The sequence below is a fragment of the Haliotis rubra genome, unplaced genomic scaffold (genome assembly GCF_003918875.1).
Source record: "Haliotis rubra isolate DU_JTF1 unplaced genomic scaffold, ASM391887v1 Scf29, whole genome shotgun sequence".
NCBI classification, from domain to species: Eukaryota; Metazoa; Mollusca; class Gastropoda; order Lepetellida; family Haliotidae; genus Haliotis; species Haliotis rubra.
This window is the reverse complement of record NW_025766957.1, coordinates 994,206-1,100,392: the sequence shown is the minus strand read 5'-3', so window position 1 is coordinate 1,100,392 and position 106,187 is coordinate 994,206. Positions and strand designations below refer to the sequence as shown.

The following is a 106,187-nucleotide window of genomic DNA, read 5'->3' as shown; positions in this document are numbered from 1 at the left end:
GGGGACAGTAGAAATGGAAATGGGCTTCACTCATTACACCCATCTGGGGAATCGAACCCTTCGCGTGACGAGCGAAGGCTTTAACCATTAGGCTACACAACTAAACAGATAAGACTTTATGATGCACTGATGGCTGTAACCAACCACAGGCAAACTGTAGCGCAAATAGGGTTGCGCAACAAAGAAAAATGATCAGTCGTCCTTCCTATTTGCGCTACAGTTTGCCTGTGAACCAACATGCAGTCGGTTAACTTCATGACCAATCTAAAGATGAAAATGATGTGTGTTAAATACGGGTGGGATATCACACATATAGAGATCAAACAAGAAACCCATGATCAGCAAAACCCATGATCAGGAAACACAATTCTGAACTGCGTCTTTTGGTGCATTAGACCTCTAGGACAACAATGTGAGTGAGTGAGTTTGGTTTTATGCCGCACTCAGAAACATGCCAGCTGTATGGCGGCGGTTTATAAATAATCGAGTCTGGACCAGACAATACAGTGATCAACAGCATGAGTATCCATCTACGCAATTGGGATACGATGACATGTGTCAACCAGCGAGCCTGACCACCCGATCCCGTTAGTCGCCTCTTACGACCAGCATGGGTTATTGAAGATCAATTCTAACCCGGATCACCACGGGTCAGGACTACTATATACCACATTTGCAAGTGAAACGTATCTATGAATATATTTCCATTTTACCAGAGTCCATTTGTTAACCGACTTTGTCACTTAGACTGAGAGACTGTAAAAACATTCGAGCCTGGACCAGACAATCATGCAATTGAAATCCTGAACATCGATCTACGCAATTGGGATACTACGTCATGCATCAACCAAGTCAGCTTGCCTGACCACACGATCCCGTTAGTCGCCTCTTACGAAATGCATGGGTTTCCGAAGGCCTGTTATAACCGGATCCTTACGGTACAAGACGGCTCGTAGATTATCGAGTCTGGGGCACGCAGTCGCGTACTGCTATATTATTAATTCTCCAGGACGTTTACCTGACACTCCCGAGTGATATTTACCTAGGACCGTCGCAATCTGAAGGACGGCGACTCACGCCATCGGTGACATTCAATCTGTCAAGTCTGTATTCAAATCTCCACTTTGGTCCTTTCTTGCTTCACAAATGAAGTGCCTTGGATCTAAGAGACCCGGGAACACCAACACCTCAGGATATAACTCGAGTCAATCATGAAATCCGTCTAATATTTGTAACCCGTTAAGATCCGGGCTAGAATTGATCTTCAGTGTAACCCATGCTTGTCGTAAAAGGCGACTAACGGGATCAGAAGACCACACCCGTGAAGATCCGGCTTAGAACTGATCTTTATCTACTCGTTCTTGTCGTTAGAGGCGACTAACGGGATCGGGTTGTCAGGCTCGCTGACTTGGTTGACACATGTCATCGTGTCCCAAATGCGTAGATCGATACTCATGCTGTTGATCACTGGAGTGTCTGGTCCAAATCGATTATTTACAGACTGCCGTCATATAGCTGGAATATTATATATATTGCTGAGTGTGGCGTAAAACTAAACTCATTTACTCTTATATTTGTATGTCCTGACATCAACTGGAATGTGGACTAGCGATGATTATTTTCCAAGACATTCGTCGCCGTAACTGTTATACGTTATTGTTTCGATCACTTGACCATGTATTCAAAATCTTAAATTCTCAATAATATTGTTATCTTTGGTTTTGCCTTAAACTCGCCAGGACGTCGGCCTTTCTGAAACATTGTTTGCAAAGAACAGCCAATATCCGTAGCCTATTCCGTGCGAGAAGTTTCTGCTCCAAAGAGACAGTGAAGTTAGGTTTACCCTCACACATTGTACCGATGTGCTCGGGGTGACGAGCGAATGCTTTAACCACTAGCCTACCCCATCTCCCCTCTGCTTCAATGAACGCACCGTGGTAGGAGGCTTATTAGCCGACCAGGAAAGGCTTCTTTCCAATGAAAACCCACTGTGTTTATTGTTGGCTTCATACGTCATAGACATTTACATTTTATTTTAGCTTTTGACAAACATCGGCTTCTAATCCAATCAATGAGGCAAGTGTCATTTTTAATAAACAAAAAAAAAACCAAGTGCCTTTTCTCTCTCAATTGCCACTCATAACATTATGTCAGTGTTTTGCTTTGAGAAATGAATCGTGCCTAAACAGAAGGTGTGACGTCACACTTTGAACTGAAAAAGCACAAAATTGTTTTGGGTTTCATATCTGTCACAGGCGTCGAGTTCCACTTACGACAATGAACCGTGATGTTGCTGATAAAAACAGGCTGCGTAAAACACAATACGTCCCAGATAACTGACATAAGTACATAGCGACCAATGACAAAAATGTCGCTTTATCGCATTGCCGCACTTTGGTTAATTTTGCCACTTTATCATTGTTTTTTTAACAACATATTATCTTGTATTATGTTATCACAACAAAATCTGTATCATTTAGCATATTATCACAGGTGACAAAGTGATATTGTTTATGTGTATTGTTATTCACTGTTCCCAAACACCAAGTAAGTGGGATACTTAGTCTGTGTACTCCAGGACAGCGATGGTGCCAGTGTTTAGCCTGGTCTTGGCTCGCAGCAAGCCCTGGTCATCTGCTACATAGCGACGTCTCCTTGCTGGTTCACGTGGGTGACCTCTCTACTGTGCCAGTCTCACTTCGGTCCTGGACTGCTCACGCTTGATCAGCTTCACAAAGTCAAATACATGTATGTCTAATCTATAGCAAGTTTCGTCCTTCTCATGTTAGTTGGAGAAGGAAACTGATTAATATCCACTTCATGTAAATACTCCTCCAGTAATAATAGATCTAATCTTATTAAGATTAACAGTAAGTGCTTTCATCTATCCAACCTTAATGTTTTCACAGTAGACAAGTCTCATTACTAAACTAACCCTAACAGAGTGACCCCCGTCCACTGATCAGTGACCTCTCCCACTCTTGTTTCACGCCCCAAATACCTCATTAATTATGTCATGTGGGCAAACTGCTGTAATTAGGCCTTGTGGGATTTATTAGGTGTGAATTTTAGGCCTCGCGGACTGTAACCGGCAACGCGACAATGTCCTTTCTGGGACACCATAGAATGTTGCTAAAACTTGCTAACATTACTGTTTTTGAAAGTTTCCTAAAATTCCACTTACTGATATTTTCGCGTGGGAACACTATTGTGTCAGCACTAAACCCTCTTGTGAGGGGGCGGTGGGGTAGCCTTGTGGTTAAAGCGTTGGCTCGTCACGCCGAAGACCCGGGTTCGAATCCCCACATGGGCACAATGTGTGAAGCCCATTTGTGGTGTCCCCCGCAGTGATGTTGCTGGAATATTGCTAAAAGCGGCGGAAAACCACACTCAGTCAGTCAGTCTTATGACGGGGTGGCGGGGTAGCCTAGTGGTTAAGGCGTTCGCTCGTCACGCCGAAGACCCGGGTTGGATTCCCCACATGGGTACAATGTGTGAAGCCCATTTCTGGTGTTCCCCGATGTGATATTGCTGGAATATTGCTAAAAGCGTCGTAAAACCCAACTCACTCACTCAGTCTTGTGGATAGGCCAACGAATACCTTAATCATGGCACTCGTTTTTGCCAAATCGTTCACTGCCGCCTCAGGCTCGGATGTAGCGACCTAAACGCCGATAAGTATAACAGACATTTAATAGACAGCCCTTGTTGTTCTTGTGGACATCAGAGTGAAAACGCCCTACACTATTTCCTCACTTGCCGTAACTATACTCGGATAAGACTTAATATGTATTTTTACACTACCGGTTATAACCTGGATACCATTCTTAAGGGAAACAAAGAACTTACTCCCCGTGTAAACCAGAAAATAGTTGAATCCGTCCACGATTATACATGTATAACCAAGACACAACGCTTTAAATTTTCTCAGGAAAATAAATACATTTTCTCAACAACCTTCTCATGATTGATTTATATTTCTACAATGGCTTGTGAGACACACACAACTGTAACTCTCTAACTTATGACTACTTAGAGAATAGTTGTATTTCATGTAATCTGTATATATTTATACATTTTAAAAATATTATGTTTATGCAAAAGTCAGTATCGATGACGTCAAATCCTCCATTTTCATATTGTATTATATGTTGCATGGGAGCGGTGTTAATATAAGCAGTAATGCTTGTTCACCAATTCCAATTCATCTTCATGAATAAAAATATGTTTAAATCAATACCCTCTCTTTCCTACATCAACAGTGTAAGTGAAACACGAGCATTACACGTGTTTGGTTGAAACCTGCTACCTCTCACCCATATAATATCACGCTCCTACCTGCCCTGAACACAGGGCGCACTTGACAACGTAGTCTATCGATCAGACATACCGCTTGACATGGTTGTCTTTAAAACACTGGGTCGTGTATACAGTAATCGTGATAGTCACGTGCTGGGGCGAGTGTCATCGACCGGAGAACAGCTGATGGTGGCTGCTTGACGATACAGGGACACACAGGTGCTGGTGACCTCTGAATAGTAGACTAACAACTAGTCTCTGAAATGAACATATTTTACGGAAAAACACAGTTCATAATATACAAATATAAAATATAATGAAAAGGAGCCCTGAGGATTTCTTCAAACTGTGGAAATCTATAGACTTGTCACATAATCTAGACCTGCATGGGCTTTCTTCGATATGTTTGTTTCAGGGTCTGTATGACAGACTAAAATTTCACCCTTTTTCATGAGCATGACTATTTTCATGTCTACATTATTTTTTAACTTGTGGTAACTATACTCAGATAAGACTTAATATGAACGGAAACAAAGCACTTACTGTGAAAACCATAAAGTAGTTGAATCCCATTCAATGGTATCAAACGCTTTCTCGAAGTCAACGGTGACTAATAGGCCAGATATCTTATTAACTTTACAATGATTCATTAAATCATAAAGTAATCTGGTATTTTCTGTAATACATCTCCCCGAACGCTGCTAAAATGTGCCATGTCTCTTCCAAAGCGATGTTTGTTATTTGCAGTTTGTGATGTCAGTCTTTGTCAGTTTGTTGTCACATACATGAATGCATCGGATTGTGCCATCCCTGTTATTATTTGTTGTTTATTTAACATGTTTTGAAATTGTACCATTTGTGCTTTTGTGTCGTTAAATAAACTGATGGAATCCTAGCATTGATTTGTCCAGTTTGCATGACCTAACATTCAAACGAAACAGGAGTCACGAGATTGAAATCCTTTCCAAAGTTCATATCAATTTAAAGGAAATGGCAGATTTTCAATTAAGTAAATGGATTGAGTAATTTACACTCATACATATCTAGCTTGCCATGTAGAATTTTGTTGTATTCAACAGTCGACGTGATATAAACATGCCTACCAAACTATTTTGGAGAGAATATATTTGTTGAAAACAAATGGTCCTGATGCTTTGAAGACAGATATCTACCTATATTGTTCATACCAAAGTTGAAACTAAACATTAACAAGCAATTAGAAGGTAAAACAAATAGGTGTGAAACCAAAAGGGCAACAACCATGAAATGTGATGTAATTAATATTCTATAATTAACTGTTTTTACAAATCAATACAAATCTCCAGAAACATATCAATGTGGCAATACAAATCAAAAGTAACATCATAATACAAAAGCAGTGATTATTGACTTATAGACAGTGACGGTAATATTCCCCTCTCAGCAACAGTTACAATAATCGGACTAGGCCTCGGCAGGGTATAATGATCATCACATACAATGCTGAACTTCTTGTGTTTGTGTGGTTTCGTTGTTGTGAAAATTCCAGATATTTGTAAATACAGATATTTTCAAGTAGGTGACAATTGGTACGGAACTGGGTGTGATCAGTTTTCTGTAACGAGAAAAGGATCAGGTTAAGTTTGCCAAAATATGTGTTGCTAATGCAGCCTTCAGGCCAGACTGTGCATACATTTTTAGTGTTACGTGGCATTGTTGTCATGAACGTTTAATTTGTGTGAGCACACTATAGTATAATGTTAGAGACGATGCTTGGTGAAACAGATAAAAATGATCTAGTTAAATGTGAAGTGCACTCCATCGCACTTTGACAATACTATTAAATGCGTGATATATTTGATGTAATAGTTAATATGGCATGTTGAATACTTTGTACATGAATGTGTGGAAGTAACACTGACTGATCCCGTTGTGATAATAATATTACATTATGTTGGTTGTGTAAACAGGGATGTTGAGTGTGTTCGGTGTTTCATGGTAATGTGGAATGTGTGATAGTTGTATTGAGTGTATGTTGGTGAGGAAGTCGCTTCTGTGCTAATGTTTAGGATGAGTTAATACAGAGTCTGTGCGTGCTAAAAAAACGACGGGCATTTGAATGATAGTTTATTACAATATTTTATTTCAGATCAAAGCAACAACTGACATCCACAAAACAATGGATAGCACGGGTCATAATTTACATTCATATATACAAAACAATGGATATCACAGATCCTAAGATGAATATAGCACTATGCATGAAGGACTTTAGTCTACGGACAGACATTCATAGTTGATATCACTTTCAAAACTACTTAAACGCGTTAGCATCACTCAGGTGACAGAACTGGTCCCATTTTACATCTGAAATATCCCAGACAGGAACTCTTCACACTGTTTGGCAGCAACTACAGCTTTGACAGATCTGGGATTCCTGGTCCTGTGTCTTTTGTTGGAAAACCACTTTCGTACTTGAGAAAGGGTAATTGCCCCCTTGTTGGCCATGTCTTCAGCTTCTGTTTGAGTGGGGTAGGGGTTGTTGAGATGTTCATGGTACCACTTCTCCATCAAGACGATTGATTCAGGACTGAGGTTTCTGCTGGCAGGACGGGCCAGTATCTTGCCTTGGTTCTCGAGGGTGGTCACACTTTTCTCGATGCTTGTGAACACCAGGTGCAGTTGATCATTGTATCTTGTGGTCAGCCAATTGTGATAGTCCGTTGGGAAGAATCCATCTTGTAGACACTGTTGATGTTCCTTCTGAATAGATGAGGAATGGAAGGCAAGGAAGCTGGATAGTTCCTTTACCTCTGTTGGGAACCTTGACTTGAGTGACTGGAGTCTCTTCTCAAGAGCTGACTGGCGGTCGTTGTTGGTACTCTTTGTTGCCAGATCTGCCCCAAGGGTTTTCGCTACGATGTCATCAACAGCTTTACCAATATCGGGCCTGGAACAAGACGGCAATTTGAAGTCAATCGGGCGTGTCTCTGTGACTGGGCTGATGTCCACAGACTTTGAATGCCCCTGCGTTGGTGTAGTTAGAGCACTGGTGGTTGGAATCGATTCTGGTTTGATGGACAGACTTGAGCTTGATGGACTTGAAATCGTCCCCGGTAGGAAGGATGGACTCCCTGGTACAGTCGAACACCCCAACGGGTGGGATGAAAGGTAGGATGGACTTGGTGGCAGGAATGATGGACTCGGTAGTAGCGGATAGCTGGGAGCTGTGCAGGTACCTGGTCCGAAGCTAGGAGTGTAGTACGTGGCAGAATAGGAAGGGAAGAAGCTGTAGGGACTGGAGATGCATGTTGGGTGGAGGTAGGACGGGGATGACATCGGGTGGAGGCTGGAGAGAGTTGGCACATGATGGTTTGTGTCAGGCACTGGTATTGTCAGGGATGGCACTGCACGTCTCTTGGGGAGAGGAGTTGATGTGTGCTGAGGAGCTCCTACAATAAAGAAAATAACGTATTCTGTAAATGAACGTTCAAGGTAATCAATGGTACGAATACGGTTATTGATTTACCAAAGGCACTGTGAATTTGAAGCATTTACACAGTTACAAATGGGTGCTAGATTACTATCTGGAAGGACTTACCGATACCGGAACTGACGTCAAAGGCATCATCAACAGGAGTTACAAAGTCAGCCATCCTGTATTTGAGCACAGTTCACTTGCTAATAGGTTTTAGTGTAACTATGTATCATCAGACTCAAAGCGTGAGATGTGCTCACCTTCTATCTGGAGATATATATACTCTTCTCACTCTCTGGCTTCACCAGCTTCAATCTTATTGGATGGAAGTAGTTTTTGATCAATACCTTCTATTTAAAAGTTCAACATTCTTCGATGTTGGCTTTCACAAGCTAATTAAGCACGTTTTCTGTACAACACAACCTCAATCTGCATGATGGCATTAGGTTTGGCCTTTTGATTGGTCCGTGCTTTGGCAACATTCAGTGATGACACAAGATGATCAAGTTTTGATAGTGTGGCCTTGTACGATCACAAGTGATTGATAGGTTGTTTCAGGTTTCTCGGTGATCTCTGGCTTCTTTAATACGGACCTCGCTTTGTGTTTGATTGGTTACGGTCTCTTTCATCTCTGGCCTCACTGGCTAGTGTTTGATAGCGTTAATCAACCATAATCGATTGACTGGCTTTTCCGATTGATTTATTTGTCTTTGATTTTCTCTGCTGGAAACTGATCTGTTGAATGGGTTTTCTCCATTGTCTTTTCCAAATTTTAGAATGATCGATTTGATTTGCTTCTGCCGCAATACAAGCTGATACATTTACCAGTTAGTTTCCCATTTCTTTCAGATTTGAAAGGTTCTTACATACATGTAGTTACTTTGTCATATAGAATTAAGCTACTTATGGACTTGAGTAGTAGCAAAACATATGATGTGATATACCTACCTAAATGGTATCAGCAGCTTCAGGTGAAGATTATGCATTTTAACCTATGGTTCATTAAAACAACACCGTTAATCCGCCTTCACTTGAGAGGCTCAATTATAAAAACATCCCGGTCATTCTTGAATGTTATCAAAGCGTCCACCTATCAAGAGGTGTGGAGAAGAACAGTCTATTGGTACTGTTTGTAGAACACTTGAAAGCACTAGCCAGTGAAACCACAGATCAAAGAATGAAAATAAAAGCCAGTGATTAAGGAGAATCTCCAGCCAATAAATCAAACGTGATCATACCAAACACCTGAGTAGCATATAAAGCTCTACTGATTGAACTGAGCACATCTCACTCGTTGAGTCTCCTGCTACCCAGAACCATTAACAAGGGGTCTGTTTTACATCCATCTGCGATTCTGCAAGTACAAATGGCCTGCTATACTCATCCATGCCGTGAGGCTGCTACTGCTACCTCCCAATCTTCACCAGGAAACATCTTGCTGGGCCCGGGAAATCTTCTGTCGTTAGGTAAGCTGGGTAGAAACGAAGTACATTTGCAGGTTAATTAAGTAACAAACGTTGTGGTAATTCTAAATTCTTTCATTAACAATATCCTACAACGCTCTGAATGTTCTAACACCGCCTTTCTTGTTTCAGGAACTCCCCGGCACACCTCCACTCCATTGGTCCAGAGATACCCAGCACTCTCAAGCCAACAAGACCCGCACCATGGCTCTGCCTATATTGACTCATCTCCCCGAACGTTGCTAAAATGTGCCAAGTCTCTTCCAAAGGGATGTTTGTTATTTGCAGTTTGTGATGTCAGTCTTTGACAGTTTGTTGTCCCATACATGAGTGCATCGGATTGTGCCATCCCTGTTATTATTTGTTGTTTATTTAACATGTTTTGAAATTGTACCATTTGTGCTTTTGCGTCGTTAAATAAACTGATGGAATCTAGCATTGATTTGTCCAGTTTGCATGACCTAACATTCAAACGAAACAGGAGTCACGAGATTGAAATCCTTTCCAAAGTTCATATCAAATTAAAGGAAATGGCAGATTTTCAATTAGGTAAATGGATTGAGTAATTTACACTCCTACATATCTAGCTTGCCATGTGGAATTTTGTTGTATTCAGCAGTCGACGTGATATAAACATGCCTACCAATCTATTTTCGTATTTTGGAGAGAATATATTTGTTGAAATTAAATGGTCCTGATGCTTTGAAGAGAGATATCTACCTATATTCTTCATTCCAAATTTGAAACAAAAAATTAACCAGCAATTACTTGGTAAAATAACTAAGTGTGAAACCAAAAGGACAACAACCAAGAAATGTGATGTAATTAATATTCTAAAATTAACTGTTTTTACAAATCAATACAAATCTCCAGAAACATATCAATGTGGCATCACAAAATCAAAAGTAACATCATAATACAAAAGCAGTGATTATGGATTTATAGACAGTGACGGTAATATTCCCCTCTCAGCAACTGTTACAATAATCCAACTAGGCCTCGGCAGGGTATAATGATCATCACATACAATGCTGATCTTCTTGTGTTTGTTTGGTTTCGTTGTTGTTAAATTTCCAGCTATATGTAAATAATGGAGTGTGAACCAGAAAACCCAGTGATCGACATCATGAGCATCGATCTACGCTATTGGGAGAGGATGACATGTGCCAACCAAGTCAGCGAGCCTGACCACCCGATCCCGTTAGTCGCCTCTAACGACAAGAACGATTGGATATACACCAGTTCTAAGCCCGATCTTCACGGGTGTGGTCTTCTTGTGGCTTGAGATGTTATTTTAGGGTGGATGTGGTTGTGAAATAGTTTAAGGGTAGGATGCGAATTACCGACGGCGTGCACAGATATTTACAAGTAGGTGACAACTGGTACGGAACTGGGACTGTTGTGTTCAGCGTTCTGTAACGAGAAAAGGGGCTGGTTAAGTTTGCCAAAATATGTGTTGCTAATGCAGCCTTCAGGCCAGACTGTGCATACATTTTTAGTGTTACGTGGCATTGTTGTCATGAACGTTTAATTTGTGTGAGCACACTATAGTATAATGTTAGAGACGATGCTTGGTGAAAAAGATAAAAATGATCTAGTTAAATGTGAAGTGCACTCCATCGCACTTTGACAATACTATTAAATGCGTGATATATTTGATGTAATAGTTAATATGGCATGTTGAATACTTTGTACATGAATGTGTGGAAGTAACACTGACTGATCCCGTTGTGATAATAATATTACATTATGTTGGTTGTGTAAACAGGGATGTTGAGTGTGTTCGGTGTTTCATGGTAATGTGGAATGTGTGATAGTTGTATTGAGTGTATGTTGGTGAGGAAGTCGCTTCTGTGCTAATGTTTAGGATGAGTTAATACAGAGTCTGTGCGTGCTAAAAAAGACGGGCATTTGAATGATAGTTTATTACAATATTTTATTTCAGATCAAAGCAACAATTCACATCCACAAAACCATGGATAGCACGGGTCATAATTTACATTCATATATACAAAACAATGGATATCACAGATCCTAAGATGAATATAGCACTATGCATGAAGGAATTTTGTCTTCGGACAGACATTCATAGTTGATATCACTTTCACAACTACTTAAACGCGTTAGCATCACTCAGGTGACAGAACTGTTCCCATTTTACATCTGAAATATCCCAGACAGGAACTCTTCACACTGTTTGGCAGCAACTACAGCTTTGACAGATCTGGGTTTCCTGGTCCTGTGTCTTTTGTTGGAAAACCACTTTCGTACTTGAGAAAGGGTAATTGCCCCCCTTGTTGGCCATGTCTTCAGCTTCTGTTTGAGTGGGGTAGGGGTTGTTGAGATGTTCATGGTACCACTTCTCCATCAAGACGACTGATTCAGGACTGAGGTTTCTGCTGGCAGGACGGGCCAGTATCTTGCCTTGGTTCTCGAGGGTGGTCACACTTTTCTCGATGCTTGTGAACACCAGGTGCAGTTGATCATTGTATCTTGTGGTCAACCAATTGTGATAGTCCGTTGGGAAGAATCCATCTTGTAGACACTGTTGATGTTCCTTCTGAATAGATGAGGAATGGAAGGCAAGGAAGCTGGATAGTTCCTTTACCTCTGTTGGGAACCTTGACTTGAGTGACTGGAGTCTCTTCTCAAGAGCTGACTGGCGGTCGTTGTTGGTACTCTTTGTTGCCAGATCTGCCCCAAGGGTTTTCGCTACGATGTCATCAACAGCTTTACCAATATCGGGCCTGGAACAAGACGGCAATTCGAAGTCAATCGGGCGTGTCTCTGTGACTGGGCTGATGTCCACAGACTTTGAATGCCCCTGCGTTGGTGTAGTCAGAGCACTGGTGGTTGGAATCGATACTGGTTTGATGGGCAGACTTGAGCTTGGAATCGTACCCGGTAGGAAGGATGGACTCCCTGGTACAGTCGAATACCCCAACGGGTGGGATGAAAGGTAGGATGGACTTGGTGGCAGGAATGATGGACTCGGTAGTAGCGGATAGCTGGGAGCTGTGCAGGTACCTGGTCCGAAGCTGGGAGAGTAGTACATGGCAGAATAGGAAGGGAAGAAGCTGTAGGGACTGGAGATGCATGTTGGGTGGAGGTAGGACGGGGATGACATCGGGTGGAGGCTGGAGAGAGTTGGCACATGATGGTTTGTGTCAGGCACTGGTATTGTCAGGGATGGCACTGCACGTCTCTTGGGGAGAGGAGTTGATGTGTGCTGAGGAGCTCCTACAATAAAGAAAATAACGTATTCTGTAAATGAATATTCAAGGTAATCAATGGTACGATATGGATTTGCCAAGGGCACTGGGAATTTGAAGCATTTGCGATGGAGAGATCACACTTACAAATGGATGCTAGATTACTATCTGGAAGGACTTACCGATACCGGAACTGACGTCAAAGGCACCATCAACAGGAGTTACAAAGTCAGCCATCCTGTATTTGAGCACAGTTCACTTGCTAATAGGTTCTCGTGTAACTATGTATCAACAGACTCAAAGCGTGAGATGTGCTCACCTTCTATCTGGAGATATATATACTCTCCTCACTCTCTGGCTTCACCAGCTTCAATCTTATTGGATGGAAGTAGTCTTTGATCAATGACTTCGATTTAAAAGCTAACATTCTTTGATCTTGGCTTTCACAAGCTAATTGAGCACGTTTTCTGTACAACACAACCTCAATCTGCATGATGGCATTAGGTTTGGCCTTTTGACTGGTCCGTGCTTTGGCAACATTCAGTGATGACACAAGATGATCAAGTTTTGATAGTGTGGCCTTGTACGATCACAAGTGATTGATAGGTTGTTTCAGGTTTCTCGGTGATCTCTGGCTTCTTTAATACGGACCTCGCTTTGTGTTTGATTGGTTACGGTCTCTTTCATCTCTGGCCTCACTGGCTAGTGTTTGATAGCGTTAATCAACCATAATCGATTGACTGGCTTTTCCGATTGATTTATTTGTCTTTGATTTTCTCTGCTGGAAACTGATCTGTTGAATGGGTTTTCTCCATTGTCTTTTCCAAATTTTAGAATGATCGATTTGATTTGCTTCTGCCGCAATACAAGCTGATAAGTTTACCAGTTAGTTTCCCATTTCTTTCAGATTTGAAAGGTTCTTACATAGTTTACTTTGTCATATAGAATTAGGTTACTAATGGACTTGAATAGCAGCAAAACATATAATATAATATACCTACCTAAATGGTATCAGCAGCTTCAGGTGAAGATTATGCATTTTAACCTATGGTTCATTAAAACAACACCGTTAATCCGCCTTCACTCGAAGGCTCAAATCTGAATTCAAATCTGCTGACTGGCTTCATAGTGTGGAGAAGAATAGTCAATTGGTACTGTTTGTAGAACACTTGAAAGCACTAGCCAGTGAAACCACAGATCAAAGAATGAAAATAGAAGCCAGTGATTAAGGAGAATCTCCAGCCAATAAATCAAAGGTGATGATGTCAAACACCTGAGTAGCATATAAAGCTCTACTGATTGAACTGAGCACATCTCACTCGTTGAGTCTCCTGCTACCCAGAACCATTAACAAGGGAGTCTGTTTTACATCCATCTGCGATTCAGCAAGTACAAATGGCCTGCTATACTCATCCATGCCGTGAGGCTGCTACTGCTACCTCCCAATCTTCACCAGGAAACATCTTGCTGGGCCCGGAAATCTTCTGTCGTTAGGTAAGCTGGGTAGAAACGAAGTACATTTGCAGGTTAATTAAGTAACAAACGTTGTGGTAATTCTAAATTCTTTCATTAACAATATCCTACAACGCTCTGAATGTTCTAACACCGCCTTTCTTGTTTCAGGAACTCCCCGGCACACCTCCACTCCATTGGTCCAGAGATACCCAGCACTCTCCAGCCAACAAGACCCGCACCATGGCTCTGCCTATATTGACTCATCTCCCCGAACGTTGCTAAAATGTGCCAAGTCTCTTCCAAAGGGATGTTTGTTATTTGCAGTTTGTGATGTCAGTCTTTGACAGTTTGTTGTCCCATACATACATGAGTGCATCGGATTGTGCCATCCCTGTTATTATTTGTTGTTTATTTAACATGTTTTGAAATTGTACCATTTGTGCTTTTGCGTCGTTAAATAAACTGATGGAATCCTAGCATTGATTTGTCCAGTTTGCATGACCTAGCATTCAAACGAAACAGGAGTCACGAGATTGAAATCCTTTCCAAAGTTCATATCAAATTAAAGGAAATGGAAGATTTTCAATTAGGTAAATGGATTGAGTAATTTACACTCCTACATATCTAGCTTGCCATGTGGAATTTTGTTGTATTCAGCAGTCGACGTGATATAAACATGCCTACCAATCTATTTTCGTAGTTTGGAGAATATATTTGTTGAAATTAAATGGTCCTGATGCTTTGAAGAGAGATATCTACCTATATTCTTCATTCCAAATTTGAAACAAAAATTAACCAGCAATTACTTGGTAAAATAACTAAGTGTGAAACCAAAGGACAACAACCAAGAAATGTGATGTAATTAATATTCTAAAATTAACTGTTTTACAAATCAATACAAATCTCCAGAAACATATCAATGTGGCATCACAAAATCAAAAGTAACATCATAATACAAAAGCAGTGATTATGGATTTATAGACAGTGACGGTAATATTCCCCTCTCAGCAACTGTTACAATAATCCAACTAGGCCTCGGCAGGGTATAATGATCATCACATACAATGCTGATCTTCTTGTGTTTGTTTGGTTTCGTTGTTGTTAAATTTCCAGCTATATGTAAATAATGGAGTGTGAACCAGAAAACCCAGTGATCGACATCATGAGCATCGATCTACGCTATTGGGAGAGGATGACATGTGCCAACCAAGTCAAGTCAGCGAGCCTGACCACCCGATCCCGTTAGTCGCCTCTAACGACAAGAACGATTGGATATACACCAGTTCTAAGCCCGATCTTCACGGGTGTGGTCTTCTTGTGGCTTGAAATGTTATTTTAGGGTGGATGTGGTTGTGAAATAGTTTAAGGGTAGGATGCGAGTTACCGACTGCGTGCACAGATATTTACAAGTAGGTGACAACTGGTACGGAACTGGGACTGTTGTGTTCAGCGTTCTGTAACGAGAAAAGGAGCTGGTTAAGTTTGCCAAAATATGTGTTGCTAATGCAGCCTTCAGGCCAGACTGTGCATACATTTTTAGTGTTACGTGGCATTGTTGTCATGAACGTTAAATTTGTGTGAGCACACTATAGTATAATGTTAGAGACGATGCTTGGTGCAAAAAAATTAAAATGATCTAGTTAAATGTGAAGTGCACTCCATCGCACTTTGACAATACTATTAAATGCGTGATATATTTGATGTAATAGTTAATATGGCATGTTGAATACTTTGTACATGAATGTGTGGAAGTAACACTGACTGATCCCGTTGTGATAATAATATTACATTATGTTGGTTGTGTAAACAGGGATGTTGAGTGTGTTCGGTGTTTCATGGTAATGTGGAATGTGTGATAGTTGTATTGAGTGTATGTTGGTGAGGAAGTCGCTTCTGTGCTAATGTTTAGGATGAGTTAATACAGAGTCTGTGCGTGCTAAAAAAGACGGGCATTTGAATGATAGTTTATTACAATATTTTATTTCAGATCAAATCAACAATTGACATCCACAAAACCATGGATAGCACGGGTCATAATTTACATTCATATATACAAAACAATGGATATCACAGATCCTAAGATGAATATAGCACTATGCATGAAGGAATTTTGTCTTCGGACAGACATTCATAGTTGATATCACTTTCACAACTACTTAAACGCGTTAGCATCACTCAGGTGACAGAACTGTTCCCATTTTACATCTGAAATATCCCAGACAGGAACTCTTCACACTGTTTGGCAGCAACTACAGCTTTGACAGATCTGGGTTTCCTGGTCCTGTGTCTTTTGTTGGAAAACCACTTTCGTACTTGAGAAAGGGTAATTCCCCCCTTGTTGGCCATGTCTTCAGCTTCTGTTTGAGTGGGGTAGGGGTTGTTGAGATGTTCATGGTACCACTTCTCCATCAAGACGATTGATTCAGGACTGAGGTTTCTGCTGGCAGGACGGGCCAGTATCTTGCCTTGGTTCTCGAGGGTGGTCACACTTTTCTCGATGCTTGTGAACACCAGGTGCAGTTGATCATTGTATCTTGTGGTCAACCAATTGTGATAGTCCGTTGGGAAGAATCCATCTTGTAGACACTGTTGATGTTCCTTCTGAATAGATGAGGAATGGAAGGCAAGGAAGCTGGATAGTTCCTTTACCTCTGTTGGGAACCTTGACTTGAGTGACTGGAGTCTCTTCTCAAGAGCTGACTGGCGGTCGTTGTTGGTACTCTTTGTTGCCAGATCTGCCCCAAGGGTTTTCGCTACGATGTCATCAACAGCTTTACCAATATCGGGCCTGGAACAAGACGGCAATTCGAAGTCAATCGGGCGTGTCTCTGTGACTGGGCTGATGTCCACAGACTTTGAATGCCCCTGCGTTGGTGTAGTCAGAGCACTGGTGGTTGGAATCGATACTGGTTTGATGGGCAGACTTGAGCTTGGAATCGTACCCGGTAGGAAGGATGGACTCCCTGGTACAGTCGAATACCCCAACGGGTGGGATGAAAGGTAGGATGGACTTGGTGGCAGGAATGATGGACTCGGTAGTAGCGGATAGCTGGGAGCTGTGCAGGTACCTGGTCCGAAGCTGGGAGAGTAGTACATGGCAGAATAGGAAGGGAAGAAGCTGTAGGGACTGGAGATGCATGTTGGGTGGAGGTAGGACGGGGATGACATCGGGTGGAGGCTGGAGAGAGTTGGCACATGATGGTTTGTGTCAGGCACTGGTATTGTCAGGGATGGCACTGCACGTCTCTTGGGGAGAGGAGTTGATGTGTGCTGAGGAGCTCCTACAATAAAGAAAATAACGTATTCTGTAAATGAATATTCAAGGTAATCAATGGTACGATATGGATTTGCCAAGGGCACTGGGAATTTGAAGCATTTGCGATGGAGAGATCACACTTACAAATGGATGCTAGATTACTATCTGGAAGGACTTACCGATACCGGAACTGACGTCAAAGGCACCATCAACAGGAGTTACAAAGTCAGCCATCCTGTATTTGAGCACAGTTCACTTGCTAATAGGTTCTCGTGTAACTATGTATCAACAGACTCAAAGCGTGAGATGTGCTCACCTTCATCTGGAGATATATATACTACTCTCTTCTCACTCTCTGGCTTCACCAGCTTCAATCTTATTGGATGGAAGTAGTCTTTGATCAATGACTTCGATTTAAAAGCTAACATTCTTTGATCTTGGCTTTCACAAGCTAATTGAGCACGTTTTCTGTACAACACAACCTCAATCTGCATGATGGCATTAGGTTTGGCCTTTTGATTGGTCCGTGCTTTGGCAACATTCAGTGATGACACAAGATGATCAAGTTTTGATAGTGTGGCCTTGTACGATCACAAGTGATTGATAGGTTGTTTCAGGTTTCTCGGTGATCTCTGGCTTCTTTAATACGGACCTCGCTTTGTGTTTGATTGGTTACGGTCTCTTTCATCTCTGGCCTCACTGGCTAGTGTTTGATAGCGTTAATCAACCATAATCGATTGACTGGCTTTTCCGATTGATTTATTTGTCTTTGATTTTCTCTGCTGGAAACTGATCTGTTGAATGGGTTTTCTCCATTGTCTTTTCCAAATTGTAGAATGATCGATTTGATTTGCTTCTGCCGCAATACAAGCTGATAAGTTTACCAGTTAGTTTCCCATTTCTTTCAGATTTGAAAGGTTCTTACATAGTTTACTTTGTCATATAGAATTAGGTTACTAATGGACTTGAATAGCAGCAAAACATATAATATAATATACCTACCTAAATGGTATCAGCAGCTTCAGGTGAAGATTATGCATTTTAACCTATGGTTCATTAAAACAACACCGTTAATCCGCCTTCACTCGAAGGCTCAAATCTGAATTCAAATCTGCTGACTGGCTTCATAGTGTGGAGAAGAATAGTCAATTGGTACTGTTTGTAGAACACTTGAAAGCACTAGCCAGTGAAACCACAGATCAAAGAATGAAAATAGAAGCCAGTGATTAAGGAGAATCTCCAGCCAATAAATCAAAGGTGATGATGTCAAACACCTGAGTAGCATATAAAGCTCTACTGATTGAACTGAGCACATCTCACTCGTTGAGTCTCCTGCTACCCAGAACCATTAACAAGGAGTCTGTTTTACATCCATCTGCGATTCAGCAAGTACAAATGGCCTGCTATACTCATCCATGCCGTGAGGCTGCTACTGCTACCTCCCAATCTTCACCAGGAAACATCTTGCTGGGCCCGGGAAATCTTCTGTCGTTAGGTAAGCTGGGTAGAAACGAAGTACATTTGCAGGTTAATTAAGTAACAAACGTTGTGGTAATTCTAAATTCTTTCATTAACAATATCCTACAACGCTCTGAATGTTCTAACACCGCCTTTCTTGTTTCAGGAACTCCCCGGCACACCTCCACTCCATTGGTCCAGAGATACCCAGCACTCTCCAGCCAACAAGACCCGCACCATGGCTCTGCCTATATTGACTCATCTCCCCGAACGTTGCTAAAATGTGCCAAGTCTCTTCCAAAGGGATGTTTGTTATTTGCAGTTTGTGATGTCAGTCTTTGACAGTTTGTTGTCCCATACATGAGTGCATCGGATTGTGCCATCCCTGTTATTATTTGTTGTTTATTTAACATGTTTTGAAATTGTACCATTTGTGCTTTTGCGTCGTTAAATAAACTGATGGAATCCTAGCATTGATTTGTCCAGTTTGCATGACCTAACATTCAAACGAAACAGGAGTCACGAGATTGAAATCCTTTCCAAAGTTCATATCAAATTAAAGGAAATGGAAGATTTTCAATTAGGTAAATGGATTGAGTAATTTACACTCCTACATATCTAGCTTGCCATGTGGAATTTTGTTGTATTCAGCAGTCGACGTGATATAAACATGCCTACCAATCTATTTTCGTAGTTTGGAGAGAATATATTTGTTGAAATTAAATGGTCCTGATGCTTTGAAGAAAGATATCTACCTATATTCTTCATTCCAAATTTGAAACAAAAATTAACCAGCAATTACTTGGTAAAATAACTAAGTGTGAAACCAAAAGGACAACAACCAAGAAATGTGATGTAATTAATATTCTAAAATTAACTGTTTTACAAATCAATACAAATCTCCAGAAACATATCAATGTGGCATCACAAAATCAAAAGTAACATCATAATACAAAAGCAGTGATTATGGATTTATAGACAGTGACGGTAATATTCCCCTCTCAGCAACTGTTACAATACTCCAACTAGGCCTCGGCAGGGTATAATGATCATCACATACAATGCTGATCTTCTTGTATTTGTTTGGTTTCGTTGTTGTTAAATTTCCAGCTATATGTAAATAATGGAGTGTGAACCAGAAAACCCAGTGATCGACATCATGAGCATCGATCTACGCTATTGGGAGAGGATGACATGTGCCAACCAAGTCAGCGAGCCTGACCACCCGATCCCGTTAGTCGCCTCTAACGACAAGAACGATTGGATATACACCAGTTCTAAGCCCGATCTTCACGGGTGTGGTCTTCTTGTGGCTTGAAATGTTATTTTAGGGTGGATGTGGTTGTGAAATAGTTTAAGGGTAGGATGCGAGTTACCGACTGCGTGCACAGATATTTACAAGTAGGTGACAACTGGTACGGAACTGGGACTGTTGTGTTCAGCGTTCTGTAACGAGAAAAGGAGCTGGTTAAGTTTGCCAAAATATGTGTTGCTAATGCAGCCTTCAGGCCAGACTGTGCATACATTTTTAGTGTTACGTGGCATTGTTGTCATGAACGTTAAATTTGTGTGAGCACACTATAGTATAATGTTAGAGACGATGCTTGGTGCCAAAAAATTAAAATGATCTAGTTAAATGTGAAGTGCACTCCATCGCACTTTGACAATACTATTAAATGCGTGATATATTTGATGTAATAGTTAATATGGCATGTTGAATACTTTGTACATGAATGTGTGGAAGTAACACTGACTGATCCCGTTGTGATAATAATATTACATTATGTTGGTTGTGTAAACAGGGATGTTGAGTGTGTTCGGTGTTTCATGGTAATGTGGAATGTGTGATAGTTGTATTGAGTGTATGTTGGTGAGGAAGTCGCTTCTGTGCTAATGTTTAGGATGAGTTAATACAGAGTCTGTGCGTGCTAAAAAAAGACGGGCATTTGAATGATAGTTTATTACAATATTTTATTTCAGATCAAATCAACAATTCACATCCACAAAACTATGGATAGCACGGGTCATAATTTACATTCATATATACAAAACAATGGATATCACAGATCCTAAGATGAATATAGCACTATGCATGAAGGAATTTTGTCTTCGGACAGACATTCATAGTTGATATCACTTTCACAACTACTTAAACGCGTTAGCATCACTCAGGTGACAGAACTGTTCCCATTTTACATCTGAAATATCCCAGACAGGAACTCTTCACACTGTTTGGCAGCAACTACAGCTTTGACAGATCTGGGTTTCCTGGTCCTGTGTCTTTTGTTGGAAAACCACTTTCGTACTTGAGAAAGGGTAATTCCCCCCTTGTTGGCCATGTCTTCAGCTTCTGTTTGAGTGGGGTAGGGGTTGTTGAGATGTTCGTGGTACCACTTCTCCATCACGACGATTGATTCAGGACTGAGGTTTCTGCTGGCAGGACGGGCCAGTATCTTGCCTTGGTTCTCGAGGGTGGTCACACTTTTCTCGATGCTTGTGAACACCAGGTGCAGTTGATCATTGTATCTTGTGGTCAACCAATTGTGATAGTCCGTTGGGAAGAATCCATCTTGTAGACACTGTTGATGTTCCTTCTGAATAGATGAGGAATGGAAGGCAAGGAAGCTGGATAGTTCCTTTACCTCTGTTGGGAACCTTGACTTGAGTGACTGGAGTCTCTTCTCAAGAGCTGACTGGCGGTCGTTGTTGGTACTCTTTGTTGCCAGATCTGCCCCAAGGGTTTTCGCTACGATGTCATCAACAGCTTTACCAATATCGGGCCTGGAACAAGACGGCAATTCGAAGTCAATCGGGCGTGTCTCTGTGACTGGGCTGATGTCCACAGACTTTGAATGCCCCTGCGTTGGTGTAGTCAGAGCACTGGTGGTTGGAATCGATACTGGTTTGATGGGCAGACTTGAGCTTGGAATCGTACCCGGTAGGAAGGATGGACTCCCTGGTACAGTCGAATACCCCAACGGGTGGGATGAAAGGTAGGATGGACTTGGTGGCAGGAATGATGGACTCGGTAGTAGCGGATAGCTGGGAGCTGTGCAGGTACCTGGTCCGAAGCTGGGAGAGTAGTACATGGCAGAATAGGAAGGGAAGAAGCTGTAGGGACTGGAGATGCATGTTGGGTGGAGGTAGGACGGGGATGACATCGGGTGGAGGCTGGAGAGAGTTGGCACATGATGGTTTGTGTCAGGCACTGGTATTGTCAGGGATGGCACTGCACGTCTCTTGGGGAGAGGAGTTGATGTGTGCTGAGGAGCTCCTACAATAAAGAAAATAACGTATTCTGTAAATGAATATTCAAGGTAATCAATGGTACGATATGGATTTGCCAAGGGCACTGGGAATTTGAAGCATTTGCGATGGAGAGATCACACTTACAAATGGATGCTAGATTACTATCTGGAAGGACTTACCGATACCGGAACTGACGTCAAAGGCACCATCAACAGGAGTTACAAAGTCAGCCATCCTGTATTTGAGCACAGTTCACTTGCTAATAGGTTCTCGTGTAACTATGTATCAACAGACTCAAAGCGTGAGATGTGCTCACCTTCTATCTGGAGATATATATACTCTCCTCACTCTCTGGCTTCACCAGCTTCAATCTTATTGGATGGAAGTAGTCTTTGATCAATGACTTCGATTTAAAAGCTAACATTCTTTGATCTTGGCTTTCACAAGCTAATTGAGCACGTTTTCTGTACAACACAACCTCAATCTGCATGATGGCATTAGGTTTGGCCTTTTGACTGGTCCGTGCTTTGGCAACATTCAGTGATGACACAAGATGATCAAGTTTTGATAGTGTGGCCTTGTACGATCACAAGTGATTGATAGGTTGTTTCAGGTTTCTCGGTGATCTCTGGCTTCTTTAATACGGACCTCGCTTTGTGTTTGATTGGTTACGGTCTCTTTCATCTCTGGCCTCACTGGCTAGTGTTTGATAGCGTTAATCAACCATAATCGATTGACTGGCTTTTCCGATTGATTTATTTGTCTTTGATTTTCTCTGCTGGAAACTGATCTGTTGAATGGGTTTTCTCCATTGTCTTTTCCAAATTTTAGAATGATCGATTTGATTTGCTTCTGCCGCAATACAAGCTGATAAGTTTACCAGTTAGTTTCCCATTTCTTTCAGATTTGAAAGGTTCTTACATAGTTTACTTTGTCATATAGAATTAGGTTACTAATGGACTTGAATAGCAGCAAAACATATAATATAATATACCTACCTAAATGGTATCAGCAGCTTCAGGTGAAGATTATGCATTTTAACCTATGGTTCATTAAAACAACACCGTTAATCCGCCTTCACTCGAAGGCTCAAATCTGAATTCAAATCTGCTGACTGGCTTCATAGTGTGGAGAAGAATAGTCAATTGGTACTGTTTGTAGAACACTTGAAAGCACTAGCCAGTGAAACCACAGATCAAAGAATGAAAATAGAAGCCAGTGATTAAGGAGAATCTCCAGCCAATAAATCAAAGGTGATGATGTCAAACACCTGAGTAGCATATAAAGCTCTACTGATTGAACTGAGCACATCTCACTCGTTGAGTCTCCTGCTACCCAGAACCATTAACAAGGAGTCTGTTTTACATCCATCTGCGATTCAGCAAGTACAAATGGCCTGCTATACTCATCCATGCCGTGAGGCTGCTACTGCTACCTCCCAATCTTCACCAGGAAACATCTTGCTGGGCCCGGGAAATCTTCTGTCGTTAGGTAAGCTGGGTAGAAACGAAGTACATTTGCAGGTTAATTAAGTAACAAACGTTGTGGTAATTCTAAATTCTTTCATTAACAATATCCTACAACGCTCTGAATGTTCTAACACCGCCTTTCTTGTTTCAGGAACTCCCCGGCACACCTCCACTCCATTGGTCCAGAGATACCCAGCACTCTCCAGCCAACAAGACCCGCACCATGGCTCTGCCTATATTGACTCATCTCCCCGAACGTTGCTAAAATGTGCCAAGTCTCTTCCAAAGGGATGTTTGTTATTTGCAGTTTGTGATGTCAGTCTTTGACAGTTTGTTGTCCCATACATGAGTGCATCGGATTGTGCCATCCCTGTTATTATTTGTTGTTTATTTAACATGTTTTGAAATTGTACCATTTGTGCTTTTGCGTCGTTAAATAAACTGATGGAATCCTAGCATTGATTTGTCCAGTTTGCATGACCTAACATTCAAACGAAACAGGAGTCACGAGATTGAAATCCTTTCCAAAGTTCATATCAAATTAAAGGAAATGGCAGATTTTCAATTAAGTAAATGGATTGAGTAATTTACACTCCTACATATCTAGCTTGCCATGTGGAATTTTGTTGTATTCAGCAGTCGACGTGATATAAACATGCCTACCAATCTATTTTCGTAGTTTGGAGAGAATATATTTGTAGAAATTAAATGGTCCTGATGCTTTGAAGAGAGATATCTACCTATATTCTTCATTCCAAATTTGAAACAAAAAATTAACCAGCAATTACTTGGTAAAATAACTAAGTGTGAAACCAAAAGGACAACAACCAAGAAATGTGATGTAATTAATATTCTAAAATTAACTGTTTTTACAAATCAATACAAATCTCCAGAAACATATCAATGTGGCATCACAAAATCAAAAGTAACATCATAATACAAAAGCAGTGATTATGGATTTATAGACAGTGACGGTAATATTCCCCTCTCAGCAACTGTTACAATAATCCAACTAGGCCTCGGCAGGGTATAATGATCATCACATACAATGCTGATCTTCTTGTGTTTGTTTGGTTTCGTTGTTGTTAAATTTCCAGCTATATGTAAATAATGGAGTGTGAACCAGAAAACCCAGTGATCGACATCATGAGCATCGATCTACGCTATTTGGGAGGATGACATGTGCCAACCAAGTCAGCGAGCCTGACCACCCGATCCCGTTAGTCGCCTCTAACGACAAGAACGATTGGATATACACCAGTTCTAAGCCCGATCTTCACGGGTGTGGTCTTCTTGTGGCTTGAAATGTTATTTTAGGGTGGATGTGGTTGTGAAATAGTTTAAGGGTAGGATGCGAGTTACCGACTGCGTGCACAGATATTTACAAGTAGGTGACAACTGGTACGGAACTGGGACTGTTGTGTTCAGCGTTCTGTAACGAGAAAAGGAGCTGGTTAAGTTTGCCAAAATATGTGTTGCTAATGCAGCCTTCAGGCCAGACTGTGCATACATTTTTAGTGTTACGTGGCATTGTTGTCATGAACGTTTAAATTTGTGTGAGCACACTATAGTATAATGTTAGAGACGATGCTTGGTGCAAAAAATTAAAATGATCTAGTTAAATGTGAAGTGCACTCCATCGCACTTTGACAATACTATTAAATGCGTGATATATTTGATGTAATAGTTAATATGGCATGTTGAATACTTTGTACATGAATGTGTGGAAGTAACACTGACTGATCCCGTTGTGATAATAATATTACATTATGTTGGTTGTGTAAACAGGGATGTTGAGTGTGTTCGGTGTTTCATGGTAATGTGGAATGTGTGATAGTTGTATTGAGTGTATGTTGGTGAGGAAGTCGCTTCTGTGCTAATGTTTAGGATGAGTTAATACAGAGTCTGTGCGTGCTAAAAAAGACGGGCATTTGAATGATAGTTTATTACAATATTTTATTTCAGATCAAAGCAACAATTGACATCCACAAAACCATGGATAGCACGGGTCATAATTTACATTCATATATACAAAACAATGGATATCACAGATCCTAAGATGAATATAGCACTATGCATGAAGGAATTTTGTCTTCGGACAGACATTCATAGTTGATATCACTTTCACAACTACTTAAACGCGTTAGCATCACTCAGGTGACAGAACTGTTCCCATTTTACATCTGAAATATCCCAGACAGGAACTCTTCACACTGTTTGGCAGCAACTACAGCTTTGACAGATCTGGGTTTCCTGGTCCTGTGTCTTTTGTTGGAAAACCACTTTCGTACTTGAGAAAGGGTAATTCCCCCCTTGTTGGCCATGTCTTCAGCTTCTGTTTGAGTGGGGTAGGGGTTGTTGAGATGTTCATGGTACCACTTCTCCATCAAGACGATTGATTCAGGACTGAGGTTTCTGCTGGCAGGACGGGCCAGTATCTTGCCTTGGTTCTCGAGGGTGGTCACACTTTTCTCGATGCTTGTGAACACCAGGTGCAGTTGATCATTGTATCTTGTGGTCAACCAATTGTGATAGTCCGTTGGGAAGAATCCATCTTGTAGACACTGTTGATGTTCCTTCTGAATAGATGAGGAATGGAAGGCAAGGAAGCTGGATAGTTCCTTTACCTCTGTTGGGAACCTTGACTTGAGTGACTGGAGTCTCTTCTCAAGAGCTGACTGGCGGTCGTTGTTGGTACTCTTTGTTGCCAGATCTGCCCCAAGGGTTTTCGCTACGATGTCATCAACAGCTTTACCAATATCGGGCCTGGAACAAGACGGCAATTCGAAGTCAATCGGGCGTGTCTCTGTGACTGGGCTGATGTCCACAGACTTTGAATGCCCCTGCGTTGGTGTAGTCAGAGCACTGGTGGTTGGAATCGATACTGGTTTGATGGGCAGACTTGAGCTTGGAATCGTACCCGGTAGGAAGGATGGACTCCCTGGTACAGTCGAATACCCCAACGGGTGGGATGAAAGGTAGGATGGACTTGGTGGCAGGAATGATGGACTCGGTAGTAGCGGATAGCTGGGAGCTGTGCAGGTACCTGGTCCGAAGCTGGGAGAGTAGTACATGGCAGAATAGGAAGGGAAGAAGCTGTAGGGACTGGAGATGCATGTTGGGTGGAGGTAGGACGGGGATGACATCGGGTGGAGGCTGGAGAGAGTTGGCACATGATGGTTTGTGTCAGGCACTGGTATTGTCAGGGATGGCACTGCACGTCTCTTGGGGAGAGGAGTTGATGTGTGCTGAGGAGCTCCTACAATAAAGAAAATAACGTATTCTGTAAATGAATATTCAAGGTAATCAATGGTACGATATGGATTTGCCAAGGGCACTGGGAATTTGAAGCATTTGCGATGGAGAGATCACACTTACAAATGGATGCTAGATTACTATCTGGAAGGACTTACCGATACCGGAACTGACGTCAAAGGCACCATCAACAGGAGTTACAAAGTCAGCCATCCTGTATTTGAGCACAGTTCACTTGCTAATAGGTTCTCGTGTAACTATGTATCAACAGACTCAAAGCGTGAGATGTGCTCACCTTCTATCTGGAGATATATATACTCTCCTCACTCTCTGGCTTCACCAGCTTCAATCTTATTGGATGGAAGTAGTCTTTGATCAATGACTTCTATTTAAAAGCTAACATTCTTTGATCTTGGCTTTCACAAGCTAATTGAGCACGTTTTCTGTACAACACAACCTCAATCTGCATGATGGCATTAGGTTTGGCCTTTTGACTGGTCCGTGCTTTGGCAACATTCAGTGATGACACAAGATGATCAAGTTTTGATAATGTGGCCTTGTACGATCACAAGTGATTGATAGGTTGTTTCAGGTTTCTCGGTGATCTCTGGCTTCTTTAATACGGACCTCGCTTTGTGTTTGATTGGTTACGGTCTCTTTCATCTCTGGCCTCACTGGCTAGAGTTTGATAGCGTTAATCAACCATAATCGATTGACTGGCTTTTCCGATTGATTTATTTGTCTTTGATTTTCTCTGCTGGAAACTGATCTGTTGAATGGGTTTTCTCGATTGTCTTTTCCAAATTTTAGAATGATCGATTTGATTTGCTTCTGCCGCAATACAAGCTGATAAGTTTACCAGTTAGTTTCCCATTTCTTTCAGATTTGAAAGGTTCTTACATAGTTTACTTTGTCATATAGAATTAGGTTACTAATGGACTTGAATAGCAGCAGAACATATAATATAATATACCTATCTAAATGGTATCAGCAGCTTCAGGTGAAGATTATGCATTTTAACCTATGGTTCATTAAAACAACATCGTTAATCCGCCTTCACTCGAAGGCTCAAATCTGAATTCAAATCTGCTGACTGGCTTCATAGTGTGGAGAAGAATAATCAATTGGTACTGTTTGTAGAACACTTGAAAGCACAAGCCAGTGAAACCACAGATCAAAGAATGAAAATAGAAGCCAGTGATTAAGGAGAATCTCCAGCCAATAAATCAAAGGTGATGATGTCAAACACCTGAGTAGCATATAAAGCTCTACTGATTGAACTGAGCACATCTCACTCGTTGAGTCTCCTGCTACCCAGAACCATTAACAAGGAGTCTGTTTTACATCCATCTGCGATTCAGCAAGTACAAATGGCCTGCTATACTCATCCATGCCGTGAGGCTGCTACTGCTACCTCCCAATCTTCACCAGGAAACATCTTGCTGGGCCCGGGAAATCTTCTGTCGTTAGGTAAGCTGGGTAGAAACGAAGTACATTTGCAGGTTAATTAAGTAACAAACGTTGTGGTAATTCTAAATTCTTTCATTAACAATATCCTACAACGCTCTGAATGTTCTAACACCGCCTTTCTTGTTTCAGGAACTCCCCGGCACACCTCCACTCCATTGGTCCAGAGATACCCAGCACTCTCCAACCAACAAGACCCGCACCATGGCTCTGCCTATATTGACTCATCTCCCCGAACGTTGCTAAAATGTGCCAAGTCTCTTCCAAAGGGATGTTTGTTATTTGCAGTTTGTGATGTCAGTCTTTGACAGTTTGTTGTCCCATACATGAGTGCATCGGATTGTGCCATCCCTGTTATTATTTGTTGTTTATTTAACATGTTTTGAAATTGTACCATTTGTGCTTTTGCGTCGTTAAATAAACTGATGGAATCCTAGCATTGATTTGTCCAGTTTGCATGACCTAACATTCAAACGAAACAGGAGTCACGAGATTGAAATCCTTTCCAAAGTTCATATCAAATTAAAGGAAATGGCAGATTTTCAATTAAGTAAATGGATTGAGTAATTTACACTCCTACATATCTAGCTTGCCATGTGGAATTTTGTTGTATTCAGCAGTCGACGTGATATAAACATGCCTACCAATCTATTTTCGTAGTTTGGAGAGAATATATTTGTAGAAATTAAATGGTCCTGATGCTTTGAAGAGAGATATCTACCTATATTCTTCATTCCAAATTTGAAACAAAAATTAACCAGCAATTACTTGGTAAAATAACTAAGTGTGAAACCAAAAGGACAACAACCAAGAAATGTGATGTAATTAATATTCTAAAATTAACTGTTTTTACAAATCAATACAAATCTCCAGAAACATATCAATGTGGCATCACAAAATCAAAAGTAACATCATAATACAAAAGCAGTGATTATGGATTTATAGACAGTGACTGTAATATTCCCCTCTCAGCAACTGTTACAATAATCCAACTAGGCCTCGGCAGGGGTATAATGATCATCACATACAATGCTGATCTTCTTGTGTTTGTTTGGTTTCGTTGTTGTTAAATTTCCAGCTATATGTAAATAATGGAGTGTGAACCAGAAAACCCAGTGATCGACATCATGAGCATCGATCTACGCTATTGGGAGAGGATGACATGTGCCAACCAAGTCAGCGAGCCTGACCACCCGATCCCGTTAGTCGCCTCTAACGACAAGAACGATTGGATATACACCAGTTCTAAGCCGGATCTTCACGGGTGTGGTCTTCTTGTGGCTTGAAATGTTATTTTAGGGTGGATGTGGTTGTGAAATAGTTTAAGGGTAGGATGCGAGTTACCGACTGCGTGCACAGATATTTACAAGTAGGTGACAACTGGTACGGAACTGGGACTGTTGTGTTCAGCGTTCTGTAACGAGAAAAGGAGCTGGTTAAGTTTGCCAAAATATGTGTTGCTAATGCAGCCTTCAGGCCAGACTGTGCATACATTTTTAGTGTTACGTGGCATTGTTGTCATGAACGTTTAATTTGTGTGAGCACACTATAGTATAATGTTAGAGACGATGCTTGGTGCAAAAATTAAAATGATCTAGTTAAATGTGAAGTGCACTCCATCGCACTTTGACAATACTATTAAATGCGTGATATATTTGATGTAATAGTTAATATGGCATGTTGAATACTTTGTACATGAATGTGTGGAAGTAACACTGACTGATCCCGTTGTGATAATAATATTACATTATGTTGGTTGTGTAAACAGGGATGTTGAGTGTGTTCGGTGTTTCATGGTAATGTGGAATGTGTGATAGTTGTATTGAGTGTATGTTGGTGAGGAAGTCGCTTCTGTGCTAATGTTTAGGATGAGTTAATACAGAGTCTGTGCGTGCTAAAAAGACGGGCATTTGAATGATAGTTTATTACAATATTTTATTTCAGATCAAAGCAACAATTGACATCCACAAAACCATGGATAGCACGGGTCATAATTTACATTCATATATACAAAACAATGGATATCACAGGTCCTAAGATGAATATAGCACTATGCATGAAGGAATTTTGTCTTCGGACAGACATTCATAGTTGATATCACTTTCAAAACTACTTAAACGAGTTAGCATCACTCAGGTGACAGAACTGTTCCCATTTTACATCTGAAATATCCCAGACAGGAACTCTTCACACTGTTTGGCAGCAACTACAGCTTTGACAGATCTGGGTTTCCTGGTCCTGTGTCTTTTGTTGGAAAACCACTTTCGTACTTGAGAAAGGGTAATTCCCCCCTTGTTGGCCATGTCTTCAGCTTCTGTTTGAGTGGGGTAGGGGTTGTTGAGATGTTCATGGTACCACTTCTCCATCAAGACGATTGATTCAGGACTGAGGTTTCTGCTGGCAGGACGGGCCAGTATCTTGCCTTGGTTCTCGAGGGTGGTCACACTTTTCTCGATGCTTGTGAACACCAGGTGCAGTTGATCATTGTATCTTGTGGTCAACCAATTGTGATAGTCCGTTGGGAAGAATCCATCTTGTAGACACTGTTGATGTTCCTTCTGAATAGATGAGGAATGGAAGGCAAGGAAGCTGGATAGTTCCTTTACCTCTGTTGGGAACCTTGACTTGAGTGACTGGAGTCTCTTCTCAAGAGCTGACTGGCGGTCGTTGTTGGTACTCTTTGTTGCCAGATCTGCCCCAAGGGTTTTCGCTACGATGTCATCAACAGCTTTACCAATATCGGGCCTGGAACAAGACGGCAATTCGAAGTCAATCGGGCGTGTCTCTGTGACTGGGCTGATGTCCACAGACTTTGAATGCCCCTGCGTTGGTGTAGTCAGAGCACTGGTGGTTGGAATCGATACTGGTTTGATGGGCAGACTTGAGCTTGGAATCGTACCCGGTAGGAAGGATGGACTCCCTGGTACAGTCGAATACCCCAACGGGTGGGATGAAAGGTAGGATGGACTTGGTGGCAGGAATGATGGACTCGGTAGTAGCGGATAGCTGGGAGCTGTGCAGGTACCTGGTCCGAAGCTGGGAGAGTAGTACATGGCAGAATAGGAAGGGAAGAAGCTGTAGGGACTGGAGATGCATGTTGGGTGGAGGTAGGACGGGGATGACATCGGGTGGAGGCTGGAGAGAGTTGGCACATGATGGTTTGTGTCAGGCACTGGTATTGTCAGGGATGGCACTGCACGTCTCTTGGGGAGAGGAGTTGATGTGTGCTGAGGAGCTCCTACAATAAAGAAAATAACGTATTCTGTAAATGAATATTCAAGGTAATCAATGGTACGATATGGATTTGCCAAGGGCACTGGGAATTTGAAGCATTTGCGATGGAGAGATCACACTTACAAATGGATGCTAGATTACTATCTGGAAGGACTTACCGATACCGGAACTGACGTCAAAGGCACCATCAACAGGAGTTACAAAGTCAGCCATCCTGTATTTGAGCACAGTTCACTTGCTAATAGGTTTTAGTGTAACTATGTATCAACAGACTCAAAGAGTGAGATGTGCTCACTTTCCATCTAGAGAGTTATATAGTCTTCTCACTTCTCTGGCTTCATCAGCTTCAATCTTATTGGATGGAAGTACTCTTTGATCTATTTGAAAGTCCAAAATTATTTTATCTTGGCTTTTACAAGCTAATTGAGCACGTTTTCTTTACATCACGCCAATCAGCGATGATGGGATTAGGTTCCTCCTTTTGACTGGTCCTCGCTTTAGCAACATTCAGTTTTGACAAGATGATCAAGTTTTTGATAGTGTGGCATTTTGTTGGTATATGGTCATAATAATAATAAGTCGTCTTCTATAGCGCACAGTAACCAAACACCAAGTGATTGCTCGCGGCGCTTAGTCAGAATCTGATTATTATTACCCCGCCTAACCCCTGTTAGGCGCAAGAAGGTTATAATCACATGCCTTTATCTAACCGGGTACCTATTTTCTGCTGTGTGAAGAGAGGCAATTTGAACAAATTCACTTGCCTAAGGTGAGACCTCACATGTGCTTCGTTGTGGGGCAGGACTGAAGCCCTAGAAACACTCAGGAGTCAAGCTGCCAAACTCGTGTCTGTCTGGAGCCCGACGTTGCCTAACGTCAACTGATTCGTGACCTGAGCTCTTTGCACAGGGCCACACGCGCCAGCACTCCTATAAGCACTACACAAAAACGTTGATAATCCTGGGCGATGGTTATGAAGGTGTGACTGCAATTCTTCTTTAAGCCTCCTCTGATGAAATCTCATCTTAAGCTGTTCTCCATCAGAAAAAGGGAAGAGCCTTGTCCATAGTTGTCCAGTACTGGCTGAAATTCAGGAATGTGGCCTGTTTGAGATAGTGCTGGAAAGTATGTGAAATGTTCGGGACATTAAATCACTTGCTTGATAACGGTGTTAGTACCTTCACCGAAACGTCGCAACCAATGCAATAAAGAAGTTGACTATCCATACAACTTGGTTTTCCTACATGAAAGCAGAATAATAACAGTTTTAACCTGTCATCTTTGTATGAATTCAATGTCCATTGCATTGTTGAATGAAATATGCTAGATTTTATTTGTATTTTGTAAATTTGGAGGATAATAAAATACATTAACTCCTTGTCACTTATTTTAACAAGTTGTAGGTTGTTTGTCGTACTACATGCTAAAATGTCTCTGTAATTAAACAAGAGGTTGGTATCCATAATATCGTATGCTTCAGTTTTGACTCACCAACTTTTAAAATGCCGACCAAGCAATAATTAGTACAACATGTTGTACATATATTGTACCTGAATACTTGCCTGCTCCGTTTCTTGGTAACATGACATCGGAAGCCGCGATACCTGTGTAAGTTTTCCCGCATAATGGATCGTGATGTTTGGGCTCAGTGGTCGACGGAGCTGTGTCATCTAGCGTACTGTGAGGGTACATGTCATCTACGTCGAAATCGCCACTAAGGGTCATACTCTGCATAGTTGCGAAGTCGTAAATATAAATCCAAATAGGAATTGTCCCAGTGAATAAAGTCTTCCATATGGCTGGGTATAAAGTAACAAGGATAATACACTCACAAAAAGTCTATCAAGATTTCTATCTGTAGTGTATTTTATGATGTGATTAAGCTGAAACCTTGCTACCAAAGAATAGAAGACGTTATCCATAAACAGTTTCATGTATTAAATAACACAATAAATTACGATACACCACTGTTCTTGCAGACAGACCCGTGAATATCCGAGGTAGTATAGGTCTTCAGCAACCCATGCCTGCCACAAAAGGCGACTATGCTTGTCGTAGGAGGCGACTAACGGGATCGGGTGGTCAGGCTCGCTGACTTGGTTGACACATGTCATCGGTTCCCAATTGCGCAGATCGATGCTCATGCTGTTGATCACTGGATTGTCTGGTCCAGACTCGATTATTTACAGACCGCCGCCATATAGCTGGAATATTGCTGAGTGCGGCGTAAAACTAAACTCACTCACTCCTGCAGACAAATGTGAAAGGAACTGAACCTGAGGCTGAACCGTTGCCATTACAATAGCTGGGTGCTGTCTATTAAAGGAACAATGACACACATTTTCGACAATATGTTGGCCTATATTATATATATTGGGGCATATGCCCCCACTTTAGCTTCTTATTGATTCATAAAAGACTTATTATCCCTTACGACTTGCCTGAAATCGATAATTGAAACTTCGAGGCGGACAGCTTCCAAACATAGAACACTGGCCATATATATAAGGTAAAAATTGCCCCATACATCGAAAACTGTCGCACGCGGTGTTGTGGGTACGATATCCGTAAAGAGCGCTCCACGAGACTCGCTTGAAATAATGTTCTGCAGGTCGAGGGCGATTTAATACAACGTTGCATACATTCATTCGAACGTTTTAATTTAATATTGTAATCTAAATACGTATTTTTTTAATGAAGTAAAGGGTAGCTTCCCTAAGTGCTGATAGTTAGTATTATTGAGAGAAATGCATTATTTATTTTTAGAGAAGTGTGGTGTGATATACTGCCGTTACTGTCCAAATGAATTACCGTTTGGTTACATACATACATGTCGCCCGCCACATGTAACCTATACGATACGCAACGCGAACATTCATATGACGATATTGTGCCTAGTAATGCTGGTATAATGATGATGACAAGGTAGACACAGTGTCATTGACAGTATTTGAAACACGCTAACCGACATATTCATAAAAAAATGTTTGTAATATTAAACGAGAGACGGGTAGCTGTGGGGAATTACCTCCCTTGAACATTGTAACCGTCGACAAAGCGAACATTTGCACACGGTCTCTGATTATGTTTACGACAAAGCCGGAAGTGTTTTAGTTGTCGACATTAGTATTAGCTCGAGGATGTAGGAATAACTCTTGACACGAAAGTGTTGCCTTAGCTGTCCCTTCATAACGAAAGTCCAACGATGTGTAACGTGAGTGTGTGTGGACCTCTATTGTAGATACCTGAAGTCGTTCGCAGTAATAGCTTCACGTCGGAAGTGACCACACCATTTCAGTCTCATGATACTGTGAAGTTCCGGGTTAGAATTGATCTTCAGCTACCCAAGCTTGTCGTACGGGGCGACAAACAGGATCAGGTGGCCGACTTGGTTGACGCGCGTGATCGTATCCCACCATGCTTATGATGTCAATCACTGGATAGTCTGGTCCAGATTGTTTGCAGGGCGCCGCCATCTTCCTAGAATATTGTGCTAAACAACGAAGAAACAAAATTGACAACGGAAGACGTCGAGGGAGTTGTTCAGTTCCCAGGAAGGTAGATGTAGACGTGTGTCAATGAATCTACACAGCCACGAAAGATAAGGAGCCCTTATCAGCTGATGCAAGCCGATGTGTAGGCTGTCTGAGACTTAATTGAAATTTTTTTTTTACGTTGTCCCCAGTCTAGTGTGGAGTTTTATCCCAGGACCAATGAAGGGATTACTTGAGTTTGTTACCCTCGGATATCTTCTCAGTGGCACGCAGTTCACGAGGGCGGGTAAGTCATGTCAGTCTGTATATTTCTGATGTATATTAAACAAAACAGCAACACCGATATGATTTTTATGTATACAGTAAATCTATCGTTGAGTGGCAGATTAAATGTAGTGGTATGAAAGTACGGGTGTACCAATCCATATGTGTGTTCGTAGATCATATTCATCACGTGACCAACCTCTGTGTAATGTCACGTGACGAACGTTCACGTTTGTTCGAATTAATCACATGTCAAACATGTCAAAGTGAGACGGAATTTATCGCATGGCAATTTCTAAATCTGACCGAAATGATGAAATCACAAATTTCGAATTTGATCATATGACCTACTTATGTATGTGACCGAATGATCAAATGACGTACTTCGGTGTGTGACCGAATTGATGAAATGGCATATTTCTGTGACATACTTTTAGTGACCGACCCGATCTTATCAAATCTTATACGCGTTACAGGATGGATCATATGTCATACTATTAGTGACCGAATGAATTATATGAGAAGCTACTATGTGTGACAGAAAGGGTCATATGTCATACTGCTATTAGTGACCGATGGATCATACGTCATACTACTATAAGTGACCGGATGGATCATATGTCATACTTCTGGTTCAAAAAAAGATTAGTGACCGGATGGATCATTTGTCATATTACTATAAGTGACCGGATGGATCATATGTCATACTACTATAAGTGACCGGATGGATCATATGTCATACTACTATTAGTGACCAGATGGATTATTTGTCATATTACTATAAGTGACCGGATGGATCATATGTCATACCACTATTAGTGACCGGATGGATCATATGTCATACTACTATTAGTGACCAGATGGATTATTTGCCTTTTTACTATAAGTGACCGGATGGATCATATGTCATACGACTATTAGTGACCGGATGGATCACACATCATACTACTTTAAGTGACCGGATGGATCATATGTCGTACTACTATTAGTGACTGGATGGATCATATGTCATTCTTCTTTATTGACCGGATGGATGATACGTCATACTACTATTAGTGACCAGATGGATCATTTGTCATATTACTATAAGTGACCGGATGGATCATATGTCATACTGCTATTAGTGACCGGATGGATCATATGCCATACTACTATTTGTGACCCAATGGTTCAAAAAAGTTTAGTGTAACATATATCATATTTCTATGTGACCAGATTGATCACGAAACAAACTTCTTCTCGTCAACAAATTGACCATTTGCCAAAATTAAATATGTTCCCGGTTCGATAACGACAACATTTTCCTTATCGATCTGAATCGATAAATGAATAAACATGACCACGGGTAGTCCTGTTGATATGACAACCCCATGAACGAAGTTACCCGATGTCACGCTGCTGACAAGAAGGTCATATTCCCACCTGTGTCATCTGTACGTGTATTAAGGTTGGCCTCACTTTTTAACTTAATATAGACGCCTTGGTGTATTTTGGTGCATAATGTTGAATGTTTGGTGCTTAATGCTGAAATAATGTCGAATTACCACTGAAGATCCGGGTTAATATTGCTCTACAGCAAGCCATGCTTGTTGAAAGATTCGAATGACGTGATCTGGTGGTCAGGCTCGCTGGCTTGATTGATGCATGTCATCGTATCCTTATTCCGTATGTATTGATGTCAGTCACTGAATTGTCTGGTCCAGACTCGATTAATTACAGGCCGCAGTCATACAGCTGGAATATTGCTGAGTACGGTGTTAAGCAACAAACATAACATCGAATACGCGGAACAGTGGGCTGCGTGAAGCATGGAACAAATTTGACGAAATCTCAGTGTATGTTTTGAGCGCCATTCTGGATGATTACATAATATTGATTGTATTATTACAGAGACCGTCAAATGTAGCGGCGATGTCTGGCCAGTGAGAGAGTTCCGAGCAGTGTGGGTGGCCACAGTGAAGGACATGGACTGGCCACTGTCCCGCTATCACTCCTCCTCCCAACAGAAGGCGGAGCTGGTCCTCCTCCTGGACAAGCTTCAGAAGCTGAACTTCAACGCCATCGTGTTCCAGGTAAAGCAAAACTCCATCAGAATCGTTGGAAGCTCATCTTTTTAGTAATTACATTACAATATATTTATCTTTGTTGTAATTGCACAAATTACATTGTTCAATTTAATCAGTCAGATTGATATAGACTTTGACAAAAAAATAAACTTCTTTTAAGTTTATTTCGCGGACAAGGATGGCCTAGCGATGTGAGGCGCTGTAACTGACACTGTCTATGCAGAGTTGCCTGCATGAGCCGTACCAGGATCAGCTGAGCATTTGTTCGAATCACAGATTGGGCCCATGCTTTATCAACACTCGCTGTTCTTGATATTGACAGAAGTGACCTAAAAACTTTCAGTTTGTTTTTCTCAAACAGTAAGAGATCATGAAGAGATTTAACCGAACATTTAAGATGTAAGAAATGTTACACCAAATGTACTCTCAAATACGTCTCGACCATAACCTCGTTTTTATCAAATTCATTACATAAAGTAGCCGAGGGGTTGCTGAATGGTTAAAGCGTTCGCTTGTCACACCGGGTTCGATTTCCCACATATCTACAATATGGGAAGCCCTGCTGAAATATTGCTAAAGCTGCATACAACCTCACTCACTCACCAACACTATATGAAGTTTCCAAGAAAACGTTATGTTGGTCTGAACCCATTTACTGAATCTTTGCAGGTCCGCTCAGCTGGTGATGCCATGTACAACTCCACCCTGGAGCCGTGGAGCGAGTATTTGACAGGCTCCCAAGGAAGGGCTCCTTCTCCTTATTACGACCCCCTGGCCTTTCTACTGGAGGAGGCACACAGACGCAACATGGAGGTCCACTCCTGGTATAACCCGTATCTAGCTCGGTCTGGGAGTACCTCTAAGGCTGGACTTGCCCCCAACCACATGGCTGTCAAATACCCACGGTACGCTTATGCTTATGGGAATAGTCTGTGGATGGACCCAGGGGCCAAGGTCGTTCAGGATCAGTGTTACAACGTCATCATGGATGTGGTAAAGCGTTACGACATTGACGGCGTCCACATGGATGACTACTTCTACCCATACCCCGTTTCAGGACAAAGTTTTCCCGATAACGCTACTTACAACGCTTATCGAAAAGGAGGCGGCCATCTTGGACGGGATGATTGGAGACGGGACAACGTCAACTCGCTTATCCAGCGTCTGTATAATGGAACCAAGGCAACTAAGAAGCATGTGAAATTTGGCCTTAGTCCATTCGGAATATGGAAATCAGGAATTCCTAAAGGCATAGTTGGGCTGTCGTCCTACTATGAGCAGTACGCTGACAGTAGGAAGTGGTTTGACGAGGGCTGGGTGGACTACTTTACTCCGCAACTGTACTGGCGGATTGATCCGGTGAAACAGAGTTTCACGCACCTGATGGACTGGTGGCTGCAGCAAAACTCCAAACATCGCCACTTCTATGCAGGGAGCTATGCAGGCAATGTGGTAGAGCAAAACTGGCCTCTTGACGAAATTAAACGTCAAGTTGAGGAAGCAAGGAAGCGACGTGACAAGCTGAGTCTTGGTGATGTGTTCTTCAGTGCTAAGTACTTCCGGGACAACAGCAAGGGATTGTCCACCATGTTTCAGAAAGACCTCTACACTGTTCCAGCTCTTGCACCGCCTATGCCCTGGCTTGGCGCCAATCCACCTCCACCTCCCTCTGGTGTCAGGGTTTCAGGCAGCACCTTGACGTGGAACAAGGACGGTTCCGGTGTGACGAGGAGCTGGGCTGTCTACAGGTATGAGGCGGACGCGTGGGAGTTGAAGAAACTCCTGAACAATGACACAACCAGTTGGTCAGTGCCCAGTGGCCGCTACGCCATAACAGCCGTGGACAGACTGTCCAATGAAAGCGGCGCGGTGGTCAAGGAAGTGCAAGGGGGAGCCAATATCATTGACTGAAAATGTTGAACACATCCGATAAACATTTTGTTACTGTGATCGATAACGGAAATTGACAGTGATCATGGTCATGGGTTACAATATGAAAATAGGAATTTGCATCGAACATCAATCTTGTTACTGGTGACTGTTCAGCTCCTGAATGTGACTATCATGGTAAGTAATGGTGTGTTCAATACCGTCGACACGGCCTGTGATCCTCTTCGTATCTTCTGCGACCTTGCTGCAAATATCATCAGTCTGTTTGTTAAGCATCAGTTGCAGAGTGGCAAGATCCACTTTGGCGGCCAATTTCGAGACGTCACTGACATAAACAGCCGAATCTCCCATCGCCTCATCCGCCCTTCGTCGATTAGAAAAGCCTCCATATTGGGTTCTTTACTTCCCTGATTGCCCCCTTTTCCCAATTTCCATTTGCTTTTTGGCATTCATTGTTATGGTTGAAGATTGTTTAGATTTTAGAAAGTCAAAACGTAACACGTTTTCACCACTGAACGCGCATTCCGGAAGTCATCTTTGCAATGATAACTTCATATTATCTGTTGTCAGCAAAGTTGTTGGGGTTTTTTATGTCAACAAACTACATCATGATATTGCCTATTCTACTTTTATATTTGTGAATATTGTGGTGTCCGTGTTTAATGTCTAAAATAAAATACACAAAAGAACTCAAAAAAGTTTTGTCGTCTTTCTGTTTTGTTTGTGCAATGGGGCTCCTGCTACCCTGGACAAGAGCTCCTATTTGTAACGGGGATTTCTGAAATAAAATAAAACGTCAATTAAAAAAAGAAGTATGTATACACATGAAAGAAAATCTTGTTATTGGTGCGTTAGTGTTTGAGATATCTTCAACATGTCTACCAATTTACATCTTTAAAGTTTACAGTTATCAGGCAGATAACGGTGTAATTAATTATATTAGTTAGTGGAAGAGTGAGTCAAGTTTAATGCCGCTTTCCAGTCATTTTACAATTGGAGACACAAAACATCAGTTTTATATATCCAGGGATGTTAATTAAACCTGCACGATGCGGTGTATCCATGGCATGGATGGGTGAGTGAGTTTAGCTTTACGCCCCTTTTAGCAATATTCCAGCAATATCACGCCGGGGACACCAGAAATGGGCTTCACACATTGTACCCATGTGGGGAATCGAACCCGGGTCTCTATCGTGACGAGTGAACGCCCTAATCACTGGGCTACCCCACCGGCCCTATCCATGGCAGGAATCGGACATGGGACCTCAGGACAATGAACCAACTTCCATTGGTTATACCAATGTTCTAAAGAATCATATAATCAGACTAGATGCCTCAGAAACATTGTTATAAAAGTTATCAGACATTTTGTACATATCGTTCAGGAAACGTTTATTTTCTTTCCATCCAAGGAAGATTCATAGCACGATTACTAACAGATAATGTCGGTATTTGATCTTTATTGTTCAGTGAATGTAAATATATCAGGCAATTATACCTGCTCCCATCACAATAACATTCACTGAAAACATAACCTTGAATTGATAACCTGAGCAGATTGTGTTGTTAGAGGTTCAAAACATAAATAACAGCAACACACGCACGTGTGACCATACGTCACCAGTACTTTTGTTCTCATCAGCATTTGATAACCCAAGTGTTTCGTAAGAGGCGATTAACCGGACCGGGTTTGGTTGACAAATGTCATCGTTTCCAAGTTGCGTTCATCGATGCTCATGATGTCAATCACTGGGCTGTCTGGTCCAGACTTGATTATTTAAAGACCGTCTTCATTTAGTTAGAAGATTGTTGTGTGGGTCGCTTAAACAACAAACCACCAAAGTTCAGAAGAAGAAGTGTAGTATCTTCCGGCACCTTTTCATAAATAAAGTGACAGACACCAACCCACTTTAGCGAATTCCTCCTGTCTTCTGACAATGAGTGGCATATTAATACGTCATTTCCTGTCATGTGTTTGTACTTGCTGCAGCAATCTCGTAAATTGTATGACTAAGCTCACATTTCAAACAAGGAAGTTGAACATAGTAACATAATATTTGACCTGAGATAAGTGGCAGAGCGAGCAGCATCAATACCGCTTCATGTCGGATATGCATATGTATAGCCCAGGAAAGGAATTTAAGCATCACCCATTCTCTATTTATTATTCTACCGATTAAGCTTATGTTATTGACTACATGTGGCAATGGTGTAAATTTGAAAAATATTAAAGATAATGCTAAACACGGCGGGAGAAACCGGAAATGGACTTCGCACACTGTACCAATGTGCGGAATTTAACCCTGGTCCTCAGTGTGACGAGTGAACGTCTAGCCACTGGGCTACCCCCACCTCCCCTAGTCTAACCTGAAATATATATATAGCATAGTGCGATGCTACAAGGTACATTGTATACCCTTGAATGATTAATCCGGGTAACTTCATGGTGAAATATGTGGTTCCGATGTCCGGCTTTAAATGTAATATTAAACTATATATTTATTATGTCGCCCTCCATGTTTAGTATTATCTTTGATATTTTTAAAAATTACACCATTGCCATATGTTGTCTAAAAACCCAACCTCCCTCACACTCAAACAAGCAACAGGATTTCACTGATTTCTCTGAAGCTACTGAAATCTGCCGTCACAAACCTTCGGTCAACAGAGATCAAGGGGAATACATATCGTGTGCCTGTGAAGATTGAATCTGGAAATGTACACACCCAAAAAAGATAAGAAGCCCTTATCAAGGATTTATGAGACCTAATTTGACACGTTGTTGTTTTTTTTACGTTGTCTCCAGTCTAGTCTGGAGTTTTAACCCAGCCCTAATGAAGGGATTACTTGAGTTTTTTACCCTCGGATACCTTCTCTGTGGCACGCAGTTCACGAGAGCGGGTAAGTCATTTTAATCTGTATATTTCTGATGTATAATTAAAAACAAGTAACAACCCACTGAATTTCATGAAAACAGTTACTCTATTATTACATGGTAGACTAAATGTAGTAATATGAAAATACGGGTGTTACCCGTCCATATGTGTGCTCTGGCACCATAGTCATCACGTGACCAACAGAACACCGATTGACCGACTTCTGTGTAATGTGACGTGACGAACTATCACGTTTGTTCGAATTAATCACATGTCAAACTTCCATGTGAGACCGGATTTATCACATGGCAATTTACATATTTGACCGAAATGATGAAGTCACAAATTTCTGATTTGATCAAATGACACACTTCTTCGTGTGACCGAATTGAGCAAATGACATATTTCTGTGACATATTATTAGTGGCCGACTCAATATTATCAAATTTTCTATGCGTTACCGGATGGATCATGTGTCATACTCTTGTTAGTGACCGAACGGATAATATGAAAAAGTTGTGTCTGACAGAATGGATCATTTGTCACTACTATTAGTAACCCAATGAATCATATGAAAAGCTATTATGTGTAACAGAAAGGATCATATGCCATATGTGTATGTGTACGTGTGACCGGATTGATCACGAAACAAATTTCTCGTTATCAAATTGATCATTTGCCAAAATTAAATATGTGCCCGATTCCCAAACGACAGCATTTTCATTTGATGTCAGTCACTGGATTGTCTGGTCCAGTTACAAGCAGCAGTCATACAGCTGGAATATTGCTGAGTGCTGCGTTAAACACCACCCATAACATTCAATACGCGGAACAATGGGCTGCATAGCAATGGCCTTTTTATAAAGCGCCTGTTTCCACACACTTTTGCATGCTCAAAGGGCTAACACATTATTAACCCGGATAACCCAAGCTGCATGTTAGGCGCTAAAAAGGTTATAGTCACATGACTTATCCCAACAGGTACCCATTATCTGCTGGGTGAATAGAGGCAATTTTGAACAAACTCACCTGCCTAAGGTGAGACCACATGTATCTCATGTGCTTTGTTGTGGGGCAGGACTGAAGTCCTAGAAACACTCAGGAGTCAAGCTGCCAAATACGGTCACCCATCCAAGGACTCTCCGCGCCCAACGTTGCTTATCTTTAACTGATTTGTGACCTGATCGCTATGCACAGGACCACACACCACCCCATGTATGAAGCATGGAACAATTTTAGCGAAATCTCAGTGTATGTCTTCGTATGTTTTGTGCGCCATACTGGATGATTACATAATATTGAATGTTTGATTGGACAGAGACCGTCAAATCTAGCGGCGATGTCTGGCCAGTGAGAGAGTTCCGAGCTGTGTGGGTAGCCACAGTGGCGGACATTGACTGGCCGCTGTCCCGCTATCACTCCACCTCCCAACAGAAGGCGGAGCTGGTCCTCCTCCTGGACAAGCTGCAGAAGCTGAACTTCAATGCCATCGTGTTCCAGGTAAGCAAAACTCCATCAGAATCTTTAGAAGCTCATCTTTTTAGCAATTACATTGCACAAATGACATTGTTCAATTTAATCAGTCAGAAAAATGTAAGACTTTGACAAAAAATAAAGTTCTTTCAAGTATAAGTATCCATTTCTATTTCACGGACAAGGATGGCCTAGCGATGTGAGGCACTGTAACTGACACTGTCTATGCATGAGTTGCCTCTATGAGCCGTACCAGGATCCGCTGAGCATTTGTTCAAATAACAAATTCGGTCCATGTTTTATCAGCACTCGGGGCCCTTGGTGTTGATATGCGTGGCCATGAACTTTCAGTATGTTTTTCTCAAACAGTAAGCGATCATTAAGTGATTTTACCGAACATTTAAGATGTAAGAAATGTTACACCAAGTGCACACTCAAATACGTCTCGACCATAGCCTTGTTTTCATCAACTTCATCGCCTATCAAATATAGTTTGCTTATACAGTTTATGAAGGAGCCGCTGGGTCGTTCGCTCGTCACACATATGTGGGAAGCCGATTGCTGGTACCGGTGTTTCTGCTTGAATATACATTTTCTGAAAGCGGCATACAACCATACTCACTCACCCTTAACCCATTTACTTAATCTTTGCAGGTCCGCTCAGTTGGTGATGCCATGTACAACTCTACCCTGGAGCCGTGGAGCGAGTATTTGACAGGTTCCCAAGGAAGGGCTCCTTCTCCTTATTACGACCCCCTGGCCTTTGTACTGGAGGAGGCTCACAGACGCAGCATGGAGGTGCACACCTGGTACAACCCGTATCGAGCTCGGTCTGGGAGTACCTCTAAGGCTGGACTTGCCCCTAACCACATTGCTGTCAAATATCCACAGTACGCTCATGCTTATGGGAACGATCTATGGATGGACCCAGGGGCCAAGGCAGTTCAGGATCAGTGTTACAACGTCATCATGGATGTGGTAAAGCGTTACAACATTGACGGCGTCCACATGGATGACTACTTCTACCCATACCCTGTTTCAGGACAAAGTTTTCCCGATAACGTTACTTACAACGCTTATCGAAAAGGAGGCGGCCATCTTGGACGGGATGATTGGAGACGGGATAACGTCAACTCGCTTATCCAGCGTCTGTATAATGGAACCAAGGCGACCAAGAAGCATGTGAAATTTGGTCTTAGTCCATTCGGAATATGGAAATCAGGAATTCCTAAAGGCATAGTTGGGCTGTCGTCCTACTATGAGCAGTACGCTGACAGTAGGAAGTGGTTTGACGAGGGCTGGGTGGACTACTTTACTCCGCAACTGTACTGGCGGATTGATCCGGTGAAACAGAGTTTCACGCACCTGATGGACTGGTGGCTGCAGCAAAACTCCAAACATCGCCACTTCTATGCAGGGAGCTATGCAGGCAATGTGGTAGAGCAAAACTGGCCACTTGACGAAATTACACGCCAGGTTGAGGAAGCAAGGAAGCGACGTGACAAGCTGAGTCTTGGTGATGTGTTCTTCAGTGCTAAGTACTTCCGGGACAACAGCAAGGGATTATCCACCATGTTTCAGAAAGACCTCTACACTGTTCCAGCTCTTGCACCGCCTATGCCATGGCTTGGTGCCACTCCACCTCCACCTCCCTCTGGTGTCAGGGTTTCAGGCAGCACCTTGACGTGGAACAAGGACGGTTCCGGTGTGACGAGGAGCTGGGCTGTTTACAAGTATGAGGCGGACGCGTGGGAGTTGAAGAAACTCCTGAACAATGACACAACCAGTTGGTCAGTGCCCAGTGGCCGCTACGCCATAACAGCCGTGGACAGACTGTCCAATGAAAGTGACGCGGTGGTCAAGGAAGTGCAAGGGGGAGCTAGTATCATTGGCTGAAAATGTTGGACACAACATGTTTTGATAATGTGATTGATAACGGAAATTGATAGTGATCATGATCTGGGTTATAATCATTACAATGATGACAATATGCAAAACCTGGCATAGCACTATCAGTTACTTTTGGGTAAATAGGGGCTATAAGATAATGTAGGTAATTTTTTGTAATCAAGAATAGATATAAATAAAATCGACAAAACCCTGCCCACGCCCTAAAAGCAGAGTCGATGGTATAATTCATGAACACGCGTTCAATTTACGTCTATCAAGAGCATGCGGATGATTGACTGAGGAAAGACCGAACGTACCATATGTGGATCCTGGAACGGTGAAGGAATGCAACTACATGTATCTACAGCGACGGCTTAGCCTGGTGGAATGTACCCGAGTCACAATGTACCCATTATATTTCTCCGCTTGTTTATTTGCTTTTTTGGTTGTTTTCATTCTTATATGTTTGGGGTGTTTTTTGTTTTATTTTGTTAATATGGTTGTTTGTTTGTTTGTTTACTATCTTCGGCGACACATTGACAGCTACTTTAGTACAATATATAGTATTCCCAGAAATTATTGAGAAAGTTGTGTCGGCAAATATCTAATACATGCATATAAGCTGTAGAAGTTTTACTTAAATGAATATGTTGAGATATGATTCTCTTACAGTCTAAGTGTCTTTTCAGTACTTTGTGAGACCTCCTTGCTCTGTAATTCACGCCTGAATACGCCCAGGTACACCACCGATCAAAGTTTGTAGGAAATCGTGTGACAGGGTATCCCGATATTCTACCACTTCTTTCTTCATATCCTCAATATTTCTAAGACAGTTTATTCTGTCCTTCATTAGTCCCCACACATTCTCAATAGGGTTAAGATCTGGGCTGTAGCTGGGCCAGTCTACATTTTTTGTCCGACAACAGCTGTTTTGTGTAGCCCGCAGTGTGTTTTGGGTCCTTATCATGCTGGAAAATCCATTTATCTTCATACAGTGTTGGGGCCGTGGAAGGAGGTGATCATCTTAAATGATCGATCATTTAAGATGTCAACATATCGTCCCTTCATCAAATTTCCAGTGAAAATACACAACTTCGCCACTCCATGTGATGATATCCCACCACAATGTCGGGCTATATTTTGGGCATTGGTAGATAGCTTTCAAGGTATCTTTTGTCCAAATGTTCACACAGTTCGGAAAAAGCCACACAGAACTTTCATCAGTTGCCTACACCAGTTTAAACGTCTTTCTTTTTATGCATCTTTCATCAACATTTAGGGAATTCCGCACGTTTTCACCCAGTTAAGTCTCTGTAATTCTTGTCTAAGGGTTTCATTACATACCTGAGGACTTCCTCTATTAATCATCTCATTTCTGACACTCTCAACGCTTTTTGATTTTCCCCTACTCACAATCTGACCAAGTCAACGGCGATCCGTAGTACTGAACTTCCTTGGCCTCCCTGCCCCTGTCTTGTGCTCAGTCCCAACTCCTGAAGCCGTCTGTTACACAAGGGGAGATAACTCCTACTGGAGTAAGGTTCGTTCTTAAGCCTACAAGAGTTGCCTCCCATACTGAGTACTACATAATGTAACACTTATTTTAAAGTTCTATTATCAGCATTAGGAAACAAAGATTTTCTCAATAACGTCTTGGAAAACTGTAGCTTACTGTGCGTTGTATTGTTTTTCTCGCTTTGGAGTGAAATATCAACTCAGCTCGTATCCCAATTGCGTAAATCGGCATTCATGACTCCATTGTTTAAAGACCGTCGCCATTTAGTTGGAATATTGCTGAGTGGGTCGCTTAACAACAAACGACATAAACTGAGAGATGAGAAGTTGTTACCCTGTCTACTTTTCCATCGATAAAGTCAGAGACACCAACAAATTCCTCCTGTCTTCTGACATAGAGTGTCATATTAATACGTCATTTCCTGTCATGTGTTTGTACTTGCGCTTATTTTATAACTAAGCTCACGTTTCAAACAAGGAAGTTGAACGTAGTAACATAATATTAGACCTGCGATAAATGGCTGGGCGAGCAGCATCAATAACGCAACATGGCGGATATGCATATGTATGGGACGAACTCTTCTGACGAACAGAATGAGGATAGAAAAGTTTACATACAAGAATAAAAATAGCGTAAAGTCAACTCACTCGCGCAGTCATTTAACAAATTGACGCTCACCGTGTACTGTTTACAAACATGGCAAAAGAGTGAGTGAGTATAGTTTTACGGGGTTTTTAGATTTTAGTTTTAATACATCACCAGTGATATTTTTTCTTGTTTGAATTGTTTTCAGCCACGAACAAAACCAGATGCATATTTTCTTTTGCCCCGCTAAGATCCCGGTCAGAATGCTTGTTGTAAGAGGCGACTAACGGGATCGGGTGACCAAGCTCGCTGATTTCGTTGACACATGTCATCGTATCCCAACTGCGTAGATCAATGCTCATGATGTTGATCACTGGATTGTCTGGTTCCAACACGATTATTTACAGACATATAGCTGGACAATTGCGTTTAACAAGAAACAATCAGGCATTTTTCACATTGGTGAAAAACCACCACTAATGGTGTCGGAAACCTACAAACATAATAGATACGAACCGGGATTCGAACCCAGAATCGTAGGTTTCTCGGGTGTAAAAGGGACACAACTATGTTAACCGAACTGCGGCGACTCAACAGCCATGAAGTTCCTGTTGACCAAATCCTTCAACCAAACAGGGAAGCCTGGAGACTAAAGCGTTCGCTCGTCACGCCGTAGTCCCGGGTTCGATTCTTACATTGGTATTGGGGCGGGATATCCTAAACGTTAAAGCGTCCGCTCGTCACGCTGAAGACCTGGGTTCGATTCCCCACATTGGTACAATATCTGAAGCCCATTTCTGGTGTCCACCGCCGTGATATTGCTGGAATATTGCTAAAAGCGGCGTAAACCTAACCTCCCTCACTCACTCCATAAACTGGTACGTTTTCCTATTTTCTTCTGGAATAAATATCAAACAAGCAGTTACCACGCTGTTTACGCTCAGTATTTCGATTACACGATTTTGATTGGATTATTGGAGTCATTAGGCCAGCCAAAAATTTAACTCATAAATTCGGCAAGGGTGGAAACTGAACATATATGATCAGAGTTAACTCCCTTGGGTCGGGAAAACAGAATGAACCAAGCTAAGAAAAGCTTTTATTCACGAGTGCCATAAATACATTTTCAACTAAAACTTGTTTGTCATCCGTGCGTAGGGGTTAAAGCCATTGTTAACCATATCCAGTTTTCAAAAGCATACATGTAAAGCCCATTTCAGATGCCCCTGCCGTGATATTGTTGGAATAGTGCCAACACAACTCACTCTCTCAAAAGCATACTTTCTTTGACAGCGGCATTTATAAAGTTGAAGGATTGATTAAATAAATCTGTGTTTCAAAATTACATTGAAACCCGGTAATCGGAACCACATAGTTCAGTGAAATTGCCATATTACCATATTTCCAAAGTAATTATTCATAGGTATACCTTGTCCCATCGGTTTATGTTATTTGCTCCAGTGGAACTCAGGTTAGAATAGGAGGAGGTAGCTAAGTGAGGTTTTACACCACTTTTAGCAATAATCCAGCAATATCACGGCGGAGCACACCAGAAATGGGCTTCACATATTTTACACATGTGCAGAAGTTAACCCGGGTCTTCAGTGTCAAGAGTGAACGTTTAGCCCCACCGCCCACTGGTAAGATACTGTCACAGTTCAGGCGAACACCTTGTCTCATCAATATTTGTTGGTGATTCATAACATGTTTAGGATATAGTCGAAATCACACCATGACATCTTCTTATAATTATTCAAAGGGTCGTGTTTTGTTCAGTGCGAGGAAACGATTTTATAATCTAAGTGCAAAAGTCAAATCAGAACAGAACCCGTGTTGAGTGAAGCTACTATCTACGCAACTAGTAAATTCCATAACAGTTTGAACACAAAGTGACCGACAAATGGACATAAACCCGAGGTTTCAGCTTTGCAAGTTCTGTGTTTCCGGGAAAATGCCTTTTCGGAGAATGTGAGGATTCAGATTACACGTTTACAACGGAAGACTCCTGGTGTTTTTGGACCTTTCCAATATGGCCACTGGCAACCATATTTGATTTCCGATGAATATGTTTAAAGCCAACTACACGTGTTGGCAGTCTTATCCTCTATGTCTCAAACCTTGACTTAGTTGATAGCCAATAATCTGTGGGGCAATGGGGTAGGGTTTAAAGCAGTCGCCGAACTCACTCACTCACTCAAACGACGCAATATGCAACAAACAGGAAGTTGTCATCCATGAATACTGGTACGTTTTCCTATTTTCTTCTAGAATACCAATCAAACAAGCAGTTACCACGCTGTTTACGCGCCGTATTTTTATTACACGATTTTAAACAAAAAAGTAACTCATAATTTCGACAAGGGTGAAAATTGAACATGTATATATAGACAGTTATCTCCCTTGGATCGGAAACCCGGAAGGTGCCAAGCTAAGAACAGCTTTTATTCACGAGTACCACAAGCAGACTGTGTTTCATTCACAACCAAAACTTGTTTGCCATTAGCACGTATGGATTAAAGCGTTCGCTGTGCACATGCGGGTTCGAATCTCATTTTCCGGTGTCACCCGCCGTGAAAGTGCTGGAATGTTGTTAAAACTGGTGTTAACTGTTAGTCATTATTGAGGTAAAACTAGCTTTATACTGCTTAAAGAATTGTTGCTCACTGGGAACAGAAGATCAAACATAAAAGATATATCCACATTATGGAAGAATGTGTGAGTTCTCCGACCAGCACGCCCAGTCTGGACAGGGATGATGCAAGCCAATTCATACCAACGTCGGTCCGTACAAACATCTATATATTATATATACCCATGACTGACACGACCCTTATAACCTATATCGCACATGAACATTCACCACTCTGTCTTAACCAGTGGAGATACAGTGACATGCAATCAGCCTAGTCGACGAGACTGACAACTAGGGCTGCGCAATATAACCAGTTTACCGGTATATACCGGTTCAGACATGAAAACGATACGTATTGCGATACGCTGATTGAAAACCGGTATTTTGACATGCATTCGAAAAGACCTCGTAACACTCGGAAATCTTCGGATATTTCCGTTTTATAAATTGTTGCTTTCCTTTTTTTATTTGTGCCAAATATTATTTACATTTTTATTTTGTCATGATTAAAAGTTTTTATTAAAGCTTAATCAAGCATGGTGATTTTGTTGTGTTTTTGCTTTATAAATCAAGCATTAACTCGACTATAAGTAGTTTTTTGTTAAAAAAGAACTTCTTGCAATATATTGCAATATATTGCAATACATATCGCAATGTATGCTTTCGCATCGCAATATATTGCAATATGAAAATTCTCTGCAATATCCAGCCCTACTGACAACACTCTTACAAAAAGTACCCGTGAAGATCCGAATTAAAATTGATTTTCGTCAAGCCATTCGTGTCGTAAGAGGTCACTGACTTGGTTGACTTACATACAGAATATACCTAATGCAATATATTACAATACATATCGCAATGTATGCTTTCGCATCGCAATATATTGCAATATGAAAATTCTCTGCAATATCCAGCCCTACTGACAACACTCTTACAAAAAGTACCCGTGAAGATCCGAATTAAAATTGATCTTCGTCAAGCCATTCGTGTCGTAAGAGGTCACTGACTTGGTTGACTTACATACAGAATATACCTAATGCGTCGATCGATGCCCATGCTGTTAATCATTGGATTGTCTGATCCAGACCCGCTTATTTACAGACTGCCGCGATATAGCTGGAATATTGCCGAGTGCGACGTTAAGCAAAACAAAAACCAAACAAGTTTACAACAAGCAGATGTTCCTTTGGACCTAATTCTCAAAGGCTTCGAGAAAACGATGACATGAGTGGTGGTAGCTTGTCTCACGGTGCCTGAACCACATTATTTTCCCCTTCCGCCAAACCTTTTTCTGCAATGCTAATTGCTAAAGCCCAAAACGAAGCAAGTCTAAATCTCTGAATCTCCGAGCTCACTGGGGTTCTTTTCAATTCCAATGGATTTATTACTTTTTATCCAAATAATACAATTTCAAAGACTAAGCGTTAGTCTAGGGTGGTGGTGATAATCCACGTGCGTGTCAAAAATGAACTTACAAGTAACCCACGGGTGAAAAGAATCAGGAGGCATGGGAAGATAGTGAAAGTTTCACTCGGCACCAGTGAACGAGGGTTGAACATCAGTGAGTGAGGCAGATGTACAAACACAACCCAAATATACCGACAAATGAACTAGATTAGAGTTTGTGTCAGCTTAACATATATCGAGGTCACATGGACAGAGTGAATGAGTTTAGTTTTACGCCGCGTTTAGACGTGCCAGTTTACACTTATCAGAGATGTACACAAAGTCCGCAGTCTAGACTACCAGTTGTCTGATTTCCTTTTTGTGGAAGTCGCGGTGGTTGAGCCAGGCGGCTGACTCTGAGGGTGTGGGTTCGAATCCCGGATGGGACTCAACCCAACAAAAGTACTAGAATCTTTACTTTAATAAGATGAGATGAGGCATTCTGGACTTGCTCAGTCTGAATTCGGTTCCTTATTTTATTCTCTGGCATCTGAGAGACAAACTTCGCAACACGGTGAAGGAAATAGAGCTTAGGTTCTTAAGGAAGATCGGGTGGTGGGGTAGCCTTGTGGTTAAAGCGTTCGCTCGTCAGGCCGAAGATCCGGGTTCGATTCCCCACATGGGCACAATGTGTAAAGCCCATTGCTGGTGTCCCCCGCCGTGATATTGCTGGAATATTGCTAAAAGCGGCGTAAAACTAATCCCACTCACTCACTCAAGGAAGATCGCTTCGCTGTAACACGAATTGCGTAATGGCAAGAATAAGTACGTGAGTGGGCGATATTGGCTCCTCGTTGTCCTGAACACAATATTTTGGCGTCCAAATGGAGAAAGGGTCATTGAAACTGATGTAATGTTATAATATATATTAGTTCGAGGATAAACGCAAGAACAGTACCAGTCTCTTAGGATCTCAGGAGCGGTGGGGTAGCCTTGTGGTTAAAGCGTTCGCTCGTCACGCTGAAGACCCAGGTTTGATTCCCCACATGTGTACAACGTGTGAAGCCCATTTCTGGTGTTCCTCGCCGTGATATTGCTGAAATATTGCTAAAAACAGCGTAAAACTAAACTCGCTCACTCACTCTTAGGATCCCAAAGTGGCAGTGAAGTGAGTGAGTTTAGTTTTACGTCGCTTTTAGCAATAGTTGTTGGCGTGTGAGATGTTAGAACTTAATGTTTTGGGGGGGGGTGAATGACTCATTCATGTTGGTTGTTTCGTAAGATGTCTGATGACCTTGTTTAGGTAGGGCACCGATATGGGGTGATGGGGCTCGTGGACGTGGAAAACGAATAATGTCTTCTGGGTTATCTGTATATCAGTGCATCTGAAAGAAAACAACACAATAAAACAGAAAACCAAGCACAAGAAAAATAATCACACGTTCTTCAAAGTCTTTTCAAAGTGAATGAGCGAGTGAGTTTGGCTTTACGCCACTCTTAGCAATATTCCAGCAACATCACGGCCGGGGAACACTAGAAATGGGCTTTACACATTGTACCCATGTGGGGAATCGAACCCGGCCCTTTGGCAATATTCCAGCAATATCACGGCGGGGAACTCCAGAAGAGGCTTTCATACATTGTACCCATGTGGGGAATCGAACCCGGTCTTCGGCCTGACAAGCCACTAGGTAACTACTGGGCTACCCCGCCGCCCCAAAAATTAACTAAAATATTGCTAACTTGACGTCACGAGAGCAGATGCATATTTCCTTTGCATGAACATTTTGTAAATGATTTTGCAGCTTATGTCACCCACAGAATGAGTAAGTGCGTTTTTACGCCGTCTGTAGCAATATTTCAGCAATATCACACAGCAGGGTGTACCAGAAATGGGTTTCACGCATTTATCTATGTGACGTGGCGAGTAAACCACTTGGATCCTCCATGGAAAACGGCAACCTAAAAAACCCAACAACTGAGAATTATATAATCAGTTACCGTAACCACCATTCTTTCTCATTTCTGGGTCGGTGGGTTAGCTTAATAGTTAAAACGTTCGCTCGTCACGCCGATGGCCCAGGTTCGTCTCCCCACATGGGTACAATGTGTGAAGCCCATTCCAGGTGTACCGCGCCGTGATATTACTGGAACATTGCTATAGCGGTGCAAACTAAACTCACTCACTCACTTTCTCCTTTCTTTTTCTTGCTTGGTTTGAAAAGAGCATAGGCTATATATATATATATATACCCTGAAGTCTAATGGAGGCGGACAAGCACTGTCGTATAACATAGCCCAGCGGTGCAGCGCAGGTAACAAGCCCTGAAATCATATTACCGGATTTTTATATTATCTCCGGGAGATTTTGCCCGGGAGTTTATGTAGGGTAAACGAAGCGTAGCGTGTGCACGAAAACGAGTGTAATCAGTGTTGTATTCAGTCAGTCTGCACAACTTTAGCCTGAACAAAGCGTTAATGACGTCATGTAGTGTAAATGAATAGCAGCCAAGGCTATATTTGGCTCGTGTGCACAACTGTAGCATGACCGAATAGAAAATAACCAGGTTATTTTTTCACGCACGCGATAACGGGAAGTTAAAGGGTAAGTACTTTGGTAGGAACCGTGAAATGAATTTATTAATCTATATATTTTAGATTACATTGCTGAAAATGTGAGTCTGGAACAGACAATCCAGTGATCAACATCCTGAGCATCGTTCTACGCATTTGGAATACGAATGTGTCAACCAAGTTAGCGAGCCTGGACACCCGATCCCGTTAGTCGCCTCTTACGACAAGCATGGGTTACTGAAGACCAATTCTAACCCGGATCTTCACGGGTATACATGTATATGACGGCCAACCAAATGTATATGTATATGCATATGTATATTGTAGGATAAACGTGCAAGGTTAACACCATAAACCAGGAGCCACATGAAATGTTCATTAATGGTCGATGATATTATACAACACACAACACAGAGGACTATATACGCCGGGTTGGCAGATCCGTTGGTCTCTGTTAATGGCTGGATACTTTGAATTTCAACAGTTCTGGTCCTCTCTTTCCTCTTGGTGGGGGGCGGTGGGGTAGCCTAGTGGTTAAAGCGTTGGCTCGTCACGCCGAAGACCAGGGTTCGAATCCCCACATGGGTACAATGTGTGAAGCCCATTTCTGGTGTCCCCCGCCGTGATGTTGCTGGAATATTGCTAAAAGCGGCGTAAAACCAAACTCAGTCAGTCAGTCCTCTTGGTGGTGATATTTGTGTGTCAGGAAATCTGGTTTATAAGATATTCAGAAACGGCGCTTTTCATGTCAGATTTCGCAACGGTGTCCCATGTCTTTAATTCCGGTGGCGTCTCTCCAATATATTTATCCTCACAGCTGCATGTGCGACTGAGTATCGTCCTACGCCACTTCCAGCTTCATCACGGCGATGGACACCAGAAATGGGCTTCACATGGGTAGCCATGTGGGGAATCCAAAACGGGTCTTTGGCGTGACGAGCGAACGCTTTAATAACCACTTGGCTACCACACCGGTCCCACGGTTGCTTGAGATCTCATACCTGCATCCCCAAGGATTTGGGATTTGCAAAAAGGGTGGGACCTTTACCGTTGGCATGGGAGTGAGTTGGGTTTTTAGCAAAATTTTAGCCGCTTTTAGCAATATTCCAGCAACATATCACGGCAGGGTTGACACTAGAAATGGGCTTCACACATTTTACCCATGACGGGAATTGTACCGTGTCTTCAGCGTGACGACCCAACATTTTAACCACTAGGCTACTCCTACCACCCCGTTGTTGGCGTGTGAAATGAGTTTTTGTTAGGGGTGAATGACTCATCCATGTTGGCTGTTTCGTAAGAAGTCTGATGACCTTGTTTAGGTAGGGCACCGATATGGGGTGATTGGGGCTCGTGGACGTGGAAAACGAATAATGTCTTCTGGGTTATCTGTATATCAGTGCATGTGAAAGAAAACAACACATTCGAATAACATAGAAAACCCAGCAAAAGAAAAATAATCACAAGTTCTTCAAAGACTTTTCAAAGTGAATGAGTGAGTGAGTTTGGCTTTACGCCACTTTAAGCAATATTCTAGCAACATCACGGCGGGGGGACACCAGAAATAGGCTTCATACTTTGTACCCAATGGGGAATCGAACCCTGGTCTTCGGCATGACGAGCGAACGCTTCAACCACTAGGCTACCCCTTCGCCCCCTTCTCAAAGCTTGTTCTGGCTTAGACTGACTGACTGGGTTTGGTTTTACGCCGCTTTTAGCAATATTCCAGCAATATCACGGCGGGGGACACCAGAAATGGGCTTAACACATTGTGCCCATGTGGGGAATCGAACCCGGGTCTTCGGCGTGACGAGCCAACGCTTTAACCACTAGGCTACCCCACCACCCCTGTTCTGGCTTAGACAACATGTTAGGAGGGTGCATTAAAGGATACATCACACAATCTGGTTCGAAAAATCAGGGAGTTTATACAAGATATAGTAAAGACACAACCGATAGACTTTGTCATCGAGATCTTGTATAGCCAAATCATGAATACACATTAAAGCCAGACTGTCAGAAGGAACTGAATAATTGACAACTTTATTTGAAAACTTAACAAATATATGCAATACTGTGCTTGGTTGGGGATTTTGCATTCGGAATGATCACATCTTTGAGAAGACGTGAATTTGGACTTGAAGGCGGATGATATGACTTTTACAAAAGTCATTAAAAATCAGCGGTTTTACATTCTTCCCTTGTGTATTCCGATTGCATAAAACATATAAAACAGACTGTAGTTTATCACAAGTTTGGAACGTTTCGAAAGTTAAATCCATGTTGCATTTTGTTTGTTTTGATTGGCTGAGGTTATTTAAGACGTTACTATCTATAGTTTGGCATGAAATGCATGTGGACCCGGGTTCTTGTAAATATCTCTTCATCCAATGACCCAATCGACCTCAAACTGTGCAAGTGGATGTTTTGTCAGACAACCTAATCACATTGTAAATCACCGATTTTATGCATTTGTATTAAAGAATCTGTCTATGTAACTGTCAACAAAATAAACAGCAGAACGCAGACGGCTTGCAGAGGGAGGGAGCCAACGACCTGTAACAGCGGCAGAGTTGGGTCATAAAGGTAAATGCACGTGCAGTTCATGATAGTTACCTGTGCACTGCACAGTGATAGACCGTTTGGATCATTCACATTGACTACTTCTAGCTGTCATCATGAAAGCTTATTCGGATGATGCTAAACGTTTAATTAGAAATGTGTTGAATTTTTTTTAAACAGAGAGCAAACCGATTTATAAGGTGTCGGATTACATGAAACGTACAACTTTTGCTCTTGGCATAAAAAAAGAACATCGTTCTAAAAGTTGTGAAAAATAAACCAACAACCAATAAACGAAACCTTGTACAAAAAGGTAGGCATCCAAAGTTAGATTCTTTTGACATCAGGGTCATCAGAGATCAGTCATTCGCCGGCTGTTTGCTAGAAATGAACACCTCTTCAGACCTGTCACGTGCATAGCTGACCTACATTGACGAACGTTGACCTTTATGACCCAACACTGCTGCTGTTACAGGTCATTGATCCCTCCCTCTGCAAGCCGTCTGCGTTCTGCTGTTTATTTTGTTGACAGTTACATAGACAGATTCTTTAATACAAATGCATAAAATCGGTTATTTACAATGTGATTAGGTTGTCTGACAAAACATCCACTTGCACAGTTTGAGGTCGATTGGGTCATTGGATGAAGAGATATTTACCAAAAAAACCGGGTCCACATGCATTTCATGCCAATCTATACGTGCGGTAACGTCGGTTGCTTCAACCAGTCCATCATAAGTGTAACCTGAGGTTTTATATTAAAGCCTGGTCTTATCCCCTCATCCGCTCATCCTTTATCTACTGTACTGTAGTGTTTCACTACTGGGGGCAACTCATCTACCCGGCAGATAGGAGCGCCATACTGCGTTGCAGTAAACTGATAAGGATTCCTGATCAATATAAAAATCGGTTTTGTAAAACAGGACAGCAGGCGCCACGAACATGGGCCATGATATGTCTTTTATCTAAAGTTTTATGCATTTCTATTTATTTATGTTTTATTTTTATTTCATTTCATCATCATTATTATATTTTACTTTCTATATCATATTATTATTTTTTACATTTTTTTATTTACAGTGGACTCTGTATAATCCGACATCTGAATTATTCGACAATCTGTGAATTCCGACATATTTTGGGGGTCCCGGCAGCGTTCTTCTATATTATCATCATTTAAACATTGAATTATTCGACATCTGTACATTTCGAATTCCGACACCATTTTCTGGCTCCAATGACACTATTAATCTGTACAATCCTACATCCTCTCCCCATATTGGACTAAAATACCAAATAGCCAATCAACCTGTCAATGGCGAGCTGACAACTAGCATCCTGTTACTGGTAATCTCTTTGATCCAGGCACTTGCTAATGGGGAGGTAATTAGCAGTGTGAGAACGCCTATACCTTTGTTTTTACAAGCTGAGTGGCCAATGTGAGGATCTAGGTATGTTTTGCCAAGCATAGGATGAATGGTCTTTTTCATGAAAGTGTGAAGATGACTGTGATAGTAGTACATGTACATATATTGTACTGAAGATAATAAATCCAATGACATACATGTACATGTAAATACAGAATTTGGTTTTCCCCCCTTTATTTACCAAGAAAATAACTATTAAGCATTAATTTCATGATATAAGCCAGTTACAATGTATGGTACTGTATGATAAGTATTCAAGCAAGGAGACATTGAATTATCCGACACTCTGTATAATCCGACATTTTCCCCCGGGCCCAGTGAGTGTCGGATTATACAGACTCCGCTGTATATATTTATAATTTTATTATTTATATACTCATGCCAATAATGGTTGTAACCCCCTTCAATTTTTATAAATTGGAGGGGGTGTGGAGTGAGGGGTGTGAGGTGCGTGTGGGGTTGGGGTGGGGAGGGGTGACAACCATTATTGGCATGGGTATATATTTTTTATTATTTATTCATTTTTATTTTATCATATAATTTTTATTTATTATTTCTATTAATCTTCTTATTTATTGATTTTTTAAATTAAAAAATCGACTTCTTTCGTACGCTTTGAACAATGCCAGAGCAGCGCATCATAGCCAGATAGATCAGCACGTAGTGTCAATAAAATATAGATTTATTTTCACTGCGTAGATGCATACACAAAACCTGACCTCCAAATGAAAATATCCATACTTCCAGGCTGGGTCTCGTTTCCGCAGTCAGTAGAGTTTCTAAGGTTTATTTTCCCCAAAATGAGAGGAAATGATTATTAGGGCCCGTAAGTCTCGCGAGGCGCTACCTCCGCTACAAGCGAATATGCAAGAACCAGTTGTGGTGCCAAATTGCGCGACCGCTTAATATGACCTTACTAGACCGGACCAAGTGTACTACCATGCTTGCCTGTCACACCACAGTCGTAATAATTGGATCATTTGGGGACGATAAGATCGAAAAATTATTATTCCTTCAAGGATTATCGATTCCTTACTGACAACCGACAACCATGAGTCAATTCGAAAACATATGAGTACCTTTCTTTAGCTATAATATATTTTTGACAACCAGTGCAGTTCTATCGCTAAACGTGTTTCTTTTCAGTATCACGGACAGTGTTTGTCACAAAACATATTTCGGGAATCAATGATATGGTTAACGTAAAATGCATTTGAGTAATCTGTATTTATATTGAATTAATAAAACTATTAATTCATATACTGCTATTCATAAAACAGCCATGTGTTACCAACTTTATCAAGTTGATGTTCTATTCATACTTGGCAACATTGACTCTGTCATTTCCCGTTTCAATTAAAGTATGTAATTCCAAATTAGAATATTTTTGTTTGTTTAATTTGTTATTTATTTTCAAAATACATTTGTTATGCTGCAGCAATATTTTGTAACTATTCCAAATTAAAAACTATTTTTTACATATTCAATATACTTATATTTGTTAGGAACTATTTGAGATCAAATAGTTTCTAACAAATATCAATATTGATATGTAAAAAATAGTTTTTTAATTTGGAATAGTTACAAAATATGCAATAGAGACAATTGGCTTCATGCAATGTAAAATGCATGTGTATAAATACTTGAGGTACTAATATAAATACTTTGTAAACTAGTTGGTAGGCTTAATAATTTTACTCTCTTCCAAGTCCAAGGGATGACTGTATGCAAGTTCAGGTGACAGAATGACTCAAAGATACAAGAAATAAATTGTTTGTTGTTTTGCAAATGTGAAAGAAAATGCATTATACATTTTACTTTGGATAGATGACAGGGATCTGCATGTGTCAAATTGTTTCTTTGCCATGCTGTAAATATACTGATAATGATATATTGAATACAGGGATTGGGATGGAGACCTTAGGATTATTAGCCATTTTCTGAATTTAGAATGGGCCACTGCCCTTGTATCAATTGTAAACTTCAAAATATTAATGGGGCATTTTTATTCTAATGTGCAAAAAGGCCCCTGTCTTTCCCAATGCCTGGAATAAATAGCAGTTCTTGTAACATTATAATTTTTTTTATAAATATATGAACTTTCCCATTTATGGTGACGTTTCTATTCACACAAGAAGTCATAGTGTCACAAATCAATCAACAGCTCGACAAAATAACCTTGATGGCATGGTTACAATTATTTCGGTTACTACTATCAGATATTCAAAACAAAAATGTGAAACCCTCAGCCATATGAATATTCATCATGAAACAATTATTTATCACATTATGTAAACATTATTTTAGAGGTGATATATAAAAACTGGTTGTTGGACAATATTTATTACACTTTGTACTAGATGTCTTGGAGTGAGTGAACTATGTACTATGATCTACTGTACATGAGTGTTACTTAGTTCTTGGTTATGCAGGGGTGAGGTTCTGCTATGCTCTAAGCAAAATATGAAGCAGCACACAGCACCTTCAAGTCACAATTGGCAAAAATGCAAGACCAAATACACTCAAAATATGAGGTAATCACTCAAAGACATTTCCTGTATTGTAAAATATACTGATGAATACATGGGGAAACTAAATGTGCATATATACTATGTCATGACTGTATATTCTGCAGACATTGGCTGATAGCAGCATGAGTATGATTACTTGTCATGTAATATAGTGTTTTTCACCCATTTTTAGTAACTTATATATTCCAAATATTCTGCCAATGAGGCCAAGGTTGGTAACTGGCATTCCATATTTTCCACTATACAGTTAGACCAATATGATTTAAAATAATGGAAAAGAATAATGTGTACTGATTATTGTGCTATGAACCAGTGTTGTAATCTAACAGCAAATAAAAACAAAGAATTTCATATTTCAACAAAATTCCATGTCATGTAGAATCACATGCCTATGCCTTTGATTAAGTTTAACTTTTCATTGGTAAGCATGTTTTTTCATGGAAACTGGAGTAGTAGGGTAACCTAGTGGTTAAACTGTTGACACTTGTCACACTGAAGGCCAGGGTTTGATTCCCCACATGTGTGCAAAGTGTGAAGCCCATTGCTGCTCTCCCCAGCATGATGTTGCTGGAATATTGCTAAAAGCGGTGTAAAACCCAACTCTCTCACTTGGAAACCTTTGCTATCTACAATGAAAATCTAATCTCCTACATCCATCGTTGTATCTTTACTGTCAAATCAATATCATGGCTAAAAGCAGAAATCTTCCAAACCATTCAATTTGTGCTTGGTTTATCCACACTTAAAAAACAATAAACAAGTTTTATAACTATTCTGCAATTTTATTCCAAAGACATAATTCCTCATAACATATCAAACATTCTTTGCATTTCCCAGATGCGAAATCTGAAATAATACTGTAACAGTATCATCTTGAATACAAATGTTCTTTCATGGTCACTCATCTAAATTCTCACTGAATTATCTGAGAGTCCCAAGATGTCACAAAACTTTCCACAACACCTTGCTGGTTACAAGCATTTCCTGTTCCAGCAAGTGTCCAAAGGATGATGTGTAGGGCTTTAATATGTTTTATAACTGTATATACAACACTTCAATGACTTGCTGTTTCTTCATTTGCAATGTATATTGCTTGACCACCAGATGTTAAAAGAAATTTGAAGATCTGTTTCAGTTTGTGTTGCTCTTGATGTCAATAGTAATTGTGGTGATAAAGAAATCTATTCCTCCTTCTTTCTCCTCTTAAAGATGTGCATCTGTTCCAACTGAAAAAAAATACATAACACACATGAGACCAAGTATGATATACTTAATAAAATGTAAACAGTTCCTTACAATGTTGACATCAAGATATTGATAAATTAAGCATGTGAGTTCTTAAATTATCTCGCTGTTGGGGGTAGAGGATGTAAAAGTTTCAACTCAGTCCAGTGATTTCAAAATGTCCTTTAATCTCAAGTTCCAAGCTTTCTTACTACACTTCTTCTAAATACAATCCACACAATGACAGAATAACAGCACCTAAACATTAATTTGACAGTGACTAGACAATGTCTAGACAATGAATGCACAGTGGCTGGACAGGTTGAAAAACCGTATGTCCTCTAAGCCCACAACACACAATCCTATAACGCTCTCTTAGAAACTTAAAAACATGTCTTACTTCTTCAGTATCTTAAAGCTCTCTCTCCCTTTCTCACACTCTTTCATTCCACATGTGTCGCTTAAATTCTTGGTCGGCCACTTATCGTGGTTGATCAGGCCAGAACCCATAGGACCCCACAAAGACAATTAGTCTATGAGTCTTAGTTGCAGTGGTAAATCACAGCTGCCAACAGTCCTGTGAATGTAGCCTCGGACATCTGCTGGCAGCAGGGGCTGGCAGATTCTTATGTCTCGACTAATATCTATATACTAAGCACATGCAGCCTCTCACACACAAACCCTAACAAAGTTACAAATATAATATTTTGCATGTACAGCAAATGCCTAAAATTCGGCTCTAACAAAGCATGTGATGTTTAACTGTGTACTGTTTTTGATGACCGATGGGTTATCAGGGCACTTGATTTCAATAAATCAAACCGTGCATTGGAATTCACGTGTGTTTTGTACATTCCCCAGGGAGGTAACTCCCTTGCTCTTAATTGTTTTTGCATACCGTTAAACAATAATATCGCTAATAGCGTTATAACACTACATCCCTCTTCTCCTTGGATGAAAAATTAGCTTTAAAATAAAATAAACATAAGAATGTTATCTTGACATAAATTATAAAATCATTTCTCAAATTAACTTTAGCATCCATGTGTTAAACAATACTAAATTTACTACAGACCCCCAAAAAACATTCATTTAAAGTCTCTCAAAGAAAACCCCACTATATAAGAATTAGTCTGAACACATTACTATGCAAAAATCCTCTTTGCATTTTTTGTTGTTTTGTTTTTCTTTACACAACAAAGTCATTAAATCTGGACGGAAGTCTCCTTTCTCGGGTTGAATATCTTCGTTCTTGGATTTGTTCATTCAAATCCATTTCTGGAACCGGTTCTTCAGGAACAGTGTCATTTGATGTCTCATCACTTGGCATGTCAATGTCAAGTGTGTCCTTAGTCTCCTGAATTTGAGATTCTGTGGGTTGGCAAGGAGCAGGTTTGAAGAAACTGCTGTTTCTTGTGACTTGTCTGTCCCCACATTTAGCACTTATCATGGAACCCTTGGTTGAGGTTACAGTGTAAGGAATGGGTTCATAAGGCGTTTTAGACTTATGAATTGACATGTCTTTCAGCAGCACTGCAACTCCTTTCTGATAATCTGATGGTTTTACATACACTTTTCTGTCTGCATATGTTTTCATCTTTTGCTTTGCTTGGGCATCTTTCACTCTCATGTAGCATCAGTCTCACTAACCTGACTGTCTATACTCCGTAATCGGTTTCTGAGGTTACGTTGAAACAACGCAGTTGCAGGAGGAACACCAGTGGATGAGTGTGGTGTAGTTCTGTAAGATAACAAGAACTTGTACATCTCCTGTTTCCAATTGGAATGCCCTTGTACCAAACAACCTTTAATGGTTTTCTTTATGGTACGCATGAAACGTTCCGTTTCTGCATTTGCACGAGGCCACAAGGGTGTTATTTTCCGATGTTTGAATCCAGTGTTTTCTGCATAGACTTTGAAGTCATGGCTATTAAATGGAGGGCCATTGTCAGTCTTGAGCACATATGGTATTCCAAATTCAGAGAAAACCTTATCCAATCTTGGAATCACACTCCTAGCAGAGATACTTGACATGATTTCCACAACCACGTATCTCGAATATTCGTCTTGGATAACCAACAAATAGTCTCCAGTTTCGATTTGTCCAAAATCCGCACTAAGTTCACGCCATGGTCCATCAGGTAGTTTTGACATTTGTAACGGTTCTCTTGATGGCGTTTCAGTTGCGATTTGACACGTTAGACAGTTTTTAACAGTGCTTTCAACCATGTGATGCATGTTTGGGAACCACACCTTTTCTCGCAGTAGCGATAGTGTCTTAACTATTCCTTGGTGCCCAGTGTGGGCTAGGTCCACAGCTTGCTTGTATAGGCTTTCAGGTAAGACAATCTTTGTCTCTTTTAGCAGAACACTATCATTCACCACAAGTGTTAGTTCATTTTGACACTTCTTCAAAGTGTCGTACACTTTGAGATTAACGTCATTTGATGACGATTTCCAGTTTCCACTGACTGGATGACTGCTTGTAGTGTAGGATCATTGTCAGTGGCATTCACAACATGATCTATAGTCATTGACTTGGGTACTGTTTTAGATACCACATACTGAATGTATTCTTCAGCAACGGCTTCCTGTTCACTCTTTGGAACATCTGAGAGGGGTGTCTACTCAGATAATCTGCTGGATTGTCTGCACCTGGTCGATAGACAACATTGAAGTCATATTGCTGGATTCTCATCATCCAACGCTCAATTCTTGGTGGCAGATTTGCTTTTGGGTTTCCAAACAGGCTTGTCAATGGTTTATGATCAGTGTATATTGTGAAGGAAGAACCAAACACATAAATGTGAAAATGTTCACATGACCATGTGATAGCAAAGCTTCACGCGTTTGGTTTGAGAGTACCGTTGTTCAGTCGGTGTGAGAGATCTACTGGCAAACTGAACTACTCTCGGATTTCCTTGCTCTTCTGATTGACAGAGAACTGCACACAATCCAACTGGACTGGCATCCACATACAGTTCTGTCTGAGCTCTTGGATTGAAGTAACTCAGGGTTGTAGCTTTCTTGAGCTCTTCTTTCAACTTGCAAAGAGCAGCTTCATGAGTGGCTGTCCACGACCAGGGGTGTATCCTTGTGCGTGAGTTGACGCAGCTCATAGGTGAGTGTGGAATAGTTGGGAACGTGTCTTGCACCACAGAAGTTTTGCCATTCCCAGCAGACTCCTTACTTCAGTAGCATTCTTTGGTGATGGCATGTCCATTATTGAAGACAGTTTTGCTTCACTTGGTGTGATACCTTGACCACTGAACACATGTCCAAAGAACTCAATGGATGCTTGATTAAACACACATTTCTCTGGATTTAATGTCAGTCCCTTTTCTCTCATGAGTTGAAACAAACCTTTGAGGTTGCTGTCATGTTCTTCAGGTCCACAACCATGAATGAGAATGTCGTCACTGATATTGATAACACCAGGTAGACCACTCACTGCTTGACGAATGGTTTCTTGGAAAACTTCAGCTGCACTGTTGATACCGAAATTCAAACACTTGTAGCGAAAGAGTCCAGGATGAGTAGCAAAGGTTGTGATGTACCGAGATTCTTCACTGAGTTCAAGTTGGTTGTAACCTTGGTTAAGGTCAACTTTGCTAAACACAGTAGATCCAGCTAGTATGGTTGTGAGTTCAACAAGTGTGGGAGAATTGTGTCGTTCTCGTTTGATAGCAGTGTTTGGACACCTCATGTCAACACATACTCTCACTTTACCTGGACTGTTGGGCTTTGGAACTACTACCACTGGCGAAACCCAGGGCGTTGGTCCAACAGATTTCTCTATGACGTCACGTTCAAGATCTTTCTTGATTTGTTCTTCTATGTCTTTTCTGACATGGAATGGAACACGTCTGTATTGTTGAGCAACTGGTGGAACCTCTTTGTCAATGTGAAGCTTGACCTGAACATCTTTCAGTTTCCCTAAACCTGTAAAAAGGTCAGAGTATTCGGCAATCAGCTCATCGTCCCTAGATTTGACAGTTCTGACGGATTCATGAACTTGCAGAAGATTGAGTTCTTGTGACATCTTCCAACTTAGAAGACACTCTTCATCATCAGGAACTATGCAGATGTTTGTAGTCACTGTTGCTGTTTTTGACTTGATTGTTCCTTTGAATCGTCCTAATACTGGAACTGAATCTTTCTTCCCATATGGTATTATCTTGGTTTGACAGTTCTCTAGGGTTGGTTTTGGATTCAGCATTTTGAACACCTTTTCAGAGATAGTGTTTACACTTGCTCCAGAATCAGCTAACATACTAACACTCTTGCCATTAATGTTCAAGTCAAATTTTGGAAATTGTGTAGAATTTCCTTTTGCTAAGAAAACATAGTCTTCTTCTGCATCACTATTGTCCATCCCAACATTCCGTACTTTCTTCCTTTGAAAACGTTTATTTCCATAGCTCTTACACACTTTTGAGAAATGGTTCATTTGACCACACTTGTCACACGCTTGACCTCTTGCTGGACAATTCCTTTGACCACCCTGATGAGGCCAGTCTTGTCCACAATTGTCACATTTAGCTGAGGGTTTTGAGCTTTCTTTCCTTGAAAACTTTTTGGTGTGCTGTTTCTCTCTATAAATTCTGTGTGCATGTTCATTGTTAGTACTGGAATTTGTTGCTGCTTGTATTTCTTTAGCATGCCTATTGGTAAGTTCCAATGTCCTACCGTGAGTGAGCAAGTCAACCAATGTCATATTTGGGGTTGAAAGTCCTTTCTCCCTCACTTTGTTGGATTTACAGCCTGCTATCAGTTGTGATTTGATTTCACTTTGTACCCTATCTTCAAAACCACAGGTACTTGCATGCTGACGTAATTCATGATAGAATTCATCAATATTGTCCGTTTTCTGCCTTAATTGACGAAAAGCATACCTTTGAAATTCAAGGTTGACCTCTGGATTGAAATGATTAGTGATAGCAGTCACTATTTTGCCAAAGTGTGTCTCACCTGCTCCCGGCACCAAATCCGCTTCGGGAAATGAATCCACAATGTCATTCAAATCATCACCTCCAAACGATAACAGCAATGCTTTCTTCTGTCGATCATCAGTGATGTTATATCCAACGAACACATTATTCACAAGGCGAGATCTCCACTTGTTCCAACGAACGGGCTTTCCATCCGACTTGCAATCGAAGGGGGGATAGTGCGGTAGGTTTACCACTGCTCGCGGCTGTACGTCAGGCTGAGGAGCTTGATCTGCCATAATATCGATGGATAATTATGATCTCCCTTATCCTCGTCGCCAATGTACTGTTTTTGATGACCGATGGGTTATCAGGGCACTTGATTTCAATAAATCAAACCGTGCATTGGAATTCACGTGCTTTTATTCCAGTGTTTTTTTTACATTCCCCAGGGAGATAACTCCCTTGCTCTTAATTGTTTTTGCATACCGTTAAACAATAATATCGCTAATAGCGTTATAACACTACAAACTGAACATGCTGCACCATAACCAAATGCTAAATGGGGTTGTAATAATATATTAATCAAGCTCATATTACAGAATACATTTGTGAGAGACACCTATTCAGAGCTATTGTTATCAAAGAGTGGATATAATATTATAATCATCATTGTTTACGAGCTATTAAATTATTATTTAATTCATTACATTTATTTTTTTAGAATTACACCTGGATTTTCATTGCACATTAAGTTATCTTCTGGATAATTCCAACTGCAAGATACTTTATTTATTAACACAGTTTTATGGGTACACATGCATTATACCGGATACCTGCCTGCCATATTTTATTAGGTCCCCTCTCCGGAGGACAATAAAATCCCACTGTAAGATATCAAATGCAATCAAACGATTCACCAATCTGCACACATGTCAACTCCACCCTTACTGTGCGTGCCATGCTTAAACAATACCAGCCTTTAAATGAAAACAAAGAAATCCAAGTAACAAACTTACCTCGACTAATGAATGGGCCAGCCTGAAGACGACGCTGTGACAACTCTGCATCTGTTTGGCCACGTGCTATTCATGCAACATTGCCTTAGTGCTTTAGCAGTCCATAGTCTGTTACATGGCATAGGTTTCTGATTCACACAGCCAGTGTCGAGTATGATTATCCACGGCATACCCTATGTAACAGTGTTACCGCCATTGCCGAAAAACGTTGTTTGTCACCGGAAGTACTAAACAACGTAATCTCTCGCGAAGTGCCGTGACCTACTTACGGGCCCTGACCTTTGAAAAACGGGTGTGTTTGCTGAAATGCGCGGCCGCGATATTCGTCTTAAACTAGCATTTCTTGTAATGCGTGCCATCGCACTGGCGTTATGCACCAGAAATATCTTGACAGACGGTTGCTCGGTCCAGTATCGTTATATCACCCAGTCGACCTTTGTATGATGATAGTATTAACTGTGTCAGCCGGTAAGATCAGCTGTGTGATATTCGAGACTAAGGAACGTCCGAAAACGATAAAATTCACAATCCAGATCACGATCCTAAAATAATGATGCCCTGAGTAGACGCACGCCCGTGGAAATCGTCTGATATCCGTTTTTGCACACAGATCTAAGTTGACAAGTGTCGAGTGCAATATTCTGAACTCGAAAATGTAGAAATTGCAGTCATGCTATTGTGTTGCAAAGGGAGTTGTGTGCAAAATATTCAACAACGTTCGGCCATATTCTGAGAAGAATCTACAGTGAGTATATATGCTTCTTGTTTGCCAGTAGATACGGCGTTGAAATGAGTTTGTTAATGTTACTAGGCAGCAGAAATATGCCATCGTCGAACCGCGAGCGAATGAGGCAACGTATCACTAGGCTGTTTGCTGATCAGCATGGTTATGGCTACTTTTTATCAAATCTCAACAGGTCACCAGCATGTACGCATATCTTATCACTTTATCGCTGTGATTATGCCATTAAGAAAATGATTCGATAAAACAAAACGTATTTTAAGTAAGGGGCATTTTGTCATATCATTGAAATGTTCTGAGTTTTTTGTGCTAATAGAAACACTATTTCCTAGTAGTTCAGAATGTCCACATGCCACAATATAGGTATTCTTCAATTATATGCATATATATGATCTCTTTTATACATATATGGGGACCAATATATGTATATCCTCATATTGTGGGTTTTCAGACACTTAAGAGACATTCATTGTTATCTTTCATTAAGTTTCAAATCACATGAACGATTGTAAAACATCTCACTAACTTGTAAGTTAGCTATGATCTGAACACTAGCCATCAAGTCTATGTTAAAGTATGTGAGTTACGATCTTAGCACTACAGTATCTTTGTGGAGTTGTATGGGTCATTGTCCGCACAGGGTCTGCATATCATGTACATGTGAGTCACCTAAGGACTAATCTTGGTTTTGAAACTATGTGCTCTTGTAATACAACCTTTGAAAAAGCTACTCTCATCAAAAATAGTTTATTCAAAGGTGTTATTTTCTTCGGTTCAGAGATACTGAGACATGTAGCCTGAAATTCAAGGGAACTCCTGTCTCTCTGTGTATTGGTTCTGTTATCAGTGAAATATGAGGCAGCTTTGTCAAGACATCTCTCTAATTATGACCATCTGGACATGAATTGGGAAATTGTGAATTCCACTTTGTTAGTTTTTGCTGACATTTACTGCAGGCTTGGGGCCAAATATCAGCCTCTGAGGAAAGGTAGATAAATCGGTATACCGTGGTATGCTCTATGAAGGCACCTTTCTGTACACATCTGTACACACCCTGGCTTGACATAGTGTACAGTGTTGGGGTATACGGTACATTGGTATACTCTATGCAGGCAACTTTCTGGACACATCTGTACACACCTTGTTCTGATGGTGTGTTCAGTATTAGGGTATACGAGTGATGGTATACTCTATGCAGGCAACTTTCTGGACACATCTGTACACACCTTGTTCTGATGGTGTGTTCAGTATTAGGGTATACGAGTGATGGTATACTTTATGCAGACAACTTTCTGGACACATCTGTACACACCTTGTTCTGATGGTGTGTTCAGTATTAGGGTATACGAGTGATGGTATACTTTATGCAGGCAACTTTCTGTATACACCATGTCTTGACATAGTGTACAATGTTGGGGTCAGACTGAGTCTGTTTGCGCATTGCACAAAACTGTTTTCACTTTCACAATATGTTGCTTAATCAATAGAAAGTTTGGTTAGGCACTCTTTAGTATACAAGCAGAAGTACATTTCCGCTGTACATGGACTGGGAATGGCCCCCAAATCCAAACTGAAATACATTACATATTGTGTTGTTTATCAGCTATAGGTCCATAACAAGCATCGATGAAGACGCTTGGTCCATAACAAGCGTCTTCATCGATGCTTGTTATGAAGCTATAGCCTATAGGTAGTTTAATATTACCAATCTAAATCACTGTATTCATGCTTTTCCGAATTGTTATGTAACAGTGCAAATGGTGAAGTAGCTTACTAATCAAGCTAATAATCATGACTTCATTTTTTAATTGTACCCATGGTACAAATCATCAAAAACAGAATTCATGTTTCTGAGAATACCCAAAATCATATATTACCTTCTCCATCTCAGTTTATATTGAAAGGTGATTCTTATCATGAGGTTACACAAATCTTAAGATTCTTTGCATAGCAATTACATAATAGGACCCCACATTCATTTGTTCCTTCAGATCACTGGATGATAACAGATAGACATGCAGATTGTGGACATAACAATGCACTTCAAAGTCAGAAATATCTTCATGGGCTCTCGGATTTGTTGACACACACAAGGGACAACACGACATGCGAGTAGTTCCAATCACCCGCTTTATTCTGACGTAGCACACAAGTCACGTGATCCACATAAAGTTATCACGGAGATAATATAGGCTGTACAACTCATTGAGAATACTACAGTCCTCCCACAGTTAGTACTGAAAATACCAATTATTTTCAAATATTAAATTTGAAAATATTAAAATCTACCACCATTCAAACATGTAATAAATAATATGATTCAACAAATAAATATACCATCAAACATATCCCACTTTCATAATTACACAAGTCACCATAATGATAAATCATAATGACTTACCGGTAATATAGAATATTTAAATGTTCATTTCTTTACATAGTCTTTCAAATATGCAGGAGCACGACGTGTCCTTTGAGATCTTCTTAAACAAGCAGTATCTGCTGATTGTGTAGCAGATCCACTCAGTTCATTTTCTTCTTCAGGTTCAGTCACATTAGTACTGAGATCTACAGCTAAATCAGCACACAATTTATCTTGTTGAACAGTAGAGTTCTCTGTAGGTACTGAAGTTGCTTGTACTTGTGACTCAGTTCTGTCTAATACCAAATTTCTCGGAATCATATCTTCAGGAATCTCAACATTATCAAAGTTCACTGGATCCTCACATGGAGCATGTCTAAGAAATTTAGCATTTCTTACACTGATAACACCTGCATCACAGTTCACGATCTGGAATGTATCACGTTGTTTCCTGTTGATGATCACATGTTTTACAGGTTTGTACGTTGGAGTTATCACCAACACTAAACGTATGATGTCTTACACTGTTCTTCACATCTACATATGTCTTCATCTTCTCTGCATAACAGAGTAATTCTTGATAATAATGGATCAGGTTTCGATGAACACAGTACTGGATATTTAGTTTTAATGTTCCTATGAAACAATAACATGGCTGGAGTTTCACCAGTAGCTCGATGTGGAGTAGCTCTATACATTTGTAGAATTCTCGGTAATTGTCGTTTCCAGTCATTCCCATCAGTTGATGCAGAACGGAATGCTTTCTTCAGAAATCTGTGGAAACGTTCAATCTTTCCATTGCTCTTGGGAAAATATGGCAAAGAACGAATATGTTCAATCCGTGCCATTCTCAAATATTTCACAAACTGTGCACTCACAAATTGACGACCATTATCTGAAACTATGCTTTCTGGGAAACCATGTTCAGAAAATATTTTTTCCAAAACTTCAGTGATAGCACTTGATGTAATGTCTTTAATCACCACAGCAAATGGATATGAAGAAAAGTAGTCTATCAACGTTAACACGTAGGCTGAGTCAATAGGTCCAACGATGTCTATACCGACTTTCGACCAAGGTCTCGGAGCTGGATCTACAGGTTGTAATGGAGTGTCATTTCTTAAAGGTTGATTCAGAACACAGGTTGTACACTTGTTAACAAGTTGTTCCACTTCAAAATCCATATTTGGCCAATAGAATCTAGTCCGAAGGAATTGTTTAGTGCGTACTATGCCTTGATGTGTCTCATGAGCAATACTCAAAACTTTCGACCTTAGTGATCGAGGAATCACTATTCTCTCTCCTCTCAAAAGAATAGAATCATACGTTGAGAGTTCGTTCTTGAACTTCAGATACTGCACTGACACATCACTCCAGTCATCTGTTTCTAAAGCACTTAATACTTTCACAATTTCTCCATCTCTTGATGAACAGTTTCTGATTTCATCCAGTGTAATTGAATCAATATCTAGCACACATGTGTCAACCACAGATCTGATATAATAATCAGCCACATTGTCACTTTTCTTTGATGATAAAGATTGTCTTGAGAAAAAGTCTGCAATATTAGATTTGCCAGCTATGTGTCTAATTTGGAAATCATATCCCTGTAACTTCCAAGCGAATCTTTGAATTCTAGGGGTAACTGAACTGTTTTCTCTAAAGTAAGCATGTGAATTAACGGACGGTGATCAGTTTGTAATACAAACTTCCTTCCCCAAAGATACTTATGGAAATGTTCCACAGACCAGATATTTGTGAATACCTATGCTCAGTTTCTGTCAAAGAACGACTAGCAAACGCAATAGGTTGAAAACTACCATCATCCATGCTCTTGAAGTAAAACTGAACCCAAACCAACTGGACTAGCATCACTAACCACAATAGTTGGAGCCTCAACATCATAGAAAGCTAAACATGTGGCTTTACCAATAGCCTTCTTCAAAGATACAAATGCTGACTGACAAACATCGTCCCATTTCCATTTCACTCCAGTTCTAGTGAGAAGACGTAATGGCTCACAAAGATCTGCAAAACCAGGAATAAACTTCATCAAGTAATTGCACACTCCTAAGAATGAACGTAACTCTGAAACATTTCCTGGAGGATTAGCTAGTTCAACAGCTGATACCTTCTTAGGATTAGGTCTAACACCCTCAGAAGAAACTACATGTCCTAGAACCTCTTTCTCTGTCATGCCAAGTTTACACTTGTCCTTGTTGAGCATTAAATTGTACTCTCTACATCTTTTGAAAACTTTTCTTAGCAAAATTTCAAGTTCTTCTAGAGAATTTGTATAGCAAATCAAGTCATCAATATATTTCTCCAAACCTGAAATATCATGGAAAACATAGTTCATAGCCTTTTGATATGCTTCAGAAGCTGAATTTAAACCCAAAAGAAGTCTTTTAAATCTTAATATACCTCTGTGTGTAACAAAACTTGTCAAATCTCTAGAATCCTCTTCCAATAAAATCTGCCAGAATCCCCGTTTACAATCAAGCTTGGCAAAGTAACGTGCTGACTTCATAGCATAGAGTGTATCATCTACAGTAGGAATTGGAAACCTCTCACGAACAACAGCCTTGTTGATCTCACATAAATCACAACAAACTCTAATCTCAGAAGTATTTGGTTTCGGAACACAATGTATATTGGAAACCCAAGGTGTAGCATGATGTACTTCTTCAATAATATCATCATCAATCATCCTCTCTAACTCAGAATTGACTGATTCCACCATAGAATAGGGTAACCTACGGAGTGGTTGTGTAACCGGTGAGACTGACTCATTAACCTTGATAGTATGAGTAAAATCTTTAATTTGACCCAAGCCATCAAAAACATCTGAAAATTCATCAAAAAGATATCTAGGTTTGTTGAAGAACTGACCTCATTGATGTTGATCTGAAGCAAAGACAACTCAAGACTAGACTTCCTTCCAAGCAAAGATACCTCATCACCAGACATGACATAATTCCTATCTTCAACTTGATTATCACTAACTTTCAAAAGAACATCAAAATAACCAAGACATTCCATTGGCTGCTTCAGAACATAAGCTTTGAAATGTTTAACTGTAGGAGAAAGTGGAAAATGTTTGAAATATTTATCATAAGTCACCTCTGAAATAATGTTCCTATATGAACCTGAATCTAAGAACATCTCCAAATCTCTACCATTGACATTCACAGAAGTAAACAAATCTGAATCAAGATAATAAACAAACTCTGCATCTTCTGAAAAAGAATCCGACTCCGAACATGTCTCATCAATCAACACTGCATTCAATTTCTGCTTATCATTCTGTTGCTGTAATTTAACCTTACCACCCTTTTTCTTCTTTCTACCAGCCTTCTGCTTTGAATGACCTTGCTTATCAGTAACTGACTTACCTAACTGAAACCTTTGATGTAGAACTAGACCTACTACATGAGGTTGAACTACCACCTGACTGTCTAGCTTTACATACCCTAGCCAGATGACCCTTCTTTTTACAGAACAGACAGTTAGCATTGATAGCACCACAATCGGAAGCCTTGTGATATGAAAAACCACATCTGTAACACCGGTTATACGGCTGATTACCAGACTGAGTAAAGTTAAAATCAACTATATAAACAGAAATTCTTGCAATAGCCTTAGAATTTTCCATAGCCATCTCATAAAGCCTTGCAACCTTAAGAGCAGAATCTAGAGTTAAATCATCTTTCAGCAGAAGTTTCTCCCTCAAATGTTTCGATGCACATTTCTCAACAATCTGATCTCTAATCATCTCATCATGCAAAGCACCAAAATTACAAGTCTTGGCAAGTTCTCTCAAATCAGTAACATAATTATCAATACTCTCATCTGACCCTTGTGCTCGATAACGAAATCTATAACGTTCTGCCACAACGTTTCTTTTTGGATTGAAATATGCACTCAAAACAGCTTTAGCACTATCATAAGTATTTTTCTGACCTGGCAATGTAAGAAATATTCTTTGACATGAAGTACCTAGACAACGCAACAAAGTAGCCCTTCGAACCTTGTCCCCTTGCGTCTCTAGACCACTAGCAACCTCATAAATAGAGAAAGATTCCATCCAGACCGTAAATTCATTACTCAGATCAGTGGAATTCATATTTAGAGCTGGTGGAGGACGTAAATGTAGATTATAGAGTTCACAGGTGCTGCGACAGGTTCAGGGTCAGCCATATCGGCTATACACTGTTGACACAATTTGAAAAAGTCAAAGTTTGTGAATGTCAAGGCAAGTGCGACTAGACAAAATATGGAAAATGTTCTCAATATCCAGTTCATGATGACAAATGTTCATGTTGAAAACATACTGTAGACATGGTGTAGGAGGTGGGAGGACTGTAGTTCCACTGTAAAGCAGACTTGCGACATACCGTGACACTGACAGGTGAGATACATGTGATGCACGGGAATAAATGGCGTCTTCACGACACAAGTGCAAAAGTTCTCACTCAAAGTACTGTTTGAAAGTTCCACCAATTAGTGAGAGTTCGTATCACTAACATAGTTCATGTCGCGTGTGTATATCACCTTCCCTTGAGGCAATACGACAGATCCCATCCTCGTCGCCATTGTAGTATCTTCATGGGCTCTCTTGTCGACACACACAAGGGACAACACGACATGCGAGTAGTTCCAATCACCCGCTTTATTCTGACGTAGCACACAAGTCACGTGATCCACATAAAGTTATCACGGAGATAATATAGGCTGTACAACTCATTGAGAATACTACAGTAAAACAACAGAAAACTACGTAATTTTTCTTTAGACTTATTTGCAATAACAACCTGAAAAGTAAAATCTGAAAAATGACGCTAACCAATTTTTCAGATGATTGCTAGTTGGTCATGAACCAATCGTCAGTTGTAGGATTTCAACCAAATATCCAGTTCATGATTACAATGTTCATGTTGAAAACATACTGTAGACATGGTGTAGACTGTAAACCAGACTTGCGACATACCGTGACACTGACAGGTGAGATACATGTGATGCACGAGAATAAATGGCGTCTTCACGAGTGCAAAAGTTCTCACTCAAAGTTTTGTTTGAAAGTTCCACCAATTAGTGAGAGTTTGTATCACTATCATAGTTCATGTCGCGTGTGTATACCACCTTCCCTTGAAGCAATACGACAAATCCCATCCTCGTCGCCATTGTAGTATCTTCATGGACTCTCTTCGTCAACACACACAAGGGACAACACGACATGCGAGTAGTTCCAATCACCCGCTTTATTCTGACGTAGCACACAAGTCACTTGATACACATAAAGTAATCACGGAGATAATATAGGCTGTACAACTCATTGAGAATACTACAGTTCTCAAAGAAAGTGGACTTTGTGTTATCCCACGAGTTACTGCACATTATCTGAATCAGAGGTGTCAGTGAAGTTGGGAATGCCAGCACTTTGGGCTAATGTGGATTAATGGTGCTCCGATTAATTGAAATAATCGAGGATTGATCGCAGTAAACAAGTGACCAAGCAATCAATCACATTTTCTCATAATCAAACACAAACAATTTTGGAACTAATGTTTTTGTGTTTGAAACACTTAACAATGGAACATATCTTAGATGTCAGGGCCTGAAATGTGTTTTATTCTTAGAAAACTCACTTCACTTAGTGAAAAGTCATGACTGAATATTTGTTGAAGACTCCGGGAAGTTTATGTTTGTGATATATTAGTCATCACAAGTAGCAAGTTGCATCTTTAAACGGGAAGTGAAATTTGCAAATGCAATTTGCACAGTTTCTAAATTAAACAAAAAAACAACAGAAAACTACGTAAATTTTCTTTAGACTTATTTGCAATAACAACCTGAAAAGTAAAATCTGATAAATGACGCTAACCAATTTTTTCAGATGATTGCTAGTTGGTCATGAACCAATCGTCAGTTGTAGGATTTCAACCAATTCCCAACACTATTGTCAACATTATTGGGCAAATCAAGGTCCACTTTCAACTAAATGACAAACTGAATCGAATTACAAGATGTCCTAATGAGCATTTCATTGACGTTACATTGAACAGCAAGATTGTGTTTAGAGGGGGGGTCCATAACGGTATGTAGCGCTGTCACAATGACTGGCCGAACTGTGTTCCAGATTGTCCATGGCAGAGTCAGGGGTGATTACCTGATTACTATCATAGTATGAGGACAACATCATTCCATCACAGGACCGCCTCCGTGGTGTAGTGGTTAGAGCGTCCGCCCGGAGAGCTGAAGGTCGCGGGTTCGATCCCCGGCCGCGTCATACCAAAAGACGTTAAAATATGGTACTTGTTGGTCCCTGCCTGGCGCTCGGCATTAATGGGTACAACAAGGACTGGTCGGCTCGGAGTCAGTATAATGTGTCTGAGTGGGGTATTCATGCTTCACTGCGGCTTGGTATCTCAGTGGACTAGCACTATAAAACCAGCTTCAGTCTGGGCTAGTACAAGCAGCCACACATACACATACACACGCATGCACGTCGTCATAAGAGCGAAATATTCTCAAGCACGAGGTTAAACCCAATTCCACCACCACCACCACCATTCCATCACACATGGTGTTGGGCAGTGATTCATCTATCATGATGACATGCACATGCTCATTTTGCCAGGTTTGTGAACCAAGTGTTCCAACAGCAAAACATCTTCAGTGGAACCTCACTTATCTGTAAGACTGCATGGTATTACCGGTATACAATGCGCTTTTCAAACAATACTACCGTATTGTAATATGAGAACCGGTATATTGGGTAAAGAACATTTATGAAGTTGTTCATTCACAACAGATGTTTTCATTCATTATTCAATGACAAGATGGCATACTGTAATGCGTTAAACCTAATTTTGCGATAACTGTAATAAGAACCGTAGCATATAATATTAGGGACTTCGATGTAGAAAATAGGATCGACATATACTATTAGTGTCACTTACTGTCAAACCAATATATCGCAATACGTACCGCAACACTAATACCTGAATTGCAGCATATTGCAATACAATTTATTTGCCAATAACACAGCCCTACTTATCTAAACCCCAGATGTCAGGAAACCTCGCCGGCCAGATGATATTTGCTTAATACATACAACACAAAATGACCCATTTACTGGAAATCCAGTTTCTGTATCCAGACAAATCAGGCAGTGCAGAATACCCAGTATTGTGTCCGACTTACCGGACAAGTACCAAGCTTCACGATATTTATTTTGCAATTCATCATCCCGGATTATACATCCAAGGGAAGGATATCATGTGCTTGGGTTGTGAATTTCATCAGATTATCAGCTGATCACTACGAATAGTTTATATAAAAATACCCATCATATACCTCTGCTTATGTTAGTAAACAATAGATAGTTTAATTAAAAATCTCATTAAGTTTTGTCTATGTTAAGGGTTACATTTATATTTTTATGTTATTGATGATCATTATTATTTCAAGGGTCTATAGTAAAATATTCCAATATTGGAACGCATTATTCCTGATATAACAATGGTGTCTGATACAATTTATTCTGACCATTCAATCAAAATTCTGTGTGTTATTTTTATCCCCTGCAACGCTGTTTTGCAGGGGGTATTAAAATGGACTCCGTGCGTGCATCCTTCCGTCCGTGCACATTTGTCTTTTCCGGAACAGAACTCTAAAACCGTGCAATATTTCTTCACCAAACTTGGCACATAGATAGATCTGGTGGTGTACTGGTGCCTTTTGGTAGTTTTGGAATTCTGAATAAAACATTTTTGGCCTTTCCATGGCAAAAAGTTTGACTTAGCCTGAAATTGGTGGTATAGTTTGGCATGAAATGCATGTGGACCCGGGGTTTTTTATGACCCAAGACTGCCGCTGTTACAGGTCATTGGCTCCCTCCCTCTGCAAGCCGTCTGCGTTCTGCTGTTTATTTTGTTGACAGTTACATAGACAGATTCTTTAATACAAATGCATAAAATCAGTGATTTACAATGGGATTAGGTTGTCTGACAAAACATCCACTTGCACAGTTTGAGATCGATTGGGTCATTGGATGAAGAGATATTTACAAAAAAACGGGTCCACATGCATTCTATGCCAAACTATAGTACACTTTTCCGGAGCTGAACTCTAAAACCGTTGACTATTTCTTTACCAAACTTGGCACATAGATTGATCTGGTGGTGTACTGGTGCCTTTTGGTAGTTTTGGAATTCTGAATAAAATATTTTTGGCATTTCCATGTCAACAAGTTTGACTTAGCCTGATATTGGTGGTTGTGCTCTTTTCCGGAGCTGAACTCTAAAACCGTTCAATGTTTCTTCACAAAACTTGGCACATAGATTGGTCTGGTGGTGTACTGGTTCCGTTTTGGTAGTTTTGGAAGTCTGAATAATTTTGTTATGACATTTCCATGGCAACAAGTTTGACTAAAACAGAAATTAGTGGTAGTGCACTTTTCCGGAGCAGAACTCTAAAAACCTTTCAATACTCTCCTTCCACTTTTCTATATACACACCTAAATATTTGACATAATCATAACTCGTAGACATAATCATGAAGAGTATTTTGCCATTGCGGGGGATATTGATGACTTTGTCTGCGTGTGTTCATTATTTCTTCTGTGCTAATTCCTGCTTTCTTACAAGAAAATGTTCACAGTAGTCTTATTCCTTGCATATAAATCAATGCCAAGAAGGACAGAAAATAAAATTTATAACTGCAATTACTGATGTTTTATCTCAGATTTCAGATTTTTAAAGTATCACTCTTTCATTCACCTAAATTTGCTGAAGCCGACGGGCTACACTGTAATTGTATTACTATGCATCATGCCCGATCTTATGCATTATGTAATTTTCCTGGTTTTTGTTGTTGATGATAAATTGGGTAGGGGGTAACTGACAAGACATTTACTGATTTAGATATCTGACGGTTTGTTTATCCCGACAATTTTTTAAAGGCTGCATGCGTCTGGATAAGCGAGGTTCAGCTGTATTTCATGCAAGGGGCAGTGGAGTAGCCTAGTGGTTAAAGTGTTCACTCATCATGCCAAAGGCCTGGGTTCGATTCCCCACATGGGTACAATGTGTGAAGTTACCCGTAAAGATCCGGGTTAGAATTGGTCTTCATACTTGTCGTAAGGGGCGACCAACAAGATCGGACAGTCAGGCTCGCAGACTTGCTTGGCACATGTCATCGTATCCCAGTTGCGTAGATCAATGTTCATGCTGTTGATTGTGGTGTGGTCAAACTGTTTGCTCATCATGGCAAAAACCAGGGTTTGATTCCCCACATGGGTACAAAGTGTGAAGCCCATTTCTGGTGTCCCCCTGCTGTGATGTTGCTGTAATGTTGCTAAAAGCGGCGTAAAACCATACTGATTCACTCACTCACTGTATGTCATGCCGTACTCAACACTGATTTCATGTATGGCCATTGGTATTGTCTGCAAAAACTAAAAAAACAATAAACTAGACAAAATACATATTTGTGAGGTCAAACCTTGGTGCACAAGCAGGAAAGAAAACACCCAGAACTATGTTGCATACCTTTGAACAAATGGGAAAAGGAAATCATTGACCCAATTTGGCATGTTTAATGTCCGATATGATCAACACACAAACTCAGACAGATTTTGTCAATAAATTCCATCAGGCTTTAAATTGTACATAAATGTTCATCAAAAGTACCTGGAACATGCTGGAGGTCATTTTCAGATTAGTCTCTTTATTAAATCTTTAACCTACAGAAGTAGGTTTTGTTTATTTAGTTGCAAGTGGTAAAAATATATTATAAAGGAATCTTCTTATCAGCATCAGACAGGCTGGATGCATAAAACAGTTCACAGTTTTCTGTCATTCTGTTTGTTCATACATAAAACTAATATTTTTGTTTGTTTTCACTTTGCCAACATTGTATAGGACTATTAGTGAAATCATGCAAGTGATGAAGTACATTTATATATATTTGGATATAGTTATGACAGATAATGAATATTCACTCATCTGAAAAACATGTCAAAGAGAATTAATGAGGGCTGAGTGTACTTGCATTCCTACATAAGAGCTATGGAAATTGAACAGCTGTGTTATATATATATAAGGTGACCATAACAACACAAGGTTTCCTGAGGTCTTGGGCTGTTACAATTCACATGTGTATTCGATGATCACTAGACTTGGATATTCACAATCATTTTTATAACGGAGTGTTTTACTTGAATTTGGTTGTTATTTTTTATATCAAAATGAGATATGCAAGCCAGGTAGGATAATAGCCAGCATTTAAGTATATTCAGTTTGACAGCAGTGTGGTCACTGTTCATTGCTGTGATAAATTATCACTGTCAACATGGTTGAAACATGTCAAGTAACTTTTTCACATTGTTTCACAAGATATATTGACCATTAGAATGATCATCTGACTTTTTATTGTATTCATTACCCAATAGTCATATTTGTCACCCAATATTTGGGATATCGTCACTAGGGCTGCGCAATATAACCAGTTTACCAGTATTTACCGGTTCAGACATGAAAACGATACGTATTGCGATACGCTGATTGAAAACCGGTATTTTGACATGCATTCGAAAAACTTCGTAACGCTCGGAAATCTTCAGGATATTTCCGTTTTTTAAATTGTTCCTTTCCTTGTTTCATTTGTGCCAATCATTATTTACATTTTTATTTTGTCATGATTTTGTTTTTATTAACGCCTAATCAAGTATTGTTTTTGTGTTGCGTTTTTGCTTTATAAATCAAGCATTAACTCGATTATACATATTTTTGTTAAAGAAAACTTCTTGCAATAAATTGCAATACATATCACAATACATGCTTTCGCATCGCAATTTATCGCAATATGAAAATTCCTTGCAATACCCACCCCTTATCGTCACATTCACCTTGTCATGCCTTATAGTTGATTCATTGTACTAGCTTTGCTAAGGAGAATTGTGAAGACCCAGTTTAGAATTGGTCTTCAGCGACCCATATTTGTTGTAAGAGGTGGCTAACAGGATCAGGTGGTCAGGCTCGCTGACTTGGTTGACACATGTCATCGTATTCCAATTGCGTGGATTGTTGCTTATCATAGGATTGTATGGCCCAGACTTCATTATTTACAGGCTAGAATATTGCTTAGTGCTTGGTTGAACAACAAACCAGTAACAACAACCTTGCAAAGGACCAAACTAGTCATATTTAGTAAAAAGTAGGATTCTTTCTTAAACCATGTAGACCCGTGAAGATCCGGGTTAGAATTGAACTTCAGTAACACGTTTCTCGAGAGAGGCGACTACCGGGATCGGGTGGTCAGGCTCTCTGACTTGGTTAACACATGTCATCGTATCCCAATTGCGTAGATCAATATTCATGCTGTTGATCACTGGTCCAGACTCAATTATTTACAGATTAAAGCCATATACTTGGAACATTTCCTAAGTGTGGCATAAAACTGAGCTCACTCACTCACTTAAACCTTGTAACTGAAGAAGGAGGTTGCAGACCGCAGCCATTTACCTGGAATATTTCCTGAATGTGGGGTAAAACTGAACTCACTCAATCATTCACTCACTCACTTAAACCATGTAACTGAAGAAGGAGATTTAAATAGGTTAGGCTAATGTAAACTGACTGAATGCCTGACTGCACGAGAAGCATGGTTCCTGATTTCTTGTCAATGGTTAGTTTCAGAGAAAAGACATGGGTCGCTACTCTGGTAAAACATGTCGCTTGTTGACCATGCTGGGTCTCACTGGAGCATTCTTCCTGGTGGAGATCATCGTAGGCTACATCACCAACTCCATCGCCCTTGTGGCAGACTCCTTTCACATGTTGTCTGATGTTGTGGCATTAATCGTGGGATTTTCCTGTGTTAGGGTAAGTCACCTTCACATTCCCTTCAGTTTGCTGGCCCAAGCCATATATTCCTTCACTATCCGATACAAATATGAAAATGGAAACACTTCCTTATCAACTTCCTCATTTCCTCATCAACTTCCTCATATACTCCTAAATGTTGTATTTCTTCATAATAAAGTAGTTGACATCCATAAAATCTCTCTTCTTTAAGTGTATCACTTCTAAATGCCATTTCAAAGATTTCCCCATCAAGATGATTAGTGCATCAAAAAGATGAAATTTTCAGTATCCCTTGTCATATCTTTTCTGAATTCAGATTGCACGTTGGCCGAGTGAGAAGAATACCTTTGGCTGGATCCGCGCTGAAGTTCTGGGGGCCCTTGTCAATTCTGTGTTTCTCCTTGCGCTGTGTTTCTCTATCCTGGTGGAATCCCTCAAACGATTGGTCCAGGTTGAGGAGATCGATGACCCCAAGCTGATGCTGATTGTTGGGGTGTGTGGTCTCGTGGTGAACCTCATTGGTCTGGCTTTATTTCATCAACATGGTAAGAAAATAACACAAAAAGCAACCTTGCATACTGTAAAAGTATTATATTTCGAGAGGTTTTATTTTCTCGCTTTTTGCGCAAAACATTTTAGCGCGAAAATTTATACAGTCTAGCCACGCTCGCCCCTGAGTTGTTACCATAACACATCAAGTTTGAAGACAGAAATCTATAGGAATCTTAAAATGACGACTGATAGTAGCATAAAGAATCATACTTAACTGTAGCTGTAATGTATTTCCCAAAACATAATTAAATAATGAGCCAAATCCCATCCCCAAATTAGCAAAAACAGCAATGTGTGTTGTGGCCACCATGGAAATTGGTCACATGACAGATGGTTTGATACAAAACAGATTACCATGAAATGACTCGGAAAGAAATAATACAGCAGTATTTTATTTATTCATTAAGATTTTATTTACCAGTACATCATGAAGCGAATAGTCACTTAACACTCAATCATCTCATTCACAACAACCCGGCTTGTTTGAAATCACAAAGAGCTTCATATACAGTAGAAGTTAATTCAGGTCAGAATTCGGATTACTGTGTACTAGTATATCGCACAGATAGGGAGTTCCTGTGAGTATGCAATAAACGCCGCCTGACAGGTTAAGCCACTCTGTTTGTTTTCACTGCTATTAGTGGCGGCCAAAGAGACAGCTGGCAGTTCCGGCAATTACTGATTGCGCGAATAATTGACCGCGCGATGTAGTCTAAACTGTCAATTCCGCGAAAATTGCACCACACGAAAATAAGTATGTTTACAGTATCTTTCTTCAAAGGTGATAAAATATCTAAAGGCCAGTTTCATATTTACCATTTCAGCCTATTTGAGTAAAGGAAACTCTGTTAGTTTTAAGTTAGGTTTATTTTGTAACCATAAGGGGCAGTGGGGTAGACTAGTGGTTAAGGCATCGGCTCGTCATGTTGAAGACCCGGGTTTGATTCCCCACATGGGTACAATGTGTGAAGCCCATCTCTGGTGTCCCCCGCTTGATATTGCTGAAATATTGCTTAAGGCGGCGTAAAACCCAACTCTCTCACTTGTAACCATAAAATATCAAATATTAAACAGGGATTTACAGGACCCGAATTCCTGTGTCCTATACACATAAAAATTGACAATGGACGCAACGAAATTTATTAGTGCATCCAAGGGATGCAGAAAAAGTCCAAATATTTTTTGTAAAATTTCCAATCAAGTGAAAATAAGTTATCACTGAGTTTGCAACTAATTGGGTTATGGTATCATTTGCAATTTAATTACTGTAACAATGTGATGATCATGATACACAACACAGTATTAATAATAATATTTAAGTGTCTGGGACCCCCATTTTGTAGTCCAGGAACCCTGAAAATTAAGAATATGTGTCCAAGGGACCCTTAAATACAGGAGTCGAGGTAAATCCCTGTATAAAATACTATTAAAAACAAACTCTGAATATATTTCTGAATATTAGTTACCACAAAGCAATCTCAGCTCCAGGGCGATCATAACTCTGATATAATAACGGATAATAATAATCACTTATGACGGTCATTTCACTGAGATGTTTCTAACACTTCAATGATATTTATGTGTATGAGTTTCAGGTATAAGTGGGATATCGTTAACTTATAGCAAAGGCAGAATTATTTTGACTAATATTAAATCAAATCTTCTCAATCATGTTACAGTCCAATGATATAAACATCAGGGGTAAAAGTGACTTGATTATTTTCCTCAGGTCACTCCCACGGAGGAGGCAGTCACAATCATGGTGGAGGGGGTCACACTCACCACGGTCATGACAGTCACGACGAACCAAGTACCGAGAATGAGAAACTTGTTACAAAGCAAAATATCATCAATGGCCTCAACACTCAGGATGGGGAAGGTGATATGGATGTACAGATAGAGATAGAAAGCAGCAAACCCAAAGTTGGTGAGTATATACGTTGTATTAATCTATATACACCCTTGTAGTCAAACCCGTGCAGAGTTACGTCCCTTGATTCACTTCACTTGGGCAGACAAATAGAATCACTTTGGTGTTGTCCTCAATTAAGAAGTAGTTTGTTTTATCCATTTCATTATGATTTCATGAAGATATACAAAGTATTTATCACATGGGAAATGGAAGTATCGTCATATCATAGGTTTTGGGACATCATACGTTTTTGGACAGTAGTGCTTACTCGTGCTGTTACGAGCAGTGTTGCTTCTCACAGATTTTGTAAATTCTTGAATCTTGGCTTGTGTTTTGAATGAAGTTATCCTTTATATGTAAGTGTCATGTTTTACAATTGTTCATGCGACAACAAGGGATGATCTTTAAGAGTCCTAAAACCCATAACAGGAGGATATAATAAACTGGATGATAATGATAGTTCCTGATCTGTAAGTGCCGTATGTAAAAGACGACCTTTTGCCTTGTCGCTCGCTCGCTCACTCACTCACTCACTCACTCACTCACTCACTCACTCACTCACTCACTCACTCACTCCACACACTCACTCACTCACTCACTCACTCACTTCCATCCACCCATCCACTCACTCACCAACAAACCCTCACAATCGACTCATTAAAGCTATCTCATATAGAGATATAATGCTGAACACATTTTGATATTTAACATGTTCAATGCTTTCATAAATGCTGCTTCCAGTATGCGGAGGACAGTGGGGAAGTCTAGTGGTCAAACTGTTCGCTTGTCATGCCGAAGACCCGGGTTGGATTCCCCACATGGGTACAATGTGTGAAGCTCATTTCTGGTGTCACCCTGCCATAATATTGCTAAAATATTGCTGAAAGCGGCATCAAACCATACTCACTCACTTCCAATATGTTGACATTCAAAGAAACTCATACACCTGTACACAGAATGCCATCTCTTAAATTTTCATTTATGTTTTAATTCTGATATGTTTGTTGTCATTCACAAGGTTTATGCTTGTCATAAAAAAATGTGCAATTAACAGGTATGTTTGTAATACCCCTGTAAAGGCTAGAAAACATTTGGATCTTTTTTAAAGGGAGTTTCATAATGAGAGACCGCCTCCGTGGTGTAGTGGTTAGAGCGTCCGCCCAGAGAGCGGAAGGTCGCGGGTTCGATCCCAGGCCACGTCATACCAAAAGACGTTAAAATATGGTACTTGTTGGTCCCTGCCTGGCGCTCGGCATTATTGGGTACAACAAGGACTGGTCGGCTCGGAGTCAGTATAATGTGTCTGAGTGGGGTATTCATGCTTCACTGCGGCTTGGTATCTCAGTGGGCTAGCACTATAAAACCAGCTTCAGTCTGGGCTAGTACAAGCAGCCGCACATACACATACACACGCATGCACGTCGTCATATGAGCGAAATATTCTCAAGCACGACGTTAAACCCAATTTCACTTCACCTCACCCCACCTCACCTCACCTCACCTCATAATGAGAGATGTATTGATGATTTGCCCAGTTTCCCAATCCCAGCTGAACATGAGAGGGGTGTTCCTCCACGTGCTGGGAGACGCCCTAGGGTCTGTCATTGTCATCATCAGTGCCCTCGTCATCTGGTTTGTGGAGGGAGACTGGAAGTATTATGTGGATCCAGTTATGAGGTAGGCACCATATTCACTGTCTGGCACATTGGTGGCCCTGTTGTCAGGTCACAGTTTGATGTGCAGAGTTGTGTCCCTTGTCGTGTCCCTTGTTGTGTTCCCCCTACCTATAATCAAAGATTTGAATTTCAGTCCACCCTGATTCATTCTCTTCCCACAGAGGTTATTTGTCATATCATCATACGAACCTCTGTTCTAATACGGACATATTTCCCGGTTCTCGGAAAATCCCCTAGTGGCATAAAATCGCAACACAACTTATCTCCCTTTTTTTATCCAATCAGAACACGTATTGCATCGACTTAGATCCAAATTCTAAGGTGTGGCCACAAATATCCTTCCTCTGCCGGGGACTTGTATTGATGTGACACACAAGATATATAAATTATATATATAATCGCTACCCTGTCCGCTGTCAACGAGGGCGATGGAGACGCCATTGATTAACCATTCTGCATCACTCAGGGGAAGAGGTTCTAGTTTTCCCGAAGCATACAGAAATGACTGAGGCCTTGCAAATGATCACTTTTGAAACAACGTCACTGACTGCACAACCAAATCTGATTGCAACCAATCACGAATGTTGAACACTCACACCGTGAAAGGGCCGTATTAGAACAGAGGTTCGTAGGAAGATATGACAAGTAACTTCTGTGGGAAGAGAATGACCCTGATTATGTTCCTTGGCTTGTCAGCATATTGCCCGTGTTCATTAATTTCACCAAAGTCGTTAGCATCTAAGACCTGCATAACATTGGTCTTTCCTTTCTCATTAGCTAACATGTTGTAATGTGACTTAAATGCTGCTCATCGCTGTGCAATACTGACATACTCATTTCTTGATACAGCATTGCATTATTTATTACTGTTGACTCACTTCCTCACCGGTGATTCTCTGTAACAAATTACAGCTGATATTCTGTAACAAATTATAGATGATATTCTGTAAACAAGTACATCTGATCCCCTGAAACAAATTACAGCTGATATTATGTAAAAAATTACATTTGATTCTTTGTAACAAATGCTAAGTTTCTAAGTGATTGAAGGGGACTGTACAGTTCAAATCAAATTAGCCATTTATAAGGGCATGCAGTAATGTATGGAAGTGAAATGGTGGTTTGAGAAGTACCTCTGAATATCACAAGAAACCTTAAAAACTTTTAATTTTTAAACTTATCCCATCTCACGATTTGCACTTCTCTCTATTGCTTCGACGCTGAGTGGAACGAATGAGAACTTTTCCTGTAGGCCTCTCTTGTCCATACGCCTGTGTTCCCCAGGCTGCTCTCCTTATAGGACAGGTCCCTAGTCCACGGCTAAGCATGCAGCATGTTCCCCTGTCTACCCACGTAACTACCTCAGAGTGATCATTCTTCTTCTTGTCGCACCACTGTGTGGATGTATTGTGAGAGTTCTCAGCTTTCCTTACAAGTTAACATGAGAAATATATCATGGGTTGTTGACCCTAAGTAGCGTAATTTTGTGCACACTGTAACAATATTTACTTCCTCGGATCCCCACTCGTCATGTGTGGGCTGTATTGACCTGTGTTCCTGGAGCAAACGTTGTCGGGAATGTTCTCCCTTTTCAAGGACGTTTTTAGAGCATATAGACATGCTTGCTCCCATTGGCTGGCAGACAGAGCTCGTTACACTTCAACAGTTGATCACCCGGCAAACCCCCGCTTTCAACGACCAGTAGTAACTGCTCGTCGTCCGGAGATTCCCATGTGGCGCATCATCACATTGGCATCATCCCATCATCACATTGGCGCATCATCAGATGTCTACTCGTCGTTCCTCCTCATCAAACAGCTCTGTGTTGCCAGCTTACTCACACAGCCGATCTACATCGTCAAATCGCCAAATCGGTTCACCATACCGAATGGATTCACCAGACCGAACCGTTTCGCCACAGCGTATGTGGATTACGTCATCGACTCAATTTGCCATAATATTAAGACCGAAATGGTTCACATCATCGATTCAATTCCCAGCACCGAAACGCCTCGCCTCACCGTAACGGCTCTCTTCACCGAAACGATTCACCTCGGCCGGAACATTTCACCTCGCCTCACCGGTTCATCTGATCTGATCAGCTGAGATCATTTAAACGTTTCAGATTACCGAACCGATCCAGATCACAGTCACGATCCAGATCACAACGCCGATCCAAATCACGGACTAATTCAGATCACATCAACGTTCCGGCTCACCACCCTGACCCGTTTACCAGCCCGACTTGTACCGTTTCACCAGGCCGAACCACTTCCTATCACCGAACCAGTTCACCTGGCCGTTCAAGATCACTGAATTGTCAGCACTCATCGAACTGTCAGCATTTGTCAATAATCCGTTCCTCGGACCTTGCTAGCATTTGGCGATTCACCACTCGTGTTATTTCCAACACGGCGTGACCGCCTCCGTGGTGTAGTGGTTAGAGCGTCCGCCCGGAGAGCGGAAGGTCGCGGGTTCGATCCCCGACCGCGTCATACCAAAAGACGTTAAAATATGGTACTTGTTGGTCCCTGCCTGGCGCTCGGCATTAATGGGTACAATAAGGACTGGTCGGCTCGGAGTCAGTATAATGTGTCTGAGTGGGGTATTCATGCTTCACTGCGGCATGGTATCTCAGTGGGCTAGCACTATAAAACCAACTTAAGTCTGGGCTAGTACAAGCAGCCGCACATACACATACACACGCATGCACGTCGTCATATGAGCGAAATATTCTCAAGCACGACGTAAAACCCAATTTCACCTCACCTCCAACACGGCACATCTTACCAGCCTATCAGAACCTATGCCAATTGTGTCTGGGATGCCTCCCAAGACACTTAACCCACATCGAGCCTCATCTTTGTTTTCATGGTTTGGGCTATGCCAGTCGCCTATAAGATGCAGGAATGGTTTTGGTTGATTCGACATACATGATCACATGGTTCGCCGACCACCTACTGCTACCTAGAGCAATATACTAGATGTTCTATTGATTACATTCAACATGAAGGATCGGGACTTGTCAACACTGGTTTTCCACATCCTCAACGAGGTTCGTGAACTTGCATCTAGATAGGGCCAAATTTGTCGAACTCTGCTAGTTTTCAACATGATCCTAGTTTTCAGGGCATCAATTTACATGTGATGTCAGTAGCGCAGTCATCTGGACATATCACTCTCGGCACTTGACGGTCTGACAATCCCAGTTCTCAAGAGTCCTCTGTGACCGGGGCTCATCTCATTCCAGATTTAATCTACCATCCGATCTTCACCTTTGTTGAATGATTCGGTTCAACGAATCTACCCTTCGGTGTAGATATCAGTTCTACAACCACCCGGTAGGTCATTACTAGATAAGCTTGCTAGCCAGGAATACTTTACGACGCTTCACTGAGTCTTGTTACTACAGACTACTCGTAACAGCGTGTTTGTGTATCGCTGGGTGCAATTATTGCAGATGGTTCGTCATCTTCAGCTCCCTTTGTTTTACATGATAAGCAAGTTTCTGGACAGATAACAGATGGGTCAAGTTTTTTGCGCATGGTACCAGCAGTGATGTTTTGTCAAATAGCCAGCATAGCTCAGCCCGGAATGTATGGGTTTTTTGTCACTCGTGTGTAACGTTTGCAAATGGCGGACTACTGTTTGTTTACCGGAAATTTGATGATTAGAGTGACTATGAAGTGCCCTTGTAGACTTGTCTTGGTCCAACGAATCGGATATCAAGTCCAGCCTTTAAATGCTAGTAACAATGAACGGTGCCATTCCCGGTAAGAGTGTTTGTGTCAGGATTTCGACAGCCAGTCGAGAGAGACTGCTTATCGGAGGTGACAGACAGAAACACCCGTGAACGGTTTGACTTTTTGCTGGGGTTACTCGGTTTTCTACACTAGCTCAAGCACTGAGTTCAGAGGTCACTGCAGTTATGTGTGGACTGTTACCAGGCAGCGATCTACTACCTTTCTCACTCCACCTGGCTAACCATCATTTTGTTCGTCCAACCGAAACGTTCCTGAGGTTTGCTGATCATACGAATTTCTTCGATTTGTTTACAAAGTGAACGTTCCTGTAAATTGACTGAAAATCGTCATGCGCCGAACATACTATATTCAGCACTCCGTTAGAACTGACATAGTAGCTCGACTTATTAAACGTTCTTATCTCAGGAAGATATCTCTTTGTCAGAGGCAAGAGTTGTTAGACCTCTCATTTCCCTCGACCTGCGAGACGCCTACCTTCACATCCCGATACATCCAGACTATCGGAAGTATCTTCGATTTACTTTCAAGGGGTATCATTGATACCAATGGAGGGTCCTGCTGTTTGGCATATGTACGGCCCTGTGGCTTTTTACTCAGATACCCAATCTGATAACAAGCTACCTGCATTGTCGAGGCATGACAATCGAGAACTATATCAAAGACTGTGTTCAAGCCCAGCAGGATTCAGTCATCCTTCCTCTCCACAGGCAGTTCATCATCAAGTTGCTCGCGCAATTAGGATGGCTGCTGAATTCAGAGAAATCGGAGGTAACACCAACCCGTTTTGGGGTTTTTTATAGGGACAATATTCAACACTACAGGTCATGATGTTTGTGCCCCAGGAGAGGTGGGACAAGATCCAGTGCAACGCACCACTAGTGCTGGTCCAACCCACAACTTTTCGCCAGTGGCAGAAGTTACTAGGGTGGTTGACGTCGGCACAAGCGCTGACTTACAGGGGCCAGCTGCCCTCTTCAGATGTTTCTGTGCCCATACATCCGGGACGACTCTCCAGGAGCACCCTCTCCTTAGGAGCAATGATGCCTAGTAAGCCAAGGGGTTCAGGAGAACCCATCACTACATCACTAGTATAGGTACTATGCTAGTCGGATCCTGCAGCTGAACACCACATTGCTCAGGAGCACCCTCTCCTTGGGAGCAATGATGCCTAGTAAGCCAAGGGGTTCAGGAGAACCCATCACTAGTAGAGGTACTATGCTAGTCAGATCCGCCTCCTTGGGTTCATTGCTATCTACAAGGGGTTGTCATTAGTCTATACAGTTTGATCCTATACTGTCAGTGCCTTTTGACTTGGGGTAATCAGGAGAACCCCCCACAGGTACACAGACACACACACACACTATACCTCCAACTTTTGACTTGGGGTAATCTGTGGATACACACACACACACACCCTCCAACCGTGAGATAGGATAAGTTTAAAAATTTGAAAATTTTAATTACTTATCCTATCTCACGAGATGGATGACCACCCAGCCTCCCCTCTACTCAGATTACGACGGTTACGTATAACTCATTGGCTCCAAGAAGACAATGATCACTCTGAGGTAGTTACGTGGGTAGACAGGGGAACATGCTGCATGCTTAGCCATGGACTAGGGACCTGTCCTATAAGGAGAGCAGCCTGGGGAACACGGCCGTATGGACAAGAGAGGCCTACAGGAAAAGTTCTCATTCGTTCCACTCAGCGTCGAAGCAAGAAAGAGAAATGCAAATCATGAGATAGGATAAGTACCGTATATGACCGTCTATAAGCCGAATTTTGAGGACCAAAAAAAGCAGTCTGTAGAAGGGGGTCGTCTTATCCATGGGTTACGCTTTCGTCAAACTTTTTTCCAGGGGTAAGAAAACAACATCGTATCACTTCGCGTGAACAAACAACAGAAGACGACTTTGTCAGTAGAGACGTCAAATTTGCAATTAAACATCACTAGACAAAATTATTTACCTTTTAAGTTATAAGTTGTTTTTGCTGGGCATTGTATTATTTGCAGGGATTAAGATTACCGTGTGTATCTGAGCCGGAAAAAGCATATAAATGTACAATTTATATTAAAATTTTCAATTTCTTTGACTGTGCCATACTTAAAATCAGCCTGTTAAGTGTCATCAACATGATTCTCATGCTTTGATTGTTTTCTTCCAGTGTCCTGCTAGTAATCATCATCATTAGTACAACAATTCCACTTTGTAAGTATGATGACACGTGAAGGTCCGGGCTAGAATTGGTCTTCAGTAACCCATGCTTGTCACAAGAGGCGACTAACGGGATCGGGTGGTCAGGCTTGCTGTCTTGGTTGACACATGTCATCGTAGATCGATGCTCATGTTGTTGATCACTTAATTGTCTGGTTCAGAATTATTTATTTATAGACCGCCGCCATATTAGATGGAATATTTCTGAGTGCGGCGTAAAACTAAACTCACCCACTCACTGTAAGTATGATCAGCACAGAGTGAAAATAATGTTAGTGCAATTTTTTCTTTAGTCAGAGAGAATGAAAGATTATTATTTTTCCTTCTCCTGACTCATGCTCTTTTTGCTTGTCTTCTTCTTCTTGCGAACATAGTGGAACACTTGTATCTCCCTAATTGAAGCTCCCTTCAATTTAAAATCACTAATTAGTATTCACCACGAGTTACCTCCTTTCCACAAGCGCGGGAACGAGGGCGCCACCTCTACCCATGTGCCTCACTCTCTCCTTCTTCGCCCAGTGAGCTGGACGTGAGAGCGCCTGTGTCTCCCGACACACTATATCCTTTGAATTATATTTAGTTAGTTACCTCGTATAGACATCTATAGAGGTTTAGCTAGTATCCTTCAACGATTATATATTGATATTTAGTCGCGTTTTCTACAGTTTATTCACGGGACGCCGTGTTTGTTTCAGTGGATTACGTTGATGAAAATTCTGTACTATTGCAGATTACGTTTTTTATGCTGCTGCTGATCCGCCTTTAATATGATGTACGGCGCCATGTTTATTATATTCACATTGCAGTTGCGGTACTAATTTATCCAATTCTACCTTTTATTAATATTTACTTTTGCGCTTTGGCACGCACAGCAGATAGGTCGCGTATGCAGAGTCTAGTATGACTGATACACCGGAACCCCTCGCCAGTCTACTGCTGTTGGCCGACTCCCCTCCCGTGTGGTGTTCCGCTAGAGTGGTGGAGAGGTGTGGGACGTAGTCCGCCATCTCCAAGAAGCATCCTGCTTCCCCAGACATCCCATCGTCGCAGCAGAAGACTAGAGGGTTTTTCTACTACATCTCAACAGCCGAGATCGTTCCCATCGCAGTTTGGGCCTGTATGATGATCAGCCGGTCATCATACCGGATGTACATCAAAGATTGACCGATGTCGGCACAGATCAGCATGCAGCCTGATGTACCAACGCAGATATGCGATGATCGTCCTGAGGGTCCCATCATTACCAACACTCAACGCAGACGTCGCACACCCAGGGCAGCGTCGACCTCTGAGGGAAAATCAACGAAGTCTACTAGGACTTTCTCAACCGAGATTGTTCCAGCCGATGACCTGGACCTCTACGATGATCAGCTGATCATCATCCCCGACGTACGCCACAAGAAACGACCGGTGACAGCTACAACGACATCAGCAGAGATCACCATGCAGCCTGATGCCTCTACACTGATGTCGGACGATTTTCCGGTGGACCCCTCCATTAACACCGCAGATAAAGCACCGACGACCTCGTCGCAGACCATCCCAGAAGACATGATGCGACAAATTATGAACATCATGGAGGACCACTATAATCTGCGGTAGCAGGGTCCGAGCCTTCGCGAAGGCTCCAACGTAGACAGCACCCCAGAGGCACCCCCCGTCAACGTAGCAGCCAGGACGATGTCACCTTCGCGAAGGAAGTCACGGACCACCTTGACGAAGGACCTAGATGTACAGCCTTCGCGAAGGCCTTCGCGAAGGCGGAAAGGACCTAGATGTACAGCCTTCGCGAAGGCGGAAAGAACCTAGATGTACAGCCTTCGCGAAGGCAGGATAGATCATCACCTTATGCGGTTTCATCCCTAGATGTGGACTCGGACCATCAGACATCACGGAAGCCTTCGCGAAGGTCATATCGTCGTTCCCCCGGACCGGACGCAGAGGAAGCTTCGCGAAGGCATGCGCGAAGGACACCTGAATCCAGATCATCATCATCTAGAAGGACATCGAGGGACTATACAAAGAGCTGCGAAACTATCAACGTTCCCCTCACAAGTCTCCGAGAAGATCAACCCATAGACAAGTTGATCATCGATATCAAGTATAAGAACTACAATCGTATATTGGTTCTGTTGAATCCATGACGAGACGTATGTTCGCTGGCCTAAATAGATCTAGAACGATCAATTAGACACTTATCACCAGACTTCGTAACACGACTTCTGAATATGATAAGATGATCCATGCTGGCCCTACTTAGGCAAGCGCCGCCCGATCCCACATCCTGTTAAACACAGAGGCTGTTCACGAAGCAAGCGCTCATATATATATTTATATATATATATATATACTAATCGGGCTTTGACTCGACACCTTCGCGATGGTCGCGAAGGCTAAGTGGCTCCAAGTCTACTTCACCCAGAAGATCTAGAAGGGATACTTCGAGAACTTCGCGAAGTCTCCGGCGTTCACCGAGGAAGTCTCCTCCAAGGTTTCCATATACTAGCCACTCGTCATATATAGCTACTCGTCAGTCCGTTCAAGACGTCGCATAAGTTGATTATCAACTGTATGCCAGATGCCGTCTATAAGCCTACGTGAAGATAATTGCTCAGGCTATTTACAACACAGAACGTCGCTGTATTATTAGTCAACGACATTTCATAGATCTTCACAGAAATCAACTATTCCGTATAAATTGCTAATATACAATCCCGGACGACGATACGATTATCTACATGCGTGACCATTACGCATATCTGCAGACAATTCAATATCGAAATTGAACAGCAGCCTTGTTACAGCGAGTATAACTCTTAATCGTCAAAGTTTCTGAGAAGAAATATGTACAACAAGTTCAACGTTAATTCTACAATTATGACGATACATTCATGTATACAGTCTACAAGCTCACAACTTGCAAGTTGTTTATACCCTTATATATAAGGAAGTCGGAATTATATTCAAAACTGAAATTACTTTCACGACAACCAGGAAAATAACCTACCCAGCATAAAATTACAGAGCGAGATATTTGGCGCGCCGGAGGTTTCAAGCGATTACCATTAACCCTCGAAACACGTGGTCACTCGGATAACTTCGGGAAGCTACGGTGAAGACCGACGTTTATGCTAATATCAACGACGACAAGAATTTATTCAAGGTGGGTTTTTTCCCGCTACACCGGTGACATCACAGCGCGGGTATTATACAGAATCAAAATGCCTTGTTCTGATTGGACCGCGAGGGACAACGACCTACACAGAGGTCGATCTCAATTCACAGTTCAAGACTTACGTCACAAGTGACAACTATATATCAGTGAACGAGCAAGCCTCATTACAGTCCAGTTAACCTGAACATTCATGATTAGACTGCCTTTCTTCAAGTTAGAGACCTCCCCTGTCAAGTTAAGACGAGGGATCGGCAGTCAGGCGATTTTACATAAAGTTCAACGAGGACAGACACACCTGGTTGTGCACCTACATCGTCAAGGACTTCGCAGCGAATTACCTAGACGAAGATACAAGTGGATCTAAATCCACAGCGTTTCAGACTACAGCTGAATTTCATCAAGCGACTAACACAACTAGATGGTTAGTAAACCTACTAAACTTCTGTTTGGAGAATAAAACGGAAATTTCACGCCCAACCTGGGGATATGAATATAGTGCTCCAACACCTCACAAGTGAGGTTTATGAACACGCCTGGATGACATACTTGGACCCCATGATACGATGATTCTATCAAGATGGCCAGCAAGAGCACTGTAAATTTATCTCCACCAAACCAAACAGGAGGAAAAATGCAACAGATTATTTCCTCTATCATCAACTTACGCAGAGTGAAGTCTCATGTACTATATCTCCATTTGGATCAGAACTGTCATACTACGTGCATATGCGGATGGACCTATTCCGACCCTCCATGAGCTTAATACTCATGATATTATAGCTAACTTCTACAATTGTTCTACACAAATGTGATTGAAATAATGGAGGGTTTATTTCTGGAAATCCGATATGGTGGTTGCAAACCATTATCTGAGAGATATCACCACCGAGGACGTCTCAGGTATACACCAATTCGATCCCATGGTCCTCGCACAACAGCTGACAGTTCCTCGGAGAAGATAAGTCAATCTAACAGATTTTTACTTATCTTATAACAATACTAAATAGCTTCATGCTATATATAATTTACTTAAGTTCCTTTTATCATCACAGTACTATGATTATTACATCATACAATATATAAGTTAACAACTCTACAGAGTTTGTTATTATATATATTTACCTTAAGTTATTCATATCTTAAGAGTAATACTATGGTTACATGATAAATGCATTAGCTAACAAACTCTACAGAGTTTTTGGCTATTTTATACATAGCTTAAGTTAATTAAGCTAACAAACTCTACGGAGTTTTACTATTATATAGGTAACTTAAGCTAATTATACCTTAAGCATAGTACTATACTCATATTATTAAAATATATTGGCTAACAAACTCTAAGGAGTTTTGCTATTATATAGGTAGCTTAAGCTTATTCATATCTTAAGCTTAGTACTATGTTTATATCATATAAGTAGATTAGCTAACAAACTCTAAAGAGTTTTTTGCTATTTGGCTTAAGTATCATCATATTTCTAAGCAATATGGTTATATTATAACATGTATTAGCTAACAAACTCTACAGAGTTTTAGCTATTATATATGTAACTTAAGCTTATTCATATCTTAAGCGCAGTACTATGTTTATATCATATAGGTATATTAGCTATCAAAACTCTAAAAGAGGGTTTTGCTATTATATATTTCGCTTAAGTTTCATCATATTTTAAGCTTTATGGTTACATTATAACATGTATTAGCTAACAAACTCTACGGAGTTCTTGCTATTATATATGTAGCTTAAGTTTTCCTTCATAAGCTCAATACTAGGTTTATATCATAGCTAACAAACTCTAAAGGGTTGTTTTCGCTATTATACAATTAGCTTAAGTTTCATCATATCTTAAGCAGTATGTTTACATTATAAAGGTATTAGCTAACAAAACTCGACGGAGTTTTGTTATTATATATATATAGCTTAAGTTTCATCATAACTTAAGCTCAGTACTATGTTTTTAACATAAAAAGTATATTAGTTAATAAACTCTAAGGAGTTTATTTTGCTATATACATTTAGCTTAAGTCTAATCTTATCTTAAGCTTAGTACTATGGTTACACTATAAACATATTAGCTAATAAACTCTACAGAGTTTTTTGGCTATTATATATGTAGCTTAAGTTAATAATATCTTAAGCACAATACTATACTCATATTGTAAAATATATTAGCTAACAAACTCTACGGAGTTTTGCTATTATATATGTAGCTTAAGTTCATTATATCTTAAGCACACTACTATACTCATATTGTAAAATATATTAGCTAACAAACTCTACGGAGTTTTGCTATTATATATGTAGCTTAAGTTAATTATATCTTAAGCACACTACTATACTCATATTGTAAAAATATATTAGCTAACAAAACCCTACAGAGTTTTGCTATATATATGTAGCTTAAGTTAATTATATCTTAAGCTCAGTACTATACTAATATTATAAATATATATTAGCTAACAAACTCTACAGAGTTTGGCTATTATATATGTAGCTTAAGTTAATTATAGCTTAAGCACAGTACTATACTCATATTATAAAAATATATTAGCTAACAAACTCTACAGAGTTTGGCTATTATATATGTAGCTTAAGTTAATTATAGCTTAAGCACAGTACTATACTCATATTATAAAAATATATTAGCTAACAAACTCTACAGAGTTTTGCTATTATATATGTAGCTAAAGCTTATTCATATCTTAAGCTCAGCATTATATCTATATCATATAAGTATATTAACTAACAAACTCTAAAGAGTTTGCTATTATATAATTAGCTTAAGTTTAATCATATCTTAAGCTTAGTACTATGTTATATCTTAAAGTATTTTAGCTAACAAACTCTAAGGAGTTTATACTAGCATATTAACAAGCTTAAGTCTATTAGTCTTAAGCATTGTATTAATGTTATATATACTTTATCATAATAAGTACATGGTAATAACCTTTTATATGGCAGCTGATAAGTTAGCAGCAGGAATTCATCAGTTCAGTGCCTTTATGAAGTTCCCATAGGGTTATTACAATCATCACAGTTCAAATCACTAATTATTAAAAATCCAAAGTATTAGATATTCCCACCTCCGTTCCGTAGGATGCTACAAGCAAAAAGAGCATGAGTCAGGATAAGGAAAAATATGTAATTTTTGGAGTAAAATTGATATTTTATACTTATCCTGACTCATGAGGTCAGCCCTCCCATCCTCCCCAAATAACACTTTGGATTTCCCTGTAAATTCAAATGTTGGGCTCAGTATATGAGGAGAGAGTGAGGCACATGGGTAGAGGTGGCGCCCTCGTTCCCGCGCTTGTGGAAAAGGAGGTAACTCGTGGTGAATACTAATTAGTGATTTTAAATTGAAGGGAGCTTCAATTAGGGAGATACAAGTGTTCCACTATGTTCATTAAAGAAGAAGAAGACAAGCAAAAAGAGCATGAGTCAGGATAAGTATAAAATATCAATTTTACTCCAAAATTACATGTAGCAAGAGTAATGTGTCTTTATGCATAGGCGGATCCAGACCACCACCCCTTTGTCCTGAAAGTTTATTAAATGACCATTGAAAATCTAGTGAAGATAAAGTGTGCACCCCACCTCCCATCCCTTTCTCAAGAGTGTGTCTTCCCCTCCCCCCCCCTTCTCAAAAAGCTGTATCCGCCCCTGTCATGTCAAAGTTTAGTAAGTAAATTTATGGTGTTGATTGTATTGCTGAAGTGTGAGTTACACCAGGAAGAGGTACAAAATGTTTAAAGTTGTAAATCTATTTCACTTTCTAACACAAGTGATGATGCTGTTGGTGTTTAATTTTTAGTCAGGATATTTCACATTCTGACATGTTTTGTTGCTTAATGTTTCGGTATCAGGCTTCTCCTGGTGGTGTATCATACCCAGATCTGTTCTACAGAAGAGTCATGGGTATTTCCCCGTGAAGGTCCGCGATAGAATATTGATCTTCAGTAACACATGCTTGTCGAAAGAGGCGACTAACAGGATCGGGTGGTCAGGCTCGCTGACTTGGTCGACACAGGTCATTGTATTGTAATTGCATAGACAGATGCTCTTGATGTTGATCACTGGATTGTCTGGTCCAGACTCAATTATTTACAAACAGCAGCCATATAGCTGGAATATTGCTGAGTGCGGCGTAAAACTAAACTCACTCACTCACTCACTGGAAGGATATAGGATGCAGACTGCTTATTCCTATCATCATTGTTTCAGCTTCCTGGAGTTGTGGCAATCCACGAGTTCCATATTTGGCAGCTGGCTGGAAATCGCATCGTGGCAACAGCTCATGTCAGCTGCCACAATGTAGAGGATTACATGCATCTCGCCAGCCGGGTGAAGGAAATCTTCCATGATGAAGGAATACATTCCACAACCATCCAGCCGGAATTTATTGAGGTAATAGTCACATACATATGCCAAAGAGTGTATGGAAATTCAGTAGATCATTGCCAGCTAGAATATTTCCATTTCTCTCATTGATCTTATTTATTTCAGGGACGGTGGGGTAGCCTAGTGGTTAAAGCTTTCACTCATCAGGCCATAAGCCCAGGATCGATTTCCCACATTCAAACAATGTGTGAAGCCCATTTCTGGTGTCCCCTGCCATGATATTGCTGGAATATTGCTAAAAGCAGCGTAAAACTAAACTCACTCACTCACTTATTTACTTTATTGCTCCCACTGTTACCTACTCTTTGCCTGTCCCAGAAGAGAGCATTAGTACAGACATCCTTGATAGAGAAGCAGTGTTGCTGATGGTTGTGTAAGAATGTATTTGTTATGAATAGATTGCACGTGAATGAGTGGCATTTTATTGGCTGACCAGTAAGGGTGTGTGATACTATAGGTATATCGGTTTATAGAGGTTCATTCTTTCCACAATACATATCACAATATAACGTTTTAATTATTTCAAAGGGTGATTTCTATCTTGCGTTTAATGTTATGCACTTGCCAACACCTTCGAAATGTTTCTGTAATTCCATAGTGCACAGAGATAAGAAATGAATTCTCAGTTACTTCCCTTATATGCACACACATTTCTACCTTCCATCAACAACTGTTGTTTTGTTCTGTTTATCTTGTTTTGATCTATATATGATCGTCAAATCATGCAGTTTGAGATTATACAATATATCTTGATGCTTATTGCAAAACGGCCTTGTGTTAGATCACAATCTAATCCAGAAATCTAATCCAGAAACATGTTCGGGCACTGATAACCTTCCAAGAAGGAGCCCGTGAAGATCCGGGTTAGAATTGATCTTCAGTAACCCATGCTTGTCGTAAGAGGCGACCAACGGGATCGGGTGGTCCTGCTTGCTGACTTGGTTGACACATGTCATCGTATCCCAATTGCGTAGATCGATGCTTATGCTGTTGATCACTGGATTGTCTGGTCCAGACTTGATTATTTACAGAGCGCGCCACCATAAAGCTGGAACATTGATGAGTGTGGCTTAAAACTAAACTCACTAACTCGCTCACATCAACAGTGTACACACAGCTCTTTGTTTTTTCATCAACAAATGAAACTCACCGGCTCACTCATCTCTCTGTCACACTACAGTCCGGGCACAGCATTATGAACAAACCCAGCTGTGTGATCGAGTGCAATCCCGGCAACAACTGTATTGGGGACACGTGCTGTGGCAAGACAAGCAAGACGAGTACCAAGAACTCTAGTCCAAATGGCAAGGACAGACAAACTCCAAGTCAGAGTGAACCCTTACAAAGCCAGAGTGAACCCATCCAAGACAAGAGTGAACCCATCCAGAGCTCAAGTAAACCAATCAGAAGCCAGAGTCAAGAACAAGTCGACAAAGATGTTCCTGTTTAGTTGATACAGAGAAAACATTGGAGAGACTTTCATCATTCCTTCCATTGTGAACCACAGCACTGGAGAAGGGTGTGTTGCTGGTGATTTCTTCTAGATAAGCAGAAGTATTTTGTGTATTTTTTACTCATCAGGTCGAAAGGTCAAGGTGAGCCAAAGGCATTTTCTTTTCCCTGTCTGTGAACTTTTGACCTCTCTGAGCTCTCTAAATGATTGGCCTGAAACTTAATGAAGGTTTATGTATGCTGTAAAATAATTTAAAGAAATACAATGTGCAAAATCTTCTACAATACACTCTATCACAGTCACCACAACATCTCGGAATCTGAAATATTGATGTCATGTAAGGCAACTGACAGGTTCAGCTTTCTTCATGTCAATAATAATATTTGGATAATGTTAATTCTTGGAGAAGTTTCATCTGAAAGATCACAAGCACCAGAGTGTAACGGTTTTGGAGGATATTTTGTTTAAAACTGTGACTTACTATTGTGTTTAAAAAATGATGACCTGACCTCATGATTAACAATAAGCTCAATATGATTGTTGATGGTTAGGGACATAACCACGTTGCTATTTTTGTACGTCAGTGTGTATGCTCATTACACAGTTACTATCAAACTTTTCAAATGCTAAATAGCAAATGACAACATGAGTGAAGTCAAGCAATGGGATGTGATTGTTTTTGATTTTGTGCCAATTGACGTAGAATTTTGGTTAATATTTCATGTTTTGAAGAAACAGTATATATATTCATCTTCATTCATGTATTAATCAAACAATCCTGCCTCATACTCAAGGGGTTACATTGTTGTAGAACTCTGTAGAGTTTTATCCTTTAGACAGGACAACTGTCTGTGCAGAGTTTCGTCCCTTTGGCTAGAAAAGATACTTAGCAGAGTTGCTTCCTTCAGGCATGACAATTTGCAGTACAGAGTTACATCCCTTAGACAGGAAAGCTTTATCTGCAGAGTTACATCCCTTAGACAGCACAGCTTTATCTGTGGAGTTGCATCCCTTAGACAGGACAGCTTTATCTGCAGAGTTACATCCCTTAGACAGCACGGCTTTATCTGCAGAGTTGCATCCCTTAGGCAAGCCAAGTTTCCTCACAGTTACATCCCTTACACAGGACAACTTGTATCCCTTAGCTATCTGGATCCTCTGGTTATGGTTATGACTCCCATATTCCCTGATTACGATCCTCAGCTTGTCAGTATTATAGCCTAGCTCGAAGGTTTATGTCTGTGGCCAGTAATAAAGCTTTCCTGCTTTATTAGTTGTGACCTTGAAACCAACTTGATCAACTGGAACTCAAAAATGAACTTCAGGGACAAAATCATGGTAATGGTTGCCGTTGTACAAAACAAACTTGACTAACTTAAGTCTATGTTAAGGGACCGTTCATAATTTATGGCCGGGGGGTGTGGGGGTGATGATGATTTTTGTGGAGAAGCATGTACAATGTGAATCCCCCCCCTAAAATTTATGTACAAAGTAAGTGACCCCACTGCATGTCATGTAGAAATGAATGACCCCCCAACCCCTTCCAATATCTTTTAAGCACATTTTTAAATATTTTTATGTACAAAATTGCTGACCCCCTTGAAACGTGTACAAAATTGATTACCCCACACACACACACCTCCTCCGAACAAAATGGGTGACCCCCCTTAAAATCATCATCACCCCACCCCCACCTGTAAATTATGAACGGTCCCTAAGGTATGGGAGTTTGGGAGTTTCAGTCACCTTAGTGCTAGGATCCATTTGTACAACGGCACCCTGAACATCAGCAAATACAGCTAGACAGGGTTTCACTGTTTCACAGGTGTCTGTGTTGCAATTTGTTGCAAATAGTTATCCACCTTCCTAATATTAGCCATTCACGGAAACGCTCATTGTAAATTATAATCCTAGTTTCTCCCAGTGGAGGCTAACGGTTCACCTGCACTATATACATGCTTGCTTGGTTCGCTGTAGTGGAAAATGTGTATGTATAGTAGATGTGTCATGCTTCACTGATGTACGTGGGCATCACAAATTTTCACAAGCCTGTTCGATATGCCTTAACTTGGAAATCAATCTGTATTCAGCCCTTGTTGGCAACAGGCCTTTTTGTACAAATGAAACATCATTTTTGATTGATGTCTTCCCTTATATCGATTCATGTTTCAATTCTGAATCAACTTTTAGAAAGTAATATTTACAATAATTAGTCTGATAACTGCTTGACTTGTAAATTGGTACAGTACAAATTGCTGCTATTAGAATGAACCTATATTAATCAGTTGTGAGAATTAAGTGGATACCAATCGACTGCAAGAACTGTTTGTCAGCTTGGGAATTTTATACCGAAAAACAGTACAGACTGAGAATTACATTATTTACCATTGATGACACAAGAACTGCAATCTGTATGGTAGTATGATGTTTGCATTTCATGAACCCTGCTAGCAAAGTGATTGTATCACTTAAGCTAAGCAATGTTACACTGGCATATGTAACAGGCGCCATGAACTGCCTCAGCACTAGTATGGCAGTGTAACCCCATTCACTCACTCACTCACTGAAACTGTATCAGTGACATTGTACACCTGTGTTATCAGTGGTTTGTAGTCTACCTCATGCACGTCTTGTGCTCTATTCAGGTAAAAAGTCCAAATTGAATGGGATATTTGAATAAGAGCAAGCAGAAATGTATCAGGGGTGGAAATAAGTTTAAAATTGATAGTGTACTCTGGTACAGTGGCACATGTAAAGTCACTTGCCCTGATTATTTTGCCACTATACCAACTGTTTTCTTGCTGATTTTTTAAATAAACAACATAATAAACATTGGAAAGTCAACTGGACACCGGTACAGTGTGATATACAAATTTGCTTGCCCGACGGGCAATGGGTTATTTCCACCCCTGTGTATAAGTATGGAAAGGGAAAGTTCTAAGTATCAAAGAAATGAACCTGTATATTTAACAAGGGAAAATAACCTGGGCTTATTGTAGAATACTTGGAAACATTGTACAGAAGGTTTGTTTTCAGAGTAGCGTGTGTGAATGTGTATGTGTGTTTGTAGGTGGAAGGGTTGATTGATCGATATATGGGAAATCTCTCAGTTCAAGCTTTAATGCAACGCTCATATTTTCAGTCTATACTACTCACACTTTGCTAAGGATCACAAAATTCACAACTTTACTTAAACGTAGATTTATAATTTGAAATTGTATCCATTTAGAACTGGATTAATAATAATATGGTAACACCTCTTTAGGCAAACGGCCACTTTAATCTAACCGTATGCACTTGATACATGAGTAACCATAAAAATGGTTTTCATGGCACCAGTCAGCCATTTTGCAAATCATGGAACGAGTCATTGACAAATAAACAATACATGTCAATGGGAGGTATGGGATCCACAAGATGCAATGACAAACTGAAACCTAGGATCCATGCTTACAATAAGCTTAGATATTTAAACCAAATTTGACCCTGCATAATAGTTTTCTATTGAATCCATGATTTGATCCTTAGCAAAGTGTGAATAGTATATTTCAGTGTTCAGTAAATTTAGACTGGTTAAGTATGGTAATGTTACGTATGTACAGAGAGTCTGTCTGTAACATGTCCCAGTTTTGATCTTTCTGACGTGACTGCTAAATGACTCCTAGTCAGAAAGGATGGAAGACTAAAAAATATTTTTTATTTGACTAAGCACATCCAGAAACGTTTGTAATTTTGTTTCATTTCTTAATTACTAAATGAGGTATGTCTAGACTCTTATGTTACAACTTGAAATAATTCTTTACCAAATACATGGTAGTTTTTTATCGATATTTTTGTTCTATTCAGTGGATGATGTTACATATTGTCACATAATGTAACATGTAGTTGTGTTCATGTATTTGAAAATGTAATAATTTGTATTTGACACTGTGTGTATCATTTTTATTTCTTCTCTAATCCATCAACGATAGGACAGAGGGAAAATAAAGTAGATTTAATCCATTTGAATTTAGTTTTTGGTTGTGGTGTTTGTTTGTCTCAGGCTGGTTTTATTTGTAAACTGTAATAATTGTAAAAAGTGTCATTAAATTGAGGCATTATTTTATGAGGGTCACCTTAAAACCTTCATAATCTGGTGGAGGTCATCTCTTTATTGTGTGGTAATTGTTCAGTTTTATCACTAATCTGTTTTATAATCAAAATTATGCCATGATATTTTATGATCTACAAGAAGTTTTATGTGTACATGTATTTCTCATGCATGGTTTTATGAACTTTCATTTTTGTTTGGATTAATGAAAATCATTATACAAACAATTAAACCCGGTGTAATCTTTTATTTTTTTTCTGAAAGTTGTCTACATGGTCTATACAGATTTATTTCATTGGAAAATACCAAAGTATACCTCCCATGGCCCAGAAATTCCAGAAATGTCGGTAATCTCAGCGTA

At 40.6% G+C, this 106,187-nt stretch overlaps 9 protein-coding genes across 9 annotated transcripts; 3 read left to right on the top strand and 6 right to left on the bottom strand.

Annotated features, from left to right (window-relative positions):
- Nucleotides 1–6,639: 6,639 nt before the first annotated feature.
- Nucleotides 6,640–7,934, bottom strand: LOC124281873. The gene is made up of 2 exons (XM_046717888.1): nucleotides 7,880–7,934; nucleotides 6,640–7,730 (listed from the first exon to the last, which is right to left on the bottom strand). The coding sequence occupies exons 1-2, from the start codon at nucleotides 7,932–7,934 to the stop codon at nucleotides 6,640–6,642; spliced, it is 1,146 nt and encodes a 381-aa protein (XP_046573844.1).
- An 8,151-nt stretch (nucleotides 7,935–16,085) lies between these two features.
- Nucleotides 16,086–17,376, bottom strand: LOC124281872. Its single transcript, XM_046717887.1, has 2 exons — nucleotides 17,322–17,376; nucleotides 16,086–17,167 (listed from the first exon to the last, which is right to left on the bottom strand). The coding sequence occupies exons 1-2, from the start codon at nucleotides 17,374–17,376 to the stop codon at nucleotides 16,086–16,088; spliced, it is 1,137 nt and encodes a 378-aa protein (XP_046573843.1).
- Nucleotides 17,377–20,792: 3,416 nt separating this feature from the next.
- On the bottom strand, nucleotides 20,793–22,083 carry LOC124281871. Its single transcript, XM_046717885.1, has 2 exons — nucleotides 22,029–22,083; nucleotides 20,793–21,874 (listed from the first exon to the last, which is right to left on the bottom strand). The coding sequence occupies exons 1-2, from the start codon at nucleotides 22,081–22,083 to the stop codon at nucleotides 20,793–20,795; spliced, it is 1,137 nt and encodes a 378-aa protein (XP_046573841.1).
- Nucleotides 22,084–25,495: 3,412 nt separating this feature from the next.
- On the bottom strand, nucleotides 25,496–26,786 carry LOC124281870. The gene is made up of 2 exons (XM_046717884.1): nucleotides 26,732–26,786; nucleotides 25,496–26,577 (listed from the first exon to the last, which is right to left on the bottom strand). Exons 1-2 carry the CDS (start codon nucleotides 26,784–26,786, stop codon nucleotides 25,496–25,498), a joined length of 1,137 nt encoding a protein of 378 aa, XP_046573840.1.
- A 3,410-nt stretch (nucleotides 26,787–30,196) lies between these two features.
- LOC124281869 lies at nucleotides 30,197–31,487 on the bottom strand. Its single transcript, XM_046717883.1, has 2 exons — nucleotides 31,433–31,487; nucleotides 30,197–31,278 (listed from the first exon to the last, which is right to left on the bottom strand). Exons 1-2 carry the CDS (start codon nucleotides 31,485–31,487, stop codon nucleotides 30,197–30,199), a joined length of 1,137 nt encoding a protein of 378 aa, XP_046573839.1.
- Nucleotides 31,488–34,336: 2,849 nt separating this feature from the next.
- Nucleotides 34,337–39,689, top strand: LOC124281784 (glycosyl hydrolase YngK-like). The gene is made up of 3 exons (XM_046717761.1): nucleotides 34,337–35,054; nucleotides 36,923–37,104; nucleotides 37,768–39,689. The coding sequence occupies exons 1-3, from the start codon at nucleotides 34,988–34,990 to the stop codon at nucleotides 39,007–39,009; spliced, it is 1,491 nt and encodes a 496-aa protein (XP_046573717.1). The 5' UTR covers nucleotides 34,337–34,987; the 3' UTR covers nucleotides 39,010–39,689.
- A 2,118-nt stretch (nucleotides 39,690–41,807) lies between these two features.
- Nucleotides 41,808–45,282, top strand: LOC124281782 (glycosyl hydrolase YngK-like). The gene is made up of 3 exons (XM_046717759.1): nucleotides 41,808–41,889; nucleotides 43,183–43,364; nucleotides 43,992–45,282. The coding sequence occupies exons 1-3, from the start codon at nucleotides 41,823–41,825 to the stop codon at nucleotides 45,231–45,233; spliced, it is 1,491 nt and encodes a 496-aa protein (XP_046573715.1). The 5' UTR covers nucleotides 41,808–41,822; the 3' UTR covers nucleotides 45,234–45,282.
- A 19,198-nt stretch (nucleotides 45,283–64,480) lies between these two features.
- Nucleotides 64,481–65,937, bottom strand: LOC124281867 (uncharacterized protein K02A2.6-like). The gene is made up of 2 exons (XM_046717882.1): nucleotides 64,855–65,937; nucleotides 64,481–64,708 (listed from the first exon to the last, which is right to left on the bottom strand). The coding sequence occupies exons 1-2, from the start codon at nucleotides 65,935–65,937 to the stop codon at nucleotides 64,481–64,483; spliced, it is 1,311 nt and encodes a 436-aa protein (XP_046573838.1).
- Nucleotides 65,938–67,862: 1,925 nt separating this feature from the next.
- Nucleotides 67,863–103,289, top strand: LOC124281866 (zinc transporter 1-like). The gene is made up of 9 exons (XM_046717881.1): nucleotides 67,863–68,359; nucleotides 82,415–82,606; nucleotides 82,905–83,133; nucleotides 84,870–85,067; nucleotides 86,588–86,729; nucleotides 92,660–92,719; nucleotides 99,749–99,800; nucleotides 100,107–100,289; nucleotides 101,464–103,289. The coding sequence occupies exons 2-9, from the start codon at nucleotides 82,430–82,432 to the stop codon at nucleotides 101,731–101,733; spliced, it is 1,311 nt and encodes a 436-aa protein (XP_046573837.1). The 5' UTR covers nucleotides 67,863–68,359; nucleotides 82,415–82,429; the 3' UTR covers nucleotides 101,734–103,289.
- The last annotated feature ends 2,898 nt before the right edge of the window (nucleotides 103,290–106,187 follow it).

Bases quoted from the DNA above. Each gene is read 5' to 3' on its own strand.
- LOC124281867 (XM_046717882.1), bottom strand. From the start codon at position 65,937: ATGTTAGCTGATTCTGGAGCAAGTGTAAACACTATCTCTGAAAAGGTG. The intron at 64,709-64,854 runs GTAAGGAGTCTG...GCTCTTTGCAAG, and splicing joins CACCAAAGAATGCTACTGAA to TTGAAAGAAGAGCTCAAGAA.
- LOC124281870 (XM_046717884.1), bottom strand. From the start codon at position 26,786: ATGGCTGACTTTGTAACTCCTGTTGATGGTGCCTTTGACGTCAGTTCC. The intron at 26,578-26,731 runs GTAAGTCCTTCC...TCTTTATTGTAG, and splicing joins TGACGTCAGTTCCGGTATCG to GAGCTCCTCAGCACACATCA.
- LOC124281873 (XM_046717888.1), bottom strand. From the start codon at position 7,934: ATGGCTGACTTTGTAACTCCTGTTGATGATGCCTTTGACGTCAGTTCC. The intron at 7,731-7,879 runs GTAAGTCCTTCC...TCTTTATTGTAG, and splicing joins TGACGTCAGTTCCGGTATCG to GAGCTCCTCAGCACACATCA.
- LOC124281782 (XM_046717759.1), top strand. From the start codon at position 41,823: ATGAAGGGATTACTTGAGTTTTTTACCCTCGGATACCTTCTCTGTGGC. The intron at 41,890-43,182 runs GTAAGTCATTTT...TTGATTGGACAG, and splicing joins CACGCAGTTCACGAGAGCGG to AGACCGTCAAATCTAGCGGC. The intron at 43,365-43,991 runs GTAAGCAAAACT...TAATCTTTGCAG, and splicing joins TCAATGCCATCGTGTTCCAG to GTCCGCTCAGTTGGTGATGC.
- LOC124281866 (XM_046717881.1), top strand. From the start codon at position 82,430: ATGGGTCGCTACTCTGGTAAAACATGTCGCTTGTTGACCATGCTGGGT. The intron at 82,607-82,904 runs GTAAGTCACCTT...TTCTGAATTCAG, and splicing joins TGGGATTTTCCTGTGTTAGG to ATTGCACGTTGGCCGAGTGA. The intron at 92,720-99,748 runs GTGAAGGTCCGG...TTTCGGTATCAG, and splicing joins CTTTGTAAGTATGATGACAC to GCTTCTCCTGGTGGTGTATC.
- LOC124281871 (XM_046717885.1), bottom strand. From the start codon at position 22,083: ATGGCTGACTTTGTAACTCCTGTTGATGGTGCCTTTGACGTCAGTTCC. The intron at 21,875-22,028 runs GTAAGTCCTTCC...TCTTTATTGTAG, and splicing joins TGACGTCAGTTCCGGTATCG to GAGCTCCTCAGCACACATCA.
- LOC124281784 (XM_046717761.1), top strand. From the start codon at position 34,988: ATGAAGGGATTACTTGAGTTTGTTACCCTCGGATATCTTCTCAGTGGC. The intron at 35,055-36,922 runs GTAAGTCATGTC...GTATTATTACAG, and splicing joins CACGCAGTTCACGAGGGCGG to AGACCGTCAAATGTAGCGGC. The intron at 37,105-37,767 runs GTAAAGCAAAAC...GAATCTTTGCAG, and splicing joins TCAACGCCATCGTGTTCCAG to GTCCGCTCAGCTGGTGATGC.
- LOC124281872 (XM_046717887.1), bottom strand. From the start codon at position 17,376: ATGGCTGACTTTGTAACTCCTGTTGATGGTGCCTTTGACGTCAGTTCC. The intron at 17,168-17,321 runs GTAAGTCCTTCC...TCTTTATTGTAG, and splicing joins TGACGTCAGTTCCGGTATCG to GAGCTCCTCAGCACACATCA.
- LOC124281869 (XM_046717883.1), bottom strand. From the start codon at position 31,487: ATGGCTGACTTTGTAACTCCTGTTGATGGTGCCTTTGACGTCAGTTCC. The intron at 31,279-31,432 runs GTAAGTCCTTCC...TCTTTATTGTAG, and splicing joins TGACGTCAGTTCCGGTATCG to GAGCTCCTCAGCACACATCA.